General features: G+C 42.3%; 9 protein-coding genes across 11 annotated transcripts in view; 7 read left to right on the top strand and 2 right to left on the bottom strand.

Moving 5' to 3' along the window:
- The window catches only part of LOC121720239 (E3 ubiquitin-protein ligase NEURL3-like), a 3327-nt gene extending 2521 nt beyond the window's left edge, over positions 1–806 (top strand). The window contains exons 3-4 of the mRNA XM_042106232.1: positions 74–250; positions 358–806. Coding sequence (XP_041962166.1) covers positions 74–250; positions 358–506 — 326 coding nt within the window. The 3' untranslated portion in view covers positions 507–806. The remainder of the gene's footprint in view (positions 1–73; positions 251–357) is intronic.
- A 29415-nt stretch (positions 807–30221) lies between these two features.
- On the top strand, positions 30222–32834 carry LOC121720238 (E3 ubiquitin-protein ligase NEURL3-like). The gene is made up of 4 exons (XM_042106231.1): positions 30222–30337; positions 31234–31737; positions 31860–32039; positions 32172–32834. The coding sequence occupies exons 1-4, from the start codon at positions 30319–30321 to the stop codon at positions 32318–32320; spliced, it is 852 nt and encodes a 283-aa protein (XP_041962165.1). The 5' UTR covers positions 30222–30318; the 3' UTR covers positions 32321–32834.
- Positions 32835–49982: 17148 nt separating this feature from the next.
- LOC121720258 (trypsin-1-like) lies at positions 49983–51713 on the bottom strand. Its single transcript, XM_042106252.1, has 6 exons — positions 51663–51713; positions 51379–51526; positions 50902–51152; positions 50624–50760; positions 50301–50402; positions 49983–50169 (listed from the first exon to the last, which is right to left on the bottom strand). Exons 1-6 carry the CDS (start codon positions 51700–51702, stop codon positions 50122–50124), a joined length of 726 nt encoding a protein of 241 aa, XP_041962186.1. The 5' UTR covers positions 51703–51713; the 3' UTR covers positions 49983–50121.
- A 7433-nt stretch (positions 51714–59146) lies between these two features.
- Positions 59147–60958, top strand: LOC121720257 (trypsin-1). The gene is made up of 6 exons (XM_042106250.1): positions 59147–59197; positions 59334–59481; positions 59708–59958; positions 60100–60236; positions 60486–60587; positions 60705–60958. The coding sequence occupies exons 1-6, from the start codon at positions 59158–59160 to the stop codon at positions 60750–60752; spliced, it is 726 nt and encodes a 241-aa protein (XP_041962184.1). The 5' UTR covers positions 59147–59157; the 3' UTR covers positions 60753–60958.
- A 21738-nt stretch (positions 60959–82696) lies between these two features.
- Positions 82697–88186, top strand: LOC121720259 (trypsin-2-like). Of its 3 annotated transcripts, none has more exons than XM_042106255.1 (6): positions 82697–82722; positions 86439–86586; positions 86749–86999; positions 87233–87366; positions 87568–87669; positions 88062–88186. In XM_042106255.1, the coding sequence occupies exons 1-6, from the start codon at positions 82716–82718 to the stop codon at positions 88107–88109; spliced, it is 690 nt and encodes a 229-aa protein (XP_041962189.1). In that variant the 5' UTR covers positions 82697–82715; the 3' UTR covers positions 88110–88186. The 3 variants fall into 3 exon arrangements, with proteins under 3 accessions (XP_041962189.1, XP_041962188.1, XP_041962187.1); XM_042106254.1 differs by lacking the exon at positions 82697–82722 and adding an exon at positions 85207–85251; XM_042106253.1 differs by lacking the exon at positions 82697–82722 and adding an exon at positions 85993–86202.
- Positions 88187–92579: 4393 nt separating this feature from the next.
- Positions 92580–97757, bottom strand: LOC121720042. Its single transcript, XM_042105875.1, has one exon. It carries the CDS (start codon positions 97467–97469, stop codon positions 92580–92582), a length of 4890 nt encoding a protein of 1629 aa, XP_041961809.1. The 5' UTR covers positions 97470–97757.
- A 16572-nt stretch (positions 97758–114329) lies between these two features.
- Positions 114330–116533, top strand: LOC121720260 (trypsin-2-like). The gene is made up of 6 exons (XM_042106256.1): positions 114330–114451; positions 114688–114835; positions 115151–115401; positions 115635–115768; positions 115968–116069; positions 116459–116533. The coding sequence occupies exons 1-6, from the start codon at positions 114412–114414 to the stop codon at positions 116504–116506; spliced, it is 723 nt and encodes a 240-aa protein (XP_041962190.1). The 5' UTR covers positions 114330–114411; the 3' UTR covers positions 116507–116533.
- Positions 116534–127788: 11255 nt separating this feature from the next.
- On the top strand, positions 127789–136397 carry LOC121720041. The gene is made up of 14 exons (XM_042105874.1): positions 127789–127890; positions 128127–128274; positions 128590–128840; positions 129074–129207; positions 129409–129510; positions 129887–129922; positions 130340–130347; positions 132676–132830; positions 133953–134033; positions 134270–134417; positions 134569–134819; positions 135519–135652; positions 135854–135955; positions 136301–136397. Exons 1-14 carry the CDS (start codon positions 127851–127853, stop codon positions 136346–136348), a joined length of 1638 nt encoding a protein of 545 aa, XP_041961808.1. The 5' UTR covers positions 127789–127850; the 3' UTR covers positions 136349–136397.
- Positions 136398–143303: 6906 nt separating this feature from the next.
- The window catches only part of LOC121720040 (interferon-inducible GTPase 5-like), a 1261-nt gene continuing 385 nt past the window's right edge, over positions 143304–144179 (top strand). The window contains 2 exon segments of the mRNA XM_042105872.1: positions 143304–143695; positions 143697–144179. The exon segment at positions 143697–144179 is cut by the window's right edge and continues 385 nt beyond it. Of these exon segments, the coding sequence (XP_041961806.1) occupies positions 143304–143695; positions 143697–144179 (875 nt within the window).

Raw genomic sequence — 144179 nt, 5'->3', positions numbered from 1 at the left:
TTCCCTATGGACCAATTGAAACCAGTGTTTCTAACTGTCATTGATTGATCTTAGTTATGTCTCTACTTTCCAGGTTCTGTCAGGCGAACTTCTCTGGTTATTAAAAAATCCTGCCCCATACCTCGTAGCACATTTAAATGTGGATATGAAGATAATCCACCTGAGTTAAAGAAAAGGATTGAGGTGACTCAAAAGAAGAAGAAACAGCATCAAGAGGCCCAAAGCAACAATGCCAGTTCTTTGACATTGGGTTGGTATCAAATCATTCAACAGGCAGCAACTTGTATGCTTTTCTAGTACACTATACAAACCATGAATCAGGCATTGGTCTAACATAGCTCCTCTTTCATGTTCCAGGGTGCAGGCAGGAGGACTTGTGTGCGGTGTGTCTGGACCGTGAAGCTTGTCTGGCCCTCCGCTGTGGACATCGCTGCCTGTGCCTCCCCTGTGCTAACAGGGTGTTTGCAGAGTTCGGCACATGTCCACTGTGTCGGCAGATTATCTAGAATTTTCTGAATGTGGAGCTGCCAACTTACACAAAAACCCATAAGGACATTGACTGATTTCAGTCCAGGCACATTTGGAAGATAATAGCATACCCCACCATACCTCAAGCAGTAATGCATGTTGTTTCATTGTACAGCATTTTCAGGACTCCCTTGAGGAAGAAGTGTTTTCAAGTGTGAACTGTTACTTTGTAAATATCCTATTTCATTACTTGTAAATAATATGTGAATAATATGTAATTTGTGATAGTCTATATCTGTGGATATATTTATTTAATGAATAAATCATGACATACAAAATATGTCCCTTGGGCTATGGTTGTTCAGAGAGACAGAAAATGAGACAGAGAGGCCAATACAAAGATGCAAATACAGAGATTTTTTATTTCTGTTAGCAGTGTGAATGCTCTGACAATCCATTTCTCCCCGTAATTTATTTCAAAAAGTGAAACTTTCATATGATCTAGATGTATTACATATAAAGTGAAATATTTCAAGCCTTTTTGTTTTAACCAGGATTTTTCTATTCCATGATTTTGCATTTGCTCCAAATTTGAACGAGTTGCTCATTAGCACATGATACAACCTTCTACCAATTTTTATGAAAATCACAGCGACAGTTTTTTTAAGAAATGTATAAAACGAAAGAAAAGCATAGACTACTATAAACATAACCAAGTAATACGTCTTATCTTATCTGACTTGTAAATACTTACCTGATTTGTAGGTCTTGCCACTGGCAAGAGCTTTCTCGGAAGTCGCATCATTACATTGTTAATATTGCAATGTAGCTACTATGATATAGGCGTAGGCTTATTAACATAAACCACCTCATAATATTAGCCAGCAATCTGCCAGCATATGCAGTGGGCAGCAAGTGGGCAGTTTCATAACATGACATAAACAATTCGGTTACACTTTACTAAGGTTTTGGGTTAGGGTTCATGTGTCATGTGTTCATGACAGTGTCATGTCACTCTTACAGTATGTCAATACTGTCAAGTAAAGTGTTACCAACAATTCTTGTAGTGAAAATTACTTTTATCTACATACATTTTCGCATTTGCATGGAACAACACACCCAAAAGAAAGATGAAAAAAGTCTGAAAAAAACTCTTCTTTTTGCGTTTGACTCCTACTTTATTTTCATCCTACACTATATTCAGTCACATCACTGAAAAAGCCTTTACTGTGTAATACTCATATTCAGTTTCATGTCCAGATTTGGGAACAGACTCATACTGTCCATGTGTCGCTGCTCAGATGACAGAGTGAGCCACCCAGCACCATTTAAACGACAATCAGCTACTCACGAAACTCACCAGCATTTAAGGGGTTATTTTTCAACGTTTTTTTTCCAGGAGCCCAGTTGCAGACTAAGTGATACGACACGTGATGAAACGTGATGAAAATGAAACCAAGACACGTGCTCATGATCCAGTATCACTTTTACAGTATATTTTATAGTATATGGTAAAACAGATAATAACTTGGCTAACCACGGGTTACAATCATTCAGCAATACCCTAACTGATTAGAATACTTTAATACTCTAATGCTGAAAGATTCATTCAGCATTCTTGCAGTCATCTGTTTCATCTAAATCTCCTTTCACCTCCCTTTTCTCTAAAGTTAATTTTAGAGCGATAGTCAAACTAGAAAAAAAAATAATTTTTTTTATAATGAATTGATATAAAATCACTTCAGGAACAACAACTACTGTATACAGATAACGATACGCATAACAATAAAATAACTGGTGGAAAAAATAGTTTGCAGTTCAGCTGTGCTTTTGTATAATTTTCCCCACTCTTCTTACTAAGGGCCGTTCACACCAGCAACAATAAGATAACGATAAGCATAACAATAAAAGCATCCACAATGACCGATAAGGATAATCTCTCCTTGTGCTGATGAATGTGATGGCTAAACTTTGATACATTCTGATTGGGCGTCAGCTTTTTATTGTGGGTCTGAAATCGCTCTGAAAGTGATCCCCAATGATATCGATCTTCATGTCATCACAGTTATAGTTTATGTGTGCATGTCATCATTCATATTAGCTACTGTAGAACAATATTTTTGTTTGTTGTTATCATTATAGTTCTCGTTCTTGGTGTGAACGGCCCTTTACTCTGGTAGTTTATTTTGGTAGTTTATCCAACAATACAATGACTGCCCTTGCTATGGGGCAAATCACACTACTAGGCAGTTATGCAAGGTTCTGTATCACTGGTGAACTCAGAGAGGGCAGGTGCCCCTTAAAATGGCCTATAGTTGCCGTTCCCCATATGTGTGCTCTTCCATTGGAAAAGGGAGCCATTATGGAGTGTCCACTATGCTCCCCCTAAATGACAGTGTTCCAAAGCACGGACAGATTATGAGCAACTGGGCTCCTGGGGGAAAATAACCCCTTAAATTATGACTTCTGAAAAAGATGCCAATTACAAAGCATGGTTATCACACATAATGTAACCTGTGTTATTTTACTAAGGGGGCCCATTCAGAAATCAGGGGTGAATAACATAACTCATGGTACAGTATATGGTTGAAGGGCCCTGTTATGACATATCACTTAGCATAACCCGTGTTATTTGACGGAGGGACCCTAACTAAACCTCTCTAAGACCAAACTGCTCGTCTTAGATAGATAGATAGATAGATAGATACTTTATTGATCCCCAAGGGGAAATTCAAGGAAATTCTTCCAGTCAAACAAACCACACATCACATTCACAACATCATCATCAAAACTGACTGCTTCTCTCTCGCTCCGACCAAGGTTGTAACAAACTACAGTATGGTGTCATGATTGATGTCAAGCTAACCTTCTCTAACTATGTTGCGTCTGTCGTCCGGTGTTCCTGCTTTGCACTAAGAGAAATCAGGCCATACTTTACCCTGCTTGGCTTACCATGTGTATTCCTGGAAACCATCGCAGTCCCTGCAGCAAGAGCTGTCAATCAAACTTTTCCAAATTGCACTTATAAGAAAAGATCATTCCTACATGTAAGAGCCTGAGTGGAAGAACAGGTACTGTGAATCAGGACTCTACTCAAGGACAGAGACAATGCACCTGCGAGGAGGAGAAAATCCCACATTAACTGTAGTTCTGTATCCTTATCCCAGAGGGGGCAAATGAAACATCTCAAACTATATACAGTCCTGTAACATATTTGAAGGCTGAAACCAAATGGCATATTAAAATACAATATTTTAATATATAGACACACTAGATAGCAGATAAAAATATCTGTACAAACTATTTGTCTTAATACAAATGTCTGAAGCATTTGGTTTTCTTTTGTTTATTATTCTAGAGCCTAAAGCATTTGCGTTTCAGGACCCCAGTTTTGCCAAAATTTGCTATGGGGCAAATCACACTATTAGGCAGTTATGCAAGGTTCTATATCACTGGCAGACTCAGAGAGGGCAACAAGAGGTGCCCCTTAAAATGGTCTATACTTGCCGTTCCCTACAGTATGTGGTAGCGTATACACCTGGTTTTGAAGCTGGGTGGGGTAGCTGCTTTCTTATCTTGCAGGAAACTTCACCACATCCCTCTTCCCAAAATCAGTTGTTTCTAGAAAGACCCAATTGATTTCACTGAAACCTTTTTTTTTATAAATTGCTGATTACTCATAAATCATTCATGACTATGATAAGTACACCTTACACCATGCAGAGAATATACATCTCTGTTTCATCATGATTATACATTTCTGTTTCATTATACAACATGCAATTAGTTTATATGATACATTTCTGCTGTAAAAGGACCCGGTGGAGAGTCACAAGGGACATTTAAAGTTTGTTGGGTGTGACGTCTTAGATGAATAGAGGTCAAGTGCGTAGGATAAGAGAGATGTTTGGGGCTTCCTGTAATTTATGCTATGTATTGTGTTATTGAATAATGTAATATAATTGCCTTGTGATGGAACTGTTTGTTTTCTTGTATTGAGTGTAGTTGTGGATCTTGATATACAGAATGTATAGATGATTAATTGTTGAACTGTGCCATGGTTTGGGCGGTTAAATTCTCTGGTGGGAATATGGATACCGATGGCACCTAGTAAGACCTAACACTTTGAATGCCAGAAGTGAGTCCTTTGATTGAATAAGATTATTGTCTCCTGACTGGCGTTACCTGCTGCCAAGGTAAAATAAATCGCTGCCTTTTTGAAACATCAACAGTCTCCTGTAGATTCCATCGCCGCAAGGCCAGTCCGATCACACATTGACACATATCACATAAAGAAGATATGCATGTGCAATATGTGTACTGTAGGGTAAGCCGGTTATTATCGATGCATGTCTCTGCTATGCCATGTTATCCTTTTGACCAAAATCGTCTGCTAAGAAAGAACCATAAACTGTAAACCATCAACATATACACCTGGGTGTAAATAGCCACATAGGCTATTCCTAAAGCCTAAAAATAGCATGCCACGTGATGTCACGTGCATGGTTAAAACTTCATCTCAGTGAGTGTAAGCTAAGTTTATCAACTGCCTTTGATGCTCTTTGATGACCAAAAGTGAAACTTAAAATTGTACCCTCTCCTGATAAAAACAAAACCAAATGATATGCACTGTATCTGCAAGAATGTACTTGCAATGCTGTGATATGTCTGCTGTTGTCACGGTTCAGACAGACGACCAGAGGACCACAATTGCGTCACACCAGAAAGTTTATTAAACTTCAGGGAAAAGGGAAGTAGGGAGTGAGTGAAGGCTCCAGGGGTTATTCCAGGGGAATAACAGGGATACAGGGGTTCCGTCCAATGTGCTGTGACTGTGTCCCCCCCAGTGGCACCGATGCGTCCTATGACGCCGGTGGTGGGTGGTCCGGAAGTCCTGGGGGGGGAACACAGACACAACAGGGCGAATGAAACGAGGCAGAAGTACAGTTCAAGGGAGATCCAAATTCGTAGTAGCAAGGCAGAAGGCTGGTCAGAGTTACCGGGATCGAAGAGTAGTCAGGAGTCGTTACGGCAGAAAGCAGGTCTGGTTTTCTGGGGCAGAAGAGAATCCAAGATTCAGGCAGGTCCGGGGTCACAAAACAAGCGTGAGCCAGAAGCGCGAGCAAACAGGTTCCGGGTGTGAGCTTTGCAGACGATCTGACAAAGGAGAGCTGAAAGACAGGGCTTTAAATACTGGGAGAGGTTAGTGGGTAATGCAGCGCAGCTGGCAGAGTAATTAGAGCAGAGCAGAGCAGGGACAGGTGGAGCTAGTTAGGCTGAGTAGAGAGAGAGTGGTGAGCAGAGTGGAAGATAATGGAAACCACTTAAGGTGGTAACCCGGTGGAGTGAGAGGGCTCATGACAGAACCCCCCCCCCAAGGGACGGCCCCAGAAGTCCCAAGAGCAACACCACGCCGGGCGGGAGGAGGGGAGCCGGAGGAGGGCTAGAACTCCTCCGAACGGTCCGAGTGAACGTCCTCATCCTCGGAGGAATCCTCATCCCCATCGTGGTCGGGAGATGGGACAGGTCCCGAGACAGGGTCAGGCACAGGACGGGAAGCTGGGCGGGCAGGACGGTTAGGGACCCCTCTGGGGCGGCCCCTACGGATTGCAGGTTGATCAGGATGCCGTTGGTGGAAGGCGGTGATGAGAGTCCGATCCACAATCCGACTAGCCGGCACCCAGGTCCTTTCCTCAGGTCCATAGCCCTCCCAGTCAATGAGGTACTGGAGACCCCTACCCCTCCGTCTGGACCGAAGCAGGCGGCGGACAGTGTAAACTAGACCACCATCGACGAGCCGTGGAGGAGGAGAAGGCGCAGCAGGGACCAGCGGACTCTCATGAATGGGCTTAATCTTAGACACATGGAAAGTGGGGTGCACCCTCATGGAATTAGGCAGTTGGAGCCGGACAGCAGTTGGGCTAATCACTCTTATGATAGGGAATGGGCCAAGGAACCGAGGTGCCAGCTTTTGCGACTCCACCCTGAGTGGCAGGTTCCTCGATGACAACCACACCCTTTGACCAACATGGTAGGTGGGAGCAGGAATTCTCCGACGGTTGGCCCCGGTAGTGTAGCTGGCAACGGATCTGAGGAGTGTGGCTCGGGCTTGTGACCAGGTGCGGCGACATCGACGGGCAAAAGCAAGAGCAGATGGGCAAGTAACCTCCCCTTCCTGGCTGGCAAATAGAGGAGGCTGGTATCCATAAACACATTGGAAGGGGGACATACCGATGGCAGAGCAGGTCAGAGAATTGTGTGCGTACTCCACCCATGTCAATTGCTGCGACCAGGAGTGGGGGTTGCGTGAGGTCATGCATCGCAGTGCCTTCTCGAGCTCCTGATTTGCCCGCTCTGACTGCCCATTGGATTGGGGATGGAATCCGGAAGTCAGACTGACTGTGGCTCCCAGCAGGTGACAGAACTCCTTCCAAAAGGCGGAGGAGAATTGTGGGCCACGGTCAGAAACTACATCCTTTGGCAGTCCGTGGATCCGGAAGACGTGTTCCAGGACCACCTGGGCGGTCTCCTTGGCGGTTGGGAGCTTGGGGAGGGGAACGAAGTGTGCCATCTTGCTGAATCGGTCAACTATGGTGAGAATGACGGTCATGCCACTTGAAGGGGGCAGCCCCGTGACAAAGTCAAGGGCGATGTGAGACCAGGGACGTCTGGGCACAGGCAGGGGCTGCAGCAATCCGGCTGGGGGCTGGCAGGACGACTTGTGTTGGTTGCAGATGGGGCAGGCTTGGACGAATTCCCGTACATCCCTTCTCAGAGAGGGCCACCAGAACCTCTGGGCGAGCAGGTTGTAAGTGCGGGTGGAGCCAGGGTGACAAGCTAGGCGGGAGTCATGTCCCCACTGAATGACCTGGGACCTCAGGTTTTCGGGGACAAAAAGGCGGTCAGCTGGGCAAGCGCTGGGACCTGGCTGGTTACGGAGAGCTTCCAGCACCTGTTCCTCAACAGCCCAGGTCAGAGCTGCTACGATGCAGGGACTTGGCAGAATCGACACAGGATCCTTGGAGGGGGTGTCATCCTTCTGGAATTGACGGGAGAGGGCGTCTGGCTTGGTGTTGCGTGATCCAGGCCGGTATGACAGAGTGAAATTAAACCTGGTGAAGAACAGGGCCCAGCGGGACTGCCTGGAGTTCAACCGTTTGGCCGTGCGGATGTACTCCAAGTTCTTATGATCGGTCCAAACGAGAAATGGAATGGTGGACCCCTCCAGCCAGTGACGCCACTCCTCCAAGGCAAGCTTCACAGCCAGCAGCTCTCGGTTCCCTATGTCGTAATTGCACTCAGAGGGGGACAACCGACGTGAGAAAAAGGCACAGGGATGGAGCTTCCTATCCTCCGCAGCCCACTGAGAAATCACAGCACCAATTCCCACATCCGAGGCGTCCACCTCCACAATGAATTGCCGGTCCACATCAGGCATCTGGAGGATGGGAGCGGAGGTGAACCTTACCTTGAGGGTACTGAAGGCTTTGTCGGCTGCTGGGGTCCAGGTGAAGGGTTGCTTGGTGCTGGTTAGAGCAGTGAGAGGGGCAGCAATGGTACTGTAGTTCCGGATAAACTTTCTATAGAAGTTAGCAAACCCCAGAAACTGTTGCAGCTTCTTTCTGTTCTCCGGAACTGGCCATGAAGTGACTGCTGATATTTTGGCAGGATCCATTTGGATACTTCCCTCTGCCACTATGTACCCCAGGAAGGCCACTGTCTTGACGTGAAACTCACATTTCTCTGCCTTGGCGTAGAGGGAATTCTCCAGGAGACGATGAAGGACTTGCTGGACATGGCGGGTGTGTTCAGACAGGTTTCTGGAGTAGATTAAGATGTCATCCAGGTAAACGAAGACAAACTTGTTTAACATGTCCCGCAGCACATCATTCACTAGAGCCTGGAACACAGCAGGAGCATTGGTGAGGCCAAAAGGCATAACCAGATACTCGTAGTGGCCTGTTGGTGTATTGAATGCGGTTTTCCATTCATCTCCCTCCCGGATCCGCACTAGGTGGTAAGCGTTTCTGAGATCCAACTTGGTAAAAACAGTGGCTCCCTGGAGCAACTCAAAGGCAGAGGTGAGCAGAGGCAGAGGGTAACGGTTCTTCACTGTGATGTCGTTGAGTCCCCTGTAGTCGATGCAGGGGCGAAGAGATCCGTCCTTCTTCCCCACAAAGAAGAAGCCAGCACCAGCAGGAGATGAAGATGGACGGATTAATCCTGCGGACAGAGAGTCGTTGATGTAGTCCTCCATGGACTTTCTTTCAGGAGCAGACAACGAATAAAGACGGCCCTTTGGAGGGGCTGTTCCAGGGAGGAGGTCGATGGCACAGTCGTACGGTCGGTGAGGGGGCAGAGATGTGGCTCTTGCTTTGTTAAACACTTCTCTGAGACCATGGTAGCATTCTGGGACATTGGAGAGGTCAGGAGCGGAGTTAGTGGGTATTGGCCGAGGGGGTAGTGCGGCAGCAAGCAGGCAGGTTCGGTGGCAGTCCTCTCCCCACTCCCTGATCACCCCGGTCACCCAGTCGAGCTGAGGGTTGTGCCGGCGGAGCCATGGGTAACCCAGGATGAGGGGTTGGCCTGGAGAGGGGAGCAGGTGAAACTGGATAGTTTCTTGATGGTTTCCGGACAGACCCATCGAGACCGGGGCCGTGACATGAGTGACCGATCCGAGTAAGTGTCCGTCCAGTGCCCGGGCAGGAATAGGAGGTGTCAAACGGTGGTTCTCCAGTCCCAGTTGGCGTGCCAGCTTGATGTCCATTATGTTGGCTTCGGCGCCAGAATCCACCAGAGCAGCCAGGGTGTGAGTTGAGTCAGAGAGGCGGAGGTGAACTTGCAGCAGGGGTTTGCGGTCGGAGGACTGGATGGTCATTGAGCTCAACCGGACTCCCCCTATGCCCGGTGAGCTTCGGCTTTTTAAAGGGCAGGTTACCACACGATGTCCATCACCTCCACAATAGAGGCAGAGGTTTGAGGTGAAGCGGCGCTGGCGCTCTGCAGGAGTGAGAGAGGCTCGCCCAATCTCCATGGGCTCAGACTGGTCAAGCTGACTTGGGTGAGTGGCAGTAGATGACAGGAGCCCAGTCGGATCTCCCCGAATGCCGGTAGTTGGTGGACCTTGGCGCCCCCTCTCACGACTACGGGTCTGTATCCTTCTGTCGATCCGGACAGTCAGTGCGATGGCTTCATCGAGAGTGGAAGGCAGTTCATGGGAGACCAACTCGTCCTTGATATAGTCGGCCAAGCTATGGAAGAACGCGTCCACCAACGATGGTGTGTTCCAAGAACTTCGTCTTGCCAGGGTTCGGAAGTCGATGGAATGGTCTGCGACTGTACGTCTGCCTTGCCGAATACTGAACAGTTCACGAGACGCCTCTGCGGTTGGTGAATCCAGGTCAAACACCTTCAGCATCTCCTCAGCAAACAGGTCGAAGGTTGCACATGCGGGGGTTTGACGTTCGAACTCCGCTGTTCCCCAGAGTCGAGCTCGGCCCGTCAGGTGAGTGATGGCATACCCAACTTTAGCCCCTTCCGTGGCGAAGGTCCTTGGCTGCAAGGAGAACTGAAGTCGGCAGCTAGTCAGGAATGGCCGGACCTGGGTTGAATCGCCGTTGAACCGCTCGGGGTTTCCAATCTTGGGTTCCGGAGCAGCGGCTGCAATGACCGGGGCAGGTAACTCGGGGGCAGGGCTGGTGGGCAGACTGCCTGGAACTGGGCCGGTGGGCGGAGTGGCTGGGGTAAGGTTGGTGAGGAGTTGGATGATCATGGCGAGCTGTTGCTGCTGCTGGAACTGCTGCTGGAACTGCTGATGCTGTTGGTGGCCGACCTGAAGCAGGGAGGCGATGTCGCCGCTCATGCGGGCTAGCCCTCTCTCAGTGTGTTCCAGGCGTTGCATGGCGGTGGGTTGCTCAGGTTCGTCGGTTTCCATGTCGGGGGAAGTGTGCGCTGAGTCCATGATGGTCAGATCGTACTGTCACGGTTCAGACAGACGACCAGAGGACCACAATTGCGTCACACCAGAAAGTTTATTAAACTTCAGGGAAAAGGGAAGTAGGGAGTGAGTGAAGGCTCCAGGGGTTATTCCAGGGGAATAACAGGGATACAGGGGTTCCGTCCAATGTGCTGTGACTGTGTCCCCCCCAGTGGCACCGATGCGTCCTATGACGCCGGTGGTGGGTGGTCCGGAAGTCCTGGGGGGGGAACACAGACACAACAGGGCGAATGAAACGAGGCAGAAGTACAGTTCAAGGGAGATCCAAATTCGTAGTAGCAAGGCAGAAGGCTGGTCAGAGTTACCGGGATCGAAGAGTAGTCAGGAGTCGTTACGGCAGAAAGCAGGTCTGGTTTTCTGGGGCAGAAGAGAATCCAAGATTCAGGCAGGTCCGGGGTCACAAAACAAGCGTGAGCCAGAAGCGCGAGCAAACAGGTTCCGGGTGTGAGCTTTGCAGACGATCTGACAAAGGAGAGCTGAAAGACAGGGCTTTAAATACTGGGAGAGGTTAGTGGGTAATGCAGCGCAGCTGGCAGAGTAATTAGAGCAGAGCAGAGCAGGGACAGGTGGAGCTAGTTAGGCTGAGTAGAGAGAGAGTGGTGAGCAGAGTGGAAGATAATGGAAACCACTTAAGGTGGTAACCCGGTGGAGTGAGAGGGCTCATGACAGCTGTGGCACATGATTAGTGTGGGAGTGAGCAGAAAATCAGGGCAAAATAAAAAGCAAGAAAAAAATCATTTTTGGCAAAACTGGGGCCCTGAAACACAATTCCTTTAGGCTCTAGAAAAATAAACAAAAGAAAACCAAATGCTTCAGACATTTGTATTCACACAAATAGTTTTATCTGCGCATATATTTGTATCTGCTAGTTTATCTGCTATATATATATTTAAATATAAAAATGTGTTATTTTAATATGCCATTTTCACCATTGTTTCAGCATATAGACATTTAGCCCCCTGGGATAAGGATATGAACTACAGTTAATGTGGGATTTTCTCCTCCTCGCAGGTGCATTGTCTCTGTCCTTGACTAGAGTCCTGATTTTCAGTGTTCTTCCACTCATGCTCTCACATGTAAGAATGATTATGATCGGTAACACTTTAGGTTTCTACATAAGAGTGACATGACACTGTCATAACCCTAACCGTAACCTGTCATGACAAAAAGCGAATGACACTTGAAAGAAGCCAGTGACAGAAGCGTCATGTCATAAATGTCTATGACTTGTTTATCATGTTTATGACACATTTATGACAGTGTTACTGTATGTCACTTTTATATATAAACCTTCAGGTAAAGTGTAACCTTATGATCTTTCTTTTCTTGTAAGTGCAATTTGGAAGGTTAATATGCACCCGAGGTTGATTGACAGCTATATATAAAATAGCAGGACTGTGGTGGTTTCCGGGAATACACGTGGTAAGCCAACAGAAGATGTCCTGCGTAAAGCCGCTCAGTATGCAGGGTGAAGTACGGCCTGATTTCTCCTTTGTTATATAATGCAAAGCAGGAACACCGGACGACAGACGCAACATAGTTAGAGAAGGTTAGCTAGTCTGACATCAATCATGACACCATAGTTTGTTACAACCTTGGTCGGAGCGACAGAAAAGAAGTGAGTTTTGATGGTGATGTTGTGAATGTGATGTGCAGGTTTTTTGACTGGAACACCAGCAGTTTGGTCTCAGAGAGGTTTAGTTGGGGGTTGTTTTCCTTTCCTTCATCCAAGCATACATGTCAGAGATAAGCCAAGATCTGCGCCGAGACCATTATCTCTTTATGAGAGATTCATTCTCATTTTCATAAATTGTGACTATACATGCTTGTAAGACTATAAACACCACTTCCACTGTCAAGATGGCACAGCAGCCCCTTCACTTCCTGTGCACTCCTTGTTATATGATCTGAATGATGATAAGGTTCAAGGCCATGATTTACAATGTTTTTATCTATTCAACAACAAGTCAAAGTGAAACAGAAACACTTGCATTGGCCTGTATTGGTGTAACATATACTGAGTAATGAGCAATTTATGAAAGGATTCAATGAAATCAATTGGCTTTAGGAAAAGGGGTGTGGTGAAGGTTCCTGTAGCAAGATAAGAAAGCAGCTACCTAAGTAGCTTTAAAACCAATCTACACGAGCCATGCTCATTGGTGTGGCTGAAAGCAAGTTTGCAAATCTTAGTTGTGAAGCAAAGCATGCTACAACTCAGGAAATCCTTGTAGCAGGTAGCTGACATGCAGCCTACTAGGTGTGAATGACTAGATGTACCTTTATTGATCCCAGGACATTAGTAGAAATGAATTGATCAATTAACTGCAACCCAAGGGAATGTAGTTCGGCCTACAGTAACGTCAAAGACAGGATTTCATATTTGCTTTTATATCAAAAGTCATAACAGGAATATATGATTTCTGCATGCATTGTATGCACAGATATGCATGCACTGTATTCTACTGTATCTGTGTGCCTGCAGAAAATAGCATTAGCTACTGTATGGCCACCTCGATGCATGTCTCTGCTATGCCATGCAATCACTTTAAACAGAAGTATCAATCATAAACAATACACAATACAATGACTTGACTGCTCATGTTATTATTGTAACACTAAATGCCCTGGCCTTGCGCCCATTGAGAAATAAAAACATGTGCAGATGAGCTTACGCATATAGTCACCTGTACAGTAGTACAATACAGAGTATTCTGTGGAAAAGACACCCATTGAAACAGGGATGGATCACTGAAAGGGCCTACTTGGCCCAGGTCCAGGGGTCCTGAATCCCAAGCCTCTGTGTGAGTTGCTACTTTTTTCTCCATGCCTGATATCTGAATGGGGTCCCTCAGTCAAATAACACCGGTGTTGTTATGTGATATGTCTTAACAGGGCCCTTCAATCATTTACCATGGCTTATATTCACAACTGATATCTGAATTGGTAAACTAACACAGGTTACTGTATGTTATGTGTGATAACCATGCCTCTTTTTTCACAGTAAGATGTCCTGAATCTGTTGATGGTTATTCCTAAGTTTCAATCTGTCCATTTCTTTCCATGAAACTCACCAGAAGTCATCATTTAAGGGTTTTTTTTTCAATGTTTTTTTTCCAGGAGCCCAGTTGCAGACTAAGTGATACGACACGTGATGAAACGTGATGAAAATGAAACCAAGACACGTGCTCATGATCCAGTATCACTTTTACAGTATATTTTATAGTATATGGTAAAACAGATAATAACTTGGCTAACCACAGGTTACAATCATCCAGCAATACCCTAACTGATTAGAATACTTTAATACTCTAATGCTGAAAGATTCATTCAGCATTCTTGCAGTCATCTGTTTCATCTAAATCTCCTTTCACCTCCCTTTTTTCTAAAGTTAATTTTAGAGCGATAGTGAGTCCTTTGATTGAATAAGATTATTGAAGTACGTTTTTGATACATTTGGAAGTTTAGTGATGGATTATTGTCTCCTGACTGGCGTTACCTGCTGCCAAGGTAAAATAAATCGCTGCCTTTTTGAAACATCAACACTGTCTCCTGTAGATTCCATCACCGCAAGGCCAGTCCAATCACACGTGACACATATCACATAAAGAAGATGGTTAAAACTTTATCTCAGTGAGTGTAAGCTAAGTTTATCAACTGCCATTGATGCTGTACTCTTTGATGACCAAAAATGAAACTTAAAATTGTACCCTCTCCTGATAAAAAGAAAACCAAATGATATGCACTGTATCTGCAAGAATGTACTTGCAATGCTGATATGTCTGATGTGGCACATGATTAGTGTGAGAGTGAGCAGTAAAGCAGGGCAAAATAAAAAGCAAGAAAAAAACATTTTTGGCAAAACTGGGGCCCTGAAACGCAAATGCTTTAGGCTCTAGAAAAATAAACAAAAGAAAACCAAATGCTTCAGACATTTGTATTCACACAAATAGTTTTTATATGCACATATATTCTTATCTGCTATATACTGTATATTTAAATATAAAAATGTGTTATTTTAATATGCCATTTTCAGCATTGTTTCAGCCTATAGACATTTAGCCCCATGGGATAAGGATATGAACTACACTTAAGGTGGGATTTTCTCCCCCTCGCAGGTGCATTGTCTCTGTCCTTGACTAGAGTCCTGATTTTCAGTGTTCTTCCACTCATGCTCTCACATGTAAGAATGATTATGATCGGTAACACTTTACTTTAGGTTTCTACATAAGAGTGACATGACACTGTCATAACCCTAACCCTAACCTGTCATGACAAAAAGCGAATGACACTTGACAGAAGCCAGTGACGGAAGTGTCATGTCATAAATGTCTATGACTTGTTTATCATGTTTATGACAAATTTATGACAGCGTCATGTCACTTTTATATATAAACCTTCAAGTACAGTGTAACCTTATGATCTTTCTTTTCTTATAAGTGCAATTTGGCAGGTTATTATGCACCCGAGGTTGATTGACAGCTATATAAAAAAGACAGGGACTGTGGTAGGAATACACGTGGTAAGCCAACAGAAGATGTCATGCCTAAAGCCGCTTGGTATACAGGGTGAAGTACGGAGCTAATTTCTCTTTTGTTACATGAATTGTGACTGTACTTGCTTGTGAGAATATAAACACCACCTCCACTGTCAAGATGGCACAGCAGCCCCTTCACTTCCTGTACACTCCTTGTTGTATGGACTGAATGATGATAAGGCCATGATTTACAATGTTTTTATCTATTCAACAACAAGTCAAAGTGAAACAGAAACACCTGTATTTGGCTGTATTGGTGTAACATATACTGAGTAATGAGCAATTTATGAAAGGTTTCAATGAAATCAATTGGGTCTTTCTAAAAACAATTTACTTTAGGAAGGGTGTGGTGAAGGTTCCTGTAGCAAGATAAGAAAGCAACTACCTAAGTAGTTGCTTTCTGAACACACTGCAATTAGACCACTAGAACACACTGCAGTTAGGCCACTATACACACTGCAGTTAGGCCACTAGAACACACTGCAGTTAGGCCATTAGAACACCACTAGAACACACTGCAGTTAGACCACTAGAACACACTGCAGTTAGGCCACTAGAACACACTACAGTTAGGCCACTAGAACATGCCATCCTTTCGCATTTACCTGTTCATAGTCATGTGATCACCTGTTGAAATGTGGAAGGAAGGCAATCATTTTGTCATGCTCTAATAGACTGTAATGCTGAAATGCCTACACATGGTTTTAAAAGAATAGCCATGTGAGACTAAAGGCTTTTTTAACTTAGAAACCTCATGCCTCAGATTTTTCTTTAAAGAATATGTGCACTTGTTATCATCATCCAAAGTATACACTATTTGTTGTTAATGTCTACAACAAGCGATATTTTTTTTTATACATCTTAGTTGTGAAGCATAGCATGCTCCAACTCAGGAAATTCTTGTAGCAGGTAGCTCACATGTAGCCTACAAAAAGTGTGAATGACTATGAGATGCACCTTTATTGATCCCAGGACCTTAGTAGAAATTCAATTAACTGCAACCCAAGAGAATGTAGTTTGGCCTACAGTAACATCAAAGACAGGATTTCATATTTGCTTTTATATCAAAAGTCATAACAGGAACATGTTTCTGCATGCATTGTATGCACAGATATGCATATATGCACTGTATGTATATCTGTGTGCTTGATGTAAATAGCATTAGCTACTGTATGGCCACCTCGATGCATGTCTCTGCTATGCCATGCAATCATTTTGAACAGAAGTATAAATCATAAACAATATACAATACAATGATTTGACTGCTTATGTTATTATTGTAACACCAAATGCCCTGGCCTTGCGCCCATTGAGAAATGAAAACATGGCAGATGAGATTACACATGTAGTCACATGTAGTAGTACAATACACAGTATTCTGTGGAAAAGACACCCTTTGAAACAGGGATGGATCAGTGAAAGGGCCTACTTGGTCCAGGGGTCCTGAATCCCAAGCCTCTGTGTGAGTTGCTACTTTTTTCTCCACACCTGATATCTGAATGGGGCCCCTCAGTCAAATAACGCAGGTGTTGTTATGTGATATGTCTTAACAGGGCCCTTCAATCATATACATTGGGTTATATTCACTCATGATATCTGAATGGGGCCCCTCAGTAAAATAACACAGGTTATGTTATGTGTGATAACCATGCATCTTTTTTTACAGCAAGGTGTCCGGAATCTGTTGATGGGTATTTCTAAGTCTCAATCTGTCCATTTCTTTCCATGAAACTCACCAGAAGTCATCATTTAAGGGGTTATTTTTCAACGTTTTTTTCCAGGAGCCCAGTTGCAGACTAAGTGATACGACACGTGATGAAACGTGATGAAAATGAAACCAAGACACGTGCTCATGATCCAGTATCACTTTTACAGTATATTTTATAGTATATGGTAAAACAGATAATAACTTGGCTAACCACGGGTTACAATCATCCAGCAATACCCTAACTGATTAGAATACTTTAATACTCTAATGCTGAAAGATTCATTCAGCATTCTTGCAGTCATCTGTTTCATCTAAATCTCCTTTCACTTCCCTTTTCTCTAAAGTTAATTTTAGAGCGATAGTCAAACTAGGAAAACAAAATAAAAAAAAATCATAATTAATTGATATAAAATTTTTCAGGAACAACAACTACACTGGAAAAAAAACTCAGCAAGGTGTCCAGAATCTGTTGATGGTTATTTCTGAGTCTCAATCTGTCCATTTCTTTCCAAGAAACTCACCAGAAGTCATCATTTAAAGGTTTTTTTTCAGCATTTTTTTCCAAGAGCCCAGCTGCTCATAATCGGTCCATGCTTTGGAACACTGTCATTTACCCCAGTTTGGCAGAAAATGAATTTTTCTTGCTTTTTATTTTGCCCTGCTTTACTGCTCACTCTCACAGCTGAACTGGAGTGCATTACTTCAATATCTGACAAAAGGACCCTGAACAAACTGACCAACATCTTGGACAATGAGTGTCACCCACTCCACAGCACTATTGTTAAGCAGAAGAGTCTGATCAGCTGGAGACTTTGCTCACTGCCTTGCACAACTGACAGACTGAGGAAGTCATTTGTCCCCAGGGCCATTGAACTGTTCAATGCTTCACTTAAGTGAAGAGGAGAGATAGACTTCTCTGCATAGTCTGTCTGCCTCTTCACCCCCTCCATGTTTGGATACTGTCTGTCCACTAGCCACTTTTTACCACTGTCTTTCTGCCTCACTGTTTGCGTGCTATATTAGCACATTAGCACATATGCATAACCCCTCCCTCCATGCCACAGCCGAACTGTGGCCACACTTATACCTTTTCTTAAAATAGTTATACATATATAGATATATAGACTTTATTCTTGCACTGTTGCACTGTTGGAGTTACTCATTTGCACAATCACCATGACACTCACTCACACAGAGCACCTTACCTGACCTTACTATGCACAGAGAATCACAGGCTCAGTCCCTTTCTCAGTCATTGCAAGCGCCTCTTGATTGATTAATCACCACTATGTGGATACTGTTTTTAGAATTTATTTAGATTACGTGTTAGTTAGTATAATTTGTATTTTAGTATATTTAGTATATTCTTTATCTTCTACTGTCCTTATTGCTTAGTTGTGTTTTTATATTATATACTTTTAATGACTTTTTCTGCTGTTAGTGAAGGTGTGTGTGTTGTCTGACCTTGAATTTCCCCTTGGGGATCAATAAAGTATCTATCTATCTATCTAATCATGTGCCACAGCAGACATTTTACAACATTGCAACATATATTTTTTTTTGTGCGTGTGTGTGTGTGTGTTTATGAGGAGGGGGTACAATTTTAAGGTTCACTTTTGGTCATCAAAGAGTAGACTATCAGCGACACTTGATAAACTTCAAGTTCAAGTTTATTATCATGTACTGATAAATAAGCATTTATCAGCATTGAAATTGTTGTGCTCAAGAGTCCATTCAACTTCAAGAATGAATTAAAAAAAATACTATAACAAATAGGTTGGAGGGAGAAGGAGGAAGAGGGTAAAACAAAATCCAAAAACTAAGTGCCGTATTATGTGGGGATTTCCAAGGACGGTTCAGCATCCTGATGACTTGCGGGCAGTGCCAGTTCAGACCTCCATGGGGCCCTAAGCAAAATCCTGCTAAGGGGCCACCCAACCTGAACTCTGGGCGCCAAAATGTAACCATTTTTTTACAGTATCATCTGACATCTCAGTGCTCCCAATACAATCATCCCACCTCATTTTGGATGTCTATGGAAGTTACCAAATATAGTGTTTTTCCATAAAAGGTCTGGGCTGTTTGATGCTTTTGATGCTTGCTGTATATCCCCTTGCAAAAAAGAACTGCAGTTTTTTCAAAGTAGCCTACAGTGCAGTATAGTATTTTCATGTCCAAAATACTGCATTTCTGTAGTAAAGTAGCCTACACTATGCAGTATAATGCAGTTTTTTGCGTCTAAAATACTGCATTCCCTGCATAAGAGCTGCAAATATTTTCTCCAAACTGAGGTTTTCATACTCAGAAATCTGCAGTTTGACACTTGAAGTAGCCTAATGCAGTTATTTTTTGTAAGGATCTGGTTGTAGTAGCCGATTGACTCTTCACCTGTGTGTCTGTACTACTTACCAAAAACATAGGCTATGAACTGGCTCTCCTGATTCTCTTATATATTATTTCAATATTTTTTCAAACGTAGACTATTTTAAACAATCATTTTAATACGTCATATGCCTAATTTACGATGTGCATCTATTGTCCATGGAGCGAATCAAAGTTAGGCTACTTTCCATTTTGCATACGTTCAGTTGTACACTATCTAAACCAGGCCAGGCCCTAGGCCTGCAACACGCGCTGGAGATACTGTATGCGTGTAGACAACCATGGAACGAACACAAGTTTACCCGACTGCTGTTCAGGCTGTTCATTCTCGTGAAGTTTCTTCCGTTTTTTATGCCCTGAATGGTAATTTGGTTTCATGTTCATCTTCTTAATGTAGCCTATGAAACACTGTTACTGTACCTGTCTGTCACTAGCTTGAATCAAGGGGAGACTTGCGGGGCCCCATACGCAACTTAGGTGTAACTATAGCATAGGCTAGTGTGCGTATAGGGAGAAACGACCCTGCATAAAGAAGATACACATGTGCAGTATGTGTAGACTAAGCCCAACAAGCTGTGAAGCTATTCCTAAAGGCTAAAAATAACATATTGGCATACAGGTATAGATTGTCATTATACAGAGCAGAATGTTTGGTGGGCAGGGGCGGAGAAAAAAAACAAGATTTTGGAATTTGGTTTCACTTTCTTTGCCATTGTCACACTAATTGCCCTGGGCTTGCGCCCATTGAGAAATGAAAACATGGACAGCGCAGATGAGATTACACATGCAGTCACATGTAATACAATACACAGTATTCTGTACTGGAAAAAAATAACCCCATAAATGATGGCTTCTGTTGAGTTTTGTGGAAAGAAATGGACAGATTGAGAATTAGAAATAACCATCAACAGATTCAGGACATCCTGCTGTGAAAAAAGATTCCAATTACAAAGCATGGTTATCACACATAGTGTAACCTGTGTTATTTTACTGAGAGGCCCCATTCAGATATCAGGAGTGAATATAACCCATAGTATTGAAGGGCCCTGTTAAGACATATCACATAACATAACCCACATTATTTGACTGAGGAAACCTCCTGGTCTTCCAGTCAAACACACCACACATTACATTCACATCACCATCAAAACTGACTACTTCTTTCTCCCTCCGACCAAGGTTGTAACAAACTATGGTGTCATGATTGATGTCAAGCTAACCTTCTCTAACTATTTTGCGTCTGTCGTCCGGTGTTCCTGCTTTGCATTATATAACAAAGGAGAAATCAGGCCGTACTTCACCCTGCATACTGAGCGGCTTTACGCAGGACATCTTCTGTTGGCTTACCATGTGAATTCCCAGAAACCAAACACCACAGTCCCTGCAGCAAGAGCTGTCAATCAAACTTTTCCAAATTGCACTTATAAGAAAAGATCATTCCTACATGTTAGAGCCTGAGTGGAAGAACAGGTACTCTGAATCAGGACTCTACTCAAGGACCGAGACAATGCACCTGCGAGGAGGAGAAAATCCCACATTAACTGTAGTTCTGTATCCTTATCCCAGGGGGCCAATGAAAAATCTCAAACTATGTACAGTGCTGGCGGAAAGTCGCGAGGGATATTTAAAGTTTGTTGGGTGTGACGTCGTAGATGAGCAGGGGTCAAGTGCGTAGGATAAGAGGGGGGTTTGCGGCCTTCTGTAATTTATGCTATGTATTGATAGTTGTGGATCTTGATATACAGAATGTATAGATGATTTATTGTTGAACTGTGCAATGGTTTGGGGAGTTAAATTCTCTGTTGGGAATATGGCTAAGGCAGAATGAGGTAGAATGGTCTGAGGTGAGCAACCGATGGCACCTGATGAGACCTAACACTCTGAATGCCAGAAGTGAGTCCTTTGATTGAATAAGATTATTGAAGTTCATTTTTGATACATTTGGAAGTTTAGTGATGGATTTAAAAATGATTGTTTCCTGACTGGCGTTACCTGCTGCATTTTTTAAATATCAACACTGTCTCCTGTAGTTTCCATCACCGCAAGGCCAGTCCGATCACACAGTGACACATGTCACATAAAAAAGATATGCATGTGCAATATGTGTAGGGTAAGCCCAGCAAGCTGTGAAAGCAAGTTTGCAAGTATTAGGCTAGTTGTGAAGCATAGCACGCTACAACTCAGGAATCCTTGTAGCTGGTAGATCACATGTAGCCTACTACTGTAGGTGTGAATGACTATGAGATGCACCTTTAATGATCCCACTTAGAAATTCGATATGTCGTCCAAGGGAATGTAGTTAGGCCTACAGTAACATCAAAGACAGGATTTCATATGCTTTTATATCAAAAGTCATTGTAACAGGAAGATGCTGCTGATAACGGTTAAATATTAGCGATGCGTGTCTCTGCTATCCCATGTTATTGCTTTGACCAAAATCATCTGCTAAGAACTATAAACTGTAAACCATCAACATACACCCGGGCCGGGTGTAAACAGCCACTTACAGTAGGCTAAAGCCTAAAAATAGCATGTCACGTGGGGTCACGTGCATGGTTAAAACTTTATCTCAGTGAGTGTAAACTGCCGCTGATACTCTACTCTTTGATGACCAAAAGTGAAACTTAAAATTGTACCCTCTCCTGATAAAAACAAAAAAACAAAACGAAATGATATGCACTGTATCTGCAAGAATAAACTTGCAATGCTGTAATATGTCTGCTGTGAGCAGTAAAGCAAGGCAAAATAAAAAGCAAGAAAAAATCATTTTTGGCAAAACTAGGGCCCTGAAATGCAAATGCTTTTGGCTCTAGAATAATAAACAAAAGAAAACCAAATGCTTCAGACATTTGCACAAATAGGTTTTATCTGCAGATATTTTTATCTGCTCTCTAGTGTGTCTATATATAAACAAATATTGTGCCATTTTCAGCATTGTTTACTGTAAGCCTATACATATTTTGCAGCGCTGTATAGTTTGAGATTTTTCATTGCCCCCTCTAGGATAAGGATACTGAACTACAGTTAATGTGGGATTTTCTCCTCCTCGCACATGCATTGTGTCTGTCCTTGACTAGAGTCCTGAGTTTTCCACTCATGCTCTTACATGTAAGAATGATTATGATCTTTCATTTCTAATAAGTGCAATTTGGCCAATTTGCCAACAGAATATGCCCTGTAGAGCCGCTCAGTATGCAGGGTGAAGTACGGCCTAATTTCTCCTTTGTTGAATAGTGCAAAGCAGGAACACCTGGCGACATAGTCAACATAGTTAGAGAAGGTTATCTTGACATCAATCATGACACCTTAGTTTGTTACAGCCTTGGTTGGAGCGAGAGAAAAGAAGTGAGTTTTGATGGTGATGTTGTGAATGTGACGTGTGGTTTGTTTGACTGCAAGACCAGCAGTTTGGTCTCAGAGAGGTTTAGTTGGCGGCTGTTTTCCTTCATCCAGCACACATGTCAGAGATAAGCCAAGATCTGCGCCGAGATCATTATCTCTTCATGAGTGATTCATTCTCACTTTCATGATTTGTGACTGTACATGCTTGTGAGACTATAAACACCACCTCCACTGTCAAGATGGCACAAAAAACAATAATTACAAGGTCTACATCATAATGGAACAGCATCAAATGGTTACATTTATGTTTTAATTGCACACTGTCCCTTACAAATAAAATTGAAATCGAAATTGAAAAACAGCCACATGACAAAATGACGATCAAGTTCAAGGCCATGATTTACAATGTTTTTAAAACACTTATTTAATAAGTCAAAGTGAAACAGAAACACCTGTATTCGCCTGTTTTGGTGCAAATGTCTCAAATGTTATCATATGCATTGATAGATTATCATGTGCTGAATTGATAGATTAAATGTAAATCACGTTTATAGGCCAAGTATACTTGTGCATACAAGGAATTTGGTGTCTGCATTTATCCCATCCATGAATTAGTGAGACACAAAGTGAACACACAGTGAGGTGAAGCACAGACTAACCCAGAGCAGTGAGCTACAGTGGCACTCAGGGAGCAGTGAGGGGGTTAGGTGCTTTTCTCAAAGGCACTTCAGCCATGGATACGGGCATGGGAGAGCAGTGCTCAAACACTCCCCACACCCACATTTCTCCTGTTGGTCGGGGATCAAACTGGCAACCCTTCAGTTCCAAGCCCAAAGCCCTAACCAGTAGGCCACGGATGCCCGAACTGCACAACTATGTTGTGTACATTTGTTCCTGTCTCCAGCACAAACAATACTTATCATGTCGATTCACTAATTCTGTTGTCCTTGGTTCCAGTCTCATATCAATCCATCTCGTGACTCAAACCAGCTCTGCAGTTGATCTCCACAGGCGATGACACACTTACATACCCGCCATGCTTGGTGGCATATTTTGGTGCAATCATCCAATAGAGTATAACTCTGTCTGTAGGTAATAAAGTTATGTGTTACACCCAAACACAATTGTATGTTTGTTGTCTGATGCTCTTACATGTAGTTATCATGTAGTTATCTAGGTTTTCACTTTGGTCAAGTATAGCTCTGCATGTAGGTATTAGAGTTAGTGAAGATTGTGTCATGATTTCTAGTGGAGATAGGAGTATTATATTTTCTTTTTTCTTCTCTATATGCTTTATGTATTTCATGAAAAAAGGGATTTTCATGTTATCATATATTATCTTATTCTACAGGAACGTGGAGATGTGGTGTCAGACACCAAACAGGACGAGGACCACAATTGCGTCACGTTCAAAAGTTTATTTAAGGGTTGGGGTTTTCAGGGGTTCCGGGGGGGGTACAGGAGTTCCAAGAGTCTGCGTGTGTGTGTTCCCCCAGTAGCCGAACAGCGAAGGCAGGAGCTGGATGATCCGGGAAGTCCTGGGGGAAACACACACACAACAGCAATTGAAACGAAGCAGCAGTACAGTCAAGGACTAGGCGGTATTCGTAGAAGAGGGACGGAAGGCAGGTCAAGATTACCGGGGCTGGAGAACACAGAAGTAGTCGAGCGGGTCCGGGATCACAGGCAAAGAGTCAGAGGCGTTTTCAATAAACAGGCAGGTAACTGGTGCTGGTTGCAGACGATCTGACAAGTGTGGACTGAAAAGCAAGGCTTTATATACAGGGCATGATGAGTGGTGAATGCAGTGCAGCTGGTAGGTAACGAGGGTGAGGCAGAGCAGAGCAGGAACAGGTGGAGGTCATCAGACTTTAATCAGCGTGTGTTACCAGGCAGAGAGAGAGCTCATGACAGAACCCCCCCCTTAAGGGACGGCCCCAGAAGTCCCCAAGAGTGACACCACGTCGGGAGGGCGGAGGGGAGCCGGTGGAGGGCTAGAATTCCTCCGAGTGGTCCGAGCGAACATCCTCATCCTCGGAGGGAGCTGGAGGATCGTGGACAGAAGACGGGACAGGTACCGAGACAGGGTCAGGCACAGGACAGGAAGCCGGGCGGGCAGGACGGTTAGGGACCCCTCTGGGGCGGCCCCTACGGATTGCAGGTTGATCAGGATGCAGACGGTGGAAGTCGGCGATGAGTGTCCGGTCCACAATCCGACTGGCTGGCACCCAGGTTCTCTCCTCAGGTCCATAGCCCTCCCAGTCGACGAGATACTGGAGGCCCCTACCTCGCCGTCTGGACCGAAGCAGGCGTCGAACGGTGTACACCAGCCCACCGTCAACGAGGCGAGGAGGAGGAGGAGGAAGCGGCACGGGGACCAGCGGGCTTTCATGCGTCGGCTTGACTTTCGAAACATGGAAAGTAGGGTGCACCCTCATGGAGGTTGGCAACTGGAGCCGGACTGCGGTTGGGCTGATGACCCTCTGGATAGGGAACGGGCCGAGGAATCGAGGTGCCAGTTTACGCGATTCCACCCGCAGTGGGAGATCCTTGGCTGACAGCCACACCTTCTGGCCAACACGGTAGGCGGGTGCCGGCGATCTTCGGCGGTTAGCCCCAGTGGCATAGCTGACAGCTGACTTGAGTAGCGTGGCACGAGCTTGTGACCAGGTACGACGGCAACGGCGGGCATAGGCGAGGGCAGACGGGCAGGACACATCTCCTTCCTGGCTGGGGAACAGGGGGGGCTGGTAGCCATACACACACTGGAAAGGTGACATACCAGTGGCAGAGCAGGTGAGGGAGTTGTGAGCATACTCTATCCACATCAGTTGTTGTGCCCAAGCCTGGGGTTTGCGAGAAACCATGCACCGCAGCGCCTTCTCCAGCTCCTGGTTTGCCCGCTCGGATTGACCATTGGACTGGGGGTGGAACCCAGAGGTGAGACTCACTGTGGCCCCTAGAAGACGGCAGAACTCCTTCCAGAATGTAGAGGTAAATTGCGGGCCTCGGTCAGAGACAACATCCCTGGGCAGCCCGTGTAGACGGAAGACATGATCAAGAACAGCCTGGGCAGTCTCTCTGGCAGATGGCAGTTTAGGGAGGGGAATGAAGTGTGCCATCTTGCTAAACCGGTCAACCACAGTGAGAATGACAGTCATCCCACCTGATGGTGGGAGGCCAGTTACAAAGTCCAAGGAGACGTGGGACCAGGGTCGAGTGGGCACAGGCAAGGGCTGGAGTAAACCAGCGGGGGGCCGAGTGGAGGACTTGTTCTGATTGCAGGTGGGGCAGGCACGGACGAATTCTCGGACATCCCTTCTCAAAGACGACCACCAAAAGCGCTGGGCAAGGAGATGGCAGGTGCGGGCGGAGCCCGGGTGGCAGGCAAGGCGGGAGTTGTGTCCCCACTGTATGACCCGGGACCTCAAATTATCTGGGACGAAGAGACGACCGTCTGGGCATGCACTGGGACTGGGATGGTCACGGAGGGCCTCTTGAATTTCCTCCTCGATATCCCAGGTCAGGGCAGCTACGACGCAGGGATCGGGCAGAATTGATGCAGGTTCCTGGGAAGGGGCGTCATCCTTATGAAACTGACGGGAGAGAGCGTCCGGCTTGGTGTTCCGAGAACCTGGGCGGTATGACAGGGTGAAGTTGAATCTGGTGAAAAACAAGGCCCAGCGGGACTGTCTGGGGTTAAGACGTTTGGCATTGCGGATGTATTCGAGGTTTTTGTGATCGGTCCAGACCAGGAACGGAACTGTGGACCCCTCCAGCCAGTGACGCCACTCCTCCAGGGCAAGCTTGACAGCCAACAGCTCACGGTTTCCAACATCATAATTGCGCTCTGCAGGTGAAAGCCGGCGAGAGAAAAATGCACAGGGGTGCAACTTGTTGTCCTCCTCTGCCCGTTGAGAGAGTATGGCCCCGACTCCCACGTCTGAGGCATCCACCTCGACAACGAACTGCCGGTCTGAATCCGGCATCTGGAGGATGGGGGCAGTGGTGAACCGGGCCTTGAGGGTATGAAAGGCTGTGTTGGCCTCTGGGGTCCAGGAAAAGGGGTGTTTGATGCTGGTCAGAGCTGTGAGGGGAGCGGCGACGGAGCTGTAGTTCCGGATGAATTTCCGGTAGAAATTGGCAAAACCGAGGAATTGCTGCAGCTTCTTCCTATTCCCCGGAACTGGCCAGGAGGTAACTGCCGAGACCTTTGCGGGGTCCATCTGGATATTGCCTTCAGCGACGATGTATCCCAGGAATGACACAGTCTGAGCATGGAACTCGCATTTCTCCGCCTTGACATAGAGAGAGTTCTCCAGGAGCCGTCGAAGAACCAGCTGGACATGACGGGTGTGTTCGGACAGAGTTCTGGAGAAAATTAAGATGTCGTCCAGGTACACGAAGACGAATTTATTCAGCATGTCCCGCAGCACATCATTCACCAGCGCCTGGAATACCGCTGGGGCGTTGGTGAGGCCAAATGGCATTACCAGGTACTCATAATGGCCGGTGTGGGTGTTGAATGCTGTCTTCCACTCGTCACCCTCCCTTACTCGCACTAGGTGGTAAGCATTTCTAAGGTCCAGTTTGGTGAAAATAGTGGATCCCTGGAGCAATTCAAAAGCAGAGGTGAGTAAAGGCAGAGGGTACCGGTTCTTCACTGTGACATCATTCAGACCTCGATAATCAATGCAGGGGCGAAGAGAACCATCTTTCTTTCCCACAAAGAAGAACCCGGCACCAGCAGGAGAGGAAGACGGGCGGATGAGTCCAGCTGCCAGGGAGTCCCTGATGTAATCCTCCATAGTTTTTCTTTCAGGAGGGGATAGTGAGTAGAGGTGACCTTTGGGTGGAGCAGTCCCAGGGAGGAGATCAATGGCACAGTCGTACGGACGGTGTGGGGGCAGAGATGTGGCTTTGGTCTTGTTGAACACCTCTCGGAGGCCATGGTAACATTCAGGGACATTAGAAATGTCGTGGGCAATGCTGGGGGGTACTGAGCCGGGGGGCAGCGAGGCAGCACGCAAACAGGTCAGGTGGCAGGCATTTCCCCACTCTTTCACAGTTCCGGAGGCCCAATCGAGGTGAGGATTGTGGAGACGGAGCCAAGGGTAGCCCAGGATTAGGGGTTGGCCTGGAGAGCTGAGCAGGTGGAAGCGGATGGTCTCTCGGTGGTTTCCTGACACCATCATTGAGATGGGGGCTGTGATGCTGGTAACTGTGCCAATTGCGTGACCGTCCAGGGCCCGGGCTGGAACAGGAGTGGACAAGCGATGGCTTTCCAAGCCCAGCTGACGAGCAAGTCCTGTGTCAATAATGTTTGCTTCTGCGCCAGAGTCCACCAGGGCTGCCAGTGTGTGGGTGGAATCAGACAGGTGAAGACAGACTTGGATGAGGGGTTTACGGCTGATGGAGGGCTGAATGTTCATTGAGCTCATCCGGATTCCTCCTACATCTGGTGAGCTCCGGCTTTTGCTGGACAGGTGGCGACTCGATGACCATCACCACCACAGTACAGGCACAAGTTGGAGGTGATGCGTCGCTGGCGCTCTGCAGGGGTTAGGGAGGTGCGGCCGATCTCCATCGGTTCAGACTGGTCCGGCTGGCTAGATGGTGTGGCAGGTGCGGACAGAAGGGCAGTTGGGACACTCCGTGTGCTGGTGGATGGACTCTGGCGCCCTCTCTCATGACGGCGGGCCTGGATCCTGCGGTCGATGCGGACAGCCAGAGCAATGGCTTCATCAAGAGTGGGGGGTTGATCATGGGAAACCAGCTCGTCCTTTATGTAGTCCGCCAGGCTGTGGAGGAAAGCATCCACCAATGCTTCCATGTTCCAGGAGCTTCGACTTGCCACGGTTCGAAAGTCGATGGAGTAATCCGCAACAGTCCTTCTGCCTTGGCGAATACTCATCAGGATCCGAGATGCCTCGGCTATTGTGGATTCCAAATCGAATACCTTGAGCATCTCCTCTGCGAATAGGTTGAAGGTTGCACATGCTGGGGTCTGGCGCTCGAACTCCGCCGTTCCCCAGAGTCGAGCTCGGCCCGTCAGGTGAGTGATCACGTAACCGACCCTCGCCCCTTCAGTGGCAAAAGTCCTGGGTTGCAGGGTAAACTGGACACGGCAGCTCGTCAGGAACGCCCGTACCTGGGTTGGGTCGCCGCTGAACCGCTCTGGATTGCCGATCCTGGGTTCTGGGGCTCCGGCAGCCACGGTAGCAGTGGACTGGGCAGGAGACTCGGGTGCTGGGCCGGTGAGCAGGCTGGCTGGGGCTGGGCCGGTGGGAGCAGGCAGAGGAGAAAGGTTGGTGAGAAGTTGAATGATCATTGCAAGTTGTTGCTGTTGCTGCTGGAACTGCTGACGCTGGCTCAAGCCGGCTTGAAGTAGGGAGGCAATGTCAGCAGTGTTGCGGTTTACCTCTCTCTCTGTCTCTTCCAGGCGTTGCATGGCGGTGGGTGGTTCTGGTTCGTCGGTTTCCATGCTGGTTCGACCGTGCGCTGGGTCCATGTTTGGTCAGATCGTACTGTCAGACACCAAACAGGACGAGGACCACAATTGCGTCACGTTCAAAAGTTTATTTAAGGGTTGGGGTTTTCAGGGGTTCCGGGGGGGGTACAGGAGTTCCAAGAGTCTGCGTGTGTGTGTTCCCCCAGTAGCCGAACAGCGAAGGCAGGAGCTGGATGATCCGGGAAGTCCTGGGGGAAACACACACACAACAGCAATTGAAACGAAGCAGCAGTACAGTCAAGGACTAGGCGGTATTCGTAGAAGAGGGACGGAAGGCAGGTCAAGATTACCGGGGCTGGAGAACACAGAAGTAGTCGAGCGGGTCCGGGATCACAGGCAAAGAGTCAGAGGCGTTTTCAATAAACAGGCAGGTAACTGGTGCTGGTTGCAGACGATCTGACAAGTGTGGACTGAAAAGCAAGGCTTTATATACAGGGCATGATGAGTGGTGAATGCAGTGCAGCTGGTAGGTAACGAGGGTGAGGCAGAGCAGAGCAGGAACAGGTGGAGGTCATCAGACTTTAATCAGCGTGTGTTACCAGGCAGAGAGAGAGCTCATGACATGTGGAGTGAAATGACATGACATGACATGACATGAAAGGACATGGTTTAAAAGAAATCAGCCTGCATCCCTTTGTAAGTTTATCAACACACATGTCCACATGGGCAAACAGAAAGTCAGACGCATGCGCACATGCACATATAGTACAGTATACTTTTCAAAAGACTGAGGTCAGACAAACGTCTCTGCTGCTACAAGACCAGAACAGAGAGACTGAGGAGGAGCTTCTATCCTCAAGCAATCCGTATCCTAAACACACAAAAGACTATATTAACTTTTTTATTTTTTACACACTTGCACATGGACTGTACACACACTACACTTTTTATTCTCTCTTGCTATTTATTAAAATATTTCTTGACCTTTCTTTCTTCACACTTGCACAGAAAAAGCTGAACACCAAATGAAATTTCACTACATGCTTTAGGTTAGTATTGCAATGTATGTGACAAATAAACCTCCTTGTATCCTTGAATTCTTGTATTTTTCCAACAACGATTAGTCTCCTCCTCCTCAACACACATGGGCAAACAGAGAGAGTCAGACGCATGCGCACATGCACAACTAGGTATTTTTCCAACAACGACTAGTCTCCTCCTCCTCTCTCAACCATCCCTCCCATTTCCTCTCTGCCTGCCTCTCCCATGATGAGTAATGTTTACAAATCTCTGGGCACGTGCGTTTGTGTGGGTATAAAAGGATAAGGAGGGGGAGTTCATTCAAACAGAAACAACTCAACGGACACGGAGTCTTTTTGTTTGATTAGATCTCAGGCGACTACAAATATTTCATAGTATTTAATGAAGAAGAGAACATGACCAACAACGTAAATGGTAAGAATTTGTGTTTCTAATTTGCTAAACTTGTTTCTTTCAATTCAACTGACAATTCTAAAGCTACTGGAGCAGTAATGGAGCCCATAGTTTGGAAAAGCACCAACCTAACTCTCTGCAGATACAGACGCAGATACTTACTGTGGATCTAACCTTGTGCATGAGGGCTATAAAAAGCAGGGTTATACTACATCTAGACTGTTGACAGCCCACAGTTGCACAGCATGGCTCTGTTGAGGCAGTAACTGTAGTATCATGGAAGTTTCCTCTGGCCCAAGGCCAGTAACCATTGCCAGATTGTGAAAGGGAAGTTGAAATGGTAGTCATCAGGTGCGGCAGCTTAATAGTGACTGGATATTCCCCCTGAAATGACTAATACAATAAGCCATGCATGAAGACACACTCTCTTGTTCGGCCTCTTTTGTAACCAAGTGCAGTTTAATTCAATCTTGATCTCATTTTTTGGGGGGGGAGAGCATAGTAAAGAAATCAGAGTTCTTAAAGGTCACATGATCACCTTACATGATTGCATATAACATATTTAGCCATTATGATTGGAAGCTTGATAGTGGCAACAGAAGAGTGTTTGGGATAGGGAGCAAACAACAGGGAACTGTTTAGACAACACAGGCTCCTCTCACCACAGAGCTAGAGCAGAATAGTATCAAAGGAAAAATTATCTCCAGTTCCTACACAGCAAAAGGTTAAGATAAGGTCAGGGCACACCTGATGACATTACATACAATTCAAACTAAACCATTTAGTTGGTTAGTAGGACTTTACCTCTTTTTGTTGCCAACATACTGTTGTTTGATTTGGCTCTCAGTGGTAAGAGAGCTTTGGGCATTGTTATCTCCTTTCTGTTCTTTTATTATTTATTTTTTCTCAATGACCAGAAAGGACCAAGGACCCCCATGTCTGTGGACTCACCTGCCTGGGTCCTCTGACCTTCCACCCTGGGGCGGTGGGTAAGAAGATCACCCTCAGCCATGGCAACTGCAGGGCCTCGAGAGACTTGGAGACCTTCAGGGACGGCCTGGTGTTCAGCAGTCGCCCAGTGAAGCCCAGGGAGAAGGTCCAGTTCCGGGTGGAGCGCAGTCTTCTAGCCTGGGAGGGCGGTGTGCGGGTCGGCTTCACCAACGTATGCCCGACCACCGCCGGACCACTTCCTCCGCTGGCCTGTCCCGACCTCGCAGACAAGCCCGGGTACTGGGCTTTGCCAGTGCCACAACGGGACTGCCCACCTGGTACCATGGTCTCCTTCTGGATGGATTCAACTGGACTGTTGTGTTACAAGACACCCGCTGAAACTTTCTGTAATCAGACTGATTTGGACCTCTCTCGGCCTCTCTGGGCTATTATTGATGTCTACGGCCAGTCAACTACGGTGCTTTTACTCGGTGAGTTGATGAACGTGTATATTGATGCCATTTTTTCCTTATAGACCCACTAAAAGCAGTGAGTCTTATTGTTATTGAACTGAACTTGGTCTGATTATCGTGGTTTTGTCTCTATTGTCCAGGTTCTGTACGAAGGTTGAAACGATTTATTAAGACATCCTCCTGCCCTATTCCTCGTAGCACATTTGAATGTGGCTATGAAGATACTCCACCTGAATTAAAGAAAAGGAAAACCATCGCTGAAAGGAAGCTGAAACAGCATCAAGAAGATCAAAGTAACAATAACAACTCTCAGAGAACAGGTTGGTATCAAATCATTCAGCAGACCCTCTGAGATCATGTAGGCATAATGAAAAGAGGCATGAACTTTTTTATTTTACAGTGCGTCAGCCATGAGTCAGGCATTGGTCTAACGCTGCTCTTCTGTCACGCAGGGTGCAGCAAGCAGGACTTGTGTGCGGTGTGTCTGGACCGTGAAGCTCGTCTGGCCCCCCAGTGTGGACATCGCTGCCTGTGCCTCCCCTGTGCTAACAGGGTGTTTGAGGAATTCGGCACGTGTCCACTGTGTCGGCAGATTATCTAGAATTGTCCAAGAGCTGGATGTGGAGCTGCCGTGGTACACATAGACCCATAAGGACATTGACTGGTTTCAGTCCAGGCACATTTGGAAGATGCTACGTACACTCTACCTCATGTTATTGCACTCTGAACATTTTGTACAGTATACTTTCATAATTATTCTATTCAGGCAGACTTTCCAATGTTGATCAATGTGAATTTTAGCCTGGGTTTACACCATAATGTTTTTTATTTCGTATAAACATTTAAATCGGCACTTGTACATATTTATGAATATTTCTGTGAAATCAGGATATCAGGAACACTAGGATGATATGTCCAATAGTTGATCAAAAGTTGATCAAGGTAACTTGAATGAAGTTTTAGTAACAATTGCAGAATAAAATGTTGATCGGTCTAATCTGTGAACTGTTTACACGATAAAGTATTGTATTTTATGTAAATATTTCATTTGGTATTTGTATATTTGTAAATCTATGCATGGAAATGTTATTTATAAATTACGACTTGACTTGTAACATGTGGTTATGATTGTTCATTGGTAAGGGGGTGGGGGGGGGGTGGGGTGGGGGTGACATTACAGAAAGTCTCAGTTTCAGGTAGTGGTGGCACCAAAAGGCACAAACACGTCCAAAACACCAACAGGTCCAGATTAACAATTATTACCGTCAGAGTTGCATGCCAAGTACCCTGGCAGTGGTTATGCTTTTGGAGATATTCTGCCACCTACTGATAATATGAAAACGTTCCTGACATAGGTACTGACCAAAACATTCCTAGATAGGATCTATTTTAGAGCTGAAATTAAGATGCGGTGATACGTAGGTACGGAAGACAAAGTCATTTCGAAAAATAAAAAACAGACATCACAGAGATAGGTCAAATGTGAATCTATGGTACTGTATCTAACGCACCCACATCGAGGTGTTTCTAGGCAGCGCAGCAATGTCTGTCTTTGCCGTATTCATTTACCACCCCCCCCCCCCCCTAGTGGTTACTTTTGCTATTGCATCTTTGCAAACCATTTACATACACAAACAGCTATGTAATCCACAATAGGACAAGGAAAAAACGAAAAAGCATAATAGCCCTTTAAAATGTGGATATGCAATTATATAAAAACACAGGTGAACTGCAAAAATAATTCTTTACCATTTAGTTTGTTTAAAGGAGATTTAGATTATACAATGTCAAAATGAAACTTAAAATATTTCGAGCAGATATAGCACATGTGCCACGTGATTTCCCAGAACCATCTTTGCCACTGCAGTAAGATCTGCTCAGTCATTTATTGACAAGCACCTTAATCAATTTTTATTTAATAAAGATGAAATAACTTGCTTTGCCTAACTTACCTTTTTAGTTTTTAAAAATCTCACTTCATAGAATTAGAATTTTGCTTTTACTTTTATAGTTTTATTTTTGTACTAAAATAACTTCAGCACATCATCCTATACTCCCTGTATCAGATAACCTTATAAGAAGGACAGATGCTTTGCAAACCCCACCTCATATAAGGGATCTGTGTGTACAGAAGACTTGTTAGTGATTCAAAAGGGTTTTAAGTGATAAACACAGCCAGCTGACACAGTCTGCTCTGCCATCCCGCACACAACCCCATCCCATTCTCTCTTTCACACTTAAATAGGCCAACCAATGAGCAGTGTTGGGAAGGATACTTTTTAAAGCATATTCCGTTACAGAATACGGAATACATGCACAAAATTGTAATTTGTAACGTATTCCGTTGCATTACTCAATCTGAGTAATGTATTCTGAATACTTGGATTACTTCCACATTGAATTGCATTTTATATGTGTAGGAATGCAGCCATCAAATCCTACTTACTAAACATGCCTGGTGTGTTCTTCTGTTCCAAATGGCTGAATGTGTCCACATAGGAGAATGTAAAGTCAACAAAGCTACCTGATACAACTATAGCAAGGTGACTAGCACTAGCAAAATAGCAAGGGGACTGGTAAAACTACAGCAGGCAACTACCCTAGGCTAATTAAAAAAACAACAAAAACTTTAAGATGCAGGTTGGAGCAGTGGCGTAGCCAGAAATTAGAAAAGGTGTGCCTGTGAGATTTTAGGTGGCATCAACCCAGTAAAAGTGAGGGGCGCATATGACAGGTGGGATACAAATGACCAGGAAATGTAAACACTACTGTATAGCCTATCAGTGCTCTCAAAATTAACGTGATCACGTTATGACAATCAAAAGGGCCATGGGGAGTGAGAGTGAGGGGCTGTGATTGCACCGTCCAGGCTGCTAGAGGGCTCAGCCAAGAACACAAACAGCGAAATCCTTTTAAAGGTCACCGATTCTCCCGATTACCACTCTGCTACTATTCTGTTACTGGTCTGTTTCTGAATAATCAGACACTAGAATGGAACATGGAGAATACGGACTGACAAGAAGAATGCCGTACTGTATCTCGTTGACATCGTTGATCCATCCTGAGGGCAACAGTTTTTCTAAAAAATAAACCATAGGCCTACTTAAAACATAACCTATGCGGCGGAAGTAATAAATCTTATCTTATCACTGGCTTATGGGAAGTAAATATTTACAGGTCATGCCACTGGCAAGAGCTTTCTCGGAAGTCTTGTGGTCATCAAAATGTTAATAATGTAATGGGTATGCTATGATATCATCAATTTATACAACAGATCTAGACCATTTATTAATTTTTGATTGGACATGAGCTATTCAATGAGGCACTCAAGAGTTTTTGCTAGTTATCACTCCACATATTGCATTGAATTATCTTTGGAGCAACACACCCAAAAGAAAGATGAAAAAGGATAAAAAAAAATGTCTGTCTGCATTTTGTGGTTAGATCCTACTTACTGTATTTTCAATGCAATCAGGATCAAATGTTAGCATGAAGATTTAGTGCTTGATCAGATTCAGTCACATCACTGAAAAAGCCTTTACTGTGTCATACTCATATTCAGTTTCATGTCCAGATTTGGGAACAGATTCATACTGTCCATGTGTGGCTGCTCAGATGACAGAGTGAGCCACCCAGCACCATTTAAACTGCAGTCCATCTCGTGACTCAAACCAGCTCTGCAGTTGATCTCCACAGGTGATGTGATGGTTACATAGCCCCCATGCTTTGTAGCGTTTCACTAAGTCTGGTGCTATCATCCAATAGAGCATAGCTCTGTCTATAGGTAATTCATTGTCTTAGACTCAACCACACATATCCATTGCCTGTCACACTAGTTTAAATGTCTAAGTTTGTAGGAGTGTTTTGTGATCTGAGTTGCAATCTCACAAAGTAGTTGCAATGAGTTGCAATAAAGTTCATGTGCAGTTGACAATCACACAGCATTGCTATGTTGAAGCACCGGCCCTATGCAAGGAATGTGTAAGAATGTGACAGGGAAGTAGAAATGGGGAATGGCAGCTAATCAGTGGATTTCTCAAATAATAGTATTGTATGTAGGGCCCTCCTAATTCCTGAAATGCATGTGCTAGTTAGTACTAGTAAAATACCTTGGTGATAAGCTTAGTTAAAATACAGGTTATTGTGAAAATAATGTATTATATGAACCTTTCCATTTTGTGGGTTTCTGCCAATCAGCAGGGTGGCGCTGACAACCAATTAATGATTTGAGTTTTGTTTTGTTTTGTTGGGGTGGAAGAAGAGAAGAAGAGGGGACGCTGACACAAGAAGAAGAATGCATAGGCAGAGAATGTTTAATAAGGGGAGAACCTTCACTCTCGGAACGCTTCCGGTGTGGTACTGCATCTAGGGGCGCTCGCGGGCGAGTCCAGAATGAATGGAGGTCTATGGAGCTGTACCCCTCAAAATTCACTTTTCTAGGGATATAATTTTTTTTCAAGTAATTTGAATATTGTATTTGAAAGGGGAGGCAAAGACAATACACTTGGTTGAGTATTATATTTTTTAAAGTCACTTAATTGTTCTAAAAAGCCTGTCAAACGTGTCAATGACGTCATTCATTAGCATGATCATAGCATAGCATAGCATCAATGCTAGCGTGTTATGGGCAACAACGACCCAACCTGTAAGAAAACGAAAGGACATGACTCCCGGATTATTTCACTTTTGATTGATAATCCATATCCGTTTTGCGAAAAATAAAATAAAATCTGAGGGTTTCAGATGTTAAATAGGTGAAAACAATACATGTAGCCATGTAGCTCCATAGGACCCTATGTATTTTGGACTCGCCCGCGATCGCCATCTAGGTGAACTCTGGTGAACTGCAGCCAAGTTCGGTTTGTATGGGATTAATAGAGAGTGGGGAGGCTCTCCGTAGACGGGCTCTGGCATAGGCTAAGAAAGACATTAATAGTTAACACTGGTATTTAACATTGGGGGAGTTTTGTTACTTTTTCAATGTGGGCGCATGTTTAGCCTGTGCGAACGCGTAGGAAAAAAGTCAGTTACCGCGGGGAAAGTTCATAAGGCTAGAAACCGCTACAGGCTAGTTACTTGACCACTTTTGTGCTAGCGGAATTCAACTGTGCCAGAGACGTGAACGACGGCTGGTCTTGATTCGTTCCCAGGCGTGGATGACTACAGGATTTCAATTTGCAAATTGACAATGATGGATAAGAAAACACATTTGCACATTTTTATTTGTTTTAGAGCAAGCTAGATTTAAGCAGTTATATGACTAAAAATCTTTTAATAGTAAATTATGATTCTGATTTTAAATTATAATCACATCTTCACATTGTAAAGTCATGCTACAGAAGCATAGCTGAAGATGTACTGTCATGAAATGTACGCAGCATCTGCTTGTTTATTGGGATAAGTGTTGCTTTTTCCAGGCTATGTTTTCGATGGTAACGCAATTTTAGTTAACTGTGTATAACTGTTTTGTCGTTGACTGACACCACAGTTGCTCATAATCTGTCCGTGCTTTGGAACACTGTCATTTAGGGGGAGCATAGTGGACACTCCATAATGGCTCCCTTTTCCAATGGAAGGGCTAAATTGCTCATTATAATACTCATAATGATCATTCATGACTCATTTATAAAGTACACCTTACACCATGCAGAGGATATACACTTCTGTTTCATGATTATGCATGGCAAATCATGGCATTTGAGCAATTATACAACATGCAATAAATTTATATGATCAATTGAGTAGATGAGCAGAGGTCAAGTGTCTTTCTGTAATGTACTGTAATGCGATGGAACCGTTTGTTTTATTGTAATGAATATAGTTGTGAATCTTTATATACAGAATGTATAGATGATTAATTGTTGAACTGTCCAATGGTTTAGGGAGTTAAATTCTCTGGTGGGAATATAGCTGAGGTAGAATGGTCTGTTAATATGTACCCGAGCTTGATTGACAGCTCTTGCTGCAGGGACTGTGGTGGTTTCCGGGAATACACGGGGTAAGCCAACAGAAGATGTCCTGCGTAGAGCCGCTCACTATGCAGGGTGAAGTACGACCTGATGGCACAAAAAACAATAATTACAAGATTTACATCCCAATGGACCAGCATAAAAAACAGCCACATGAAAAATGACGATCAAGTTCAAGGCCATGATTTACAATGTTTTTAAAACACTTATTCAACAACAAGTCAAAGTGAAACAGAAACACCTGTATTCACCTGTTTTGGTGCAAATGTCTCAAATGTTATCATATGCATTGATAGATTATCATGTGCTTCATTGATAGATTAAATATAAATCAGGTTTATAGGCCACTTATGTACAAGGGATTTGGTCTCTGCATTTATCCCATCCATGAATTAGTGAGACACACAGAGCACACAGTGAACACACAGTGAGGTGAAGCACACACTAATCCAGAGCAGTGAGCTACAGTAGCACTCAGGGAGCAGTGAGGGGTTAGGTGCCTTGCTCAAAGGCACTTCAGCTGTGGATGCAGGCATGGGAGAGCATTGCTCAACCAGTTCCCCCGCCCACATTTTTCCTACTGGTCGGGGACTGAACCAGAAACCCTTCGGTTCCAAGCCCAAAGCCCTAACCAGTAGGCCACGGCTGCCCGAACTGCACAACTACGTTGTGTACATTTGTTCCTGCCTCCAGCACAAACAATGCGTATGTCGATTCACTAATTCTGTTGTCCTCGGTCCCAGTCTGTAGGGTACCACACATGCACCTTGACTGCAACACAAAAGAGCCAGGCTCAAAGGCACGGCAGTCAGAGTGCATGCCCAACCATAGTGATGGCACTTCCAATACCCCCCCCCCCCAAAAAAAAATAAAAAAAACATATGGCCTCTGGTTGTCCCTTGGAGCCTGCTCCCTCAAACCTGGATTCAAGGTCAGCTTTGTTTGTCTTGGTTCAACAACTAAGAGCACTTACAGAATACAGCCACCTGCTATAAATTACATAAGTCTCGCAATATAACCAAAAGTGAAACTGAATTTGTTGACCTGTCCGGTGATTCAGATCTGGTCCAAATTTGAATGTGTTCTTTATTTAGGCCAAACCTCTCCACCAAGTTGAAGGATTTCTCAGAAGTCAAATTTTCTTCTACAAGCCACCAAAGAGCACAATTCATAATGAAATTCCAATTATGTGCTATGATGATATATTGACAGAATAAAATATGGATTAGTAATGTGAACGACTTGCACAATTTAACTCATCTTCATCTTTACATTTCAAGTTTGAACCACAACATTTTTTTTTTTTTTGGTGAGATGCAAGATCTTATAAATGCACAAATATATAGGTAGAGTTATTTTCACTGCGGGCATTGCTCATTTCATCTAAGGAAACAATTAAACAAATGTCTCAAATGTTATTGCATGCATTGATAGATTATCATATGCTGCATTGATAGATGATCATGTCGATTCACTAATGCTTGACCAGATTCAGTCGCGTCACTAAAGCTCTATTGTATGAAAGTGGGTTTATGTCCAGATTTGGGAACAGACTCATCCTGTCCATGTGTGGCTGCTCAGATGACAGAGTGAGCCACCCAGCACCATTTAAACTGCAGTCCATCTCGTGACTCAAACCAGCTCTGCAGTTGATCTCCACAGGCGATGACACACTTACATACCCGCCATGCTTGGTGGCATATTTTGGTGCAATCATCCAATAGAGCATAACTCTGTCTGTAGGTAATAAAGTTATGTGTTACACCCAAACACAATTGTATGTTTGTTGTCTGATGTAGTTATCTAGGTTTTCACTTTGGTCAAGTATACTGTAGCTCTGCATGTAGGTATTAGAGTTAGTGAAGATTGTGTCATGATTTCTAGTGGAGATAGGAGTATTATATTTTCTTTTTTCTTTTCTATATGCTTTATGTATTTCATGAAAATAGGGATTTTCATGTTATCATATATTATCTTATTCTATACAGGAACGTGGAGATGTGGAGTGAAATGACATGACATGACATGACATGAAAGGACATGGTTTAAAAGAAATCAGCCTGTATCCCTTTGTAAGTTTATCAACACACATGTCCACATGGGCAAACAGAAAGAGTCAGACGCATGCGCACATGCACAACTAGGTATTTTTCCAACAACAACTAGTCTCCTCCTCCTCCATTATACAATGTCAAAATGAAACATAAAATATTTCCAGCAGATAGCACATGTGCCACTTGATTTCCCAGAACCATCTTTGCCACTGCAGTAAGATCTGCTCAGTCAATTATTGACATGCACCTTAATCAATTTTTATTTCATAAAGATGAAATAACTTGCTTTGCTTACCTTTTTAGTTTTTAAAAATCTCACTTCATAGAATTAGAATTTTGCTTTTACTTTTATAGTTTCATTTTTGTACTAAAATAACTTCAGCACATCATCCTATACTCCCTGTATCAGATAACCTTATAAGAAGGACAGGTGCTTTGCAAACCCCACCTCATGTAAGGGATCTGTGTGTACAGAAGACTTGTTAGTGATTCAAAAGGGTTTTAAGTGATAAACACAGCCAGCTGACCCAGTCTGCTCTGCCATCCCGCACACAACCCCATCCCATTCTCTCTTTCACACTTAAATAGGCCAACCAATGAGCAGTGTTGGGAAGGATACTTTTTAAAGCATACAGTATTCCGTTACAGAATACGGAATACATGCACAAAATTGTAATTTGTAACGTATTCCGTTGCATTACTCAATCTGAGTAATGTATCCTGAATACTTGGATTACTTCCACATTGAATTGCATTTTATATGTGTAGGAATGCGGCCATCAAATCCTACTTACTAAACATGCCTGGTGTGTTCTTCTGTTCCAAATGGCTGAATGTGTCCACATAGGAGAATGTAAAGTCAACTAAGCTACCTGATACAACTATAGCAAGGTGACTAGCACTAGCAAAATAGCAAGGGGACTGGTAAAACTACAGCAGGCAAATACCCTAGGCTAATAAAAAAAAAAAAAAAAACTTTAAGATGCAGGTTGGAGCAGTGGCGTAGCCAGAAATTAGAAAAGGTGTGCCTGTGAGATTTTAGGTGGCATCAACCCAGTAAAAGTGAGGGGCGCATATGACAGGTGGGATACAAATGACCAGGAAATGTAAACACTACTGTATAGCCTATCAGTGCTCTCAAAATTAACGTGATCACGTTATGACAATCAAAAGGGCCATGGGGAGTGAGAGTGAGGGGCTGTGATTGCACCGTCCAGGCTGCTAGAGGGCTCAGCCAAGAACACAAACAGCGAAATCCTTTTAAAGGTCACCGATTCTCCCGATTACCACTCTGCTACTGTTCTGTTACTGGTCTGTTTCTGAATAATCAGCAACTAGAATGGAACATGGAGAATACGGACTGACAAGAAGAATGCCCTACTGTATCTCGTTGACATCGTTGATCCATCCTGAGGGCAACAGTTTTTTCTAAAAAAGAAACCATAGGCCTACTTAAAACATAACCTATGCGGCGGAAGTAATAAATCTTATCTTATCACTGGCTTATGGGAAGTAAATATTTACAGGTCATCCCACTGGCAAGAGCTTTCTCGGAAGTCTTGTGGTCATCAAAATGTTAATAATGCAATGGGTATGCTATGATATCGACAATTTATACAACAGATCCAGACCATTTTTTAATTTCTGATTGGACATGAGCTATTCAATGAGGCACTCAAGACTTTTTGCTAGTTATCACTCCACATATTGCATTGAATTCAACACACCCAAAAGAAAGATGAAAAAGGGAAAAAAAAATGTCTGTCTGCTTTTTGTGGTTAGATCCTACTTACTGTATTTTCAATGCAATCAGGATCAAATGTTAGCGTGAAGATTTAGTGCTTGCCCAGATTCAGTCACATCACTGAAAAAAACTTTACTGTAATACTCATATTCAGTTTCATGTCCAGATTTGGGAACAGACTCATACTGTCCATGTGTGGCTGCTCAGATGACAGAGTGAGCCACCCAGCACCATTTAAACTGCAGTCCATCTCGTGACTCAAACCAGCTCTGCAGTTGATCTCCACAGGTGATGTGATGGTTACAGTACATAGCCCCCATGCTTTGTAGCGTTTCACTAAGTCTGGTGCTATCATCCAATAGAGCATAGCTCTGTCTATAGGTAATTCATTGTCTTATAGACTCAACCACACATATCCATTGCCTGTCACTAGTGTTAATTTTGTCACCTATTTTTAATTTAGTCTTAGTCTTAGTCTTGTGACGAAATGTCCTTTTTAGTCTTTGTCATATTTAGTCATTCAAATATAATTTTTGTTAGTCAAGTTTTAGTTGACTAAAAGTCTCGTCATTTTAGTCTAGTTTTAGTCAAAAGAAAACTAACGGTATCTTAGTCTTAGTCAGTTTTAGTCAACACATTTTAGTCTTTTTTTTTTATAACAAATTATTTCTGATTACCATTTGAGTCAAATAGTGTTTCACACATTTCAATTTTTTTCAACAATATTGTGTGTCTACAGGGCTACTCGTCTGTTATAATTACTCATTCTGATTTTTTGTAAGTAAGTATGTTTAAGTCGAGCTACAGTTATAGCTCGGCTGGGATTTGACCATAGACAGTAAAAGATTTGACTGGACCACTGTCATATTCGTAGACCAGTGTTTCTCAAAGTGTGGTCCGGGGATCACTGGTGGTCCCCAAGCAGACGTGGTAAAATATAATATAGATGAGTTGCAATATAACTTGTATGTAAATCCAAACAGTTCTGCAACACTGTCTATGTAAGATATGCCAGTTTAAATCATACAGAATGAATCCTCTGACACAATAAGCAAAGTGCAAAGACAATAAGCCAGGTGGTTCAGTGAGTAGGCCTATTGTGTAGACTAATTATAGGCTACTGTTGAAGTAGGTCTAATCTTTTTTTTTTTAGCTAGGGTTAATTAAGTGGTCCTGAAACTGAAATAGTTTGAGAAACACTGTCGTAGGCCAAATTATTAATGTTTTACTCCGCCTCACTAGATGGCGATATGCGCCCAAACACAACACATTCCCCAAACAGACTCTCCATCTTAGCCATAGCTAACTTGCTAGCGAACTTTCCATCAAAGATTCTAGAGCAGAGCAAGATAGCTCTGTTCTAGAATCTTTGCTTTCCATATTAGCTTACTTGCTAGCAAACTTTGCATCATCAGTCTAACTAGATGAATAGTTGACATTACATGCTGAACATTTTCGTATGGACATTCTGGGGGATGTTAATTTGTATTAGAGAAGCTTCAACTTCTGGGTATGTAGCATTGTGGCATAAAGCTAGGTAGTTAGCTTGCTAACTCTGGCAGAAATCTCCAGTGTTCTTGTTCCATGTAGTTTCGTGTTGCAGCCACAGGGTTGCAGCACGTAGACTAGCCTACAGGAAAGCTGTTGCGTATGAACTCATTCGGAATATTTTGAAAACGTAACAGCTAGATATTCTGTCTTCTCATTTTGTAAACGAACATGAAGGGAGATTTTATCTTAGTTTTTATTTCATGCAAAACATTTTAGTCTCGTCTTTTTTAGTCAACAATATGCATAATGCATCTTAAGATAGTCTTAGTCAGTGTTTCAGGACATTACTGCCGTCTCGTCATCGTCTCATCTTAGTCATGAAAAAAAAAAGGTCGTTGACGAACATATTTCCTCTCGTCTGATGAAATTAACACTACCTGTCACACTAGTTTAAATGTCTAAGTTTGTAGGAGTGTTTTGTGATCTGAGTTGCAATCTCACAAAGTAGTTGCAATGAGTTGCAATAAAGTTCATGTGCAGTTGACAATCACACAGCATTGCTATGTTGAAGCACCGGCCCTATGCAAGGAATGTGTAACAATGTGACAGGGAAGTAGAAATGGGGAATGGCAGCTAATCAGTGGATTTCTCAAATAATAGTATTGTAAAATAACACAGTTTGATGGGAAACACAGAATAATTCTTTGTGTTTTAAACTGATGTACATTAACAGTATTTAGATGATGAAATTCCAATTCAAGTTTAATTTCAAATGTAAACATCTGAGGAGAGTACACAGGGTCAGAGTTCATAGATGATTTCATGTAACTTCTTTTAGCCAATGTGATCGGACATACAGTGGGTCCCAGTTAAAAATTGACACTTCATTCACGATCATGGTGAATGGTGAAATGTAAGTACAACTGCAGCCGCTTGGGGGCAGCATAGTCCGCTGTGGAGTTCCACGGTCGAACCAGACGGCGCATTCTACAGCAAGGGCTGTGATTGGCCGAGTTTTCAGTGCGTTTCTCTGTGTTTTTAGCAGCCCCTGCAACATGCTAGTCCACTGTAGCCTAAGCCTTGTACATAATGTTAAACATAGTTTTGGATTCAGTGGCAAGATTTCTTGATTGTACAGTGTCTGTCTCTCAGTAATGTTTTAAAATGAGAGCTTCGTCAGCTGGCAGTAGGCTACTTTGTCGATAGTCATGAGAAGTTCGCTTGCTAACAGAACATAAATATGCTGCCCAGAAACCTTGTGAATAGTTCTGATTTTTTTTACTACACTAACGAGGTTGAAATATAGACTTTGCCTACAGCATCTCCTTAACAGTAATGTTAACAAAATGACAGCATTCATATGACAAAGAAAAACGAATTCGGTCACTCAAGACTGTGCCACAGCAACCAGTGTAGGCTACAGTCCTACCCAATAGGCCTACTCCAAGCAGATAGCGTTGTCTGACGGTCGAGTGGGTTAATGCACGTATTTCCAGAACAGGTCTGCAACTTTCAGGTAGTTCTGAGTTCGAATCTAGGCAGGAGCAGAGCCATATAAAGGCCTAGGCCTATTGTTATAATTTTTTGCAAGGTGTTGCTCCTGGCAATACTTGTTTATAATACGTTTGGTGATTAATTGATAGCTGTTTTTGGGACACGTTAAACGTTCTTTATAATGAGCGCATCCGGGGAGTAAAAGGACTGTTACGCGCTGTTACAACTGTAGGCTACAATGATTGCAATACAAAAATATGCGCGTGTTAGTTTAGTTAGTTTTGTGATGTTTTGCACTTTTGCCTCATGTGTTTTCAGGTTTGAGGGCTTTTTTGGCAAGATTGACCTTGGTTAGACTCTGCATATGTTATTTCTCCGTATGGAAAATAAAGTCAATTTTCGACACACGTCTGTTATTAGTTCAATAACAAGTGTTGCTTGTTAAAACATGTGACTAGTGAAACTCAAATGATTTTAGAAATATTTAGCCAAAGCCAAAAAGAGAAGGAGAGACGCCGGTGCAGCTCAGATGTCTTCTTAATTTTCTTTATTCTTTAGTAAAAGGTGCAGAACATTATTAAACTTTGACTAACGTTTCGATGTTCGTTAGTCAAAAACATCGACACATCGAAATGTTAGTCAAAGTTTAATAATGTTCTGCAGCTTTTACTGAAGAATAAAGAAAATTAAGAAGACATCTGAGCTGCACCGGCGTCTCTCCTCTCTAAAATATCTGTCCTGGCCTGGTTGCAACGGATTGTGGCCAAACGACAGAAGCGCGGAGAACCCTCCTTTGTCTTCCAAAAAGTGTTACTTTGTGTCCCGCGCTCCCCCACTGCTTGTGAAAGAAGGGGATGGGGGAGGGGGGCTTAACGTGAAAAAGCTTAATGTCACAAAACGGAAACGAGTCGTTTTAGGCTACAGGCCTTCATAATGGTAGGCTACAGGAAGTGGGGGGAGGGTATGGGATGACCAGAGCCGTCATCTATCGTCTTTCCAGGCACACAGCTCGTTATAAAGCCTATCGACTGCCTTAACAGATAGGCTTTGCTCTTGGGTTTGGCCTGCAGCGAACTTAATGCTCTTGTTGCTTGCAGTTTGTTAAATAAAGCGATGCAGATTACATTATTTATTTCTGATTAATTGCGTCTTTTGATGTATGTTGCAACATTTGCTTGTTAGGCTGGGCTACTGTCAATGTCCTGTACAGGTCAATGTTCAACAATTGCTGGTGTAGGCCTAGGCTATTAATCAATTAGGGACTGTTCGTTATTTATTTAATTAAGGGGCTACCGGAGGAGTTTTGGGAGCGTTAGTCAAAAAAGACGTGACCCTCCCTCGCCAGCAAGAATTTTTTCTATGACCCAAAGTGATTGAGAAAAAACGCATGATCCTCCCCAGTCCCAACAATGTATTGATGCCTTAGGCTACTGGGTCAATTTGGGAGCTTGCATGCTACGACTCCTTCCTTGAAATGCCTTGAAAAGGCTGTCGTTTGCACAATTTCACAAATAATCACCGGGACCGAAACAAACCTGTCAACTTTTCCCGGGTTTATCGCGTATTTTAACTTTTTCCTCGCTGTCTTAGGAGGAGCTGCAGGGCCGTCGCAAGGGGATGCGAGGCCCTGTGCGAACTTGACAGATGCAAGGCCCTTTTCACTTACGTGCATGAAATCATGCGATAGCTTACTTTACACATAGCCAAGGCTACCGTCGGTGTATTTTAATAGTAGCCTAGTCTAATAAGCTACACCAGCTTGCCTTTAAGAGGGGAAATTCAATTGTATAGCCTATAACATGGACATGTATGGACATGTTGACAAAACGTTGCAAGGGATGACAACAGGGAACTGTTCAGACAACACAAACACCTCTCAACACCGTGTTTCTGAGCAGAGAAGAATATAAGGAAAGACCAGACTATCTCCAGGTTCTACTCAACAACAGCTTTGATAAGGAGGGGAAGAGATACACACCTGATGACATAACATACAGACAAAACTAATCAGTTGTAAGACCCTTTATTTGCTGCTAAGATACTGTTGTTTCCTTTAATCAGTTGCAACAGAGTTTCATACTCATCTCTTAACTCTCTTTTTATTTTCTTTCAAATTATTGATTTTTCTCATCAAGCAGCATGGGCCAATGACCCCCATGTCTGTGGCCGGGGTCCTCTGACCTTCCACTCTGTAAGGCCTCGAGAGACTTGGAGACCTTCAGGGACGGTCTAGTGTTCAGCAGTCGCCCAGTGAAGCCCAGGGAGAAGGTCCAGTTCCGGGTGGACCTTCGTCCGCAGCCTTCGAGCCTGGGATGGCGGTGTGCAGATCGGCTTCACTAATGTACGCTCTGCCACTGGACCACTTCCACCCATGGCCATTCCCGATCTCACAGACAAGCTTGGATACGGGGTTCATGTAGTTATTTACCATCATTTGCAAATTGACAATGATGGATAAGAAAACACATTTGCACATTTTTATTATGACCGCCGCGCAGCGAAGCGGCGGTCATATAGGTTTAGTCAGATTTTTTTTTTTTTTTTTTTTCTCGCATGTCCAAATTTCCATCAAGGATTCCCGGGACACTGTAAGACCGGGGTACACGAAATTTGGTGGGCATATAACCCCACATGGATAGCATGGAACCTCCTGTTTTCGTTTTGATCTGTAGCCCCCCCGCTGGACTGGACCCTCCGAAAGGAGGGTAGGGCAGACACAGTTTTCTGTGAATATCTCGAGACCGTAGGGTTTAGGAGGACCATTTTTTTTTGTATGTTGATCTCAAAGGGCCATGTCAACCCATTCCATAACCACTCATTTCATGTATAGCGCCACCTAGTTAAACACAAAAAAGTAAAAATGAGGTGTTGTAATCGCAGGTATCTGTGACCTAACATAGTCAAAACTGCACGAAATTGGAAGTGTAGGATCATTATGACACCCTCTGAATGCACGCCAAGTTTCATGGAATTCCGTTCATGGGGGGCCACACAATACATTCATTTATGTTACTATACACCCGGCCTGTAGGTGGCCGGAGACAGTTTTCTGTGAATATCTCGAGAACCGTAGGGCCTAGGAGGTCCACCTTTTTTTTGTATGTTGGTCTTAAGGGGGCATGTCAACCTATCCCATTACCACTTATTTCATGTATAGCGCCACCTAGTTAAAAATGAAAAAGCAAAACATTAGGTGTTTTCACCACAATATCTCTGGCTGACATGGTCAAAACTGCACGAAATTGAAAGTGTAGGATCATTATGACATCCTCCGAATGCATGCCAAGTTTCGTGGACTTTCGTTCATGGGGGGCCTTACAATAAAATAATTTATGTGTACATTTAGTGACCTTACACCAACAAGGATTCCCGGGACACTGAAAGACCGGGGTACACGAAACTTGGTGGGCATGTAACACCACATGGATAGCATGGAACCATCGTTTTTCGTTTTGATCTGTAGCCCCCCCGCTGGACTGGACCCCCCGAAAGGAGGGTAGGGCAGACACAGTTTTCTGTGAATATCTTGAGAACCGTAGGGCCTAGGATGACCAATTTTTTGCGTATGTTTGCCTCCAGGGGTCATGTAAACCCATTCCATATGCACACATGTGCATAAACAGATACACACGCACACACATACATTCACAGTAATCCTACGTATGACACATACTCACACAGTAGACATATATACGCATGCATGCACATGCACACACACAGGCACATAAACAGGCAAACACACAAGCACATGCACATGCACGCACACACACCCACCCACACACACAACATAAACGTGTACACGCACACATGCACACAATTCAATAATTTCTCAGAATTATGAACAGGCAAGATGGGGGTGGGGTTGTATAAAATGAATTTTACATGTGAAATTTATGAACTAATCATGTTTTGGTACTTGTTTTCTAGCAGATACCAGTGAGAATTGAGTGTGGATAATGCAATTTAGTGAGACAGTTAGAATCATATAGGCCTTTCAGCGTGATTTATTTTTGTGGAAAAAATGTGCTGGACTGGGCGGCGGTCATATTTTGTACCGCTCTGCGGTACATCTAGTTATTCTATTCTGGCAGACTTTTCCAATGTTGATCAATGTGAATTGTAGCCTGGGTGAACCCAGACAAACTTGCAAATTCACATTTGCTAATAGCTTCTTATAGGTTCAGTCAGGGTATGTGAATTTGAGGTTTACAATATTTAGTTGTCTATTGTGTTAACTGTTTACACCATAATGTTTTTATTTTCTATAAACATTTAATTTGGCACTTGTACATATTTATGAATATATCTGTGAAATCAGGATATCAGAAATACTAGAAGATATGTCCAATAGTTGATCAAGGTAACTTGAATGAAGTTTTAATAACAATTGCAGAATGAAATGTTGGTCTGTCTAAGCTGTGAACTGTTTACACGATAAAGTATTGTATTTTATGTAAATATTTCATTTGGTATTTGTATATTTGTAAATCTATGTATGGAAATGTTATTCATAAATTATGACTTGACTTGTAACATGTGGTTATGATTGATCATTGGTGGGGGGGGGGGGATGTCTGAACATTCCAGTTTAGTCTGGTCACACTGGTTTGATTTCTCAGTTTCAGGTAGTAGTGGCAGCAAAAGGCACAAACACCTTTACTCATCCAGAACACCAACAGGTCCAGATGAACAATTATTACAGTCTACAGTCAGAGTTGCATGCCAAGTACCCTGGCAGTGGTTCTGTTTTTGGAGATATACTGCCACCTAGTGATAAGTATATAAGTATAGTATACTCTTTTGATCCTGTGAGGGAAATTTGGTCTCTGTATTTATCCCAATCCATGAATTAGTGAAACACAAACAGCACACAGTGAACACACAGTGAGGTGAAGCACACACTACTCCCGACGCAGTGAGCTGCCTGCTACAGCGGCGCTCGGGGAGCAGTGAGGGGTTAGGTGCCTTGCTCAAGGGAACTTCAGCTGTGGATGCGGGCATGGGAGAACAGTGCTCAACCACTTCCCCTGCTCACATTTCTCCTACTGGTCGGAGAACGAACCAGCAACCCTTCGGTTACAAGCCCGAAGCCCTAACTGGTAGGCCATGGCTGCGCCCTCTTTTGTAGCCTATGCGGTACATCTAGTTCACTTCCCCATCACATCAAGAATTGTGACTCTATTATGAACTTTAAAAGCAATGTAAAAACCATCTCTTTCAGTTAGCATTCTCACTGTAATATTTTAATATTATATTAATTATTTCAATTATTCAAAGTAGTGTGCAACTGTTTTTCTTGGTTTTGACATTTGACCTTAGTGATGGTTAAGATGACGGTCAAGGTTTGTGTGATTTTGTTCTGTTTGTCTTCTATAACTTATAATGAAAAAGTTAATGCCTTAATAAAATCAAGTTAAACTACCAGAGGAGGTCATGTGGATATACTGTATATCATCCATGATAAAAAAAATACAGCTGAACTGCAGATGCATTAATTCACATCCATTTATTTTCACACATCTCTGTCACAGAAGGTGGTGGTGTGACTGCACACATACTGAATGACACTGAATAACAGCAGTTCTTTTGGGAGTCTCTCCAGTGAGTCATGAATTTGTCAGTGTGCTGGTTGTCCAGGTCAAGGCAAAGCTTAATAACTGGCCATGGTCTGCTCCAGCCAGTCGTTGAACAGGCAAACCTGGAGAAGCAGACAAAAGCTTATTAGTTTTGTACACATATTTTATACTGTGAGTTACTTTTCATTGTCTTTAGGACTGAATAGAGATATTTGGGTCTTTGCGGTGCCTGTAAGTTCTGTCTGAATCTCACCTTGGCGTAGACACCAGGGTGGTTGCGCTCAGCGCAACCGTAGCCCCAGGACACAACACCCTGCAGCTCACCGTTGCACACCACGGGGCCACCAGAGTCACCCTGAGACGGACACACAGAGAGAGAGAAATGCTGGTCAGAATCCATGGAGTGGGCAATTGCATCTTCAAATAGTGACCATTTTAAGTTGTGGTCATATGATGGAAAGCTTTATACAGTATACTACACAGTCAAGACCACCTGTGACTCCAATTATTAGGTGATGGTTAAATAGCTGAATTAATGCTCTTGTAAGATTTAATCTCTTTGGTGCAGAAGTGTACCTGGCAAGAGTCCTTGCCGCCCTCCAGGTATCCAGCGCAGAACATGGCGTCGGTGATCATGCCGGGGTAGGAGTTGTTGCAGTCGCGATCAGAGATGATGGGGATCTCCAGGCACTGAAGCTTGTTACTGTCAGCAGCTAAACGGTTAACATGAAAAAATGAGTGTGTTGAGGAGGATAAAATCTGACTAATAGTTATTCGTCAATAGATAGTCAGATAGAATGAAAAGTATTGAAGACTAGGCCTAGATGAGGTAAGCTTCATGGTGGCATACTAACCGGAGCTCATGGTGTTGCCCCAGCCGGACACGGTGCACATGGTGCCAGCGGCAGCACAGCTGGTGGGCAGAGCCACGGGCTGCACATACTGGTTCAGGGTGGCGGGCGTGCTCAGCTTGATCAGCATGATGTCGTTGTCGATGTTGTAAGAGCTGTAGTTGGGGTGGCGGATGACGCGGGAGGAGCTGATGAACTGCTCATTTCCCTCAGTGACCCTGATGTTGTGCTCGCCCATACGCACCTCCACACGGCTGAGAGGAGGCAGAGGGAGAGATAGAGAGAGTGAGTGACCGGCAATAAAATCTAAAAGGTAGTTAAAAGTAGTAAAGATAGTAAATGTAGTAGTGCATTTTAACATGTATTGCATTTTGAATTGTATTTCACAGTATTTGTTGCTCTTTGCCAGACATGCCATTCCACTTTTTATTGTTCTGTACTGTTTCAAGTAAGTATATAAAGTCAAGTGCAGAAACATACGACTTGTAGCAGTGAGCAGCAGACACAACCCAGTTCTTGTTGACCAGGGAACCACCGCAGAAGTGGTAACCGGAGTTCAGAGACACCTGCCAGGGCTTGGAGTTGGCCTTGCACTCATAACCTCCAACAATCTTATCCTCCTCTGCAACTGCACATAAGGCCAAAATGTCATTTTACAGAGGAACATCATGACAAATACTTGAATGAATATCTAACGGTATCTTTTTAGAGTTTAGCTGGAACACAGCAGGCAAGAGCAGCAGTTCAGCAAGAATTGTACTCACAAGCAGCTCCGAGGAGCACAAGGAAGACGAGAGACCTCATGGTTGCTGATTGATCCTGTTGATGAAGGTCTAACCTGGACCCCTGGCCTTTAAACAGACCTGCCACACTCACCACGCCCCATCAGAAAGGAGTCGACCAATCAGAATGTAGCTCTGTCCACCAGAACTGTTATGTGACATACAATGAGAAGTGCATACTGGCATGCGTGCGAGAATGGCGAGGTACAGTATGTAACATATGATGCGTTTCACAGGGCAACCTTCAAACTCAGAGATAAACAAAAAACCCACGATGCATGTGGCAGCAGGTGAAATTGACACGTTCACTTCACAATGTATGCCGTACTCTGTCCATTTGAAGCGTCACCTCATTGAAGTTGTAATTAATGTTCCTCCTGTTCAATCATTTAATCTTTAGCTCCTTACATTCAAGTTTAATTTTCATGAAACTGTGTACAAGAGTCCAAGAGTTACTTGCAACAGTTAGAATCACATAATTAATGCAATTTATGACAATATTTTTACTGGTAGTGTTATTGGTGGTCATCTTTCCAGATACTCGGCAGAATACTAAAACAAAATAACAGTAGCCGAAAAATAATGATTCTACTAACTGCTATGAACACATTTTCATTCACTTCTTCATACAATGGAATCTACTCTTCCATGATTGTTTTCAACATTGTTCTACATTGAAGACTAAAACCGAAGACATTAAAAGTATTAACACAAACATCTTAAACTCTATATCTTAAAATCTTAAATATAGATATTTATGTTTAATACGGTAGTTAAAATGTTTCGCTGTTTCGCCTTTATAAGAACTTGGCATACTTTTGGCAAAACTAACTTTATGCTTTTCAATTAAAACCAATTAAAAGTGTTGGTGAAGACTTAGCAAAAGATGGATACTTTGAGTAGTATGATATATTGAAATAAAATATATTTGTAAATCTAAAGTAAAATATTTTTTTAGTATACAATGTGCACTACCATAGAGAAAAAGCAAAATATCTCAGAGCGCTATGGAAATGATTTCTCAGAGGTAATCACTAGCAGGTGTGAGTTAATTAGTTAGTTATTACAGTGCATGAAAATGCACTGTTCTGTTATCCGAAGTCTTCTTCTTATTATTATTAGAGTGCATGAAAATGCACTCTATTGTTATCCGATTTCTTCTTCTTATTAGAGTGCATGAAAATGCACTCTATTGTTATCCGATTTCTTCTTATTATTCTTCTTCTAACGGGAAAAGGGACTTTTATTTTGAAACAGTTGTGGGCACAGGATCTGTAGTCTTAATACAGCCATATTGTATGCTTAAAGACTGAGACAGCCTGAGACAGTGGCTGCAGGTGGCCTGAACACCTGGCATAGGATTCTAATTGCTCTATTGTGATGTCATAATCTAATGTTAAGTCAATGGGGAAATTTTAGTAGTTTTTAATTAATAGATTAAAAAGTATAAAAGTTACAAAGTTGAAAAATACATAGCTGAAGTCACATAAGTAAGACCTACGCAACACAGTTTGAATGAAGTTTCTAAGTTAAACGGTTGAAGCTGTATTAAACGCACAAAAAGCATTAGAAGAAGAACTAGAAAAGCATTTCCTGAAGGAAATACAGTGCATGAAAATGCAAAAATATGATGTAAAATATCATACAGAGTAAAAACAAACTATATTGGTTGCTAAGTAGATGAGGTTTAATATAGTTGGAATGACTGAACAGTTAAATAGGTGGATAGTTTAAATGGTTAAATTATTTAGGTAGATAGTTGACGATAACTGACAGTTGGAATGGCTCTAATGTTTGCTAGCAGTTATGCTAACTATGTTAACAAAGATAATAATGTTAACAAAGTTACTATGCTAACTAGCATGCTAACATGCTAACTATGCTAACCATGTTACTTAGCTAATCGTTTTTAGTAGTTTTGCTAAAAATGCTAACTAGCATGCTAACATGCTAGCGCTAGCATGCTAACTATGCTAACCACGTTACTTAGCTGACTTAGCTAATCGTTTTTAGCGGTTTTGCTAAAAATGCTAACTAGCATGCTAACTATGCTAACCACGTTACTTAGCTGACTTAGCTAATCGTTTTTAGCAGTTTTGCTAAAAATGCTAACTAGCATGCTAACATGCTAACATGCTAACTATGCTAACCATGTGACTTAGCTAACTTAGCTAATCATTTTAAGCAGTTTTGTTAAAAATGCTAACTAGCATGCTAACATGCTAGCATGCTAACTATGCTAACCATGTGACTTAGCTAATCATTTTAAGCAGTTTTGCTAAAAATGCTAACTAGCATGCTAACATGCTAGCATGCTAACTATGCTAACCATGTTACTTAGCTAACTTAGCTAACTAGCTACAGTGGGTAGGAGTCATAGTTGATGACAAGTAACAGTTACAATGGCTGAACAGTTAAAAAGTTCAGTAGTTTAAAGGGTTGAATTGTTTAACAGTGAAATATTGTAGTGAGGACTTTTATTTTGAAACAGTTTTTGGCAGAGGAAGCAGTTGAACAGGATGTGTAGTCTTAATAGGGCCAGTTTGTATGCTTAAAGCCTGAGACTGGCAGTTGGTCCAGGTGGCCCGAACACCTGCCATAGGATTCTAATTGCTTAACGGCCGTATTGTGATGTCATAATCATAATGTTAAGTGAATGGGGAAATTTTGATAGTTTTTAATTAATAGTTTAAAAAGTATAAAAGTTACAAAGCTGAAAAATACATAGCACCCATGTCCTAAGTAAGACCTACGTAACATAGTTTGAATGAAGTTTCTACGTTAAACGGTTGAAGCTGCATTAAATGCGTTAGAAGAAGAATAAGAATAAGAAGCCTAGGAAGAACAGTACAGTGCATTTTCATGCACTGTAATAAGAAGAAGCCTAGGAAGAACAGTACAGTGCATTTTCATGCACTGTAATAAGAAGAAGCCTAGGAAGAACAGTACAGTGCATTTTCATGCACTGTAACTAGAAAAGCATTTCCTGAAGGAAATACAGTGCATGAAAATGCAAAAATATGATGTAAAATATCATACAGAGTAAAAACAAACTATTGGTTGCTAGGTAGATGAGGTTTAATATAGTTGGAATGACTGAACAGTTAAATAAGTGGATAGTTTAAATGGTTAAATTATTTAGGTAGATAGTTGACGATAACTGACACTTGGAATGGCTCTAATGTTTGCTAGCAGTTATGCTAACTATGTTAACAAAGATAATAATGTTAACCAAGTTACTATGCTAACTAGCATGCTAACAATGTTAAAATGTTAAGTATGCTAACCATGTGACTTAGCTAACTTAGCTAATCATTTTTAGCAGTTATGCTAACTAACATGCTAACATGCTAACTATGCTAATCATGTTACTTAGCTAACTTAGTTAATCATTTTAGCAGGTATGCTAACTATGCTAACTAACATGCTAACATGCTAACTATGCTAACCATGTTACTTAGCTGACTTAGCTAATCATTTTAAGCAGTTTTGCTAAAAATGCTAACTAGCATGCTAACATGTATGCTAACCATATGACTTAGCTAATCATTTTAAGAAGTTTTGCTAAAAATGCTAACTAGCATGCTAACATGCTAGCATGCTAACTATGCTAACCATATGACTTAGCTAACTTAGCTAATCATTTTAAGCAGTTTTGCTAAAAATGTTAACTAGCATGCTAACATGCTGGCATGCTAACTATGCTAACCATGTGACTTAGCTAACTTAGCTAATCATTTTTAGCAGTTTTGCTAAAAATGCTAACTAGCATGTTAACTATGCTAACCATGTTACTTAGCTAACTTAGCTAACTAGCTACAGTGGGTAGGAGTCATAGTTGATGACAAGTAACAGTTACAATGGCTGAACAGTTAAAAAGTTCAGTAGTTTAAAGGGTTAAATTGTTTAACAGTAAAATATTATAGTGAGGACTTTTATTTTGAAACAGTTTTTGGCAGAGGAAGCAGTTGAACAGGATGTGTAGTCTTAATAGGGCCAGTTTGTATGCTTAAAGCCTGAGACTGGCAGTTGGTCCAGGTGGCCCGAACACCTGCCATAGGATTCTAATTGCTTAACGGCCGTATTGTGATGTCATAATCATAATGTTAAGTCAATGGGGAAATTTTGATAGTTTTTAATTAATAGTTTAAAAAGTATAAAAGTTACAAAGCTGAAAAATACATAGCACCCATGTCCTAAGTAAGACCTACGTAACATAGTTTGAATGAAGTTTCTACGTTAAACGGTTGAAGCTGCATTAAATGCGTTAGAAGAAGAATAAGAACTAGAAAAGCATTTCCTGAAGAAAATACAGTGCATGAAAATGCAAAAATATGATGGGTTTATTTGGTTAAATTATTTGCTTGGTAGATAAGGTTTAATATAGTTGGAATGACTGAACAGTTAAATAGGTTGATAATTTAAATGGTTAAATTATTTAGGCAGATAGTTGACAATACCTACCAGTTGGAATGGCTCCAATGTTTGCTAGCAGTTATGCTAACTATATTAACAAAGATAATAATGATAACCAAGTTACTATGCTAACTAGCATGCTAACAATGTTAAAATGTTAACTATGCTAACCATATGACTTAGCTAACCTAGCTAATCATTTTTATTAGTTATGCTAACTATGCTAACTAACATGCTAACATGTTAATTATGCTAACCATGTGACTTAGCTAACTTCGCTAATCATTTTTAACAGTTATGTTAACTATGCTAACTAGCATGCTAACATGCTTGCATGCTAACTATGCTCACCATGTGACTTAGCTAACTTCGCTAATCATTTTTAGCAGTTATGCTAACTATGCTAACTAGCATGATAGCATGCTAACTATGCTAACCATGTGACTTAGCTAACTTAGCTAATCATTTTTAGCAGTTATGCTAACCATATTACTTAGCTAACTTAGCTAATCATTTTTAGCAGTTATGCTAACTATGCTAACTAGCATGATAACATGCTACCATGCTAACTATGCCAACCATGTGACTTAGCTAACTTAGCTAATCATTTTAGCAGTTATGCTAACTATGCTAACTTACATGCTAACATGCTAGCATGTTAACTATGTTAACCATGTTACTTAGCTAATCATTTTTAGCAGTTGTGCTAAAAATGCTAACAATGTTAGCAATGCTAACATGCTAACTATGCTAACCATGCTAACTAGCTACAGTGGGTAGGAGTCATAGTTGATGATAAGTAACAGTTACAATGGCTGAACAGTTAAACAGTTCAGTAGTTTAAAGGGTTAAATTGTTTAACAGTGAAATATTGTAGTGAGGACTTTTATTTTGAAACAGTTTTTGGCAGAGGAAGCAGTTGAACAGGATGTGTAGTCTTAATAGGGCCAGTTTGTATGCTTAAAGCCTGAGACTGGCAGTTGGTCCAGGTGGCCCGAACACCTGCCATAGGATTCTAATTGCTTAACGGCTCTATTGTGATGTCATCAGCCCATGTTAAGTCTATGGGGAAATTTTGAACAGTTTTTAATTAATAGTTTAAAAAGTATAAAAGTTACAAAGCTGAAAAATACATAGCACTCTTGTCCTAAGTAAGACCTACGTAACATAGTTTGAATGAAGTTTCTACGTTAAACGGTTGAAGCTGCATTAAATGCGTTAGAAGAAGAAGATTAAGAAGCCTAGGAAGAACAGTACAGTGCATTTTCATGCACTGTAATAAGCAGAAGAAGAATAAGAAGCCTAGGAAGAACAGTACAGTGCATTTTCATGCACTGTAATAAGAATAAGAAGAAGCCTAGGAAGAACAGTACAGTGCATTTTCATGCACTGTAATAAGAAGCCTAGGAAGAACAGTACAGTGCATTTTCATGCACTGTAATAAGAAGCCTAGGAAGAACAGTACAGTGCATTTTCATGCACTGTAAAAAGCCTTGGAATAACAGTACAGTGCATTTTCATGCACTGTAATAATAAGAAGAAATCGGATAACAGTACAGTGCATTTTCATGCACTCTAATAAGAAGAAGCCTAGGAAGAACAGTACAGTGCATTTTCATGCACTGTAATAAGAAGAAGCCTAGGAAGAACAGTACAGTGCATTTTCATGCACTGTAATAAGAAGAAGCCTAGGAAGAACAGTACAGTGCATTTTCATGCACTGTAATAATAAAATGCCTTGGAATAACAGTACAGTGCATTTTCATGCACTGTAATAATAAAATGCCTTGGAATAACAGTACAGTGCATTTTCATGCACTCTAATAAGAAGAAGCATAGGAAGAACAGTACAGTGCATTTTCATGCACTGTAATAAGAAGAATTCGGATAACAGTAGAGTGCATTTTCATGCACTCTAATAATAAGAAGAAATCGGATAACAATAGAGTGCATTTTCATGCACTCTAATAATAAGAAGAAGAAGACTTCGGATAACAGAACAGTGCATTTTCATGCACTGTAATAACTAACTAATTAACTCACACCTGCTAGTGATTACCTCTGAGAAATCATTTCCATAGCGCTCTGAGATATTTTGCTTTTTCTCTATGGTAGTGCACATTGTATACTAAAAAAATATTTTACTTTAGATTTACAAATATATTTTATTTCAAATCATACTACTCAAAGTATCCATCTTTTGCTAAGTCTTCACCAACACTTTTAATTGGTTTTAATTGAAAAGCATAAAGTTAGTTTTGCCAAAAGTATGCCAAGTTCTTATAAAGGCGAAACAGCGAAACATTTTAACTACCGTATTAAACATAAATATCTATATTTAAGATTTTAAGATATAGAGTTTAAGATGTTTGTGTTAATACTTTTAATGTCTTCGGTTTTAGTCTTCAATGTAGAACAATGTTGAAAACAATCATGGAAGAGTAGATTCCATTGTATGAAGAAGTGAATGAAAATGTGTTCATAGCAGTTAGTAGAATCATTATTTTTCGGCTACTGTTATTTTGTTTTAGTATTCTGCCGAGTATCTGGAAAGATGACCACCAATAACACTACCAGTAAAAATATTGTCATAAATTGCATTAATTATGTGATTCTAACTGTTGCAAGTAACTCTTGGACTCTTGTACACAGTTTCATGAAAATTAAACTTGAATGTAAGGAGCTAAAGATTAAATGATTGAACAGGAGGAACATTAATTACAACTTCAATGAGGTGACGCTTCAAATGGACAGAGTACGGCATACATTGTGAAGTGAACGTGTCAATTTCACCTGCTGCCACATGCATCGTGGGTTTTTTGTTTATCTCTGAGTTTGAAGGTTGCCCTGTGAAACGCATCATATGTTACATACTGTACCTCGCCATTCTCGCACGCATGCCAGTATGCACTTCTCATTGTATGTCACATAACAGTTCTGGTGGACAGAGCTACATTCTGATTGGTCGACTCCTTTCTGATGGGGCGTGGTGAGTGTGGCAGGTCTGTTTAAAGGCCAGGGGTCCAGGTTAGACCTTCATCAACAGGATCAATCAGCAACCATGAGGTCTCTCGTCTTCCTTGTGCTCCTCGGAGCTGCTTGTGAGTACAATTCTTGCTGAACTGCTGCTCTTGCCTGCTGTGTTCCAGCTAAACTCTAAAAAGATACCGTTAGATATTCATTCAAGTATTTGTCATGATGTTCCTCTGTAAAATGACATTTTGGCCTTATGTGCAGTTGCAGAGGAGGATAAGATTGTTGGAGGTTATGAGTGCAAGGCCAACTCCAAGCCCTGGCAGGTGTCTCTGAACTCCGGTTACCACTTCTGCGGTGGTTCCCTGGTCAACAAGAACTGGGTTGTGTCTGCTGCTCACTGCTACAAGTCGTATGTTTCTGCACTTGACTTTATATACTTACTTGAAACAGTACAGAACAATAAAAAGTGGAATGGCATGTCTGGCAAAGAGCAACAAATACTGTGAAATACAATTCAAAATGCAATACATGTTAAAATGCACTACTACATTTACTATCTTTACTACTTTTAACTACCTTTTAGATTTTATTGCCGGTCACTCACTCTCTCTATCTCTCCCTCTGCCTCCTCTCAGCCGTGTGGAGGTGCGTATGGGCGAGCACAACATCAGGGTCACTGAGGGAAATGAGCAGTTCATCAGCTCCTCCCGCGTCATCCGCCACCCCAACTACAGCTCTTACAACATCGACAACGACATCATGCTGATCAAGCTGAGCACGCCCGCCACCCTGAACCAGTATGTGCAGCCCGTGGCTCTGCCCACCAGCTGTGCTGCCGCTGGCACCATGTGCACCGTGTCCGGCTGGGGCAACACCATGAGCTCCGGTTAGTATGCCACCATGAAGCCTTCCTCATCTAGGCCTAGTCTTCAATACTGTTCATTCTATCTGACTATCTATTGACGAATAACTATTAGTCAGATTTTATCCTCCTCAACACACTCATTTTTTCATGTTAACCGTTTAGCTGCTGACAGTAACAAGCTCCAGTGCCTGGAGATCCCCATCCTCTCTGACCGCGACTGCAACAACTCCTACCCCGGCATGATCACCGACGCCATGTTCTGCGCTGGATACCTGGAGGGAGGCAAGGACTCTTGCCAGGTAAACTTCTGCACCAAAGAGATTAAATCTTAGGAATGGCATTGATTCTTGACACATTGAAATAATAGGAAATAATTGATTATGTAACTAGAAGCTAGTGATTTGGAGCCAAGTTTGGTCTTGAGTATAAAGCATAAGAATTTCCAGGTTATGACCTTAGCTGTAAATGGTCACTATTTAAAGAATTGAGGAGGCTACTGTAGTTGCCCACTCCGTGAAGTCTGACCATCATGATTCTGTCCGTCTCAGGGTGACTCTGGTGGCCCCGTGGTGTGCAACGGTGAGCTGCAGGGTGTTGTGTCCTGGGGCTACGGCTGTGCTGAGCGCAACCACCCTGGTGTCTACGCCAAGGTGAGATTCAGACAGAACTTACACCACAAAACTCTCTGCTGTCCTATAGAAAGTGATAAGTAATTCACAGTATAAAATATGTGTACAAAACTAATAAGCTTTTTTCTGCTTCTCCAGGTTTGCCTCTTCAACGACTGGCTGGAGCAGACCATGGCCAGTTATTAAACATGCTCATTTGCATTTTAGTACCATAATTTTGAGCTGTCTTATAACAACTCACTGCAGTATAAGAGGTTTGAATTTGGAGTAGTGTTTGTATTTAGTTTTTTTTCCATCTAGCTCAAAATGATGTCAAATTTGATGTTAAAACTATATCTGTGAAAAGCAGTTGACCTCATTTCTATTGTACACTGTTGAACCAAAAGGTTCACTGTCTCCACAATAAACATCTTCATAATGAAACGTGTAAACTAAATTTACTGGGTGTGAGAGGGAGTAGGAAAGCTCCGTAGTACAGTATACATGACCTTAGTACAGTATACATGTATATGATGCAGATTCATTTACATGTATTTATTTATTTATTCATTTGGCTGACACTTTTATACAAAGCGACTTACATATGTCAATTATTACAAGGGCCAGTCTCCCTGGAGCAATGCAGGGTAAAGTGTTGTGCTCAAGGGTGGCAGCCCAGAATGAAACCCACAACTTTACTGGCTGCATGCAACCCCGGCTCCTGTGTGGCTTCATTGTGTTGCACTACTTCATGTTAGTCTCATCTCAGCAAACAAATGGATATATTGAGCATGAGAAGACACATGTAGACAATGTTGGAGTCACTTCAGAAATCTATATCACTAAGGCTGCTGAGAGGATATCAGAAAAGAAGGGTCATGCTGAAACAACAGTGCCTGATCTCACAGAGATCATCTGAAGGCTGATACACCAATACCCAACCCATACCTGTCAACACTCCCGTTTTTCCCGGGTTCTCCCGTATTTCAAGGTCCTCTCCCAGCACCCTCCCGTTTTGTTAGTTCTCCTGGAAAACTCCCGTAATTTGCATGGCCATCAAACTTAATTTTAAAATCATTGATCCATTAATTTTTTCTGTTAGTCTGACATCTCCCAGGTTGCCAGATTGTGTATGAAAAACACCCTACACATACACGATCACTTAATTTCAATTTCAACCGTTTTGTCATATGCTAAAACCTGGCAACCCAAAACCCAAATAAGGAAGCGGGTGCCGTTGTTGTGTTGTTGCTGTTGTGAAATTGTTGGGAATTTAATTGATTAACAGAAATCACATGTGTGAGTGTTGTTGATACACTGAACTTGTGTCCTCGGAACCAAATCTGACAGCAAGCAGCTTTTTACCATTACCTTACGCTTCTGCTGGCATGCGTAAGGTGATGGTAAAGTAAAAGCAACAACCGAAATGCAGTGTTGAAACACGTGTATGAAACGTATTCAATATGCAAACACAAATCTGGTATAAACACTGACACCCCCCCCCCCCCCCCCCCCCGAAAAAAAATCTCCCGTTTTTGTAAAGCAAAATGTTGACAGTTATGACCCAACCCAGTGTTTCCCCTACAGTGTATTTAACAGCGGCGCAGCGCCGCCGCTGGATTTTCAGCGCCGCTGCAACATAATATCACGAGATTCACTTAACACACTGTAAAAGCACAACGGCCAACGTCATCTCGAAATTGTTTTCTGAAAGTCTTGAGTAAGTTAAGTGCATCAAATCCGCACTTAGCCTCTCATTATTCAGGACATATATGCAGCATGATGTGTCAGGTGATTACAAGCCTGCAGCCCATATGGCTAGCCTACGTTCTGAACACGGTTACATTGTTTAGCTATCCGACTGATGGGGTCTTGCTCCGCCACAGTGTAGCCTATGGTGTCATCGTTCACTTGTAGGTTACACAATAAATAGCCTACTTATAGGCCTGGTGACAATAAAAAATGATATTAGTTATATTTCATCACGAAGCTGTTTGTATGCCGTGAATTCGCTTGTAGCCTATGCCATATGTTAAGCTTGAGCAATTCCTCTGATCCAAAGCCTGCTTTGACACATTGACACTAATGTGAAACATGCATCCTCCTCTCCTAGCCTACATCAAATAAAAGAAACCAATTCATGATTACCGAAATGAATTTAACATGGGGGGAAAAAAGTTTGTTGCGATTTAGCCTACTGTTGTGATGCGGTTCTTTCTGCTGATTGGATTTACGTCCGGTGTCGTCAACTCTGAGAACTCTTGCTCCGGCTGACAATTTTATCCAGAGAGCTGATTTCCCAAAGATGAGCCTCCATCAACATTCAACGACAAATTATTAAAACGTAAGTAATGCAATAGAGTAAACCAATGTGCTACAAGGTGTATGGTCTTAACGTTAATTGTAGCCTAGACTTGTAACGTTAGCGTAGGGCTACATGTAATGTTTGCATGGGAAAGCTAGGCGAACAGTCTAGGCCTGTTTAAACTTTCTGATAGTTAAAGGAAATATGAGCATATGTTGGCATATACGTATAGCCTAAATTCTGTCCACTTAGCTATAATAGGCTATCACAAACAGACCTTTTCTACGTTTGCGGCATTAGACATAGGAGCCTACATTCTCTTATCAGAAAGACGTGTTCTCATAACTTCAGCGTTCTCTTGACGGTGAGACGAACGGTCGCACTTCAATCAAGTAGCCTAGGTCCTTTTCGAGTTAATTGTGAGTGAGTTGTATGGTAACTGTGGGAGTGATGTAGAAGAAAAGTGAGTATTTACTTTTTTATACGTGGGTTTGTTGTTTTGGGACTGAGAAATAGACTACAAGGAGAGCATCTGGCTACGTGCATGCGTGTCAGCATTAATGGCCCCCAACAATTAAATTCAATTACCAAAGAGCCTTAGAGATGTTCTTTGAAAAGCCCAGAAAAATTAAGTGCTCGCAGATTGGGTGTGGCCTTTGCCATTAAGACAAATTTAAATAAATTGTAAATAATCTTTTTCTGGGTTGTGCCATTTCATTTTTCTTCTATAATTTTTAACCAATAATGTAAAAGAAAGCTGAACATGTCCACAAAAGAAACACGAAGGTATGATATAAAAAAAAAAAATAATAATAAATAAATAAATAAAAAAATAATTAAAAAAAAAGCGCAACAACCCCCCCCCCCCCCCCCCCCCAAGTAATAGCACCGCTGCTGGAAAAATTTCTAGGGGAAACACTGATCGGGAAAGTATCGAATTCTTGACTTGGTATCGGTATCAAAACAATAATTTTGGTATTGTGACAACACTACATTACAGCTTATGTAGCATAATTATACACTTTGTGTGGAAAAGTACATACCAAACACTGTCAGTGATGTTTTCGCCTGTTGAGGTACACTATTCATGGAGATGCTCAGAGTGTACTCCCCAGTGTCATTGGGAGTCAGGTTGCTGAGCTCCAGTGATGCTGTGGCTTTGTTCAGAGAGACTCTACCAGTATAATCAGGATGTATCTTCTCTGCATCATCAAGTGTAGTGATGATCTCTGTTTTGCTTGGAGAAGTCCAGGTGATTCTTGAAGGTGGTGTAGATGGAGGGTTGATGAGGGTGAACACCACATTCCCTCCAACTGTGCTATTCAGAGGCCCATCCAGCAGTAACTCATCTTGGCAGGAGCACAATCCATCAACATTCAACGACAAATTATTAAAACGTAAGTAATGCAATAGAGTAAACCAATGTGCTACAAGGTGTATGGTCTTAACGTTAATTGTAGCCTAGACTTGTAACGTTAGCGTAGGGCTACATGTAATGTTTGCATGGGAAAGCTAGGCGAACAGTCTAGGCCTGTTTAAACTTTCTGATAGTTAAAGGAAATATGAGCATATGTTGGCATATACGTATAGCCTAAATTCTGTCCACTTAGCTATAATAGGCTATCACAAACAGACCTTTTCTACGTTTGCGGCATTAGACATAGGAGCCTACATTCTCTTATCAGAAAGACGTGTTCTCATAACTTCAGCGTTCTCTTGACGGTGAGACGAACGGTCGCACTTCAATCAAGTAGCCTAGGTCCTTTTCGAGTTAATTGTGAGTGAGTTGTATGGTAACTGTGGGAGTGATGTAGAAGAAAAGTGAGTATTTACTTTTTTATACGTGGGTTTGTTGTTTTGGGACTGAGAAATAGACTACAAGGAGAGCATCTGGCTACGTGCATGCGTGTCAGCATTAATGGCCCCCAACAATTAAATTCAATTACCAAAGAGCCTTAGAGATGTTCTTTGAAAAGCCCAGAAAAATTAAGTGCTCGCAGATTGGGTGTGGCCTTTGCCATTAAGACAAATTTAAATAAATTGTAAATAATCTTTTTCTGGGTTGTGCCATTTCATTTTTCTTCTATAATTTTTAACCAATAATGTAAAAGAAAGCTGAACATGTCCACAAAAGAAACACGAAGGTATGATATAAAAAAAAAAATAATAATAAATAAATAAATAAAAAAATAATTTAAAAAAAAGCGCAACAACCCCCCCCCCCCCCCCCCCCCAAGTAATAGCACCGCTGCTGGAAAAATTTCTAGGGGAAACACTGCAACCCCACCTGCCCCAAATACTTGTCACCACAAAGACGCGTCAACATGGACACTGCTAGCCTAGAAATCTAGACGCACCCTAGCGGCAGCAAATGTAATTTGCAGCCAGGGTAGTCTGCAACTCTGGCTTGCGAGCTGGAAAAATCAAACTTCGATCAAGCCAATTACATCATGTATAGAGTCGGTGGATGGGCTTAATATAATGATGGCAGAGATGCAACGGTTCTGCATGAATTCCCTGCTAGTCTACTTGAAAACAAAGAAGATGGATGCTGCTGCTGTCGAGTTCAGCTTTTTTTAACTTGGCAAAAGTTTGATCAACTAGCCAACTAGCTGTGCTGGTGGGAAAACGCATGGGACCCATAAGTTCTAGCGCTATCCTATTGCGTGTAGAGGGAATTTGAAAGACAACCGTTTACCACACCCCTCGGATTGAGCACTGACAACGGTGAGTTCCCATGCCCTATATCTTGATGTGGGTCTGGCTCGTCAGGCTCTGACAGACACTGCCGGAATGACTGCTGAAAGGAAGCGAAGCGTCTGTATCAAACTCCTCAGCAAATGGAGACTCTGAACCAATATCAAACTTCCCAGGACCTCAGCAGTCAAATGGAGACTGTGACCATGTAGCTCAACCCCCCCCCCCATCTCCCATCACCACGGCCACCTAATCACCCCACCACCCAATCAAACTCCCATTGTCAAATTGTCTGACTTTGTGCGTGTGCAAGGCTTCACAACACCAATCTTACTCCAGCGGCGAGATCACAACAGATGATTGGCACGATGTTTTCACAACACACCATATGAGCGGCTCAATGTATTCACATCACACCACATGATTGGCTCAATGTATTCACATGTCGACGTTTTGCCGAGGAAGGGGTGGGATATGTGTAGACAACGGCCATATTGGCGTAACAAACTAGCCCCATGCATTTCTATGGAGTATTTTTTTGAGTGCTGTGTCTCCACATTAGAAAGTCTCTGGCGTAAGGCATGTGTTGTGTAGATCTGGCTGAGCGTAAGGCATGTTTTCTGGTTGAGCATAAGGCATGTGTTGTGTAGATCAGGCTGAGCGTACATGTAAGGCATGTGTTGTGTAGATCTGGCTGAGCGTAAGGCATGTGTTGTGTAGATCTGGCTGAGCGTAAGGCTTGTGTTGTGTAGATCTGGCTGAGCGTGTTGTGTAGATCTGGCTGAGCGTAAGGCATGTGTTGTGTATAGTAGATCTGGCTGAGCCTAAGGCAACATACATAAAAAAGGTGGACCTTAGCCTGGCGGGCCATTCTATATCATTGAAATGTATAGTCTGGAATCAAACCATTCACCTCGCTTAATCCAAGGGACGTGCAGAGAATTGTCTTTCAAACTGCCTAGGCATGCAATAGGCCAGCGCTACGACCATATCCGTATCCTGTCGGCAAACGGCAAATACATCCTTCTTCGAAAGACTTAAGTGCATTGTGTTGCTCTACTTTCAAAGAAAAGTCCAACTCCTCCAAAGTTGACGCCAACGCCAATTCAAACAACTGCTCTTCGTTCGCCATAGCCACCTTTGTTGTTGTTCACAGTCACAGGACTGTCGTTATCCTGTTAAGCCCGCCTTAAGACTGTCTAACAAAATAGAGTGCTGTGATTGGATGAAACCCACGGCGTCAGCCAATAGAAATCCCTATGGTTTGATACTAGACGTACAGGCTGAGCAAATTAATTTGCCGCCGCTAGGGTGCGTCTAGATTTCTAGGCTAGGTGGACCTCCTAGGCCCTACGGTTCTCGAGATATTCACAGAAAACTGTCTCCACCTACAGGCCAGTTGGTGTATAGTAACATAAATTAATTTATTGTGTGGCCCCCCATGAACGGAATTCCACGAAACTTGGCGTGCATTCAGAGGGTGTCATAACGATCCTGTACATCCAATTTCATGCAGTTTTGACTTTGTTAGGTCACAGATACCTGCGATTACAACACCTCATTTTTACTTTTTTGTGTTTAACTAGGTGGCGCTCAGGGTTGGGTAGTAACGGATTATATGTAATCTGGATTACGTAATCAGATTACAAAAATCAAGTAACTATAATCAGCCCAGATTACAATAAAAAATTTGTGTAATCAGATTACAGTTACATTGTTGGGGATTACCTGATTACATTTTATCATGCAAACAATGCAACTTTTTTATGATAGCCGGCTTGCCGGTTCGATCGCCGACCAGTAGAAAAAATGTGGGCGGGGGAAGTGGTTGAGCACTGCTCTCCCATGCTCACATCCACGGCTGAAATGCCCTTGAGTAAGGCACCTAATCCCTCACTGATCCCCGAGCGCCGCTGTAGCAGACAGCTCACTGCTCCGGGTTGGTGTGTGCTTCACCTCACTGTGTGCTCTGTGTGCTTCACTAATTCACGGATTGGGAGACCAAATTTCCCTCACGGGATCATAAACGTATCTATACTTACTTACTAACCTTTTTACTATTGGGGCAGGTCTCTCGGCACACTGCCTGATCTTTTCCTCCTAATCTTAATGTAGCCTCTTGTTTTAGTGTTACAGTTTACTTTGAGAAGTAGTCCAGGTGTGCCCTTATAAAGGTTAAGCTGAGTTGTGCATGTTTGGAGAATAGTGATCCATGATCACATCCATGATGACTAATGGTACCGATCCACTTGCACGACACGTCATACGCATGGGGTCGCGCTGCCTCCCCTCGTTCAGTCGTGTGTGGGCGTTTCGTTTAAAATGTCAGTTACCAGCTCATATTCAGTTCGCTTTAACGTATCTTAAGTGTTTTTCCACAAATGGACCACAATTTTAGGCATGTACTTAACAGTATACAACACATTAATAGCATAAACAAACTATGCAAGCCATTTCGAAATCTTGTTTTATTTAAACTACTCAATGCAATCTCAAATCCTCACCAGAAACACCAACAGTCAATATATTCATCCAAATCCTAGTTTCGTTTGTTTTATGGACTACTAGGTGGTCGTGGAAGAGATCGTTAAAACATTATTTGTCTTGTAAGCGGAACCAACATTTCACAGGCACCGTTGTGGTACAACAAAGGACTTACAACCTCGTTCTTTCATTGGAGAGTCGCCTTGCGTTCAACAGATTCATTTGCATAAAGCTGGGCATCGGCCAGCTTTTTGACGCGCGACATTATTTCAAATGCAGCGCTGCCTTCCCGGAATGCTTTGCGGGCGCTTTAAAGTCGCTTGATGTCACCCATAGGACTAGAGTGGAATGCGACACGACAATGAAGTGAAGTACAAGTGGATCTGTACTGTAAGTGATCAATTTTGGGATGGGGTGAAAATTTCAGCCACCAAAACACCACCCCCAAAGTGGTGAATAGCTATAGAAATGTATTCGTTTTGGGTGTTTTTCAGACAATGGGACCTGGTGACCTCAAAGTAAATGGTAACACTAAAACAAGGGGCTACATTAAGATTTTTGGAGGAAAAGATCAGTTAATTCACACAGGAATGCTTTACTCAGAGCAAAGAGATTTCTTAGATGTAATGAAATAATAAAGAGAAAAATAGAATTAGAATTCTTTCATCAATTCAGTGGTGGTGTCTTTTTCTTAAGGGACATATTTATTGAAGTAATCTAAAAATAACCCTAAAGTAATCAGATTACGTTACATGTTTTTGGTAATCCAACTGATTACGTTACTGATTACAAAAATTGCCATGTAATTTGTAGTCAGTAATGGATTATATTTCAAAGTAATCTGACCCAACCCTGGTGGCGCTATACATGAAATGAGTGGTTATAGAATGGGTTATGGAATGGGTTGACATGGCCCCTTGAGATCAACATACAAAAAAAAGGTGGTCCTCCTAAACCCTACGGCTCTCGAGATATTCACAGAAAACTGTGTCTGCCCTACCCTTCTTTCGGGGGTCCAGTCCAGTGGGGGGGGGGGGGGGGGGGGCTACAGATCAAAACGAAAAACGATGGTTCCATGCTATCCATGTGGGGTTACATGCCCACCAAGTTTCGTGTACCCCGGTCTTTCAGTGTCACGGGAATCCTTGACTGAAATTTGGCCATGTGAAAAAAAAATCTGACTAAACCTATATGACCGCCGCTTCGCTGCACGGCGGTCATAATAATGTAATTTAGAGTTAAAGCCCTGCAAAGGAGGATGAGGTCAGTAGAACATTAGCCTGGGTGCCATTCCGAACTTAGTCCCGCCCACAACTGAGGTCGGGAAGTTCGGTCTGGCATTGCTTCATTGTGGTGGAAGTATGCTCGCCCTATCTCAGGCGGACCAATCAAATCAGGCTTTACGATGATGGACAGGTGAGCAACAGCGCCTGATCTATCACGTCATCTGAGCACGCTTAGATTAGGCTTATGTTTGAAACAAAAACGCTGTGGCTAGAAGGATACATGGCGTTTAAGACCCCATATTGAAAATTCATATTATTTAATGAGGTTGTATCACTGAAAACGATTATTTCTGAAAACTTTGGCCAAAGTTGAGATGTGGGAAAACTTGTGGTTTCACTTTCATCAAGGGAAAACAGCGCTGTTGCATTGCGACATGTTCCCTCGTTCGTTTGAAATCTCTGATTGACCACCTGTTCGAGGGATTTGCGACAGCCTTTCCCAGCTGTTTAACATGTTTGTAGCATATCACTGTTCAACAGAATTATTTTTAAAAACGGAGGGGATATAGGAGAAGAAGGATGGTTCGTGTGTTTTCTTCCTACACCTCACGGTAAGCTATTTTGTTGCTCTGATTGGTTAGGTCTATCCAATTGAGTGCAGAGGCATTCCCCCCCTGTATCGGTTGAAACACGCCCCATAATTACGTCCCGATGGAGCAGTATCAGACTCATATTGAGTATCGAATTGAGTATGACTACGTCAGGCTAGTAGAACATAGCAACAGGAGTACAATACACTCACCAGGAGGTGTCAGTCTAGAGCCAAGAATCAGAGACACCAGTCATCTCAACGATCGCCTCTTCTTTGTGCTATCCCTTATGATTTTTTAAATAGTAATAGGCTACTATAAGATTTCTAGAGTAGCTCTATGGTAGTGTGTACTTCAGTGATGTTCTGTAATTCCTCTATAATATCCTTCCTCACCCTAGTGTTCCTTAAATACTTCTATTGTAGGTCCTAACATACTATACAATTCCTATAATATCTACAGTGTTCCTGGAAAGAAACTACTATAATATTGTGTCCCAAAATATAAGATTCCCATAGGCTAGTTCTCTTTTGTAAAGGGAAGTCTAGGAACTTTACCGCTGCCTGAAAGCCAGCACTGACAGGAGGAAAAGCTTTGATATTTGAAAAGCTTTGATTGAAGGCAGTGTACTATCTTAGAGTGTGCTGTATAGGGCCTATCTAGACTGTCTGCAAGCCATGATGACAATACTACAAGTCACTTTGCACACAACTTACACATGAGCATATTTATTTTTGCATTAGTGTATACTTAGTATACATTGTACTATATAACAGTTACATTTACTTTGGCTATTAAAAATAACACCAAATCAATCAGAAATGCAAACAAAAGTTGCAGGATTTTTTTTTAAATGTAATACAGAGGCTCATTATCAGAAACCATCCTCAAAAAAGTCCTTAGACCCACCACTTGGTGGCATCTTAACAGCTTCAGGCAGGTTATTTCAGGTTATTTTGAGGAGCCATTTCGGAAATTTACGTCAATCATGCCGTTTTCAATAATGTGGTTGGTTACTTACAATACAGGAAGGGGTGGGATATGTGTAACCAGGTGGTAAAAAGAAGGGATTAAATTACTACATTTATGGTTCATCTTTTATATTGTGAGATTTTTCATTTGTTTTCTTTTATTGTTTTCTATTGAGATCAAAGGTTCACATTGTCATACACTAAACCAAAAAAATGGTTGTCTACTATTTGTAGTTGGATGCAATATCTAGAGTAATATGTATACCCAGTAGGGGGCGGTAGTTGCCAATTCTTCTGACGAATTGTATATAGTTAGCCTACTTCATTAGTACTTTCCTGCGTGAGTTGGAACTTGCTCTTTTTTACCCGAGGAGGCTACGAGAGAAAGCATGTTAAGCTGTTGTGTATATTAAGAACATTTCCTGGTAAATAGCTTTTCCACACAGTAGTTGAGTGAGTTAAAGTGAGTGTTTAATATGCTGTTAGAAACGTGATATGTTTGTGCTATAGGTGCTAATGAAGTTTGAGGATTATTCGTCCACATTTGCTGTAACTACTATAATTTGCTGTAACTGCTGAAGATGTAAGTGAGATCTTGAAACTACTTTTTATTTTGATATTAGACATGTTAAGTGTTATCCATTTCTAAGACTGTGTGTATGTTTGTTTGGTTTTAGAAAGTACTGTAAGCCCACTGCCGTATTTTAGTTAGAGAGAACAAAGCTTCAACATTACCAATTCATGCTAACGTATTTTGGTTGAATGCCAGAGACTATTTCTGGTTACTAGCTGCTACCTACTGTACACACTGGTGAATAAACTTAAAGAAAGAATCCTAACTCCTTTGTGTCCTATGTGGTTGAACTTCCATAGGCTACACAAATTGGTACCAGGAGTGGGGTCTTTAATATCAACTAGTGTAGCATAGCTTAGCTAAATAAAAAAATAAAAAATACGGCAGTGGTGAAGACAGCGCAGGAAGATCTACAACGTTCCAACCAGCTGCACTACAGAGGAGGCGGTTTCGTGGCGGTGCCAAGACGGTGTGGATGAGAGGATCTCCGCGCAGTTTATTTTGAAAGACTTTTCTTCAGCAAATATCCTTGCAAATTGAAAACATTTTCATTGGTTTTGAGGACTGAGATTTTTTTTTATTTGTTTATAGCTTAACATTGAAAATGTTGGAGCATAGTGATACTGAACTGCCAGAGCAGAGTATGCCTACCCGTGACTCAAGGCCTACCGGTGACTCAGCTTTGGATAGGCTACAGGATCAGATTTCAGAGCTTGGTAGGTTGCAGGCTGAGGCCATGACTAATAAGGCAACGCGATCCTTTGTTTACAGAGAACGCCACATTCAGAATTTTAGCGGGGAGTACAGTAAAGATGGGAGGGCTGTTGAGGAATTTATTGAGGAGGTGGAGAGGGTTTTAAGAACCCGGGAGCAAACCGTAGATGAGAAATTTGACTTTGTAATTTCCCTCTTAAGGGGCCCAGCACTTGAAGAGGTCCGGATGTGCGTAGGAAATGAGTCTAAGCAGCCTGATGATGTGTTTGATTGTCTACGTGAGGCTTTTGGTGAAAAACGCAGTGCCACTCAACTTTTACAGTCCTTCTACAACCTCAAACAAGCAGAGGGTGAAAATTTAAGTGACTATTCCCACAATCTGTCCCATCTACTGATTTCTGCAGTCAAGCAGTCTCCCTATCTTGTTCCAGATGGAAAAATCCTGTTGAGAGATCAGTTCATTGAGGGTTTACGAGATGCATTGCTCAAGCGAGAACTTCGGAAATTAGTGAGAGAGAAACCTCACCTAGACCTTAGAGGTGTTCGTAAGGAAGCAGAGTTATGGGCCATGGAGGAAAATAGTACGGCTCCCAAAATGGTGAGATCAAAAGTGTCCGAGGTAACTAGTCAAACCCTATGTTCAGCTGTCAGCATGGGAAAAGGCCAACCTTCTACATTGGATGAGGTCTTAGAAGTAGTCTCTAGACAGGAAAGACGGCTAGTGGAACAAGATACTGCTATATCTGAACTTACAAAAGCTGTTAAGGAACTGACCATGTCTAGGACCCAACAGATGTATAGAAGACCTGATTATAGGCCTAGAGTGCAGCCACGCTTTGCTGAAGATGGGCAGCCCATTTGCTTTAAATGCAATGGAGTGGGACATCTAGCACGTGCATGTACGAAGAGGTTTAGTGCACAGCCTCAAGTCTCTAGTGTTCAGGAAAACTGACTCCCTCGGTTGTTACGAGCCAGGCAATGCGAGGGGAGACTATTGGCTCATCCGATACTACCATTCGAAGTAAACTACTTGAGCAAGCAGTTGGGAAATGCCCTATAGTTGAATTAAAAATCAAGGGGGTAACCGCATCATGTCTACTAGACACTGGTAGTCAGGTTAGTACCATTACTGAAAGTTTCTTCAGGGATTGTTTGTTAGGTGATGACCAACAGATGCTTTCTACTTCTGGGTGGTTGAAGCTAACTGCTGCAAATGGATTGGACATCCCTTACTTAGGTTATCTCGAATTGGATGTAGAAACTATGGGTATGACCATACCTGATTGTGGGTTTTTAGTAGTAAAAGATTCCCCAAACTCTTGTGCCGCACCTGGGTTGATTGGGATGAATATCATCAGCAGGTGCCGGCAGATTATTCATGCCGAGTTTGACACAACACTCAATGGCCACTTGGACTCAGATTGGCGAGAAGCTTTTCAGAAAATACAGTTAGTTGATCTTGTATACCGGGCCTCCTTTGCCCGTACCTCCGGTAAAGACCTGGCCCATGTCCCAGCCTTATCTGTTGCTACAGTAATAGCTAGAAGGGTCAAGAGAACAGGGGCAAATGGGCAAACACTCTTGTTAGAGCCTACTAGTACTCCATTACCAGGTGGGTTGTTAGTGGTGCCGACGCTTGTTCCTGCTGGGGACCTTGAATTTCCGGTGCAAGTTATAAACACATCACCAGAGGACATTTGGCTTCATCCTAGGACTAGAGTTGGCTTGCTTACTCCTGCAGATCTAGTTAACACCACAAAGTCCTGTGAGGTTAAGTTTCAGAGGATTTCAGCAGACCTTGAGCAAATTAGTATTGACAGCAGTGTTCATCCGACAAGTAAGACATCTTTATTTGACCAGTGGAATATTGGTGGAACTCCAGAACAGCAGGATAGGATGGGTAGGTTGTTAGAAAGGTACTCAACTGTCTTTGCAACTGAGGATGAGGACTTAGGTTATACGGATAAGGTCCAACATGAGATTCACTTGACTGATGATGTGCCTGTAACTCAGCCTTACCGTAGAATTCCACCAACTCAATACCGGGAAGTTAGAGAACACATAACAACTCTGTTGAAAAAAGGTGTGATTCAGGAAAGTGCGAGCGCCTATGCATCACCCATAGTGGTAGTTCGCAAGCCTGATGGCAGTTTGAGGTTATGTATCGATTATAGGAAGCTAAATGCAAAGACTAGGCGAGATGCATTTCCATTACCTAGGATTGACGAGAGCTTTGATGCATTAAGAGGGGCCAGATTCTTTTCAACTATTGATTTGGCTAGTGGGTACCATCAGGTGGCGATGTGTGAAAGAGATCGGCCAAAGACGGCCTTTACTACACCTTTTGGGCTGTTTGAATATCGTAGAATGCCATTTGGGGTATGTAACGGTCCCGCAACGTTCCAGCGCTTAATGCAAGCTACTATGAGTGATCTAATTTTTCAGGTCATACTGGTCTATTTAGATGACATTTTGCTTTTCTCGCAGACTTTTGATGATCATCTTAATAGATTAGAGACTGTCTTGTCACGATTAGCGGAGACGGGGTTGAAGTTGAAACTTCAGAAATGTAACTTCCTTCAGGAGAAAGTTCAGTTCTTAGGACATCAGGTTTCTGCTGATGGCATCGGCCCGGATCCAAACAAAGTAGCCGCTGTGACTGAGTGGCCGGTCCCCACTTCGGTCAAGCAGTTGAGGTCCTTCCTAGGATTCTGTAGCTACTACAGGAAGTTTATACAGGGATTTTCAAAGATTGCTGGACCACTACATGATCTGGTTAATAGTTGTTTATATGATGGCAAGCCTAGAAGATCCCTTCAGTTTAGTTCCTTGTGGACTAGTGAGTGTCAGAGCTCTTTCCAAAATCTCAAAGAAAAGCTGACCACTGCTCCTATATTGGGTTTTGCAGATTTTACTCTCCCCTTTATAGTAGAGACAGATGCTAGCCAGCATGGACTAGGTGCTGTATTGTGTCAGCAACAAGAGGGCCGTAAGCGTGTCATAGCTTATGCGAGTAGGAGGCTGCGTAATGCAGAAAAGAATGACCATAACTACAGTAGTATGAAGTTAGAATTGCTTGCATTAAAATGGGCAGTAGCTGACAAATTTAGGAGTTACTTACTTGGAACGAAATTTGTGATCCTGACTGATAATAACCCACTCTGTTACCTAAAATCAGCTAAACTAGGTGCGATAGAACAGAGATGGGTTGGGCAGTTATCTGTTTTTGATTTTGAAGTGAAGTACAGACCTGGATCTAGTAATGCTGCTGCAGATGCTCTGTCTAGGCAGGAGTTTGCAGGGGAGCCTGAACCTGATGGGGATGCGGAATTTGATGACTGTGTTGCAGTTTGTAACCTGACCAGCAGAGGGACAGTGCTGAACCCTGACCTTGTGGTAGCTGGCATACATTGTTGTAGGGTTCGACAAATTCGTGCACTTGAATCAGGAGACACTGACAATAGTGATGCTCAAGGCAACACCCATACATTGCCAGGATATACCAGAGAACAACTAGTGGAATTCCAAACCAATGATGTAATTCTCAGGGAGTTCTGTAAGTTCTGGGATAGACAAAAGAAACCCAATTACCGAGAACGGTTAGGTTTAACAACTCCAGTAAAGCGCCTTCTCAAACAGTGGAGTCAGATTCAGATGAGGGATGGCTTGTTATATCGAGTGGTAGAGGATTCCCGGAATGGTCAGTGTTGGCAGCTACTCTTACCATGTTGTCTCAGAGAACAGGTCTTGGAGAGTGTTCATGACAGTATGGGTCACCAGGGAATTGAACGTACTGTTAGCCTGTTGAAGCAGAGATGTTTTTGGGTTGGCATGTACGAAGATGTGGATAACTGGGTAAAGAAGTGCCAACGTTGTATACTCACCAAGATGCCCCAGCCCAAGATACATCCCCCGGTTAAAGCTTTTCTGGCTTCCAGACCTCTCGAAGTGGTGGCTGTAGATTTCACTGTGTTAGAACCAGCATCTGATGGTCGTGAAAATGTGCTGGTGGTCACAGATGTGTTCACAAAATTCACACAGGCCTACCCAACTAAAGACCAGAAAGCTGACACTACAGCCAAGATCTTATTGAAGGAATGGTTCATGAAATATGGGGTTCCGGAGAGATTACACTCAGATCAAGGCAGAAACTTTGAAAGTGAAGTCATTGCTGAGCTGTGTAAACTTTATGGTGTTAAAAAGACTCGTACCACTCCCTATAGGCCTCAGGGTAATGCCCAATGTGAGAGATACAATAGAACCCTTCATGACCTCTTACGTACTCTTCCCCCTGAAAAGAAGAGAAGATGGACAGAGCATCTTCCTGAATTGGTTTATGCATATAATGTCACCCCTCATTCCACCACAGGGTATTCACCTCACTTTTTACTCTTTGGGGTCCAGCCAAGATTGCCTGTAGATGCCTTGTTAGGTCATCAGATGCTAGGTCAGGACACTGTTTCAGGTGATAGGAGAGTAGACTGGCTGTCCGTTCATCAGGAGAGACTGAGACAGGCCCATGAACGAGCTAAAGAATACTCGGAGCACAAGGCTAATGAAAGAATCTCGTTATTAAATGAGAAAGTCTTCTGTCCTAAGGTCAATGTAGGTCAAATTGTCTACCTTCGTCATAGGCCCTTAGGAAGGAACAAAATCCAGGATGCCTGGAGCCCTGTTGTGTATAGGGTAATAGATATCCAGGGCACGACACATACTGTTGAACCTTTAGAGGGAGGTCCTACTAAAAGGGTACACAGAACAGAATTGCGGCCTTGTAATCGTCCCATGCCTAAACCAAGACCTGATACAGTGAGTCCCCCTGAGGGTAGCATGCCCAGAGTGACAGAAACACCAAATTGTGATGAATTTAATGAACCTGATGTTGTAGTGCTTGAAGAGGTTACTGCTCCCCAAAGCTATGCTGAGCCTAGTGCACAGGTAAACACGGACAGTACAGATGATGTTCTCATACCTGAGCCAGTACATAATGATGAGCAGTTACCGGTGACTGGTGATAATGTATGTGATGAGTATGTGGAAACACTAAGGGGAGAGAGACCAAGTTCACCAGATCAGGGAACCAGCTTACCTCCTCCTCAGCGGCGGAGTTCAAGAACTACTGCGGGGATACATACAAACCCTTTTAATCTTCCTAAGTCAGCATGTAATGCAGTAGCAGTAAGCACAGAGATGGTTTCACAGGTTTTATCAAGTATTGGTGCAGTTGTATTTGAGAAAGCATTGCAAGAAGTAATGAATTCTTCATAGAATAATTTGTCATCGAGGACGTTGACATATGCAGGGGAGAATGTAACCAGGTGGTAAAAAGAAGGGATTAAATTACTACATTTATGGTTCATCTTTTATATTGTGAGATTTTTCATTTGTTTTCTTTTATTGTTTTCTATTGAGATCAAAGGTTCACATTGTCATACACTAAACCAAAAAAATGGTTGTCTACTATTTGTAGTTGGATGCAATATCTAGAGTAATATGTATACCCAGTAGGGGGCGGTAGTTGCCAATTCTTCTGACGAATTGTATATAGTTAGCCTACTTCATTAGTACTTTCCTGCGTGAGTTGGAACTCGCTCTTTTTTACCCGAGGAGGCTACGAGAGAAAGCATGTTAAGCTGTTGTGTATATTAAGAACATTTCCTGGTAAATAGCTTTTCCACACAGTAGTTGAGTGAGTTAAAGTGAGTGTTTAATATGCTGTTAGAAACGTGATATGTTTGTGCTATAGGTGCTAATGAAGTTTGAGGATTATTCGTCCACATTTGCTGTAACTACTATAATTTGCTGTAACTGCTGAAGATGTAAGTGAGATCTTGAAACTACTTTTTATTTTGATATTAGACATGTTAAGTGTTGTTATCCATTTCTAAGACTGTGTGTATGTTTGTTTGGTTTTAGAAAGTACTGTAAGCCCACTGCCGTATTTTAGTTAGAGAGAACAAAGCTTCAACATTACCAATTCATGCTAACGTATTTTGGTTGAATGCCAGAGACTATTTCTGGTTACTAGCTGCTACCTACTGTACACACTGGTGAATAAACTTAAAGAAAGAATCCTAACTCCTTTGTGTCCTATGTGGTTGAACTTCCATAGGCTACATATGTATAGACAACTGCCATATTGGCATTACAAAGTTAACCCCATACATATCTATGGAGGATTATTTAAGTACTGTGTCTTCTCATTTTAAAGTCTCAATTAAAGACACATGACAAGAAGCACAACTGTGCTCCTTTAGATGAGTTGGGTATTTTAAACATCAGCTTTCATGGATGCAATAAAAGGCACAACATGGTCACAAACAATACAGTTTCTTCTGAAATGTGACAATCTATTTTAGTTCCTAAGAAATTAAAGCTGTTCATGTAAGAATTGGCCAAGAAACTGAAGGTCTCGTGCTGTTTGCTGTGTGGTTTGCTTCTTCTTTCACAGAGGAGCACAAACTGGTTTCAACCAGAACAGAAAGGGAAGAGGGAGTCCCTAGCGCAGAATCAAGCGAGAGGACAACTACATTAGTGTTTTTTATCTGAGAAACGGACATTTCAGACGTTCCTAAGCTCTGTTAAACTAGATGTACCGCATAGCGGTACAAAATATGACCGCTGCTCAGTCCTGTACATCCGTTCCGCGAAAATAAATCACACTTCAATTTGTCTCCATATTTTACTCCATCCCCAACTCTTGAAACTTTTGTGTAGGCCTATGCTTGTTTGGCATGCCTGAGTGTGTGTGTGCGGTTGCACAGAAAGTAGCCTACTGGTGCTGAAAAGGTGAATAGATTGTAGAATAGCCAAAGAAGATGTAGCATTGTTATAAAACCTTTAAAATCTCTAAACAATCACAAGTAGGGCAGTTCATCACAGTTCATCCATTGCAACTGGATTGATGAAAGGTCACTTACACCTGTAGGCTACATTGTATTTGGGAAAAGCAAAAGGTATCAGCATAATTTTATTTATTTATTTATTTATTTATTTATTTATTTATTTATTTATATATAAACAAAAACATCTCTGTCAGTTCCATGCCGTTTTCAACAGCTATCAAAAACAAAGGTCATTTTTGGATGGATGGATTTTTTGTGAATGTTTCTTCTTCTACATAAGATTTTAGTCATCTTTAGTTCATGTGATACTTTATTGTCAATGCACAAATTAAGTAACAGTAGTCTGAAACGTTATTGTTAATGCACAAATTAAGTAACAGTAGTCTGAAACGAAATGCTGTTTTACATCTAACCAGTGGTGCAAATAACTGACATGTCCAAATGGGCCTTGATGAAATGCGTCGCTAGACTGTTCATACACATTTTAACGGGCCAAAGTTGAAGAGCTGTTGTCCGTTATTGTTCGTGCAAATATAGGCTGATTCATGTTACATTGCATTGTGTAACTGAGGTCCATGGCTAGTCTGGCTTTCACCAGACCAAGCTCAATCTTTTAAGAAATCAAAAAATTAATAGCGGGCAGATCAGGCTGGGTTCACCCAGCCTAGTCCATAGGCACCCGATATTGTTTAATTTTCCGATTGAGATATCCACGCTCTGGCTATTCTAAATGCAAAAATGCATCAGGGAGTTATGACAAAACTGTAACTAACAAACTAGATCAGGGGTGGGCAACTAATTTCCCCAAGGGGCCACATGACAAACTGGGACTGTTGAGGAGGGCCAGACCCAAAATACCAAACTCAAGTCTGAACTCAATTCTGTTCAATTCTATTCTGTTCTTGTATAACATTAAGTAAATCATATGGTTTTGTTTACTAGTCGTAAGAACAGATGAAAATGTGAGGGAGACAAAGGAAAAACAGCAATATTTAATCTATGTTGTTATGATACTGTTGGTCTCTGTTTGCCTGTCTCTCTTTCTATGTGTTGCAGGGCGGAGTCAGTGCACAGGTGTTGCTAGTCAGCTGCTAGTCAGCTGATCAGGGATCCAGCTATAAAGAGGCTACCTGGCTGGGTTCGGGGTTCCCTCTCTCCAGGAGAACCGGCGTTGCCTTTATTTTGAGAATGCATTTTACATTGTACCCTGACTTACACTACACCTTTATTTTTTTCACCATTTTATGGACACTGACTGTAGTTTACGTTTGGCCTACATTATTACTTTAATAAACATTTGTTAACGGTTATCTACGTGTGGTCTCATATGTTAAAATCACCACAAACGAGCCTGGTGGTCTTAACAATGTCCAGTATTTAATCCTCATTCTCGAAAAAATGATTTTTTGACATTCTGTCATTTTGACATATCTGCCAGTAACGTTTTGAAATTAACACTTCGTATCGCCAACGAGCAGCAGTAGGAGTTCGGTCCATTACCATATCAATCCCCACCGTGATCGCCAAGTGCAACATGTGTTGTGCAACACACATACAAGGTCTAAACATGCGACAAACTGATAATCAGTAGGCTACAGAATATCTCATCGTTTTTATACTGTATATCCAAAAGAGAACTGTTTTGATCAACTCTGCCCTCTGCCCTCATCTTGTCTCCCTGCGGCCTGCTCACGGCTTTTATCCTGTGCCTCTCTTGTCTGCTGGTCCTTTGATAGCTGTTAAAATTCACGCAGCTCCATGAGTCAAGGAAAGCGCGAATGAAGTAGCCACTTCTAAATGGGACCCACTACACAGTAGCTTAAGGTGTGTTGCTAAAGCAGCCATAATGAAATTAAGGTGTCATTGTTTGGATACTTCACACACACGTGCTTTTTAATTTCACAGACTACAACTACCAAGCTGGAATCAAAGCACATCGATTCCCTTCTCACACCCTGCACGCACTTAAAACAAAATAAACAAGCGTCTCAGTCTCACGCATATATAGGCAAAACTGTATCAGACCGGTGTAACGTTGGTAAATCTTCCATTGCAGTAAAAACCAAGCATGTCCGATAAACATCCTCAGATTTATTTCGGCTTCAAGAAGAAATGGGAATTACATTTCATGTGAACATAGTCCTATCCTTATTAGACGTTCTCTGCGGTAAACTACAGGTCCTTGTAGGAAGCGTCCATTGTTTTTCCAACCTACTTTTAACTTCCAACAAAATTACGTCTCACTGCAACGATGCGCCATCTAGTGGACAAACGGCTACTTATCGCCAATACTGGAAATGCAGCCATGATGATGATGATGAATATTTATTTTGGCTTTCTTTTAATCCTACTGAATTTGTAATTATGTATCGGCAGTTCTAATACCGATAGTATGTGGGTGCCTGTGTGTGTGTGTGCACGGGGAGGGGGGAGTGGCCCCCGGGGACGAAATGGAAATTTTTCCGTAAAAGTCTAGTGGGGCTACATACCCACCAAATTTCATGTGCCCCGGTGGTTCGGTGTCCCGGGTATCGTTGACCAAAAATTCAGGAAGTAGATGACGGGGGGGGGGGGGGGGGACTTTTTCAATCCCTATATGACCGCTTCGCTAGCGGCGGTCATAATAATACCTGCAAAACACCATTGTCAACGTCAACAGAAGAGGTGACTTTAGAATGCCTTCTACACAGATTACAAAGAAGAATATTCATGAAACACAGTTTGATTCCTTTTTTATTCATTGGGCAATGTCAAATATCAACTAGATGTACCGCATAGCGGTACGAAATATGACCGCCGCTCAGTCCTGTACATCCGTTCCGCGAAAATAAATCACACTTCAATTTGTCTCCATATTCACTTTAGATCAATATCACACCGGAATTCTCCTTTAACACATATGACACGAACAGTGTATAAAACCTAACTGCACCTACACTTTTAATGTAATTGTAGATAAAAAATAGTTTCATTAAGATAGTATCAGGGTTCTCAGATGAAACTACATTTATCAAACTAAAAATAGGAAATAATAGAATGTAAAAACAATACCAACCAATTAAAAACAAATTCAAATACTAGCAAATATTTAGCCTAGGCTACTTGGGTCTTTTTATGTTTCCACAGGTTTCACTGATGTAGGCTTAGCTACATCAGACCCTCTTGTGCATACCGGTAATATAAAAACACAGGATCTGTGCCAAACTAATTTCAAAAGGGCACAATAATTAATTCAAGATATAATGAGAATGGATACCTAGGCTATGAAGTTCATCTCCTTGGAAATGACAATCGATTTTACCTCACCACAATGTAAAGGTTTATTTAAATAGAGAATTACCTTGCTAACTAACCTTGGTAACTAACCAAGGTACACTTTACTAGCCTCAGTGGGTAAGTAAGTACTGTAGCAGGTAAGTAGCCAGTAATTCAATGTATGAAGAGGTGACATGAGCTATGAAGGAACAAACACGTTTATAAATGAAGGTTGTAAAATAACACATTTTCAACAAGCTAGACATCAGTTGATGATGATGAATATTTATTTTGGCTTTCTTTTAATCCTACTGAATTTGTAATTATGTATTGGCAGTTCTAATACCGATAGTATGTGGGTGCCTGTGTGTGTGTGCATGTGTACTGTATATGTGTGCACCGCCATCTACAGGCCAATGAGTGTACAGTCACTAAATGTACACATAACCTAATTTTTTTTAGACCCCCCCATGGATGAAATTCTACGAAACGTGGCATACCCCCAGAGAATGCCAGGTCAATCATACACATAATATTTGGTGCAGTTCTGAACATCTTAACTGAAGATAGGGGCGATTAAAGCAGAATAATATTGCATTTTCATTTTTTACCGGGGGGGTGCAAATCACAAATGAGTGATTTTGGGCCAGGTTGATGTGGGCCCTTGAGACCAACATACCATAAAAGATTCTTCATCCTCAGTGCCACTGTTCAGGTAGTTATTTAGGAAAAACTGCTTTTTTTGCGGTTCGGGGGGCCCAGCACGGGGGGGGAGTGGCCCCCGGGGACAAAACGAAATTTTTCCGTTAAAGTCTAGTGGGGCTACATACCCACCAAATTTCATGTGCCCCGGTGGTTCGGTGTCCCGGGTATCGTTGACCAAAAATTCAGGAAGTAGATGACGGGGAAAAAAAAAAAAAAAAAAACTTTGACAATCCCTATATGACCGCTTCGCTAGCGGCGGTCATAATGAATGAAAAACAATGTCAGTCCTCAGAATGACACAGTATCCACTGTGAGTTTTAACTTGGGTGCAGCTGTGGCCTACTGGTTAGGGCTTTGGGCTTGTAACCGTAAGGGTTGCCAGTTCGATCCTCGACTCAGTAGGAAAATGTGGGCGGGGGAAGTGGTTGAGTACTGCTCTCCCATGCCCACATCCACGGCTGAAGTGCCCTTGAGCAAGGCACCTAACCCCTCACTGCTCCCGAGCGCTGCTGTAGCAGGCAGCTCACTGCTCTGGGGTAGTGTGTGCTTCACCTCACTGTGTGTTGTGTATGTTTCACTAATTCACAGATTAGGATAAATGCAGAGACCAAATTTCCCTCACGGCATCAAAACGAGTATATACTAATATACTACAATTGTGTATCTGATGTCTTTCACATGCAACTGTTTATAAGCATCTTCATGTCCTTCTGTTAACAGATGAGGGATACAAACAAACTGAAAATACCACTATGTTCTACCACTATGAACAATGTATTAACTCACAAAGAAATCTATAAAATGTCTCTAAAAATATACAGTAGGTGTATTTCCAGCCAATACTTCTTGGTAATTTTATTTGCATTTACCTATTAATTGTGCTTATGTAAAACCTAAAATATTGGCAGTGCTCAAGAGGTCCCAATACAGTCCAGGGAAAAAAAGTCCCTAAAAATAGAAGTGTGATGAGAAAACACCAACTGCTGGGAAGGTTTGGGAAGGAAAAGCTTCAGCTCAAGGTTATAAACTATTTGAGGTCATGGCATGCAGAATGAGATATAAACACTTGTTCGTTTTTTTTTTAAAAAAACATGCTTCTTTTAAATATGCTTATTAGTTCGTATTGACCATTCACTGAAACACAAAAAGAACATACTGAATATTTTTTATTGAGCAGTTAACATATTTTGATCAAACTCAATACAAGCCTCAAATTCCAATTCGTATTTCATTATACCTTATTCGCATGGTGGCACCCAGATCCGCAAACAAGATTCCAAATTGTGTAGGCTACTAGAAATTATTCAGTGGCCTTGTCCAGCAGTTGTAGCTTTTGCTAGACATCACCCAGCCACCCATCAATGACTAAACGTATACCCAATTGTTTGTGCTGATTGCACCGACATTTGTCCTAGGCTACTATGTTCATTTGTTACACATGTGATACCCAGCTCAATCAATGTGTTTTGTGTTTCTATATTTTTACATTTTATCTGCTATGCACATGACATCAGTATGATGGAGTATTAGGGCCACACACAAATATTTTTGCCATGACGAGACATTTGGACATTAAACTTGACATTTCGAAAATGTAATATTCAATATTACCGATGGCGTCAAGGGGGTGGGGCCCCCCAAATCAAATCCGCCGGTTTTATTTCTGTCTCTTCAGTGGTTATTTACAAACTAGCCTATTAGCCTCAATGTTCCTAGCTCTAAATAGAACGGTATTCAGCACTAACTCAAGAAGAACAAATGAACGTTTTAGATTCTCAAAATCTCTATCCAATAAGAGTAAAAGAAACAGTATATTTACAGTGTATATCCATATCCACATACACTATAATATAGACAAAAGAATTCGAACGTCTGCCAGTAGGCCTACACCCACAGGCACTGTGTGAATCATTACATTTCTCGTTGCTGTGCCTTTATTTTAAGAAATCTTGTCAGATATATGTAACCGTTTTAGAAAAGCAATAAGCCACTCAAGGGAAATCAGTGTAACCCATGGCCTGTCGGGGCTTTTGCATTGCTTAATTATATGGGGTACATGCTTGAACCAAAAAGAGCTTCTTTTAGAAAAAGTAGCTGAAAAGATGTTAACATAGAATTGCAAAATGTCTTAGCATACTGAGGCATAAATAGTTCCCTTCACCTACCCAAGCTCAACCTGTGGAAAACAAAATCATTATTAAACCAATTAAGTCCACAGTGCATAGAGCAATGTAGCAATAAAGCAAGACATGTTCAAATGATTTTAGCATGACTGACTGGCTCTCTACACAGGAGTTTCTACACCATCAAACACCTTTGGGATGAACAAGAACAGATATAGTGAGCAGGGTCTCCTGTTTCCAAATCAGTGCCTCGCTTTATAAATACATTTCTGGATGAATGGGCAAAAAAGCAAAGGGAGATCAATTCCATTTGAATCTCTAAAGATTAAGAATGGGTTGTCATTGTGTGTGTAAGGCATCACATTACTTTTGTCTATGTAGTGAATGCATATATTAATTTCAATATCAATTTTCTAAATAACGAGAGATAATTGTTGACCACAACAATGCATACAGAATAGGCCTATGTAATTCTCTAAACACTTCTTTAAACACAAACACTTTTTAATTGTTATAATTGACAACATTATATATTGTCAAATGTTGTACACATGCATCAAAACATTTGTACATACACATTTAGCACATTGGTTTATCCAGTGTGGATAAATATATCATTTATGGAAATCATTTGATCTGTAGTTGTTGCATAATGTTTCTGAGAAAAAAAGCCCTGGATTGCTGTTTTTCAACTCAGATAATATATAATTCAATTATCAGGATTAAACAACTTAAACAAAACAATGTGTCTAAACTAAGAGTAGTTCTCGAGCAGTTAACATATTTTGATTAATCCTAAGACCATTTTAGGCCTCACATTTTAATTCATATTTCATTATACCTGTGCATTTCGGTGTTTGGACATTCTCACAAAGAGTATGGAAACATATGCGTTTCCATTTCCATTTTAACTTCTTATCTTCTTCTTTGTGACCTTGCGTCCAGTGAATAATTAATAGGACAGATATCTCAACAACCATCACTACATTGATAACTTTTTGCCAACTCTTCAGGGCTGGGATGTAATTGGTCAGTTATGGTCTGGGGTGCAGACCTTAGCCTTGTCCGGCCTGTATAAATACTGGAGGGTTTAGGTCAGATTTACATCGACAAGATAAATCAGCAATAATGAGGTCTCTGGTCTTCCTTGTGCTCCTCGGAGCTGTTTGTAAGTACAACTGCTAAACCACTGCTCTTGCCTGCTGTGTTTTTAGCTCCACTCTAAAAAGATGCCACTAGATATTCATTCTGTTATTTCTGAAACAATGTTGTTTCTCTGCAACATGTTGTTTTGGCCTTGTGTGCAGTTGCTACCACTATTATTGGTCTCACCTACTGTATACCTGTGAGGCTTCCTATATACCATGTAGTGTTTGACTATGGTACATGATTTCTTGTGTGCAGTTGCAGAGGAGGATAAGATTGTTGGAGGGTATGAGTGCAAGGCCTACTCCCAGCCCTGGCAGGTGTCTCTGAACTCCGGCTACCACTTCTGCGGTGGTTCCCTGGTCAACGAGAACTGGGTTGTGTCTGCTGCTCACTGCTACAAATCGTGAGATTACTTTTTGTTCTCGTATATATGATATATAATTTTGTGCTTGTATATATATATATATCATTTGAATATGACCGTCTTTTAATTCAACTGATGATTTAGATCTTTGTACATGAATTAGTGAACTGATTATTTCTGTCACACTCACTCTCTCTCTAGCCGTGTGGAGGTTCGCATGGGCGAGCATGACATCACTTACCGTGAGGGCTCTGAGCAGTTCATCAGCTCCTCCCGCGTCATCCGCCACCCCAACTACAGCTCTTACAACATCGACAACGACATCATGCTGATCAAGCTGAGCACGCCCGCCACCCTGAACCAGTATGTGCAGCCCGTGGCTCTGCCCACCAGCTGTGCTGCCGCTGGCACCATGTGCACCGTGTCCGGCTGGGGCAACACCATGAGCTCCGGTTAGTATGCCACAATAAAGCCTTCCTCATCTAGGCCTAGTCATCATCAATCGTGTCAAAAGTGACAAATAGTCACTTGCCTCGGATCCCCTTCAATACAAGCACTCTCCTATTTCACCTCTTAAGTCACTGACAGGAACCAGCTTCAGCCTAGTCATCATCTGTGTTTATTATTCCTGACTTCCTGATTCCAATGTCTTCCCAACATGCACCCCCTTCATTACTTCATGCAGTGAGCGGTGACAGGCTCCAGTGCCTGGACCTCCCCATCATCTCTGACCGCGACTGCAAGAACTCCTACCCCGGCATGATCACCGACGCCATGTTCTGCGCTGGATACCTGGAGGGAGGCAAGGACTCTTGCCAGGTAAGACACATTCATTCACATTCTCACTATTTCAAACGCATTGCAAATGTCTATTTATTTTCGTACATACCTGTTTCACACCTTCAGTAACAGAGCTGCTTTTTGTCAAGCTCTTTGACACTTAGCAGGCATTAAACGTGTTTTGAATAGTGTGTATAAAAGAATAACCATCCTCTCTCTCTCTGTGTGTGTCCATCTCAGGGTGACTCTGGTGGCCCCGTGGTGTGCAACGGTAAGCTGCAGGGTGTTGTGTCCTGGGGCTACGGCTGTGCTGAGCCCGGAAACCCTGGTGTCTATGCCAAGGTGAGATTCAGTGCATATCATTTACAAAATAACTACTGTCATTTACAGACTGCTACTGTAGTACTGCTTATGGAATAGCATGTGAGTAGGATTTCTTTCAATTTAATTGTATGCGTCTACATTTTGCGATTTATCAATCGTAATACACATATATTATTATATTATTATTATTATAATATTATATATTATATTTTGTGACACCACTCCTACTGACACAAGCCTACTGACCATATCATAGCTGATATCAGACTCAGGATTCCCATTCTACTCTCCTCTGCTCCGTTTTATCGATGATCAATTATCTTTGGTCACTCCCTCATATCAAATGAACTTCATTTAGCGGATGAGTCCATCTTGTGATCACTATTGCTAACCAGCCATTCTTTCTACAGGTCTGCATCTTCAACGACTGGCTCACCCAGACCATGGCCAGCTACTAAATCGGACCTCTGAATCATAATCTGAGTATAGCTCTGATGGAAAAGATCTTGTAAACTGAATAAAATCAATGAAAACATATTCAGTCTGCTGTGCTTTTATGTGATATTTGTTTTGTTGAAGAAAGGTACCTAAACCATCAAATATGGTCTGTGTTGATAAGTGAACAAGTCCTTAAATAAGGCTGAATTTGAAAGATGGTCTGGGCCCAGAATGGGGTTTGCCCACGTTGCAAAAACATGATGTTGCAGAAAAATAATGAGGAAGAATTAGAACAAAAGGGTTCCGGTAGCTTTGCAAATGCCTAGCTTTTGCACAAGACTCTACATACACGTACATACAGTATACTCTGTAAGTGACAAATTATGACATCTAGATGGTGTTGTTCAGGGAAGCAGGAGATATTTTCAAAATGTGAGGGACCAAATTGTGAGCAGAAACCCAAATAGTGAAATCCAACTTCCAGATATCGGACCACCTCTTCTGACCCACTGTTAACCATTATAATATTTTAAACTGATAACATGATAAGATTGTTTTCAAAATGTTTTGATCAAAATTGTCAAAATGGGCAGAATACCAGATCTGCCCTCAGACCAGCTTCTTGCTATGTGGGAGGTCTCAGCTTTTACGCTTATGCAATTCTACTTTTGAGTTATTTCACACTGCTTGGGCCAATGGTTGAATACTGTAAAAGCTACATGGGATGTTGATATTTTATGAATCCATGAATGAACAGTGAGTTTATGAGTTTATACAGGTCATCATACTGTATGTCCGTGCTCCAAACACAATCAAATAGTTAGGCCTTAAATTGTCTGGTATAAAGTTGTCAATCAAATTACCAAATCAACATGCACTCTCCACTAGTTACCATTTATTGATGTAATGTTAGAAAATGTGAGGGAACACTTATGGCTTTACAAGTTACCAGAACACATGGTGAAGACCAAAGAAGTTAACAGACAATTATGATTCGCAACTTACTTAGCTGTTATAATCAACTATTAGTATTAACATTTATATAAAATATATATACAAATATATAAAATATATATACAAACTATTTAAAATGTCTGCCGAATATTGAAACAAACATAATATACTACATCACTTCAGGCAAATGCAAAACTATTTCTTTGATTTGGGCTAAATAATTTCCCCATTAAAAAAACTACTATAGCCATACTGTCATATCTGACATACAGTATGCATATGCATGCAATATGCCAGTGTTTCTCAAACTTTTTTTCTGGGGACCCACTTTTTAAAAATGACAGACTATCGCGACCCTATTCGTGACTATGGTAGTTAACAAACTAGATCAGTGGTTCTCAAACTTTTTCTTTCATTCCCCACTTTTATCAAGGGGGCATTCTCGAGCCCCACCTGCCCCTCATCGCTCTAAGAAAGTGGTAGGTCAAGCTTAAACTTGTCAAATGTATTGAAATAATGACAAGTTCTAATTATAACTCAACAAGTTCTATATATTAAACTCAACATTTCGAGAATAAAGTTGAAATATCATGTCGACTTTAATCTCGACGTGTCGACATTAAACTCAACATTTTGAGAATAAAGTTAGTTTGGAGAGAGAACGACCGCTCGACATGATTGAGTGTTCGAGTGCAACAATGATTAGACATAGGACTATATCATGTGGACAAAACATATAACATATTAATTAACCTACGTTGCTCAGCCAAATAGGCTACTTTGCTGTTACAAAGGTCCTATCACGGAGTTACAGGCAGGGGTGAAAGTAGTTTTTATTTCTTGGTGGTACTATGATATAGAGTTATAATGCGCGCCCAGAGCGCGCGCCGAAAATTTCACTTAGCCTAATTATTTATTATTTATTTATTTGTTTATTTACTGTATTATAGTCTACTTATCAAGCATTCACTAGGACTTCTTATCACTCTAGTATCACTCTTTAACCAACCTGCATCTGTTTTTGATTATGAATAAATTGCAAACACTTAATTTCAACATTTATTCATTTATTTAACCTAGTTACTCTGCTCGCTCCCACTTCCAATCATTTTTTTTTATATAGGCTACTGTATATCATGAAATACGTTTCTTTGAGTCATGCCTTTTTATTTGGGAGACTGCAACATACTTCTGTCCGCTAAAACACTTTCATTATTGCTGCGCAAGATCTGGTTAAGCCGTACACGCACTGTCTGTCTCCTGTCTCTCCAGCGAAACACTGCACACATAAAACCAGAATAGGCTATTTAAACATCAACATATTTTTCTTTAGCCTGTATGTTTTTTTTTATTTGGGAGACTTTCCAAGAAACGTCCGTCTGCTAAAACACTTTGGATACCAGTGCACGTTGGCGCAATTACTGTAGGCTACTGTACGCGCGCTATAGCTTGCTCGTTGTCTGTCCAGCTGCACGGGAGGTTTAGACACAATTCAGATACAGTTCAGAACGATGTATATTAAATATATTTTGGGGGAAACGTGTTGCTTCTTACGGAGCCCGGGAGAGCTCACTTTAAGTGATATTTTTTCTGGTCGTGATAATTTGTGAGCACGTTTTCCTTTAATTAAGCCCTCGAATTAATAAAACGTGAGCACGTTTTCCTTTAATTGAGCCCTCGAATTAATACAACGTGACCCCGTTGTAGGCCTAAATTGAGCTCTCGAAATATGTATTTAGTAATTCCCGACATTTTCTCACCGCTCGCTGTGCTGTGGTGGCAACTTCGTGTTACCTTGACATGGACTAGGCCTACAGCTGTCTGTAACAGTTCATATTGGTAATGTGATGATAACCGTAGGCAGCTAATTAAAGACTTTAGGTGGTCATGGTTTATAGCGGACTTCTACTCTTTGTAGCAGGGGCACTGTAGTGTCAACCGCCAGCTATGGAGACCCATAATGGGGAAATTCTATAGGCTACAAAGGCTACTCGGGCTCTGTTGTAATGACCGGTTTCCACTATCTCCTGGATTGTTGACTTAACTGTGAGGTCTAGTAGTCAATCGAAGCACATCACAGCGACAAGTGTCGTGCCACTCTTAACAATGCAGATTCGAACCTCTCTGAGACACAACCACCAGGACTGAATAAATTTACAGTTATTTATTACAAGGGAGCAGCAGCAGCAAGCATACAAGCAGAGCCGGCAGAAGATGTTAAGGGTACAGTGTCAGGCCCGAGCCCACCCTCTGTTAAAGCCCAGGATATCACCCACACAATGCCCGCAATACCAGTTAAGCCACTAGAAGCCTAACTCTGAGCAACAAGAACATCACAGGACTCTTAAGATAAAATAGCCCACACACACACACACTCAATCACAGCAAAGGGAAATATCATTACCAACACACAGGCTAGCACTAGTAGAAACACAATATTATTCACAGCACTCCAGAATGTACCATTCAGAATTGCATAGCAATACGTTTAACACCAATAAAGCCACATAGGAATAAGCACACAATAAATCACTTCAGTCCAGTTTGTTCTTAATTGCCACACAGGTAGACAATTGTGCAATAGGCCCAAGCAGTTATAAGGAGGGAGGGCTCACCATGACACAGTCCACGCCCCCTCCGCTGTCGCGCATTGCTGGCCCCCAATCAGAGAAATAACATTGGTCGGCGGCACCCTCCTCGCCGACCAAGAAAACAACAAATCCCACAATGCACTGGGTGGGGTAGCAGCGCTGTCTCCGTGGAGTCCGCCTCCCTGCAGCCAGTGACGTTAGGGCACGCTCAGACTGCTGTCCAAAATGCGCAGAAGACTTCCTTGTCGGCAGGCGCGCTCTTCCACGCAGCAATCGCCCTCGGGGGGAGAACAATGTTTTAATACTTCGTAAACCTTGAGCTGGCTCATCCACACTAAGACAGAATGATTGTTTTACTTTCCTTTAGCAGACGTACGATCGCGCATATCAGCTGTCTCCTCTCTTCAGTCAGGCTGCACAGCTCCAGGAAGTCGGCACCCCTCGGGAAAAGGACAGTTCTTAAAACTTAGACAGATGACCGATGGCCCACTCACACAGCAAGACAGCAGATAAGCAAAAGTTACTTTCCTTCATGGATCGCTAGTTTGCGTCCTCTTAATCAACCCGTCAGCGGTCAGTCATCCAGCAGTCTACCTCGCATCAGCTGTTGCTTCAGGGTCGCGTCATCAGGCCAGCCCTAGGTTCCCCCCCGTTCTCACTACAACCTCCCCTTTCCCTATAAAAAGGATTTACCTTCCCATTCTCCCAATCGCAAACCCTCACACACCCCAGTCCAATTAGTCCATCCACCAATCACAGTTCCACATGAGAAAGCAGGAAAACGTCCATCACAGGGAATTGTTCATTGTGCACAAATAAGCATTTTCCCCCAACATCAGACATTTATACATAATAATAATAATAATAATAATAATAATAATAATAATAATAAACCCCTCCTGACTGTGACATTCCCCCCCACTAAATCAATGGTCGTCCCGACCATCACTCACGGTACCTAGCTGGCCGAACTCCCAAGTTGGGTCGCTGTGACCGACGGGCTCCAGAGACAGAGCCCGCCTCCTCCTCAGACAGAGCCCCCTCCTCAAGCTCAGGGGCCATGCCCTCCCTCATCATTGTGGTTCCCCCTGACCCGGGCTCCCCTCCCAGGACAGGTAAACCCACTGGCCACCACCCCAGCTCTGGACCCTCTACTCTACGCTCCCCTGCCACCTCACCTGCATCTCCACGAGTCCCACTCCGGTCCCCCCAGTCAGCAGGCTGAACGCGCAGGTGGTTGCGGTGAATAGTGCGGGTGGGCCCCTCCCGGCCTTCTGGGCGCAGGGTGTAGACTGGACGGTCCGCTGAGGGTTGGTTCAGCACCACATAGGGCCTAGGATCCCAATGGTATCCTAGTTTCCCCCGGCCACGGCGGCGGAAATCCCGGACCAAGACCCGCTCTCCTGGAAGCAGCGGCAGGGCCCTCCGGCCCCGATTATGGCGCCGCTGATCCTGCTGTTGCCGCTGTTGAGTCCCCTGGCGCACTAGCTGGTACGCCGAGGTTAGGCGGCCATGATGCTCACCGATCCACTCGAGGGTGTTACCCCTCCACTCCGATCGGTGTACTCCCATCAGCTGGTCGACCGGCAGCCGCGCATGCCTACCAAACAAGACAAAGAAGGGGGCCAACCCAGTAACACTGTGGGGCGTGTTATTATAGGCATGCGTCAGCTCCGGTAGATGCTCCATCCATCGGCCCTGTTCACGTTGGCTGAGGGTGTTGAGCAACCCCAAGATGGTCTGGTTCATACGCTCACAGGCTCCATTGCCCTGTGGGTGATATGGCGTGGTCCTCACCTTGTGGCAGCCGTAGAGTCCACACAACTGCTGGGTCAACTCAGCCTCAAACGCAGGTCCCTGGTCGGTCAGAATCCTCTCTGGGCACCCGAATGATTGGAAAACCGTGGTCCACAAGACTCCAGCTGTCGTCGGTGCTGTCTGGTCCTTTGTAGGCACTGCGAATGCAAATCTGGAGAAGAGATCTACAATGACCAATATGTATGGATACCGGTCACCAGCCCGGTTCAGCGACAGGTAGTCCAGGGCTAGTGTCTCCCACGGGTAGCTGCTGTCTATCGAGCATAGCGGTGCCCTTGGCCCCTCCACGTTGCTATTGAGGCAGCACTGGGTGCATTCCCTTACCCACCTGCGGTTGTCTCGGTTCATACCATTCCAAAACACCCTCTCCCTCAGTGCAGCCAGCAGTCGGTACCCCTTGGCATGACCCAGGGCCTCACGGTAGCGAGTCCAAACCTGCCTTCTGTCTGCCACCGGCACCACCACCGCAGTCACCTCTCCCAGTGCACCTGAGGCCGGCCTTTTACACAGCAATACCCCTTCCATTACAGTTAGGTTAGGCCATTCTCTTAACAGCTGTCGACCAGCCAACTGGAGGGTCTGCCGCTCCACTGCAGATGGTTCATGCCCCTGCTGCTGCCACCGACGTATAAGTGTGAGGTCCGGATCACTTCCCTGCCGCTCTGCCCATACCTCCTGCGTACCTCCATTAGTTGGGGCCTCGACACGTCCTGCCAGCAGGGCCTCTGGAAGCCTGGACAGCGCTCGTTTATGACACAACGAGAAATCAAAATTATCCAGTTGGGCCACCCACCTCTGCTCCACAGCCCCCAATTTTGCAGTCCGCAAGTGGAGCAGAGGCCGGTGGTCAGTAAACACTTGGAAGGTTGCCCCCCAGAGGTAATCTTTAAATTTGTCAGTCACTGCCCACTTAAGAGCGAGGAGCTCCAACTTAAATGCGCTGTAATTTTGGTCTTGTTTTTCAGCATCGTGCAGGCTGCGGCTCCCATAAGCGATAACACGCTCCCTCCCTCCCTGAACCTGAGCTAGTACAGCCCCCAACCCATGTAAACTAGCGTCGGTATAAAGTCGGAAGGGCAGAGTAAAATCGGCATACGCCAACACAGGAGCCTTCACGAGCGCCTGCTTCAACTGGCTAAAGGCCCGTTCACAATCCGAGGTCCACTTGATGGACCGAGTCTTATGCCCCCCTGTACCCCTCAGCAAAGCATGCAAGGGAGAAGCTTTCTGGGCAAAGGCAGGGATAAAGCGGCGATAGTATCCAACGAACCCAAGGAATGAACGGACCTCACGCACCGTTGTTGGGACTGGCCATTGTTGCACTGCTTGGGTCTTGCTGGGATCGGTCGCCACCCCACCCCCTCCAACCACATGGCCCAGGTACTTTACTGACTTCTGTAGGAGACGACACTTGGAAGGCTGCAACTTCAGCCCGTGGTCCTGCAGCTTCAAGAAAACTTGTCCCAGATGTTCTAAATGGGAATCAAAATCAGGCGAGTATATGATCACATCGTCTAAATAAATGAGTAGAAAATCGTGAACCTGCCCTCCCAAACACCGCTGCATTAAACGCTGGAACGTAGCGGGGGCATTACATAGCCCAAATGGCATTCTTTCGAATTGATACAAGCCCACAGGTGTGGCAAAGGCAGTCTTTTCCTTATCTGATGGGTGGACTTCAACCTGCCAGTAGCCACTGGCCAGGTCGAGGGTTGAATACCACTCAGCTCGTTTCAGGCAAGTCAAGGTCTCCTCCACGCGAGGAAGAGGAAAGGCATCCTTGTGCGTGACCTCGTTCAGCTTGCGGTAGTCTACGCAAAACCGCCAGGACTGGTCCTTCTTCCTCACAAGTACCACCGGCGAGGCCCAGGGAGAGGAGCTTTCCCGAATAACACCCCCCTCCAACATGCCCTGTAGTAGAGTCCTCAATTCGGCGTAGAGGCTGGGTGGCACGGGTCGGTAGCGCTGACGTATGGGGGCAGCATCTCCCGTCGGGATAGTATGATATACTACATCAGTGCAGCCATAATCTTCCTCACTCTGTGCGAATGTACCTTGCCATCGGCCCAGTAGACCCTCGAGCTGTCGCCGCTGTAGAGGGGCCAGGTCTTCCGCCTGATGGACCAGAGAGGCTAAGTGGTCAGGGAGGGCACTGCTTACAGGGCAAACATCCACCTCCACCACAGTCTCATCTTCCCTCCGGAGCACCAGCTGGTTGGGCACCTGGATGTCCTCCTGAGACAGCCGCAAGACCCTCGCCAAGGGGCGTCGAGGAGGCAGTTCGACCGGATATGGATGGGGGTTGCACACTCGGAGGAGGACCCGTCCATCCTGAAGGTTGGCCACCGCGCGCCCCACACACCATTCCTGCGCCCCATGGTAACAGTCTTCTAGAAGCACACTCTCTTGGTTGGCTCTCGGCACCTCAGGGACATGAGCCCACACCGCAGTCTCTGTCTGTGGAGCCAACCGCACTGGCTCGGCCGTGCGGAGGCGGGCTACCCCCAGACTTGGGCCTCGGCATTCTTCTGCCCGCAGCCGGCGGCAAGCTGCGAATGCCCGATCCCATGCTACTGTGGCTGCCCTGGGGAGAGTGGACTTAAACAAAGTAAATTGATGCCCCCCCTGCTGTCGCAGGCCCTCCCAACAGTACTGAATGACATTCATGCCAAGCACCCCATAAGTGGGGGGTAGGTAGTGATCTTCTACCACCACCACGCCTTTCCCCCGGACTGCAATGCCACCCACTTCAAAATCTAATAATGCATAGCCCACATATGGGAGAGCTAGTCCATTTGCTGCTTTAAGAGTTAGCCATGGGACATCTTTAGTATCTTTCATTTCAATATCTCCCAGATGCTGTTTGAGGAGACCACGGCTAAATAAGGTTACTTGGGACCCAGTGTCAAGGATGCAAGGGAACCGCTTACCTTGGACCAGGACCTCGACCTCAGGGCACTGTCCTACGAGGGCCGTCTTCATTGGGGCTTCCGCGGGGCTACTGCCGTCTGCAGAGGACGCCACTCTGCGATGGTCGACTGATCCCTGAGAAACACAATTGCGCTGCATGTGGCCAGCTTGGCCACACCGGAGGCATATGGGCCGTCCCTGGTCGTCCCATTGAGGTGTTCTATCTCTCCGGCGGGGGCGGGTCCCTTGTGGATGGCTACTGTTATTGCTAGCCGGGTCAGGTTGTCGAGGTGTTGGCCCGGGAGCTGTTCGTTGAGTGCGCAGTTCTGCTAAGAGAGAGGTCTTCATGTCGTTTACTTGAGCACGCAACTCCTCCACCAGTTCAGTGCGCATTGCCTCCTTGAGGCTACCCCAGTCTTGCAGCGGGTCGGTTGAGGACTTCGATCCATGGCTGGGCTGGGGCTGAGTCGGACTGTTATACGTGCGGCGGGTCTCCACATCCATTGGTGCATGAGCCTGTTGCGTTTCTTTCTCCATAGCCTTTGCCTCCTTGCATGCCTCGTCAAAAGCCAGTGTGGGTTCCCTGCGTGCTCGTCTCTGCAGTTCCATCTGTACAGGGCCAGGCTGTAGTCCAAGCACCAACTGGCTTCGAAGCATCTCATCATCGGATCCCACAGTCGGCTCTTTCGCACGCCACCTGGAATGAGACTCGCGGAGACGCAGTATGAAAGGCCCCACCCCTTCCCCTGCTTGTTGTTGACACTTAAAAAACTGTGCCCTTAACTGGCTTACTGTTACAGCATCCCCATATATTCTTCCTAGGGCCTCAAAGATATGATCAGCTGTGTCTTTCTCTGCAGGGGGCAACAATAACACCTCTCTCTTAGCCTCACCTTGAAGTGCACTTAGAATAAAATCAACTTCCTGTTCTGCTGACAAAGTCTGGGCTCTCAAGTAAATTTCCATTTGACTACGCCATTCTGCTAGCGGGGGACCATTCTTTTCCCCATACTTGGGCACCCATGGACCCCCTAAAAACCATGGTACCATCATCATGTTGTTGATTACAGGTCCAGCTGCTCCACCGGCCTGCTGATCTTCAGACATGGTGCTGTGTCTTAAGAGAGGTCCTGCCGACTAACGCCAAAATTGTCGTGCCACTCTTAACAATGCAGATTCGAACCTCTCTGAGACACAACCACCACACTGAATAAATTTACAGTTATTTATTACAAGGGAGCAGCAGCAGCAAGCATACAAGCAGAGCCGGCAGAAGATGTTAAGGGTACAGTGTCAGGCCCGAGCCTACCCTCTGTTAAAGCCCAGGATATCACCCACACAATGCCCGCAATACCAGTTAAGCCACTAGAAGCCTAACTCTGAGCAACAAGAACATCACAGGACTCTTAACCCTCTAGGCGCCACTGTCGAGTTTACTCGACAAGATGCGGTACTGAATAAAACGGCCGATTTAGTCAAATAGGGTGTCATATTTCGTTCGACATCCACTCCACTAGGTGGCAAACATGTCATACGTCATCCCCGAGTCCGAAAAAGGTCATGGTTTAAACAAAAGTTTTGAGCTACAGCGTATTGAATCAGTGCGTGCAATACCGGAGCTAGTGTGCGTGTGAGCCACTTAGTCAGAGCGATATTGTCAACGTTAGCGAGTATTTGCATTAGATTATCGTCTAATGGCATCAAAAAAGTTTACCTGAAATGAAGTGTTGGGTCTTCTATTTGCGGACCCTGATTCTGAAGGGGAATATCTGCCTTCAGGAAATGACGGTGATTCGTTTAGTGAGGCTTCAGATGCGTCCCTGCCTTCAATGATGCAGCTGGACAAAGTGAGAGTTTACTCCATAGTTTAGCTTACACCAAGCACAAACGTTGAATCGTTTGCCCAATGTCACTGGTGGGAATAATGTTTCACGGGTTCGGAGTGTTCATCGGGAAGTTAGCAGGGTGTTAGTGGTGTGGCGAACAAGGCTGGAGGTAGCCTAATAGCGCTAGCTTCTGTCTTTTGCCTCTCCACAATCGCGGCGACAGTAACGTGGTGGAGCCTTTGTCTAATGCGACTGGGTATGTTAGACGAGGTCGAAGTGCTCATAGGAGAGTTAGGGGGGAACGTAGTGGCAGTGTGGGGAGTCGCAATGAGAATGACAGTAGGCCTAGTCCGAGCTGCGCAAATTCTCTCCACTCGACGCGCGCGAGGCAGATCTGGCCATGCTGCTCGCATGGTGGAGGTGGTGACACGCTCTCTCCCTCTCCCTCTCCCCCCCACACACACACACACACACACATTAGGTCATGCATAGTCTATCACAAGATGATGGGAATGCCGGCCCTGTATGGATAGGGAGTCATTATCTCTACAACAAAAGGCCTGCTACATAAAAAAAAAAAAATGTCAGCCATTTATTAGTAATGATTTACACTGTTGATTTGCTATCTATTTCCCTGATCATTTAGGACATACACTATGTGTTCCTTTTTGTGTGTTCATGTCCTTGTGATGTGTGTGTCTTTGTCAGCTAAGAAAAAAAAACATCAACAAAAAGAAAAAAAATACTAACATTGTCTCTTGTCTTGTCTCGTCATCTCACTCCTGATCTGTGCCTTGCCGTGGCAAATGAGCTTTTGAACTAAACAGGTCTTGTCTACTTGTGTTTGTGTGTCATCTGAATAATCTATATGTGCCCCATACATGGAATCAGAGTGCCTACTGTATGTAGTAAATGGAAAATCTCTACAGCAAAAGGCCAGTCTACTGCTACATGCATTTGGTTTGTTTCGGCCATTTATTAGTAATGATTTACACAGTTTGTTCACTACTTACTATTTACCTGAGCATTCAGTATTGTGCAATATAGCATACAGAAGGTGAGGGACATTTTGGGGGGAAAGAAGTGGTGCATTTTATCATTCAAACATGCGACTTTTCATGAAAATTCTATAATCCAAGATGGCCGCCACCATATGACGTCATAATATGCAAATTAGATATAAACATTTAATCTCTACATAAACTTTGGGTCATCCTTAATATTTCTCTAATTTACAGAAAGTCTCTATCTCTTATCACTTTTAAGATATAGCCTTTTGAAATGAAGATGTCAAAATTGATCGTTTCGGAAAAAAACCTCTGGCGCCTAAAGGGTTAAGATAAAATAGCCCACACACACACACACTCAATCACAGCAAAGGGAAATATCATTACCAACACACAGGCTAGCACTAGTAGAAACACAATATTATTCACAGCACTCCAGAATGTACCATTCAGAATTGCATAGCAATACGTTTAACACCAATAAAGCCACATAGGAATAAGCACACAATAAATCACTTCAGTCCAGTTTGTTCTTAATTGCCACACAGGTAGACAATTGTGCAATAGGCCCAAGCAGTTATAAGGAGGGAGGGCTCACCATGACACAGTCCACGCCCCCTCCGCTGTCGCGCATTGCTGGCCCCCAATCAGAGAAATAACATTGGTCGGCGGCACCCTCCTCGCCGACCAAGAAAACAACAAATCCCACAATGCACTGGGTGGGGTAGCAGCGCTGTCTCCGTGGAGTCCGCCTCCCTGCAGCCAGTGACGTTAGGGCACGCTCAGACTGCTGTCCAAAATGCGCAGAAGACTTCCTTGTCGGCAGGCGCGCTCTTCCACGCAGCAATCGCCCTCGGGGGGAGAACAATGTTTTAATACTTCGTAAACCTTGAGCTGGCTCATCCACACTAAGACAGAATGATTGTTTTACTTTCCTTTAGCAGACGTACGATCGCGCATATCAGCTGTCTCCTCTCTTCAGTCAGGCTGCACAGCTCCAGGAAGTCGGCACCCCTCGGGAAAAGGACAGTTCTTAAAACTTAGACAGATGACCGATGGCCCACTCACACAGCAAGACAGCAGATAAGCAAAAGTTACTTTCCTTCATGGATCGCTAGTTTGCGTCCTCTTAATCAACCCGTCAGCGGTCAGTCATCCAGCAGTCTACCTCGCATCAGCTGTTGCTTCAGGGTCGCGTCATCAGGCCAGCCCTATAATATAATAAAGCTTTATTTGTATAGCACCTTTCATACACAGAATGCAGCTCAAAGTGCTTTACATTTGAAGCATGTAACACAATAGTAGTCAGTCAGTCATTATCAATCACTTTTCTTTGCTGTTTATGATATGCTCAGCAACATATCAAAAATATAGAAAATGACGTCATAAGACTGGCAGCCTTAACCCTCTTACCCCCCACAAGCACGCCATATGGCAACTGTGGCAAGGAAAAACTCCCATATTCCAGGAAGAAACCTTGAGCAGAACCTGACTTAATAGGGGGAGCCCATCTGCTTCTGGCTGGCTGCGCCCTCCAATAGTAGCAGATGTAGAATAATCTGAAAATGTAGTCTACAGGATAAGATGAGTTAACTAAAGGCTTTCCTGTACAGGTATGTTTTCAGATCTTTTTTAAAAATATTTACTGAACTCGCCTGCTTGATGTACAGAGGCAGGGTGTTCCATAGTTTGGGGGCATAATGGATAAACGCAGCTTCTCCACTTTGTTTGTGGAGCACTTTGGGTACGATTAAAAGATTAGAATTGGATGATCTAAGTTTCCTTTGTGGTTGATAAGATATTAAAAGCTCAGAGATATATGAAGGTGCTATGCCATTCAGAGCTTTGTAAGTAATTAACATAACCTTAAAATCAATTCTATAGGAAATAGGGAGCCAGTGCAGTTCAGCCAACACAGGGGTGATGTGTTCTCTCTTCTTAGTCTTAGTTAAAAGTCTAGCCGCAGAGTTCTGTATGAGTGCCAATTTCTTTAGATGTTTTTTGGGAAGACCAGTGAAAAGTGCATTGCAGTAGTCTAACCTGCTAGTGATAAAGGCGTGAATTAGTTTTTCTGCATCTTGTTGAGTTAAAAAGGGCCGCACTTTGGCAATGTTTCTCAAGTGGAAATAGGCTGTCTGAGTAACTTTACTGATATGGGGCTTAAAACTTAACTCTGCATCTAAGATGACACCGAGGCTTGTTACTTTTGGTTTGACCTGGTGTGCCAAGTTCCCCAGATTACTAAGAATAATATCTCGCTTTAGTTTTGGTCCAACCAGAAGTACCTCTGTTTTGTCATCATTTAGTTTCAAAAAGTTTTTGCTCATCCACTGATTAATGGAGGTTAGGCATGCAGTGAGGGAGCAAAGGCCATCTGGGTTAGTTGGCTCAACAGAAAGATACAATTGGGTATCATCTGCGTAGCTGTGGAAGTTTACATTATGTTGACTTATGACGTTTCCCAATGGAAGCATATATAGAGAAAATAGCAGGGGACCAAGGCAGCTCCCCTGGGCCACACCAAAAGGCAAGTCATGTTTTTCAGATACATGATCTCCTAGACTGATATAAAAATCTCTGCCAGTAATGTAGGTTTGAAACCAGTTTAGAGCATTATCAGAGAGACCCACCCACTTCGCAAGGCGGTGAATTAGGATGCTATGATCAATGGTGTCAAATGCCGCACTCAAATCCAGAAGAATAAGGATTGAGACTTTGTTTGAGTCGGTAGCTAGTCTGAGATCATTGACTATTTTTACTAGAGCCGTTTCTGTGCTGTGATTTGATCTAAAACCTGATTGGAATTTTTCAAGGATACTGTTTTCGTTGAGGAAGGTATTTAACTGATTACAAACAACTTTTTCAAGTACTTTGCTCAAAAACGATAGATTTGATATAGGCCTGTAGTTGCTCAGATTGGTATGGTCAAGATTTGACTTTTTAAGTAAAGGTTTCACAACAGCGGTTTTAAAAGCAGTTGGAAATATACCTGTTTCTAATGAGGTATTTATTACCTTGAGAAAAAAGGGAGCTAAGCCATCATATACTTTTTTGAGGAATGTAGTAGGGATTGGATCTAAAACACATGTTGAGGAGCCGGTTTGAGTTATAATTTTACCAAGCTCAGATTGAGTAATAGTGCTAAAGGACCTTAATTTTGGGGGGCTGTTTTTGGGTGTACTATCAAACATATTACTTGTGTTACCAATAGCCTCCCTTATAGAAATGACTTTGTTTTTGAAGAAGTCTGCAAATTCTTCGCATCTTAGAGAGGATGCCTGACTGAGTGTATCAAAAGGTGTTTGATGCAATAGCCTATCAATGGTAGAGAACAACACCCTAGAGTTTCCACTGTTTTCAGCAATTACCTTAGAGAAGTGGTTCCTCCTCTCATTCCGAATAGCTCTATTATAATTTGCAATTTTTTCTTTTAGAATGGCACGGTGAACCTGTAACTTAGTTTTTCTCCATGTTCTCTCAGCTTTCCTACATGATCTTTTTAGATCATGGATATTTTCGTTCATCCAAGGTGTCAGTTTGCTACAGGGCCTTTTTTTAGTCTTTAAGGGTGCCACTCTGTCAAGCAGAGCGCCTAATTCACGATTGAGAGCCTCTACCATTTGATCAATGGGATGATGTAAAATATCTAAATTTATGGAGTCTATAAGAGCTATGAACTGCTGTTCTGCTCTAATGTCCAAGAGTCGCGATTTGATTGCAATTTCGGGATGAATTTTTGGAGTATGTAGTACAATATTAAAAGATACACAATGATGATCAGACATATTTATATCATTTACTGATAAGTCTGTGACTTCTATCCCTCTGGAAATGACTAGATCGAGGGTGTTGCCAAGGTTGTGGGTGGGTCCTGTAACATGCTGCTTTAGCTCTAAACTGTCCAACACATTAAGGAACTTACTGGCTTTAGCATCAGTTGTCTTATTGACATGAATATTGAAGTCGCCATTTACAATTATCCGATCATAGCTAGTGATGATGAGCGACATAAGTTCAGAAAACTGGTCGAGAAAGCCAGTCCATAGTTTAGGAGGGCGGTATAAGGTTAATAGAAGTACAGCTGGGTCAGCCTTCAGAGTGAGGGCAATATACTCAAAGGAAGCGAATTCGCCAAAGTTGACTCGTGTGCAGCTATATTTGTTTGAGAGAATGGAGGCAATTCCACCACCTCGTTTGCCTTGTCTAATTGAGTGGAAGAAATTATAATTTGGGGGACAAGTCTCAACAAGAACAGCTTCGCTGTCTGAAGTCAGCCAGGTTTCAACAAGAAACAGAAAATCCAATTTTTTTTCACTAATAAAATCATTGATTGCAAAGGTTTTGGTAGTAAGTGCACCTATATTTAGTAAACCCATGTTAGCTGAAAATGCCTCTGGCTTTTGAGGAATATGCTGAGGTATGGAAAGAATATTTGTTAGGTTTCTAGTTTTAAATTTGTCTTTTCTTTTTACTATACGTTGGGTAGAAATCAACGTTGGAATAGAACTATAAGCATAAGTCATGCTATTGCATGACACAGCTTGATCTATGGTAGTAGTATTGTATGTTACCCTGCAGAAAACATTCCCAGACTCATCCACATGTATAATGCCATTCGAATCAATACCTGGGGGGCGTGAATCTGTAATATTTTCTACAGAATGTCAATGTCTCAGTGTGGACGCTATGTTGTCAGAGAGTAGCCTGGCTCCATGTTGGTTTGGGTGGAGACCATCACGCTTCAGCATACTGGGCCTCTCCCAGAACAAGCCCCAGTTGTTGACATAGGGGATGCTTAGGGAAGCGCAGTAGCGTTTGAGCCAGGTGTGGAGATCGAACAGTCTGGACCATCTCTCAGCACCTTTTCTGTAGGTAGGGAGAGGCCCAGAGATGACAAAGCGTTTTTCTGTGCCCATCAGAGTGGTGATGAGAGTTTTGTAGTTTTCCTGCAGTGCTACTGACTGCTTATCTCTGATGTCGTTCGTGCCCACGTGTACGATGATGTTGTTGACCTTGGTGTGGCGGGCCAGGATGCTTGGGAGTTTCTGCTGGATGTCAAGGACCTTGGCACCAGGGAAGCAGTAGACCTTGGAGGGACCGCTACATGATGGGGGAATGCAGAGGTCTCTAACCATGGAACTGCCGATGACCAGGGTGGAGGTTGATGAGGTCCGGGGAGGAGGGGGTCGGGGGGGCGCCGACTTTGAGGAGGGACCAGGATGGTTGTCTCGGGGCTGGAGGGGCTCCTCATCCTCGGTCAGAATGGCATAGCGATTTTCCAGTCGTATAGGTTGGGCTGGGCCTGGGTGCCGTCCGGACCGTCTGCCGTGCTTGTGATGCTTGCTTCTACGCCATGGCTCAGGCTGGTGTGGAGTGGAGCTGGCCAGCAGAGCAGGCTTGGTTCTCAGCAGAGGCCGGGGAGAGGCAACAGGGACAGAAGTTGCATTAGTGCATGGCATGGTTAAAGTATTGGAGGACAGAGTGAAATCAGGGCATCTGGCATTTGTGTGTGTAAGAGAGGTAACGTTACTTACGGAGAGAATGGTGTCGAGGAACTGTTCATCCTTCTCAATCTGATGGAGGGTCGCTATTCTGGCTTCGAGTTCCACTATCTTTTCGCTGAGAAGGACGCATGAGTCGCAGCCTGGTGCACAGCTGAGGGGAGGCATCGTGTCGCGGCGAGGGCTCGCCGGTGTCAACTGTTTTTTAAACGTTTGTTTGCTAGTTGACTAGCAACAGCGATATCCTGCAGTTCCTTGATAACTCGAACACAGGTAGCGGGTAAGTAATCTGAGAAGATCTCACTTTTATATTGAGTCACTAGTTTTGAGAGACGTTAGAAGGAATTTGATGCTTTCTTCTTCCAGATATCGTTTCCTTGGCCCGGTATTATTTGCAGCCCACGTTTAACGTTAGACAGAAAAGTTTGACGATCAAGGTTATAGAGTCCGATAATCCAAAGCCTCGAGCAACAACAGTTTATGCAAGAGTTTGTTCACGAGATATAATCGGTAGCCAGTAAATCCGTAGAAAGTAGATGGTAACAAGGAGATTTAAGATAGATAAGTTTGGAAGTTTAGGTAGTTACATACGGAGCACGCCGACCGGAACCGGAAGCCTAGGTTCCCCCCCGTTCTCACTACAACCTCCCCTTTCCCTATAAAAAGGATTTACCTTCCCATTCTCCCAATCGCAAACCCTCACACACCCCAGTCCAATTAGTCCATCCACCAATCACAGTTCCACATGAGAAAGCAGGAAAACGTCCATCACAGGGAATTGTTCATTGTGCACAAATAAGCATTTTCCCCCAACATCAGACATTTATACATAATAATAATAATAATAATAATAATAATAATAATAATAATAAACCCCTCCTGACTGTGACACAAGCTCCCAAACAATTACAACACGTAGACCTACTGTTGGTACAAATAGGCTACTGCGTATTATTAGTATAGCCTAATACCCACCCAATACAATAAGGTTCCCTCTAGCGCCCGATGGCCCTCACCATATAACCCACGCGCACACCAATGATGCACACAACGAGGTAAGCTTTGATACGGACTATGAAACGGGAGACATAAACAGTGTCGTTCACGATGCTCAGCTTCTCAGGCTATGTAGCCCAGCTCACACCGTTCGCGATAAACACCACAGCTCTGCATACACTTGGACCTCAACAAACACTCAAAACTTCGCCAAACATTCAGCTGGACGATGTTGGCAAGGGGCCTGTACAAACACACACAATCATCTGCTCTCCCACCTACAGCCTACCTAACGGGGCTATAACCAGGTGCACTGCAATCAATGAGATTCCCTCTACGTCACTACAAGCGACACACCTCCCGACGTCATTCCCGGGGATACCCCTTGACACCACACTATGTTTTTGTGCACAATTTAATTTCTTCGAGCCCACGTTTTAATTATTCGTGGGTGCGTTTTAGTAGATCGAGATCTCGAATATATTATAACGTGCTCATGTTTACATGTGTCAAGACAATATTGAGTGCACGTTTTACAAATTGTGGCCACGTTTAAGTAGATCGTGCACACAATGTTCTATAACCATGTTCACAAATTGTGCTCTCGTTTTAATAAATCGTGCCCTCGTTTTAGTAAATCGTGCGCTCGTTTTAGTAAATAGTGCACTCGTTTAATAAATTGTGCCCTCGTTTTACTATGCTTAAAATGAGAGCTCAATGTAGTAAAATGAGCTCACACTATAGTAAAACGAGAGCACAATATAGTAAATTGTTTACACGATTTAGTAAACCGAGCGCACAATTTAGTAAAGCGAGCGTACGATTTAGTAAAACGAGTGCACAATATAGTTAAACGAGGGCACAATTTAGTTAAACAAGAGCACAATTTAGTAAAACGAGCGCACAATGTAGTAAAACGAGCGCACATTCTCTCAACATGCAAAACATTTTGCGATGACCCCTCTAGGGCTCCGTAGCTTCTGGTAATTTGACGTTAGCAGTTGTGTTGTCATGCTGAAAGTGCTATATTTTTCAGAGACAGTATAGTTTTCTTTCCGGTACGGCGTACAATCGCCAAATATTTTAGTGGTACTCCGTACCGGCCAGTACCGGCTTATTTTCACCCCTGGTTACAGGCGATAAATGCGATGGTCAAAAGTAGCCTAAACGTCATTAGCGGTGTATTTATTTATTGTAGGCCCATTATTAAAGTGTTCAAAGTGTTCTAAAGGTTCAACTGCATACTAGGCGCTCTCCCCAATCCTTGACTTCACGTTGCTTGTTTGAAATGGATGCAAAACAGCCTATTGCTGAATGTCTATGGAGGGACGAATGAAGCTGTCCTCCCGACCACCCCCATGTAGGCTAGCCTACATGCACACATATGCACACATAGTGCATACATAGCCTAGTGCATAAATAAAGTGCATGCACACATATTCTCTCCCGGGATCAAAATAGTATATATGCTTAGGCTATACCTGTGTTTCTAGCCTCCTATAGGCTCCTATTGCAGGTGAGACATGGAAAAGCAGTTTTAGAAAAATGAGTTTTGCCATGTTATCCTATGGAGAGTGACGGCCTGTGGGTCATGAAGGGCAGTTATTTGGATGTGCAGTGGCCTTACCCACGTAAAACAGAGTGAAATAACATTTTGTATAGAAACATTATATCATTGGATTCATATATTTTTCTAGCTATCCTAAACGGCATAGTGCATGGTATTTCCATAACCGTGAGACAGCACTTCACGATGACGGCAATGAGTAGTTAACAGACAAGACGCAATCTATCTGAATATCTGCAATCTAGCAATCTATCTGAAATAACACCTATTTGAAGCCCATTTTTCATATAAAATATTGTGTATTAGTGTAGGCTACATAGCTTAAACTGTGTAGGTATGTGGGAGCAGTAGGAGTTTAATGTAGGAGTTTAATGTCAGCATGTCGACTTTAAAGACATGTCGAGATTAAAGTAGATATGATATTTCAACTTTATTCTCGAAATGTCGAGTTTAATGTCGACATGGCGACTTTAAAGTCAACATGTCGAGTTTAATCTCGCCATGGCATTTTTTCCCCCCTCATGTGTGGCCCTAATACTCCGTCGTAGAGAATAGACGCGCTTTTAAGGGCCGGGTTTTGATGAAATTCACCACTCTCACAACAACGTTCAAAATGTCATATAGGTCGGAACTAGCTAAGCTGCCTTGACACGAGCGCTTTCCTGTGAATAACACAGTGCGTCCATTGCGCATCGGGTGCTACCTGGGCCCAGGCTACAGATAAAAAAAAAAATAAAAAAAACTCCTGTTTTTCACGTCAGTTCGTGAGTTAGTATGCCACCATGAAGCTTACCTCAACTAGGCCTATCATCATCAATTTTCAATCCAAGCATTCTCCTATTTCACCTCTTTAAGCCACTGACAGGAACCAGCTTCAGCCTAGTCATCATCCGTGTTCATTATTCCTGACCAGGCTCGGACTGGTAATCTGTACAACCGGGCAAATGCCCGGTGGGCCGGTCCACATGTGACCTCCGGGATTTAAAAAAAAAAAAAAGGTTATTTAGTCTATTTGCGGCCTAGGCCCAGCCTATAAATGCAGTTGCATCCATTTGGCTTGGGGAGTGACAGGTCAATCATTTTGGCCTCTTCATGACAGGTTCAGTGTGTGTTACGATCGCGCCCCCCTGCCCCACCCATCAAGTGGATTTGTCAAAGGAGATTGCTAGTTCCAGTGCATGCTGGCTGGTGTTCACATTATCGCAGTTTAACCGTAAACAGCAATCAGAGGTCTAGTTTTCCATAAATATACTGTTTTTATAGACGTTAGTTGCACGCGCTTCAAGAGCTTCCATTTACTGCACCATGTAGGCTAATGTAGTGCGGTTCTGTCAACATAAAAAAAAAAAACTACGGGTAGCCTACAATTTTCGCACAACTTGGTGGAAAAGTGTAGCACAGGTTAAAGAAAACCCATTCATTTTTGGAGCTGATCCTACTCAAAAGGAACTTCAAAGTATTTCCCATATAGTAGGCCTAGCATTTTAGCTCACAACACTCTAAAAAATACTGGGTTATTTTCTCAACCCAAACGCTGGGTTGAGGCTGTCAGGGCATTTTGTGGGGTTGTTTTTACTCATGTTGGGTTATTTTCTGTAACCCAGCTTGTTGGGTTGATTGTTTAGGACAGCGCCCCTCCTCTCTCCCACCTGACGTGGAGTACACTACCCAGCACCTGGGTGACTTTAACACAGCTGCGTAGTTATTTGAGAGTTTAAAAAAACATCGTTATTCTTCCAACCGTCCAGTCAGCATGCAATGGAAATCAGGCGATTTCGTAAGGTATGTATCTTTAACTTTTTAAAAAAAATGTTTTATCCAGACGGATTTTAAAAGTTCACCCAGAGATGTAGAAGCTACCCTTCATGATATGAATGGATATTCTGCCTGCCAATTTCATTCAGCCTCAAACAGGTTAACAATTGTGTCATTCATGCTAACTAACGTTAGCTAACATTAACTTACTATTACTGTTCATGTTAAATATACACAAAGACAGACTCATAAAAACACAGTTCTTTGTTCACTGGGTATGAACTGCTGACAGAAACAAAACAAACTTTTACAACGAACTAAAATGAGCATACCAAGCTGGTTAACATTAGCAGACCATATAGCTAGCATCAATGCTAATTAAATATGCTTCGTGGTGGTTGTAGCCTAGAAGCTAAGTGCTAGACTATGGTTGCAGCTAACGTTTGTCAGCTAATATTAGCCAACACAGTTGAAGTAATGTTAGTCTCTTCACAAGCCACACGTACGGTAATAATAATGGCAAACAACATCTTATTAATTCATTCAGGGTAGCTTCATATTATAGCCATGTAACTTAACGTTACTGGGTGTTTTTGGTTGTAGCAGAGAAGACTGGCTCTGGTTGAAGTATCAGTCATTTAGATAACGTTACCCGGTAACGTTAGCATCTAGAACTAGAAGCTACAAGTTATTATAACTCCATATTCTAGGTGGTCATGGTTTCCGAGTGTGTTGCGCTAATATTTTGTCTCCTGGTGGATTTTTAATGTTTGTCAACATCATTCAATGATAATGGTTCATGAAAATCTTGATATAAAGTTCTGTAAATAACAGTGATTAATGCACTCTTTTTTCCCTCTTTGATTCACAGGGGTGATCCCCAAAACAGACGGTGGAATCTGCCTGCCTTCATGGAAGTATCACAAGCTTTTTCTAGCTATCTGTTCAAAAAATAAACTGCCAAATAAATAAATGTCGAACTGTTTTATTTCATTGCATGGCTATTGTTGCCCATTGGATGGATTATAAAACATTATATTGTAACATTAATGATTTGCAAACATTTATTTGAATTAATATCAATTAATAGTGATTGGATTAAGGAGAAAAATAAGATACTTAGAATAACCCATAAATTAGGTCAGCATAACCCAGAAATGACAGTGAAAATAATATAAATCCTGGGTTGTATAAGAGAGCCTACCCAACAATTATGTAGGTTTAACCTAACAGTTTTGTTACGATAACCCAATGTTTGGGTTAGACTATCAACCCAACTCATTGGGTTGACCGAACAACCCAATTTTCGGGGCTAATATAACTCCGTGCTGGGCTCGACCACTATTTACCCAGTGGATGGGTTGAAATTGGGTTGTTTTTAACCCAATGTTTTTTAGAGTGAACGACAGTGAAAGTGAAACTTGGAAAGTGGTCTCTCCACAGAGTGTTAGATGCACAATCAATCGCGAGTTGATGCAGGTAAAAAGTAGGCTATCAACTGGTAGGTTAGTAGCCTAACGAAGGTAGCCTAATTTTGAAAAATGTGATGACGGCACACAAACTAGGGCAAAAACGTTTAGTATAGCCTACACTTGTGGTGATAGCCTATACAGTTAATGTGAATCGCGGACTATAACCAAAGGAAAGGAGAATATTTGTACCAAATAAAGGCTGTGTTTGTGTTTCTACAACATGTTGGCACAAATCGTAATTTCTGTCAACTATGACGATGTCCATGTTCAGTAACCTATATTTTTCATTTAGTCAAGCAGTGACATGTGGTTTAATGCATGGGGTAACATGACGTGAGACAGACAGAAGATGAGCCTGTCAGTAGCCTATCCCTGAATCCTGTCCCTCTCAATTTCAAATCACTTTAAAATGGTGTAGCAACCATAATTTTTTTTAACCTCCTGAGAACCAATCCATAGACCTATGTCCTCTGTAGTGGACATAAGTTCTAGAAGCATACCCCTTTACCCCTTTGAGCTATTCTATCAATTCCTGTGGTCTTCTAAAGAGGACATCCTGGGCTTTCTAATGATATATCATGTGATTGGCTGGGTTGCTGGGAACCTCCTCTTCCTGGTTCTCAAAAATGGTTGACATCAAAACAAGCACATTTTATGGAATGAAATGAAAATGTCAGGAATCATATGATTCATTTTGAAAGAAGTTAAGTTATTTACATTTTGAAATAATAGTGACTTTATGAATGTCCATTATGGACACCAGGACCAAAATATTTAGATTTTTTGGGAAATTTAGGAGATCATTTGTATAGGATGAATGAGGGGGGGTCATATTTGGAGCTCTCAGGTGATGAGTGAGTGAAACAGAGATGAGGACTATGAACCTGTGCCTCAAGAAGATAGCGAGGAAGAGTAAGACTAAAAAATGAATTATAGCAGATGAAAGAAAAACATGAAAATGAAATGAACAATCCAGAAAAAAGAAAGACAACTGTCAAAAAAGGCAATTAAAGTAGTCTAGAAGGATAAATAACATTTCCCCCTTTTTTACAGGCATTGGAGGGTCATGCAATTTTTGATTGAAGCACTCAAAATCCCTCCGGTGACCCCGATTATAAATAACGAACGGTCCCTAAAAGCATAATTTGTCCATTTTTTTCTATTTTCATGGCTACCTTTTCATAGTAAAACGGTCCTTTTGTCCACCACAGGGGACATGCTATAAAATTTAAAATAAAAATAAATGTAAAAAAATAAAAATTGTAAGATGTTTTTTAATCCTAAATAGAAAGGAAATCACAAAAAAAAGAAATTGTTGGACACTTTTTTTCTTGGTTCCCATGAGTATAAAACGGAGAGACACCCCCGGACCCCTGTGTTATTGTGATTAGGCTATAGGTCCAAATCTAAATGTTTGTTAACTGTGTGTTTGTTATTTATGGGGGGAATCAGGGTTTTTTTTGTGTGTGTGTGTCTGTGTATGTGTTGGGGGGGGGGGGGTCGTCGGTCCAGTGGTGGGCCGGTCCAGGAGAAAATTGCCAGGGCCGAATTTTGCTCCCAGTCCGATCCTGGTTGTCCCTCAAAGTTGATCAAAATTTTATTGGAGTTTTTGGCTGGGCTCTGTTTAGGCCTTCAGAAGACATATTTGTACTCAACATAGGCTGTTGATTTATTTTCCTTACTGAGATAGTAGTAGAAACACTCTCACACAAACCAATGAACAGAAAATAAATCCCTTCAGGGTCTGAACAGCAGACCTCACAAGCCTGAAAAATAATTTTGGTTATCATTTTCAGAGCGCCCAAACACCTTGTGGAATGACGTGGAATGACCCAAGACAAAATCCGTTGCACACGGGTGGTGCCATAGGTCTATGTTTGCTTACATGAAACATAATACATAATATGTTTCCAATATTTACATGAAACACCCCGATGGATTATCAAAGGGCTATGCAAACTTCAATGAACTTGTTAAATAACCCACGGACTCCGACCACCAATGATGTGTCTTTTGACTGTTTAATTGAATCAACTTAGAATTACTCAACAACTTACATTGTTTCACAATCACATGGGCTATAGCCTATAACGCTGTACACAGAGCCAAACACACGCGATAAGAGCAGCCAGCGGCACCGAGCTCGTGTGAGTGGTTAGTGGGTGGAGCTGCAGGCAGCGCTTCCATGTTTCACGCCTCTAACGTGCAAGCAAGCACTTTTTTCATGAATCATAAACTCAAAATACAATTTTATTTTTCATTTTTTTCACATTTTAGGGAAAACCATGGCCAAAATATAATTTATTTGGCAATTATATATCAATATTTTAGAGCTCCCCCACAATTTCAAATACCATGTTTCCAGGGGAGCTCAGGTGGCCACTAGGGGAGCCATGGCTCCCCCTGCTCCCCCCAAACTCGCACCCTGTAGTTTAAAAAGTATAAAAGTTACAAAGATGAAAAATACAAAGCCCACATGTCCTAAGTAAGACCTACGTAACATAGCTTGAATGAAGTTTCTACGTAACATATTTCTACGTATGTTTTTAAACAAAATAAAAACATTATTAAACCACTATTCCTCACTTAGCAGGACTGTCCACAGTGCACAAAACAAGATCCATAAAGACATGTTCAAATGATTTTGGCATGGAGGAACCTGACTGGCTCTCTACACAGGGTTTTCTACACCATCAAACACCTTTGGGATGAACAAGAACAGATATAGTGAGCAGGGTCTCCTGTTTCCACATCAGTGCCTCACTTTAAAAATGCATTTCTGGATGAATGGGCAAAAAAAGCAAAGGGAGATCAATTCCATTTGAATCCCTAAAGATTAAGAATGGGTTGTCATTGTGGGTGTAAGGCATCACATTACTTTTGTCTATGTAGTGAATGCATATATTAATTTCAAAATCAATTTTCTAAATAACGAGAGATAATTGTTGACCACAACAATGCTGCCCCACAAAGGCAAAAGGCATTTTTGTCATTTTTGGGATATTAAAGACTTCCTTTATCATGTGGATACATATCTATAATCAAGTTTACTGTTTTTTTTTTTTTTCTTAAATAGAGGGTTGTGTTTACAGTAACTCCCAAAACCATAGTGACTTACAAAGGCTGTACTCTGCCTTTGTATTATGTACTAAAAATAAGGAGTCATACAAAGGCCTATATAAATATAGGAATAGGCCTATATAATTCTCTAAACACTTCTTTAAACACACTTTTAATTGTTATAATTGACAACATGATATATTATCAAACATTGTACACAGGCATCAAAACATTTGTACATACACATTCAGCACATTGGTTTATTGAGATTTATGTATAATTTATGGAAATAATTTGATCTGTAGCTGCTGCATAATGTTTCTGAGAAAAAAAAGCCCTGGATTGCTGTTTTTCAACTCAGATAATATATAATTGAATTATCAGGATTAAACAAAACAATATGTCTAGCAAAAAAAAAAAGAATTGGCTACACAGCACTACACAAAAATAACATATCACATAACATACTGGATATAGCTAAAATATATATTCTTGAGCAGTGAACATATTTTGATAAATCTTAAGACCATTTCAGGCCTCACATTTTAATTCATATTTCATTATACCTGTGCATTTCGGTGTTTGGACATTCTCACAAAGGGTATGGAAACATATGCGTTTCCATTTCCATTTTAACCTCTTATCTTCTTCTTTGTGACCTTGAGTCTAGTGAATAATTAATAGGACAGATATCTCAACAACCATCACTACATTGATAACTTGTAACATGTAACATTGCCAGCTTTTCAGGGCTGGGATGTAATTGGTCAGTTATGGTCTGGGGTGCAGACCTGAGCCTTGTCCGGCCTGTATAAATACTGGAGGGTTTAGGTCAGACTTACATCGACAAGATCAATCAGCAATAATGAGGTCTCTGGTCTTCCTTGTGCTCCTCGGAGCTGTTTGTGAGTACAACTGCTAAACCACTGCTCTTGCCTGCTGTGCTGTTAGCTCAACTCTAAAAAGATGCCACTAGATATTCATTCTGTTATTTCTGAAACACTGTTGTATCTCTGCAACATGTTGTTTTGGCCTTGTGTGCAGTTGCTACCACAATTATTGCTCTCACCTACTGTATACCTGTGAGGCTTCCTATATATCATTTAGTGTTTGACTATGGTACATGTTTTCTTGTGTGCAGTTGCAGAGGAGGATAAGATTGTTGGAGGGTATGAGTGCAAGGCCTACTCCCAGCCCTGGCAGGTGTCTCTGAACTCCGGCTACCACTTCTGCGGTGGTTCCCTGGTCAACGAGAACTGGGTTGTGTCTGCTGCTCACTGCTACAAATCGTGAGATTACTTTTTGTACTCTAGATGAGTCCTGAATATATATACAGCATACAGCTCTGGAAAAAAATAAGAGACCACTGCACATTTTTCTGATGTCATCCTACAATTGCTGAGTGACATTAAAATGAGTTGCAATAATATTAAAAATTCAGAGACCACCACAAATTTTAATATGACCGTAATTTTAATTTTTCCCATATATATATATGTCCTGGAAAAGTTATGCCTGTTTCAATAAATAATATGGTTTAGGGGGTTCAATGTATTCACATCAATTGATGATTTAGATCTGTCACTCTCTCTCACCTTCTCCAGCCGTGTGGAGGTTCGCATGGGCGAGCATGACATCACTTACCGTGAGGGCACTGAGCAGTTCATCAGCTCCTCCCGCGTCATCCGCCACCCCAACTACAGCTCTTACAACATCGACAACGACATCATGCTGATCAAGCTGAGCACGCCCGCCACCCTGAACCAGTATGTGCAGCCCGTGGCTCTGCCCACCAGCTGTGCTGCCGCTGGCACCATGTGCACCGTGTCCGGCTGGGGCAACACCATGAGCTCCGGTTAGTATGCCACAATAAAGCCTTCCTCATCTAGGCCTAGTCATCATCAATCGTGTCAAAAGTGACAAATAGTCACTTGCCTCGGATCCCCTTCAATACAAGCACTCTCCTATTGCACCTCTTAAGTCACTGACAGGAACCAGCTTCAGCCTAGTCATCATCTGTGTTTATTATTCCTGACTTCCTGATTCCAATGTCTTCCCAACATGCACCCCCTTCATTACTTCATGCAGTGAGCGGTGACAGGCTGCAGTGCCTGGACCTCCCCATCATCTCTGACCGCGACTGCAAGAACTCCTACCCCGGCATGATCACCGACGCCATGTTCTGCGCTGGATACCTGGAGGGAGGCAAGGACTCTTGCCAGGTAAGACACATTCATTCACATTCTCACTATTTCAAACGCATTGCAAATGTATATTTATTTTCGTACATATCTGTTTCACACCTTCAGTAAAAGAGCTGCTTTTTGTCAAGCTCTTTGACACTTAGCAGGCATTGCACGTGTTTTGAATAGGGTGTATAAAAGAGTAACCATCCTCTCTCTCTGTGTGTGTCCATCTCAGGGTGACTCTGGTGGCCCCGTGGTGTGCAACGGTAAGCTGCAGGGTGTTGTGTCCTGGGGCTACGGCTGTGCTGAGCCCGGAAACCCTGGTGTCTATGCCAAGGTGAGATTCAGTGCATATCATTTACAAAATAACTACTGTCATTTACAGACTGCTACTGTAGTACTGCTTATGGAATAGCATGTGAGTAGGATTTCTTTCAATTTAATTGTATGCGTCTACATTTTGCGATTTATCAATCGTAATACACATTTCTACATTCCACTCCAATGTTATGTAATGTCTTATATTTTGTGACACCACTCCTACTGACACAAGCCTACTGACCATATCATAGCTGATATCAGACTCAGGATTCCCATTCTACTCTCCTCTGCTCCGTTTTATCGATGATCAATTATCTTTGGTCACTCCCTCATATCAAATGAACTTAATTTAGCGGATGAGTCCATCTTGTGATCACTATTGCTAACCAGCCCTTCTTTCTACAGGTCTGCATCTTCAACGACTGGCTCACCCAGACCATGGCCAGCTACTAAATCGGACCCCTGAATCATAATCTGAGTATAGCTCTGATGGAAAAGATCTTGTAAACTGAATAAAATCAATGAAAACATATTCAGTCTGCTGTGCTTTTATGTGATATTTGTTTTGTTGAAGAAAGGTACCTAAACCATCAAATATGGTCTGTGTTGATAAGTGAACAAGTCCTTAAATAAGGCTGAATTTGAAAGATGGTCTGGGCCCAGAATGGGGTTTTCCCACGTTGCAAAAACATGATGTTGCAGAAAAATAATGAGGAAGAATTAGAACAAAAGGGTTCCGGTAGCTTTGCAAATGCCTAGCTTTTGCACAAGACTCTACATACACGTACATACAGTATACTCTGTAAGTGACAAATTACAGTATGACATCTAGATGGTGTTGTTCAGGGAAGCAGGAGATATTTTCAAAATGTGAGGGACCAAATTGTGAGCAGAAACCCAAATAGTGAAATCCAACTTCCAGATATCGGACCACCTCTTCTGACCCACTGTTAACCATTATAATATTTTAAACTGATAACATGATAAGATTGTTTTCAAAATGTTTTGATCAAAATTGTCAAAATGGGCAGAATACCAGATCTGCCCTCACACCAGCTTCTTGCTATGTGGGAGGTCTCAGCTTTTACGCTTATGCAATTCTACTTTTGAGTTATTTCACACTGCTTGGGCCAATGGTTGAATACTGTAAAAGCTACATGGGATGTTGATATTTTATGAATCCATGAATGAACAGTGAGTTTATGAGTTTATACAGGTCATCATACTGTATGTCCGTGCTCCAAACACAATCAAATAGTTAGGCCTTAAATTGTCTGGTATAAAGTTGTCAATCAAATTACCAAATCAACATGCACTCTCCACTTGTTACCATTTATTGATGTAATGTTAGAAAATGTGAGGGAACACTTATGGCTTTACAAGTTACCAGAACACATGGTGAAGACCAAAGAAGTTAACAGACAATTATGATTCGCAACTTAGCTGTTATAATCAACTATTAGTATTAACATTTATATAAAATATATATACAAATATATAAAATATATATACAAACTATTTAAAATGTCTGCCGAATATTGAAACAAACATAATATACTACATCACTTCAGGCAAATGCAAAACTATTTCTTTGATTTGGGCTAAATAATTTCCCCATTAAAAAAACTACTATAACCATACTGTCATATCTGACATACAGTAGGCCCTATGCATATGCATGCAATATGCCAGTGTTTCTCAAACTTTTTTTCTGGGGACCCACTTTTTAAAAATGACAGACTATCGCGACCCTATTCGTGACTGTGGTAGTTAACAAACTAGATCAGTGGTTCTCAGACTTTTTCTTTCATTCCCCACTTTGATCAAGGGGGAATTCTCGAGCCCCACCTGTCCCTCATCGCTCTAAGAAAGTGGTAGGTCAAGCTTAAACTTGTCAAATTTATTGAAATAATGACAAGTTCTAATTAGAACTCAACAAGTTCTATATATTAAACTCAACATTTCGAGAATAAAGTTGAAATATCATGTCGACTTTAATCTCGACGTGTCGACATTAAACTCAACATTTTGAGAAAAAAGTTAGTTTGGAGAGAGAACGACCGCTCGACATGATTGAGTGTTCGAGTGCAACAATGATTAGACATAGGACTATATCATGTGGACAAAACATAGAACATATTAATTAACCTACGTTGCTCAGCCAAATAGGCTACTACGTTACAGTAGGTCCTATCACGGAGTTACAGGCGATAAATGCGATGGTCAAAAGTAGCCTAAACGTCATTAGCGGTTTATTTATTTATTGTAGGCCCATTATTAAAGTGTTGTTTTTCATCTAAAGGTTCAACTGCATACTAGGCGCTCTCCCCAATCCTTGACTTCACGTTGCTTGTTTGAAATGGATGCAAAACAGCCTATTGCTGAATGTCTATGGAGGGACGAATGAAGCTGTCCCCCCGACCACCCCATGTAGGCTAGCCTACATGCACACATATGCACACATAGCCTAGTGCATAAATAAAGTGCATGCACACATATTCTCTCCCGGGATCAAAATAGTATATATGCTTAGGCTATACCTGTGTTTCTAGCCTCCTATAGGCTCCTATTGCAGGTGAGACATGGAAAAGCAGTTTTAGAAAAATGAGTTTTGCCATGTTATCCTATGGAGAGTGACGGCCTGTGGGTCATGAAGGGCAGTTATTTGGATGTGCAGTGGCCTTACCCACGTAAAACAGAGTGAAATAACATTTTGTATAGAAACATTATATCATTGGATACATATATTTTTCTAGCTATCCTAAACGGCATAGTGCATGGTATTTCCATAACCGCGAGACAGCACTTCACGATGACGGCAATGAGTAGTTAACAGACAAGACGCAATCTATCTGAATATCTGCAATCTAGCAATCTATCTGAAATAACACCTATTTGAAGCCCATTTTTCATATAACATATTGTGTATTAGTGTAGGCTACATAGCTTAAACTGTGTAGGCTATGTTTAAACAGTAGGGCCTATTGCGAGTTTAATGTCAGCATGTCGACTTAAGACATGTCGAGATTAAAGTAGATATGATATTTCAAGTTTATTCTCGAAATGTCGAGTTTAATGTCGACATGGCGACTTTAAAGTCGACACGTCGAGATTAAAGTCAACATTACATTTCAACTTTATTCTCGAAATGTCGACTTTAAAGTCAACATGTCGAGTTTAATCTCCCCCCCCCTCATGTGTGGCCCTAATACTCCGTCGTAGAGAATAGACGCGCTTTTAAGGGCCGGGTTTTGATGAAATTCACCACTCTCACAACAACGTTCAAAATGTCATATAGGTCGGAACTAGCTAAGCTGCCTTGACACGAGCGCTTTCCTGTGAATAACACAGTGCGTCCATTGCGCATCGGGTGCTACCTGGGCCCAGGCTACAGATAAAAATTAAAATAAAAAAAACTCCTGTTTTTCACGTCAGTTCGTGAGTTAGTATGCCACCATGAAGCTTACCTCAACTAGGCCTATCATCATCAATTTTCAATCCAAGCATTCTCCTATTTCACCTCATTAAGCCACCTGACAGGAACCAGCTTCAGCCTAGTCATCATCCGTGTTCATTATTCCTGACTGGTAATCTGTACAACCGGGCAAATGCCCGGTGGGCCGGTCCACATGTGGGCCGGTGACCTCCGGGATTTAAAAAAAAAAAAATAGTTAGTTTAAAGTTATTTAGCCTATTTGCGGCCTAGGCCTAGCCTATAAATGCAGTTGCATCCATTTGGCTTGGGGAGTGACAGGTCAATCATTTTGGCCTCTTCATGACAGGTTAGTGTGTGTTACGATCGCGCCCCCCTTCCCCAGCCATCAAGTGGATTTGTCAAAGCAGTAGGCCTGTCAAACTCGATTCCTTTTAAGGATCCGGGTTATTCTGAGTAACTCACTAAACTGATCCGGGTTGAACGAGTCACTTGAGTCACTTGAGTCAGTATTGCAGAAGAAGAAATTCAGTCCTACGTTCAAGCAGTGCAGTGGGGTGCTTCATTTCGTTAAGTGCCTTCTCATGTTGGATGTGGATCCTCCATGATTTGAAACCAGGTTTTTGCAGTACTTGCATTTAGCCTAAGAGTTTTGGTCTCCTGGTCAAAGTGCATCCACACATTGTTCATCTTTTTGGTGCTCATGTTCAGAAACTTTGATCTTATTGACAGGGAGGGTAGCCTATATTATAATAATTAATTATTTGTTGTTGTTTTGTTAACAATAGAAAATTTGCCTAGGTCTAATGCTACTCTGCTACAATGTTTATTACCACTACTATATACTAATAGTAGGCTACTAGGAATCTATTCTAATAGGTATTATAGGCAGCTAATAGGCCTACTAGGCAACTAATATTATTAGCCTATTAATCATAGCTATATATATATATATATATATATATATATCATGTTAGGTAGCCTAATATAATATCATATATAATATAATATAATATAATATAATATAATATAATATAATAGCATCAAAATCTCCACCCACTCACAGGAAAGAAAGCAGTTTGAGCCAGACTGTTTATTTATTGTCTTAACCTAGCCTAAGCAATTGACTTTCAATGTAGACATAGAAACAGGAACGTAGAAATGCCCTGCAGTGACTAAATTATTATTATTGTTATTATTATTATTATTATTATTATTATTATTACTACTACTACTACTACTACTATTCTCATTAGGCCTATTATTATTATCACCTTGACACGAGTAGAAACTAGGCTACTTGCTCGTCTACAGATCCACTCATGACAATGTAGCCGGCTGATTCGACTGACTCGCACTCATAACAACATAATGTAACCGGTCCGCTACTCAAGCAACTCCATACAGAGCTTGCAATGTTTCGGACATTGCAACTGTCTTCGCGACCTAATTGCATTTTAAAGTAGGCTATGCGTGCAGAATATATGTTATTTCAGAAGTGAAAGCATGGCTTTTGTTGTGGATTTTCTTTTAACCTTGACGAGGAGTTACTCGTTCCTCTAAAGATCCACTCATGACAACGTAGCCGGCTGATTCGGCTGACTCGCACTCATAACAACAACGTAACCGGCCCGCTTGGCTGATCCGACTGGCTAGCCTACTCTCCATACAGAGCTTGCAATGTTTCAGACTGTCTTCGCGACCTAATTGCATTTTAAAGTAGGCTATGCGTGCAGAATATATGTTATTTCAGAAGTGAACGCATGGCTTTTGTTGTGGATTTTCTTTTAACCTTGACGAGAAGTTACTCGCTCCTCTAAAGATCCACTCATGACAACGTAGCCGGCTGATTCGGCTGACTCGCACTCATAACAACGTAACCGGCCCGCCCTGCTGATCCAACTGACCCGGCTAGCCTGAGCAGCTCCATACAGAGCTTGCAATGTTTCGGACTGTCTTCGCGACCTAATTGCATTTTAAAGTAGGCTATGCCTACGTGTAGAACATTGTATGCTATTTCAGAAGTGAAAGAATGGCTTTTGTTGTGGATTTGCTTTTCACCTTGACGAGGAGTTACTCGCTCGTCTACAGATCCACTCATGACAACGTAGCCGGCTGATTCGGCTGACTCGCACTCATAACAACGTAACCGGCCCGCCCTGCTGATCCAACTGACCCGGCTAGCCTGAGCAGCTCCATACAGAGCTTGCAATGTTTCGGACTGTCTTCGCGACCTAATTGCATTTAAAAGTAGGCCTAGGCTATGCCTACGTGTAGAACATTGTATGTTATTTCAGAAGTGAAAGAATGGCTTTTGTTGTGGATTTGCTTTTCACCTTGACGAGGAGTTACTCGCTCGTCTACTGATCCACTCATGACAACGTAGCTGGCTGATTCGGCTAACTCGCACTCATAACGTAACCGCCCGGCCCAGCGATCCGACTAACCCGGGTATACAAAGCAGCTCCATTAAGAGCGTGCAATGTTTCGGACTGTCTGCGCGACCTAATTGCATTTTAATATGCTACATCTATACACCAAATCTAAAGTATGCCTAGGCTACATGCAGAACATTGAATGTTATTTAAGAGGTGAAGAATGGCTTTTGTTGTGGAATTGCTTTTCACTTTGAGGAGGAGCTACTCGCTCGTCTACAGCCACTCATGACAACGTAGCCGTAGCCGACTCGTACTCAATGTAGCCTAACCGGCCGGCTGATCCGACTAACCCGGCTCTGCGGGAAGTTAATCAGTTATCTCAGACTGCCTGCTCACTCAGTCGCTTGAGTTGATTTGTGGAGTTGTGGTTATCCTATTTACGAAATTGTTACATTTTTGGCAGCTATGATGGCTAGTAGGCTAGCTAATGTTGCAAGAGGTTTGTGTGTTTATCGTTTTAGATTGAATTGTAGTAGGACTCAACTGATCCGAGTTAATGATACTAGAGACTCGCGACTCATGGGTTAATTTAAAGATACGGGTGAAAGATCCGAGTGAATCACGACTCAAACAGGCGTACAAAGCAGCCGCTATAGTTCCAGTGCATGCTGGCTGGTGTTCACATTATCACAGTTTAACCGTAAACAGCAATCAGAGGTCTAGTTTTATTCCAGAAATATATTGTTTTTATAGACGTTAGTTGCACGCGCTGCAAGAGCTTCCATTTACTGCACCATGTAGGCTAATGTAGTGCGGTTCTGTCAACATAAAAAAAAAAAACTACGGGTAGCCTACAATTTTCGCACAACTTGGTGGAAAAGTGTAGCACAGGTTAAAGAAAACCCATTCATTTTTGGAGCTGATCCTACTCAAAAGGAACTTCAAAGTATTTCCCATATAGTAGGCCTAGCCTTTTAGCTCACAACGACAGTGAAAGTGAAACTTGGAAAGTGGTCTCTCCACAGAGTGTTAGATCAATCGCGAGTTGATGCAGGTAAAAAGTAGGCTATCAACTGGTAGGTTAGTAGCCTAACGAAGGTAGCCTAATTTTGAAAAATGTGATGACGGCACACAAACTAGGGCAAAAACGTTTAGTATAGCCTACACTTGTGGTGATAGCCTATACAGTTAATGTGAATCGCGGACTATAACCAAAGGAAAGGAGAATATTTGTACCAAATAAAGGCTGTGTTTGTGTTTCTACAACATGTTGGCACAAAACGTAATTTCTGTCAACTATGACGATGTCCATGTTCAGTAACCTATATTTTTCATTTAGTCAAGCAGTGACATGTGGTTTAATGCATGGGGTAACATGACGTGAGACAGACAGAAGATGAGCCTGTCAGTAGCCTATCCCTGAATCCTGTCCCTCTCAATTTCAAATCACTTTAAAATGGTGTAGCAACCATACTTTTTGCTTTTACTTTTTTTTACCTCCTGAGAACCAATCCATAGACCTATGTCCTCTGTAGTGGACATAAGTTCTAGAAGCATACCCCTTTACCCCTTTGAGCTATTCTATCAATTCCTGTGGTCTTTTAAAGAGGACATCCTGGGCTTTCTAATGATATATCATGTGATTGGCTGGGTTGCTGGGAACCTCCTCTTCCTGGTTCTCAAAAATGGTTGACATCAAAACAAGCACATTTTATGGAATGAAATGAAAATGTCAGGAATCATATGATTCATTTTGAAAGAAGTTAAGTTATTTACATTTTGAAATAATAGTGACTTTATGAATGTCCATTATAATGGACACCAAGACCAAAATATTTTGATTTTTTGGGAAATTTAAGAGATCATTTGTGTAGGATGAATGAGGGGGGGTCAGATTTGGAGCTCTCAGGTGATGAGTGAGTGAAACAGAGATGAGGACTATGAACCTGTGCCTCAAGAAGATAGCGAGGAAGAGTAAGACTAAAAAATGAATTATAGCAGATGAAAGAAAAACATGAAAATGAAATGAACAATCCAGAAAAAAAAATACAACTGTCCAAAAAGGCAAATAAAGTAGTCTAGAAGGATAAATAACATTTCCCCCTTATATTTGGTTAAGTTTACCCTTAATTTAATACCACTAAAAGCATAATTTGTCCATTTTTGTCTATTTTCATGGCTACCTTTTCATAGTAAAACGGTCCTTTTGTCCACCACAGGGGACATGCTATAACATTTAAAATAAAAATAAATTTTAAAAAATAAAAATTGTAAGATGTTTTTTTAATCCTAAATAGAAAGGAAATCACACAAAAAAAAGAAATTGTTGGACACTTTTTTTCTTGGTTCCCAGGAGTATAAAACACCCCCGGACCCCTGTGTTATTGTGATTAGGCTATAGGTCCAAATCTAAATGTTTGTTAACTGTGTGTTTGTTATTTATGGGGGGAATCAGGGTTTTTATGTGTGTGTGTGTGTGTGTGTGTGTGTGTGTGTGTGTGTATGTGTTGGGGGGGGTCGTCGGTCCAGTGGTGGGCCGGTCCAGGAGAAAATTGCCAGGGCCGAATTTTGCTCCCAGTCCGACCCTGGTTGTCCCTCAAAGTTGATCAAAATTTTATTGGAGTTTTTGGCTGGGCTCTGTTTAGGCCTTCAGAAGACATATTTGTACTCAACATAGGCTGTTGATTTATTTTCCTTACTGAGATAGTAGTAGAAACACTCTCACACAAAGCAATGAACAGAAAATAAATCCCTTCAGGGTCTGAACAGCAGACCTCACAAGCCTGAAAAATAATTTTGGTTATCATTTTCAGAGCGCCCAAACACTTTGTGGGAATATACAAATATTTTTTTAATATGTTTTTCTTTATTCTCCATGATCCCTTCTTTTTAAAAACACCAATTTGACTTGTCTTATGAAAATCTTTCTTTTTTATTTTCCACCCTGAACATGGGCAAAATGCCCCATTGACATCAATATGTTTTGTGTAGAGTTACCACAGTGCCACCTGTGGTTGTATAGAGTAACCTGTGGTAGCTCTATACAAAACATATTGATCTCAATGGTGCATTTTGCCCATGTTCAGGGTGGAAAGTGAAAAAGAAAGATTAGCATAAGACAAGTCAAATTGGTGTTTTTAAAAAGAAAGGCTCATGGAGAATAAAGAAAACAATATTAAAAAAATCTTTGCATATTCCCACAAGGCGTTTGGGTGCTCTGAAAATGAGAACCAAAATGATTTTTCAGACTTGTAAGGTTTGCTGTTCAGACCCTGAAGGAATTTATTTTCTGTTCATTGCTTTTTGTGAGAGTGTTTCTACTTATCTCAGTAAGGAAAATAAATCAAGAGTCTATGTTGAGTACAAATATGTCTTCTGAAGGCCTAAACAGAGCCCAGCCAAAAACTCCAATAAAACTTGTATCAACTTTGAGGGACAGCTATGAACATGCAGGATTATCCAGACCAAACATGATTTTTCTACATACTATTCTTATTTATGTACCAGCATGCAAAATTTGAGCCTCCTACATGGTTTAGTTCTTGCGCTGTGGGCTTGTGAACTTTGACAAAAAAAAGAGGCCGACCAAAATCGACACCCCCCTCCCCCTGTAAAACTGGCGGTATCTTGGAAAGTATTGATCTTACCTAAGAGTAATTTTACAGTGTGTCTCCTGGGTAACATAGATACACCTGGTAACTTTTTCTGAATTTTTTGAGACCTAAGTGTGTGGGCCCTGGTTCAATTGACGTGGAATGACCCAAGAGAAAATCCGTTGCACACGGGTGGTGCCATAGGTCTATGTTTGCTTACATGAAACATAATACATAATATGTTTCCAATATTTACATGAAACACCCCGATGGATCATCAAAGGGCTATGCAAACTTCAATGAACTTGATAGTAAATAACCCACGGACTCCGACCACCAATGATGTGTCTTTTGACTGTTTAATTGAATCAACTTAGAATTACTCAACAACTTACATTGTTTCACAATCACATGGGCTATAGCCTATAAGGCTGTACACAGAGCCAAACACACGCGATAAGAGCAGCCAGCGGCACCGAGCTCGTGTGAGTGGTTAGTGGGTGGAGCTGCAGGCAGCGCTTCCACGTTTCGCGCCTCTAACGTGCAAGCAAGCACTTTTTTCACATTTTAGAGAAAACCATGGCCAAAATATAATTTATTTGGCAATTATATATCAATATTTTAGAGCTCCCCCACAATTTCAAATACCATGTTTCCAGGGGAGCTCAGGTGGCCACTAGCGGAGCCATGGCTCCCCCTGCTACCCCCTAACTCGCACCCTGTAGTTTAAAAAGTATAAAAGTTACAAAGATGAAAAATACAAAGCCCACATGTCCTAAGTAAGACCTACGTAACATAGCTTGAATGAAGTTTCTACGTAACATATTTCTACGTATGTTTTTAAACAAAATAAAAACATTATTAAACCACTATCCGTCACCTAGCAGGACTGTCCACAGTGCACAAAACAAGATCCATAAAGACATGTTCAAATGATTTTGGCATGGAGGAACCTGACTGGCTCTCTACACAGGGTTTTCTACACCATCAAACACCTTTGGGATGAACAAGAACAGATATAGTCTCCTGTTTCCACATCAGTGCCTCACTTTAAAAATGCATTTCTGGATGAATGGGCAAAAAAAGCAAAGGGAGATCAATTCCATTTGAATCCCTAAAGATTAAGAATGGGTTGTCATTGTGGGTGTAAGGCATCACATTACTTTTGTCTATGTAGTGAATGCATATATTAATTTCAAAATCAATTTTCTAAATAACGAGAGATAATTGTTGACCACAACAATGCTGCCCCACAAAGGCAAAAGGCAGTAACTGCATTTTTGGTAGAAAATTAGTTATTGTCATTTTTGGGATATTAAAGACTTCCTTTATCATGTGGATACATATCTATAATCAAGTTTACTGTTTTATTTTTATTTTTTTAAATAGAGGGTTGTGTTTACAGTAACTCCCAAAACCATACTGACTTACAAAGGCAAAAGGGAGTAACTGACCAGAGTGTCAAACTGAGAAAAATGAGTTTTTTGTTTTGTCTACAGAAATGTATTTTAGGTAGAGCAATGAAAATCTGGTGACTTGTTGCCCTGACGAAGAAATGTGTGTATATAAAAAAATCTTGTGCTCAAAGTTGACCTTTGACCCATATTTCTCAGATACTGTACTCTGCCTTTGTATTATGTACTAAAAATAAGGAGTCATACAAAGGCCTATATAAATATAGGAATAGGCCTATATAATTCTCTAAACACTTCTTTAAACACACTTTTAATTGTTATAATTGACAACATGATATATTATCAAACATTGTACACAGGCATCAAAACATTTGTACATACACATTCAGCACATTGGTTTATTGAGATTTATGTATAATTTATGGAAATAATTTGATCTGTAGCTGCTGCATAATGTTTCTGAGAAAAAAAAGCCCTGGATTGCTGTTTTTCAACTCAGATAATATATAATTGAATTATCAGGATTAAACAAAACAATATGTCTAGCAAAAAAAAAAGAATTGGCAACACAGCACTACACAAAAATAACATACTGGATATAGCTAAAATATATATTCTTGAGCAGTGAACATATTTTGATAAATCTTAAGACCATTTCAGGCCTCACATTTTAATTCATATTTCATTATACCTGTGCATTTCACTCGGTGTTTGGACATTCTCACAAAGGGTATGGAAACATATCCATTTCCATTTTAACCTCTTATCTTCTTCTTTGTGACCTTGAGTCTAGTGAATAATTAATAGGACAGATATCTCACTACATTGATAACTTGTAACATGTAACATTGCCAGCTCTTCAGGGCTGGGATGTAATTGGTCAGTCATGGTCTGGGGTGCAGACCTGAGCCTTGTCCGGCCTGTATAAATACTGGAGGGTTTAGGTCAGACTTACATCGACAAGATCAATCAGCAATAATGAGGTCTCTGGTCTTCCTTGTGCTCCTCGGAGCTGTTTGTGAGTACAACTGCTAAACCACTGCTCTTGCCTGCTGTGCTGTTAGCTCAACTCTAAAAAGATGCCACTAGATATTCATTCTGTTATTTCTGAAACACTGTTGTTTCTCTGCAACATGTTGTTTTGGCCTTGTGTGCAGTTGCTACCACAATTATTGCTCTCACCTACTGTATACCTGTGAGGCTTCCTATATATCATTTAGTGTTTGACTATGGTACATGTTTTCTTGTGTGCAGTTGCAGAGGAGGATAAGATTGTTGGAGGATATGAGTGCAAGGCCAACTCCCAGCCCTGGCAGGTGTCTCTGAACTCCGGTTACCACTTCTGTGGTGGTTCCCTGGTCAACGAGAACTGGGTTGTGTCTGCTGCTCACTGCTACAAATCGTGAGATTACTTTTTGTACTCTAGATGAGTCCTGAATATATATACAGCATACAGCTCTGGAAAAAAATAAGAGACCACTGCACATTTTTCTGATGTCATCCTACAATTGCTGAGTGACATTAAAATGAGTTGCAATAATATTCAAAATTCAGAGACCACCACAAATTTTAATATGACCGTAATTTTAATTTTTCCCATATATATATATGTCCTGGAAAAGTTATGCCTGTTTCAATAAATAATATGGTTTAGTGGGTTCAATGTATTCACATCAATTGATGATTTAGATCTGTCACTCTCTCTCACCTTCTCCAGCCGTGTGGAGGTTCGCATGGGCGAGCATGACATCACTTACCGTGAGGGCACTGAGCAGTTCATCAGCTCCTCCCGCGTCATCCGCCACCCCAACTACAGCTCTTACAACATCGACAACGACATCATGCTGATCAAGCTGAGCACGCCCGCCACCCTGAACCAGTATGTGCAGCCCGTGGCTCTGCCCACCAGCTGTGCTGCCGCTGGCACCATGTGCACCGTGTCCGGCTGGGGCAACACCATGAGCTCCGGTTAGTATGCCACCATGAAGCCTTCCTCATCTAGGCCTAGTCATCATCAATCGTGTCAAAAGTGACAAATAGTCACTTGCCTCGGATCCCCTTCAATACAAGCACTCTCCTATTTCACCTCTTAAGTCACTGACAGGAACCAGCTTCAGCCTAGTCATCATCTGTGTTTATTATTCCTGACTTCCTGATTCCAATGTCTTCCCAACATGCACCCCCTTCATTACTTCATGCAGTGAGCGGTGACAGGCTCCAGTGCCTGGACCTCCCCATCATCTCTGACCGCGACTGCAAGAACTCCTACCCCGGCATGATCACCGACGCCATGTTCTGCGCTGGATACCTGGAGGGAGGCAAGGACTCTTGCCAGGTAAGACACATTCATTCACATTCTCACTATTTCAAACGCATTGCAAATGTATATTTATTTTCGTACATATCTGTTTCACACCTTCAGTAACAGAGCTGCTTTTTGTCAAGCTCTTTGACACTTAGCAGGCATTGCACGTGTTTTGAATAGGGTGTATAAAAGAGTAACCATCCTCTCTCTCTCTGTGTGTGTCCATCTCAGGGTGACTCTGGTGGCCCCGTGGTGTGCAACGGTAAGCTGCAGGGTGTTGTGTCCTGGGGCTACGGCTGTGCTGAGCCCGGAAACCCTGGTGTCTATGCCAAGGTGAGATTCAGTGCATATCATTTACAAAATAACTACTGTCATATATGCAGCACTGCTTATGGAATAGCATGCGAGTAGGATTTCTTTCAATTTAATTGTATGCGTCTACATTTTGCGATATCAACCGTAATACACATTTCTACATTCCACTCCAATGTTATGTAATGTCTTATATTTTGTGACACCACTCCTACTGACACAAGCCTACTGACCATATCATAGCTGATATCAGACTCAGGATTCCCATTCTACTCTCCTCTGCTCCGTTTTATCGATGATCAATTATCTTTGGTCACTCCCTCATATCAAATGAACTTCATTTAGCGGATAAGTCCATCTTGTGATCACTATTGCTAACCAGCCCTTCTTTCTACAGGTCTGCATCTTCAACGACTGGCTCACCCAGACCATGGCCAGCTACTAAATCGGACCTCTGTATCTGAGTGTAGCTCTGATGGAAAAGATCTTGTCAACTGAATAAAATCAATGAAAACACATTCAGTCTGCTTTGCTTTTATGTGGTATTTGTTTTGCTGAAGAAAGGTACCTTAACCATCAAATAAGCTCTGTGTTGATAAGTGAATAAGGCTGATTTTGAAAGATGGTCTGGGCCCAGAATGGGGTTTGCCCATGTTGTAGAAACATGATGTAGCCGTAAAATAATAATGAGGAAGACTTAGAACAAAAGGGATCCGGTAGCTTCGCTAATGCCTAGCTTAAAAAATGGCTAGCTTTTGCAGAAGACTCTAGCCTATAAACTTACATACATTATACCATGTAAGTGACTAATTATGACCTCTAGATTGTGTTGTTGTACTAATTATTCTAGCCACTCCTGTCAGGCCACTGCACTAGTCCTTCATCCATAATACATCCAACAAGATCCAGATCCTGAGTGAGTGATGGAGTGTGTTCATGGCCTTGAGTGAAGAGGCAGCAACATTTCTGTAGATCACATCACCACAGTCTAACACTGAAATAAAAACTGCTTCAACAATTTAATTTTATTACTACACATAGGGAGGTTGGTTTTCTGTAAAGAAACCAATTTTTGTTGCAGTTTCTTTACAAGGTTATACAATGGAGATTAAATGCAAGTTACTGGTCCAGCCAGATGCCTAGGTATTTATATTCAGAGACTCAGACTCAGAGAATACAGTGGTTATTTACAAACTATTATCTTTAATGTCCCTAGCTCTATAAATACTTTCTAGAATACAATTAGTCTTCTCAGCATTAATGTAAGATTAATGATAGGTTCATCATTCCCTCCCCCTCCCCCTCCCCCCCCCCCCCCCCCCCCCCCCCATGAAGCTGAATTGACATTGAATTAATAAAATCACATAGGTAAGCCATGGATGTGTCACTCTGTGAACCGACAAAACCAAGTTCAACCAGAAATCAGTTGCCTTGGGGGGCCCCTGTGCTCAGTGTGATGCTGCTTGAGGTATTGTTGCCAACACGTACTACTTGAGGCCTCTGACAGAGGAAGTCCAGTAGCCAGTTGCAGAGGTAGGTACTGAGTCCCAGTTTGTCAAGTTTGCAGATGAGTTGTTGTGGTATTATGGTGTTGAATGCAGAACTGAAGTCTATAAACAGCAATCTCACATATGAGTCTCTTTTTTCCAGGTGGGTGAGGGCTGGGTGGAGGGCAGAGCAGATTGCATCCTCTGTAGACCGCTTGGCTCAGTATGCAAACTGGAAGGGGTCCAGGGTGGGGGGGAGAATGGATTTGATATGTGACATGACAAGCCGCTCAAAGCACTTCATGATGATGGGTGTCAGTGCCACAGGGCGGTAGTCATTGAAGCAGGATGGAGCAGTTTTCTTCGGCACAGGTATGATGGTGGCAGCTTTGAAACATGATGGGACGATGGCTTGCCTTAGGGAAGTGATAAAGATGTCTGTGAAGACATCCTTAAGCTCCCCTGCGCAGTCCTTCAGCGCACGACCTGGGATGTTGTCTGGACCTGTTGCCTTACGGGTGTTGATAGCAGCAAATGTCCTCTTCACGCTGTCGGCAGAGAGGCACAGGGGCTGCTCATGTAGAGGGGGAGGGGTCTTCTGTGGGCAGGTGCTGTTTTGTGCTTCAAAGCGAGCAAAGAAGCGGTTCAGGTTGTTGAGCAGAGGGATGTTGCTCTCACAGCTCTGTGGCGCGGGCTTGTAGTCCGTGAGGGCCTGAATGCCCTGCCATAGGCTTTGTGCGTTCCTGCTGTCTTTGAAGTGGGTGGTTATCTTGTGAGTGTATTCCTTTTTTGCTTCCTTGATGCCACGGGACAGGTTGGCTCTCGCTGTTCTCATGCCAGCTTCATCCCCAGCTCTGTAGGCTTTGTTCCTGGCCCTCAGCAGCCTGAGGACATCCCCTGTCAGCCATGGCTTCCAGTTAGCCCGAGTGATGATGTCTTTTGTGTGGGTCACATCATCGATGCACTTGGTGATGTAAGAGGTTACAGTGTCTGTATACTCCTCTACTCCTGTAAGGCAAAACAAAATATGACATTTCAAAGAGAAAGTGCCTCTTGCTCTTTGCATTGCGTTTCCAAACCACTGTTACCTATGAGGGGAGCAGCATTTCATGGGGAGGATTTGTGAAGTTTGACCTCTCACGAGTCAAACAGAGGAAGATGCCATTTCTGGAATAATTTCGATTGGAGGTATATGTGCCCTCTTATTTACTTATTTACTTACTTTTTTGTTTACTTGAATGTTATGTTTGTCTGTGGACTTAAATTGGTAAAATATGTCTTGTCTTCACCGTGGGATAGTGAGAAACGTAATTTCGATCTCTTTGTATGTCTGGAACATGTGAAGAAATTGACAATAAAGCTGACTTTGACTTTGACTTTGACTTTATCACAATCTTCCTCATCATCAAGCATAACAGTATCACCAAATCAACACCCGAAGTTTAAGTCGAAGCAGTATCTCAAGGATGTCACATTCAAATGTGTAAAAGTCCGACTTCAGAAAGTAAAAGTCCTGCCACATATTTACTCCAACCATTCACTAAGCCATCTGATTCTTATTGGGCCAACTCCTCAGCCAGGTAGATGAGTTAAATTAGTGAAAGCACCCATGTCAAATGCCCAGGTAGAATCAATACATGGTAGGACTTTTACTTTCTGAAGCCAGCCTTTTACACCTCTACTTCTTAATCATCATCAGCTCCGAGCGATTTAAGAAGGACATCATCAAAGAGATCAGGAGCAAGAAGAAGCTGTTTTATTTTGTGCGGTCGAAGATCAATAACAACATTCGCTCGGAGATGAAGAAAAGGATGTTCAACAAAGAGGAGGTTTTCGACAAAATTACAGACGACTGTACAAACAAATCTGAAAAAAGGTGGATCCCCAAAGTTCCTGGTGTCCTCCTGTGACCTTGGCAATTATGATTTCTAACTCTCGATCGACACCCTGGAGAAGGAGCTCCCAAATCACAAGAGGCTGGCACTGATCCAGTCCCTTCCCGTTTGCTCAATGGCCATGATCGATAAAAAGGTGAAGATCGTGCAGAGACTCATTTGGCTTACAAATATATCTGCAAATATAGATGTATAACATTTACCACTTTTGGTAAACCATGCTTTTGTAAAACCTAAAATATTGGCAGTACTCAAGAGTTCCCATATCATTTTCCCTGAAACTATTTTGAATACTGCCAAAAAAGCGCCTAAAAATAGAAGTGTGGTGAGAAAACACCAACTGCTGGGAATGTTTTGGAAGGAAAAACCTTCACCTCAAGTATTTGAGGTCACTGCACGCAGTATGAGATATAGACACTTGCAACTTGCAAATAACAATATGCATGCGACATTTTAAAACATTCATATATTAAATATGCTTATTGGTCCGTTTTTCATATTGACCATTTAATGAAACACACAAATAACATACTGAATATTGTTAAAATATATTTTATTGCGCAAACATACGATCAAACTTCCAGAGATTTTTTAGATCTCCGTTTCTCAAGGTCCCGGAGGACTGTCGCTATGAAAAAAAGAGAAAACAATCAGTTTTAGCTAGCAGTTTTAGAGTTGCTGCAGCCGACAGTACTCAGTGACCTCGAGAAACGGAGTTGCTGCAACCGACAGTACTCAGTGACCTCGAGAAACGGAGATCTTTGATTTGATCACCAGATTTCTCCTTTAACACAATCTCAGGCCTCAGATTTTAATTTATATTTCATTATATTTGTGCATTTCACTTGGTGTTTGGACATTCTCACAAAGGGTAACACCCTTTTCCATTTTAACTTCTTATCTTCTTCTTTGTGACCTTGAGTCCAGTGAATAATTAATAGGACAGATATCTCAACAACCATCACTACATTGATAACTTGTAACATGTAACATTGCCAGCTCTTCAGGGCTGGGATGTAATTGGTCAGTTATGGTCTGGGGTGTAGACCTGAGCCTTGTCCAGCCTGTATAAATACTGGAGGGTTTAGGTCAGATTTAAATCGACAAGATCAATCAGCAATAATGAGGTCTCTCGTCTTCCTTGTGCTCCTTGGAGCTGTTTGTGAGTACAACTGCTAAACCACTGCTCTTGCCTGCTGTGTTTTTAGCTCCACTCTAAAAAGATGCCACTAGATATTCATTCTGTTATTTCTGAAACACTGTTGTATCTCTGCAACATGTTATTTTGGCCTTGTGTGCAGTTGCTACCACTATTATTGGTCTCACCTACTGTATACCTGTGAGGCTTCCTATATACCATGTATTGTTTGACTATGGTACATGATTTCTTGTGTGCAGTTGCAGAGGAGGATAAGATTGTTGGAGGTTATGAGTGCAAGGCCTACTCCCAGCCCTGGCAGGTGTCTCTGAACTCCGGTTACCACTTCTGCGGTGGTTCCCTGGTCAACAAGAACTGGGTTGTGTCTGCTGCTCACTGCTACAAATCGTGAGATTACTTTTTGTACTCTGGATGAGTCTTGAATATATATATATATATATATAGAATTTGAATATGACCGTCTTTTAATTCAACTGATCTTCGTACATGAATTAGTGAACTGATTATTTCTGTCACACTCTCTGTCTCTCTCTCTCAGCCGTGTGGAGGTTCGCATGGGCGAGCATGACATCACTTACCGTGAGGGCACTGAGCAGTTCATCAGCTCCTCCCGCGTCATCCGCCACCCCAACTACAGCTCTTACAACATCGACAACGACATCATGCTGATCAAGCTGAGCACGCCCGCCACCCTGAACCAGTATGTGCAGCCCGTGGCTCTGCCCACCAGCTGTGCTGCCGCTGGCACCATGTGCACCGTGTCCGGCTGGGGCAACACCATGAGCTCCGGTTAGTATGCCACCATGAAGCCTTCCTCATCTAGACCTAGTCATCATCAATTGTGTCAAATGACAAATAATCACCCTTACCAAAAAAGGTATACTTAAAGTTCTTGTTGCAGTTGAAGGATAATTCCCAAGTGTACTTTATGTTGTAAGTTTATTCGTATAAATGTGCTTGTGGTATACTTAAATGGACTATTTTAATACTTCTTTGTTTGTGTATTTTAATACTTCTCAGTTTGTAATAGTACTAGTGAAGATACTAGTTATATACTTCTAACACATTTTTTAGTTCATGACACTTAAAGTAAAGTGAATGAAATTAAATGAGAATTTGTCATGCAGCTTTTCCATCAGTAAAAGTATATTAAGTATAAGTACCAAGTATAGGCTAGATATACTTACACCTTTATGTATACTTATCAGTTTAAGCCAAAAAGAAATGAATTTAGTGTATCTCTGGGCAGTACACAAAAAGTAAGCTATATGTACTTAGTTCAAAATAAGACCAACAGTACACTTCCATTAACTTATTTTTGCTATGACTACTTGCATTTGATCCCCTTCAATACAAGCATTCTCCTATTGCACCTCTTAAGTCACTGACACTAACCAGCTTCAGCCTCCTCATCATCTGTGTTTATTATTCCTGACTTCCTGATTCCAATGTCTTCCCAACATGCACCCCATTCATTACTTCATGCAGTGAGCGGTGACAGACTCCAGTGCCTGGACCTCCCCATCATCTCTGACCGCGACTGCAAGAACTCCTACCCCGGCCAGATCACCAACGCCATGTTCTGCGCTGGATACCTGGAGGGAGGCAAGGACTCTTGCCAGGTAGGACACATTCATTCACATTTTCACCATTTCAAGCGCATTGCAAATGTATATTAATTTTCGTACATACCTGTTGCACACCTTCAGTAACAGAGCTGCTCTCTGTCAGGCTCTTTGACACTTAGCAGGCATTAAACGTGTTTTGAATAGTGTGTATAAAAGAATAACCATCCTCTCTCTCTCTGTGTGTGTCCATCTCAGGGTGACTCTGGTGGCCCCGTGGTGTGCAACGGTAAGCTGCAGGGTGTTGTGTCCTGGGGCTACGGCTGTGCTGAGCCCGGAAACCCTGGTGTCTACGCCAAGGTGAGATTCAGTGCATATAATTTACAAAATAACAACTGTCATTTACAGATTGCTAATGTTAGAACATATTTTGTGTATGCAGTAAAGCTTATAGAATAGCATGTGAGTAGGGATTTCTTATTAAATTCTAATGTTATTTAATGTCTTGTATTTCGTGGCACCACTCAAGCACTACTGACACAAGCCTACGGTCACAAAACCATATCATAGATATCACACTCAGGATTTCCATTCTTCTCCTCTGCTCTGTTTTATCAATGATCAATTATCTTTGGTCATTCCCACATATCAAATGAACTTCATTTATCTGAGGAGTCCATCTTGTGATCACCTTTCTTTTTACAGGTCTGCATCTTCAATGACTGGCTCACCCAGACCATGGCCAGCTACTAAATCAAACCTCTGTATCTCAATCCGAGTTCAGCTCTGATGGAAAATATCTTGTCAATTGAATAAATTAAATCAAATTACATCTGTCTTATGTGCCTTTATGTATTTGTTTTGTTAAAAGGTACCTTAATTACCTTAACTACCTAACTCTGACGTACACCATCAAATGTGAGACATTATATAAATAGATGTGTGCCTCTCCTAATAATGTCCCGTGAATTTATTTAGGCACAGGTAGACTCCAATCAAGTGCATCTCAAGGACCATTGATAGAAGTAGGATGCACCAGAGCTCAATTGTTAGCGTCATAGCAAAGGGTCTGAATAAATTGAATATTTGTCTTTTATTTTTTAGAAATTTAGAGTGTTGGAGCATTGTGTGTAGATTGATGAGAAAATTACATTAATACATAGGATTAGATGTTAAAATCTATTGTGCTAAAATCTAAGGTAAAAACACATTCAGAAGCCCCTGCTCAAGTTTAACTTTAAAAAGCACACTACCCACAAATCCGCCAACAAATGGTCACAAACGCAATACAAATGGCCCATCCAACAGCAGTATATAGTATGCGGCATGTCATTGGGGTTATCAAGTGGGCACCCTCATTTACCGATGTTTCATTAAGTTAGGCCCACGACGCCTCATGAAGGCTTAACAGCGAAACCAGCGTCCTGGAGACACTCCCCTCCATGCTGCCACCATATTACCCCTTTATTAGCTGCTAATGAATTGACTTCTCTCCTTTTATCCTCTATTGCCGCTGCCACACATTTCAATACCTGGTTATGACGCCACGTATACCGCCCCTGGGTGAGACTTACTTTGCACCCTGATAGGATATGGTGGAGACTGCCCACACATGAGCAAAGTATGCATTTATCATACTCACCAAACCATTGACTTAAATTCTTGGGAGATGGGAGCACATCATATGTAGCACCTAACATAAATCTGATCTTACCAGCTTCCATGCCCCATAGATCTTTCCATTTAATCCGTCTTTTTTCCACCCCTTCCCAGTTCACCCACTGCCCTTGTTTTGCCTGCAACACTGCCTTCTTACAGCCTCCTCCTGTCTATGCATTTAAAAAAAGAACAATTAATTGAATTCATTTTAATATGAGTCTGAAACATAACAAAATGTGGAAAACTTGAAAGGGTCTGAAAACGTTCTGTTGCACTGTATGCACAGTAAGCCTTTTAGTCAGCATGCATTTTGGGTAACCAAAACTCCTATGGGGAGTTTCCATAGGGCATTTTGCAAAATGCATGGACATACCTTTACAAATAATTATGTAAACTACTCATCTTTTCTTCTATATTGATGTACGTTTACACACTATATGTACACAAGATATGGTACTATTGCTCAGTTGTATTTCTCAAGTCAATCAAGTGACTTGGAGGGCTGAAATGTGGTCAGTTCAAAGATGCTTGTAACCTAGTAGAAAGAAAAACAATATTCTAACCTCTTTAACTGTGCCAGTACATCACACATTACATCACATACACACATTAAGAAACTACAGGGTCTCAGCTTTCTAAAGAGGTCAAGCATGTAATGGTAGGCCAAAAAAGGTGGGAACAGTTCCCTCAGAAGTAGGCACAGTGCAATTTTGGTGGGGAAAGCCTAAAAATGTCCCATCCCAGATGAAGTTAACCATAAAATAAGGTCTGTGTTGATAAGTGATTAAGTCCTTTATTAAGGCTGAATCTCAAATTACCGTCCCATCTCCAACCTGCCATTTATTTCCAAACTCCTTGAGCGCACTGTAGCTACACAAGTCCAAGAACACCGGACTGCTCATGCCTTATGGGAAGTGTTTCAGTCTGGTTTTAGGGCTCAGCACAGCACCGAGACGGCCCTGGTCAAGGTCACAAATGACCTACTCCTTGCGGCTGATACAGGCCATGTCAGCATTTTATTACTGCTGGACCTTACAGCTGTCACAACGCACTGCTCACCAGGCTGGAAACACTCTTGGGCATCACCTGTGTAACAAGCTCAGCTCGAGTTGTCACCAAATTAACGTCATCGGTTCATTAATCCATTTCACACAATTGTGACTGAAAAAAAATATGTAATTATAAGCCTCTAAAACTGTGACTGGGGAATATCCCAATACTCTTTCAGTAAATATTGAAACAATAGAGTGTTTCAATGAAATGTGTGCAGTGTCAAATGTTTTGAGTAAATTGTCACATGACCAGAGCTGTTTACTTCCTGATTTCACCTTGAGAAGAGGATGACGGCCTCACAGCTCCCAAATAAAAGGTTTTTAAAGTATGTTAAAATAAACATAGGACAAATATTTTGTACACATGGTCTTTAAGGTGTCTAGTTATGATATATACATTTATAATTATTCAAATGTCTTTGGTGTGTTTGCAGAATGAGTAAACATGTTAGCGGTCACAATAGTGACCGGTAGGATAGAATGACAGAGACATACACACACACACACACACACACACACACACACACACACACACTCACATACGTGAAGTTTCGACTGTGTGACTAAACCCTGCACTTATCTGAGCTCAATCCTTCTAATTTGCCCCCTAGAGGCTGGCATGCTAGCAAGGAGGCTAAAACCCATGGATGCTAGCGTCTGTCAAGTCTCTTAAAGAAACATATGCTTAGCCTAGAAATCTAGACACACCCTAGCGGCAGCAAATTACATACACTCTCCGTTGGCTTGTGAGCTCGAAAAATTAAACTTCTATCAGGGCAATCAAATCGTGTAGAGTCGTTAGGCGGGCTTAATATAATGATTGATAGCAGAGTTGCAACGGTTTGGCTTGAATTCCCTGCTACTTGAAAACAAAGAAGATGGATGTTGCTGTTGGTGAACAGTGTGACAGCAAGTTTGAACTAGCCAACTAGCTCCGCTGGTGGGAAAACGCATGGGACTCATAGCGCTATCCTATTGCGTACAGTGGGAATTTGAAAGACAACCGATTATCCCGCCCCTCGCGCTGAGCACTGCGAACGGTGAGTGTCCAGACCCTACATTTTAATGTGAGTCTGGCTCGTCAGGCTAACATATGCTGCCTTTTGGGAAATTAGCTATTTTGTATTCTATCCTAGAGTTAGATAAATTAGTACATACACCCAGTCATAGTTAGATAAATTAGTACATAACCCAGTCCAACACATCCTACTGTTAGCCTAATTCAATTGAGGTGGGTGGGTCTAATTCCCATATGCTAAAGTTTCTTTTAAGGCTTATAGTGATTGTTTGAAAAGGTCCATTTTGTTTTATTGTAGTTTAACATTTTGCATCCCATAAAATTATTATGCTTGTTAATGAAGCTAATTTAAATACTTAATACCTTATGGGTTTAGCTCCCTCCTGACACATTAGGGCTCATGCTAGTCAGTGAACCAGCACTTTTAGGACACTTGCTAGTGCATTCAGCGCCCAGTCCTTGGGTGTGCTTTGTGGTGGAAACACAGTGACAGGTAAAGTTGAGTATCGTCCACATAGCAGTGATAATCAAATTGATGGGCGCGAATGATCTCACCCAAGGAAGTGTGTAAATAGAGAAAAGTAGGGGCCCTAATACTGATCCCTGAGGCACACCTGTGGTGAGGTCATGTGCCCTTTAAGATAGGATTTAAACCAGTCAAGGGCTTTCCTAGACATCCCAGTTCAGATAGTGTAGAAAGGAGAATGTCATGGTTAACAATATCGAAGGCTGCAGATAAGTCTAGTAGAATGAATACTAATGACTTAGCAACTTAGATGAGGACTTAGCTACTCTCAATGCTTCGGTCACAGACAGAAAAGCAGTTTCAGTAGAATGACTCTTGAAAACAGACTGCATAGGGTCTAGCAGGTTGTTCTGATATAGTAAGTCCAAGACTTGCTTGAAGACCACTTTCTCCAAAAACTTTGACAAGAAAGGAAGGAGGGAGATAGGTCTGTAAAAACAGGAATGGTTTTAGAGGTGGTGGCAAATGATCTTCCATCTTACTGGTAGCATAAGCCAGTACCTGGAGCCTACAAACGTTGCACAGGTAGTCCAACTCCTCCAGAATGTGGCAGAAGGCATTGATACCATTGACTGTCCCCCCACACTCCCCTGACTTAAATCCGATTGAACACCTCTGGGACATTATATTTTGGTCCATCCAACACCGCCAGGTTGCACCACAGACTGTCAAAGAGCTCAGTGATGGCCATGTCCACATCTGGGAGCAGATCCCACAGGACACCATCCACCGTTTCATTAGAAGCATGCCCCGATGCCATCAAGCATGTTGGGGCCATACGAACTACTGAGTACCATCATGAGTTGCTGCGCTGAAATTCAAGCAAAATGGACTTGCCGCGTCATTTTTTCTACTTAGATTTTCGGGGGGTCTTTGAATTCAGTCCTCTGTGGATTGATCATTTTCATTCCCAAATAACGAAGTGACATCCTTTTGTTCCTAACATATTACCCAGTCCATATCAGTTTGAATCCTACCTCACAGGATGCTCGTTTAACGTATCATGGCTTGGGCAGCGGTCCGCACCTCACCATCCCACCACAGGGGTCCCCCAGGGCTCAGTACTGGGCCCCCTTCTCTTTGCTATCCACACTACTTCATTGGGACAGATTATCCATTCGCACACCTTCTCATACAACTGCTATGCAGAGGGGACACAGCTTTCTTTTTTTTCCACCTGATGACCCCTTGGTCTCGGCACGGACCTCGGATTGCCTCTCAGACATATCTACATGGATGAAGGCACACCACCTCCAGCTAAACCTCTCAAAAACCAAACTGCTGGTCCTCCCAGCTAAACCTACTGCGCTCACCTACTCGAATGCCCTCATACGGGCATATATGCTACCCCCCGACCGTTGCGCTCTTCAGACAAACATCGTCTAGCTCTGCCACCAGTACGCTCAGGTCAATCCAAACTTTTTTCATCTGTTGTTCCTCGTTGGTAGAACGCGCTACCAGTTCCTACTAGAGCAGGGACATCCCTCTCCATCTTCAAAAAACTTTTCAAGACCTACATTACAAAGTTTGAACGAAGTTTCTACGTCAAACGGTTGAAGCTGAATTAGACGCAGAAATTTGGTGGGAAGAATAACTAGAAAATGTAATTTCGAGGAAATTACCAGTGCATGAAAATATAAACATACGGTATATTAACATAAAATGCAAAACAAACTTTTATTTGATAACAGTTGGCAGAAGTCATAGTTGATAACAACTGACAGTTGAAATGGCTGAACAGTTAAATAGTTGAGTAGTTTAAATAGTTAAATTATTTAATAGTGAATTATTGTAGTGAGGACATTTATTTTGAAACAGTTGTGGGCAGAGGAAATAGTAGTCTTAAGAGAGCCAGATTGTATGCTTAAAGCCTGAGACAGAGTATATAGTTTAAAAGTTCAATGTAGATAGTGTAATGGATGTTGATAGACAGAAAGTTGAATGGATGTTGATAGGCAGATTGTTTAATGGATGTTGATGTATAGTTTAATGGGTGGATGAGTGAATGGTTTGAAGAGGATGAATGGATAGAAAGTTGGATGGAATGTGCCTTATATCCTTGTAGAATGGAGAGACACAGAGAGAGTTGGCCTAGTTAAGCAGAAAGCAGTTGATACAGGTGCAATCAATTTAACTGGCCCTTTGATGGGTCCTAGTAGTGAGCAGCTGGAAGTTGATACAGGTGCAAATCAAGTTAATTAGTCCATTGTGATGTCATAGTGCTAATACAAAGTCTATGGAGAAAAATAAGCTTGTTTTTTATTAATATCTCAAAAAGTATAAAGTTTACAAAAGTGAAAAACACATTCCCCACGTGTCCTTTTCAAGACCTACGTTACAAAGTTTGAACGAAGTTTCTACGTTAAACGGTTAAAGCTGAATTGGGGAAGACGAAGACGACAAAGAAGAAGATGACGAAGAAGAAGACGAAGACTTCGGATAACAGAACAGTGCATTTTCATGCACTGTAATTAAAGATGCAGATGAGCAGGGCAAGCTGATGAGGACGCCATGTACTCGTCACAGTCAATGTACAGTAGCATCAGCATGAGTTGAAGCCATTTTGTTCATTTAAAAAAATCTCAGAAAAGGTAGAAGTCCCTATGGGATCTTCCTAAACAATGTTTAGAAAAGAATTACAATTAATTGGCAAATATTTTTCAGAATATAAACATAACATAAACATAAGCAATATAGCAGAGAAAAGGCATATGCAAGATACATTGTAAGTGAACTTAGTTAAATGAAAATTAAATTAATACATTAAAAAAAAGAAAGAAAAAAAAAAGAATTAAATTAAATGAATAATCTCAGATTAAATTAATAATGTTCATGAATCTGTATAAGAACAATAAATAGATATGCAATTACTTCTAACAACATTAACCTTTACACATGTTGACTAACATCAACCAGAAAGGTGGCATGGGTTGTCTAAACAGACCCAGATTTATTATTCCCACCATATTCAAAGCCACACCCATGTTCTATTTTAAAGAATATGAAGGAAGCCAAGCACTTGTTTTTAGGTCAGTGCTGGTGTAGCTCCTGCATCTTCTCTGCAGTAATGGTAAGTTGTGGAGATACTTACTGTGATAGAAAATAGCACTCTGAAAGTTCTGAAAAGTGTAACTTCCATCTTGAAAAATGTAAGGCAGTTAAAAGAGATTCCATAAAAATAAGAATGTGAAGGAGTGTAATTGTACATTAAACAACACAGATACAAGTATTTGAGATTTGTGTCATTACAGTGCTATCAGAAGAATTGTATAATTTGTGATTTCAACTTTGTCATGATTCTGAATACAGTACTAAACGTGAAATACAACAAATCAGCAGGGAAAATCACCCAGAGCTGAATTGTTCACATTCACTGGAACCTTTTATTTAAGTACTATAATTCTCCTCAAGAACAAATTGTCAACACATTCCTTTTCCTCATAGATACAAGATATGACTCACATCTACGAAAACCCAGAGCCTGACACTGACACTCCAAGCATCGACACCGAAGATGAATATTTTAAGGAAATCTTTGAGAATTTCCAGAAAAACTCTAAGGAAGCAGCAAACTCCAAGGTGAAGGAGAAGCTCGACCAGCTAGAAAATCTCATCCTGAATATCGCCATAACAGGCAACACAGGTGCTGGGAAATCTTCCTACGTCAACGCGATAAGGGGGGTGCAGGATGACGAGGATTCAGCTGCAACTGGGGTGACCGAGACAACCATGGAGCCCCTTAAGTATCCTCATCCTACTATGCCCAACGTACAGATCTGGGACCTGCCAGGAATCGGAAGCCCAAAGTTTAAGGCGAAGCAGTACCTCAAGGATGTCAAATTTAAAACCGATCTTAATCATCATCACCTCTGAGCGATTTAAGGAGAACGACATCATGCTGGCCAAAGAGATCAGGAGCAAGAAAAGACGGTTCTGTTTTGTGCGCTCAAAGATCGACAACGACATCCGCTCAGAGATGAAGAAAAAGAACTTCAACAAAGAGGAGGTTCTCAACAAAATCAGAGAAGACTGCACAAAGAATCTGAAAAAAGTAGGGTCCCCTAAAGTGTTCCTGGTGTCTTCCAATGACCTTGGCAATTATGATTTCCAACTACTGATCGACACCCTGGAGAAGGAGCTTCCAAATCACAAGAGGCTGGCACTGATCCAGTCCCTTCCTGTTTGCTCAATGGCTATGGTTGATAAAAAGGTGAAGGTCCTGCAGAGACTCATCTGGCTTACAGCATTTGGCTCCAGCGTCATTGCCATGGCTCCAATACCGGGCCTGTCATTCGCATGTGACCTTGGCATAATGATATCCTTCTTCCA

This window comes from Alosa sapidissima, chromosome 10, assembly GCF_018492685.1.
Source record: "Alosa sapidissima isolate fAloSap1 chromosome 10, fAloSap1.pri, whole genome shotgun sequence".
In the NCBI taxonomy this organism is placed as follows: domain Eukaryota; kingdom Metazoa; phylum Chordata; class Actinopteri; order Clupeiformes; family Clupeidae; genus Alosa; species Alosa sapidissima.
The sequence above is the reverse complement of the archived record's forward strand: the minus strand, read 5'-3'. Positions and strand labels throughout refer to the sequence as shown.

Excerpts from the sequence above, each read along its gene's own strand:
- LOC121720257 (XM_042106250.1), top strand. The coding sequence starts at position 59,158 with ATGAGGTCTCTCGTCTTCCTTGTGCTCCTCGGAGCTGCTT. Across the intron at positions 59,198-59,333 it reads TGTGCTCCTCGGAGCTGCTT|TTGCAGAGGAGGATAAGATT; the intron begins GTGAGTACAATT and ends CCTTATGTGCAG. Across the intron at positions 59,959-60,099 it reads GGGCAACACCATGAGCTCCG|CTGCTGACAGTAACAAGCTC; the intron begins GTTAGTATGCCA and ends TTAACCGTTTAG.
- LOC121720258 (XM_042106252.1), bottom strand. The coding sequence starts at position 51,702 with ATGAGGTCTCTCGTCTTCCTTGTGCTCCTCGGAGCTGCTT. Across the intron at positions 51,153-51,378 it reads GCTGCTCACTGCTACAAGTC|CCGTGTGGAGGTGCGTATGG; the intron begins GTATGTTTCTGC and ends GCCTCCTCTCAG. Across the intron at positions 50,170-50,300 it reads ACCCTGGTGTCTACGCCAAG|GTTTGCCTGTTCAACGACTG; the intron begins GTGAGATTCAGA and ends CTGCTTCTCCAG.
- LOC121720260 (XM_042106256.1), top strand. The coding sequence starts at position 114,412 with ATGAGGTCTCTGGTCTTCCTTGTGCTCCTCGGAGCTGTTT. Across the intron at positions 114,452-114,687 it reads TGTGCTCCTCGGAGCTGTTT|TTGCAGAGGAGGATAAGATT; the intron begins GTGAGTACAACT and ends TCTTGTGTGCAG. Across the intron at positions 114,836-115,150 it reads GCTGCTCACTGCTACAAATC|CCGTGTGGAGGTTCGCATGG; the intron begins GTGAGATTACTT and ends CACCTTCTCCAG.
- LOC121720042 (XM_042105875.1), bottom strand. The coding sequence starts at position 97,469 with ATGTCTGAAGATCAGCAGGCCGGTGGAGCAGCTGGACCTGTAATCAAC.
- LOC121720238 (XM_042106231.1), top strand. Across the intron at positions 31,738-31,859 it reads AACTACGGTGCTTTTACTCG|GTTCTGTACGAAGGTTGAAA; the intron begins GTGAGTTGATGA and ends TCTATTGTCCAG. Across the intron at positions 32,040-32,171 it reads TAACAACTCTCAGAGAACAG|GGTGCAGCAAGCAGGACTTG; the intron begins GTTGGTATCAAA and ends TCTGTCACGCAG.
- LOC121720041 (XM_042105874.1), top strand. The coding sequence starts at position 127,851 with ATGAGGTCTCTGGTCTTCCTTGTGCTCCTCGGAGCTGTTT. Across the intron at positions 127,891-128,126 it reads TGTGCTCCTCGGAGCTGTTT|TTGCAGAGGAGGATAAGATT; the intron begins GTGAGTACAACT and ends TCTTGTGTGCAG. Across the intron at positions 128,275-128,589 it reads GCTGCTCACTGCTACAAATC|CCGTGTGGAGGTTCGCATGG; the intron begins GTGAGATTACTT and ends CACCTTCTCCAG.
- LOC121720259 (XM_042106253.1), top strand. The coding sequence starts at position 86,163 with ATGAGGTCTCTGGTCTTCCTTGTGCTCCTCGGAGCTGTTT. Across the intron at positions 87,000-87,232 it reads GGGCAACACCATGAGCTCCG|TGAGCGGTGACAGGCTCCAG; the intron begins GTTAGTATGCCA and ends TACTTCATGCAG. Across the intron at positions 87,367-87,567 it reads GAGGCAAGGACTCTTGCCAG|GGTGACTCTGGTGGCCCCGT; the intron begins GTAAGACACATT and ends TGTCCATCTCAG.